We start from the raw sequence: 144,179 nt of genomic DNA on the forward strand, positions 1-144,179 counted from the left end.
CTCGTCCCGATAGGCTTCATATTGATCCTCTGAATGGTGTATTATAATAGGGCTCTGGTCAAAAGTAGTGCACTATTTGGGACTCACAAGAGAAGAATTTGAAGTGTCCCAAATGGCATCATATCCCCTATCTAGTGCACTACTTTCTACAAGGCCCCATAGGGCTCTGGTCAAAAGTAGTGCACTTGATTAGGGTGCCATTTAGGAAATGGATCATGAACATCCTTCTTTACATTTAGAACATACATCCATTCTAGCTGACCTATAAGAGCACAGTCAATAGGTTTGCATTCATTTACTTGCCATTGTGGTACAGCTGGTTGAGATGCCATTTAATTCAGCATCCTTCTCTTAGCCTTGTCCAAACCCTATGGTCATTGAGAACCAGGCTCTTCCTGTAGCTTCCTCTGTCAACTTTCACTAGTTGGCTATGCATTCTAGTCTGTTAGCACAAGTTAACAGGAGGGAAAAGCCTGGTGGTTATGCTATGTTGAAGCTTATAAATGGGAATCACTTGAGAGAAATCCTGTGGAAAGGTTAACAAAATGGTGAAAATACTTTATTTTTTAAATACAGACTAATCTCCATTTTAAACGATACACCATCATAATCCTCTTCTCTGATTGCCACATTGTTTATTTCCAAAAACATTGAAATTTACCAAATGAACCCAACAGAATGTTCCACAACACCCCCCCCCCCCCCCCCCAAAAAAAAACTTTGTTCTTCAAAATAAGACGTGGGATTTGTAAAACACTTAATTTAACTCATTTCCCCCAACAAGTCTGTAAACAATGATAAATGTACTTTTTAAAAAATCTAATATTTTATACAGTTTGGAATAGGTTTGATTACAATAAGTCAGAGCCATGTGTTTAGAAAGTTGGGACATTGAGGGTGACACAACAACCTGTTAGAACCCCATTAACATGACACTACAACATTCTATAGCAGCCATGTTAGAACCCCATTATCATGACACTACAACATTCTATAACAGCCATGTTAGAACCCCATTAACATGACATAGCAGCCATGTTAGAACCCCATTAACATGACACTACAACATTATAACAGCCATGTTAGAACCCCATTAACATGACACTACAACATTCTATAACAGCCATGTTAGAACTCCATTAACATGACACTACAACAGCCATGTTAGAACCCCATTAACATGACACTACAACATTCTATAGCAGCCATGTTAGAACCCCATTAACATGACACTACAACATTCTATAACAGCCATGTTAGATCCTTATTAACAAGACACTACAACATTCTATAGCAGCCATGTTAGAACCCCATTAACATGACACTACAACATTCTATAGCAGCCATGTTAGAACCCCATTAACATGACACTACAACATTCTATAACAGCCATGTTAGATCCTTATTAACATGACACTACAACAGCCATGTTAGAACCCCATTAACATGACACTACAACATTCTATAACAGCCATGTTAGATCCCCATTAACATGACACTACAACATTCTATATCAGCCATGTTAGAACCCCATTAACATGACACTACAACATTCTATAACAGCCATGTTAGAACCCCATTAACATGACACTACAACATTCTATAGCAGCCATGTTAGAACCCCATTAACATGACACTACAACATTCTATAACAGCGATGTTAGAACCCCATTAACATGACACTACAACATTCTATAGCAGCCATGTTAGAACCCCATTAACATGACACTACAACATTCTATAGAAGCCATGTTAGAACCCCATTAACATGACACTACAACATTCTATAACAGCCATGTTAGAACCCCATTAACATGACGCTACAACATTCAATAACAGCCATGTTAGAACCCCATTAAGATGACACTACAACAGCCATGTTAGAACCCCATTAACATGACACTACAACATTCTATAGCAGCCATGTTAGAACCCTATTAACATGACACTACAACATTCTATAACAGCCATGTTAGAACCCCATTAACATGACGCTACAACATTCAATAACAGCCATGTTAGAACCCCATTAAGATGACACTACAACAGCCATGTTAGAACCCCATTAACATGACACTACAACATTCTATAGCAGCCATGTTAGAACCCCATTAACATGACACTACAACATTCTATAGCAGCCATGTTGGAACAACATTAACATGACACTACAACATTCTATAACAGCCATGTGAGAACCCCATTAACATGACACTACAACATTCTATAGCAGCCATGTTGGAACCCCATTAACATGACACTACAACATTCTATAACAGCCATGTTAGAACCCCATTAACATGACACTACAACATTCTATAACAGCCATGTTAGAACTCCATTATCATGACACTACAACATTCTATAGCAGCCATGTTAGAACCCCATTAACATGACACTACAACATTCTATAGCAGCCATGTTAGAACCCCATTAACATGACACTACAACATTCTATAACAGCCATGTTAGAACCCCATTAACATGACACTACAACATTCTATAGCAGCCATGTTAGAACCCCATTAACATGACACTACAACATTCTATAGCAGCCATGTTAGAACCCCATTAACATGACACTACAACATTCTATAACATCCATGTTAGAACCCCATTAACATGACACTACAACATTCTATAGCAGCCATGTTAGAACCCCATTAACATGACACTACAACATTCTATAGCAGCCATGTTAGAACCCCATTAACATGACACTACAACATTCTATAACATCCATGTTAGAACCCCATTAACATGACACTACAACATTCTATAACATCCATGTTAGAACCCCATTAACATGACACTGCAACATTCTATAGCAGCCATGTTAGCAAACCATTAACGTTACATGGGGAATATTTATACAATGCTATGTACCTGAATGTCTAGAATCATAACAATATAAAACATAGTATTTGGCCTAAGTCTCTAAATATATGGCTCTGTAATAAACTATGGATGATACAGGTATTAGTAAATGTTCAATGATTTTTTTCTTATACAAAGTGACTTCATACCATGTTTTTTTAATGTTTATTTTGTGCAAAATGCGTTAGTAAACTATACGTTTGGCTTTTATGAGACACCTTAAAAAAAAAATGTCTGAAACGAAAAAAGGGAAAGAAAAAAACCAGAAGAAATCACAGATGGGAGTTTCACAACCCCCCTTGGAAATATTCTATGGGTAGGTCCCAAAAGGCACCCTATTCCCTACACCGCTGGTCAAAAGTAGTGCACTATATAGGGAATAGGGTGCCCTTGAGACTAAGCCCATGATGTTTGTCGTCCATCTATATTGCCACATTCAAGTGCTGGTCAGAACAAGGCAACTCTGACATGTCCGACTTGCTAACTGGTTGAACACAGCGTGTGTATAACTACAAACAAGTCAGCCATTTCAGAGGTTTTCTAATTCCCACTAGTACGTGAACGTGGCATAATACTGTGCAAAATGATCGGTTCGGGAAGTGCCAGCCGAACCGACCGACCAATCAAACGACGTCTCCTTCGGCAAGAATCCATCTGGCGAGCTCCCATTAGCTAAGACTGAAAGAATGGTTGGTAAAGTTGACCAATGGCAACAGGCAAGATTAAGGCCTTATATTATAAATCTTACAAGAAATATGCTCAAGCATTGTAGTCTAACCTTCCCACGAACCTTCACTACAACAGGGGAGATCAATAACACAAATATACCTTTTCAAAATACGATCCTGAAAAACACTTTTTTTTTTGGCAAATTTGAACAGTTATATTGTGTGTTTAAGTAATGTCACTAAGCAGTACCTCCAAAATGGATAACACAACTTATTTTACACACTTCTAAACAGAGACGGCTCATTTGGTTAGCCAGCTTTCATAAGCACTGTGCCAATGCCTTTCTGTCGGACTTCTGTCTCGTCTTGGTTGTCAAAAGGCAGAAGAACCAGCTGAAGAAGACACAGCTCTGAGTGAGAGAGAGAGAGAGAGATCTGACACCCGTTTAACAAAATCAGTTCTGGTTTCTACCTTGGATTTCTGATGTGACAGAATAAACACACTAGAAAGAAAACGCAGAATGACACTTTGTGATTGAAAAGGAGCCTCCTTTTTAGAATTACGGCAATGTTCTATTTTTTTTTTACAGAAGAATGTAAATCTATGAATACTGTTATATAAGTCTGGAACGTGGTGAAGAAGTGGAAAACATCCATCATTATGCTAATAACAACACGTTGCAAATGTCCTCGTTTAAACCCCTTTCAGCTTAAGACTGCAAGTTTGAGATATTTTTTCTTCTAAATATTATTGACAACGTGGGAAAAAACAATGAGCTGATTGATGAACAAGAGGATGGGCAGTGAAAACCATGAGTACAGGCACTGTACTGATTAGGCTTAGCCAAAGTCAGTCATTTCTTACGGCGCATGGCTTGTGTCTGTGTTTGCACTTCTACAACGCAGAAAACCACTCGTCTGTAGCTCAAACCTTTAACAATTAAAGACCTATTTTAGCAGAAAGAAAGAATACAAATTATAGTGCAGAGTTGTGGGTTCTACGTGTGCTGAATAAATTTGTATCACCCATTAAAGTGTGCCACGGTTCAAAAAAGGTTGGGAAACCACTGAGACAGATGGAAGTTTTGTCTGTGTCCCAAATGGCCAACGGGACTCAAAAGGGACTCAAAAGTGCCACACTGTGTAAGTAAACAGGGTGTCGTTTGGGATGCAGCCTTTTATGAAGAGGATCAAACAAGAAGATATGGTTGGTAGCAGACCCTCGGGAAGGGCTACAATCACAAACCAGACAAACTCATTTCTGCCTGGCTCAGCTCGGCTTGGAAACTTTGCGGGTCGCGTTAGTCAGGAGGAGGAGGTTGAATATTACAGGTCATCGTCCCCGATCCCCTCAAAGGCGTAGTTGCCATGGAAATCGTTGCCGCTGACGTCGTTGGCCGAGTTGGAGGCGCTGATCCCTCTGAGTGACACAGAGCTCAGCTTGGTCTGAGAGGAGATATGGTGAGAGAGAGAAGAGCAACAGACACCTAAAGCAGACTATATAGATATCCTCTGATTCACTGTTTATGGTGATTCTGATTCACTGATAATGACGATTCTGATTCACTGATGTTAATGACGATTCTGATTCACTGATGTTAATGACGATTCTGATTCAATGAAGTTAATGACGATTCTGATTCACTGTTAATGACGATTCTGATTCAATGAAGTTAATGACGATTCTGATTCACTGTTAATGACGATTCTGATTCACTGTTAATGACGATTCATTGTTAATGACGATTCTGATTCACTGATGTTAATGACGATTCTGATTCACTGATGTTAATGACGATTCTGATTCACTGATAATGATGATTCTGATTCATTGTTAATGACGATTCTGATTCACTGTTAATGACGATTTTGATTCACTGATAATGATGATTCTGATTCACTGATGTTAATGACGATTCTGATTCACTGATAATGATGATTCTATATGTAATTTTTGGGCTCAACATTCAACCCAGGGCTTTTGGAGATGAAAGCAGAACTGTTACTCACTGAGAGTTTGACTATCTGTTCTCGGTCTGGGTCAGGGGAGTCCTGCAGAGGACAAGAGGGAAAAACAATGTCAAACATCTCAAAAGCTGTTTTATTTTAACAGGGAAGACATATATACACACACAACATACATACACACATAATACCCAAACCTTTCCTATCTACATCTATAGATCTATATCTAGCTATAGATATGGGTCATTTGTGATGTTTTATTTGTGCTTCCCATGACTGTGTTTTTGTATTTTTACACACACACTAAAATATAAAAGTCATCATTGGAAGCACAAATCACCCAGAAAAACAGTCACATTCCTCCACAAATAAGTCCCCCAAATCAACACTCTAAACTGCCTGAATATCAATATGAAATGTGTTGTGAACGTTCACATTAAAACTAAACACCCTATCCTTCCAATTCAAAACAGCCAACTGTTAGCCTGGGTTCCAGTCTGTTTAGCTATAATTCAGGTGCATTAAAACTAAACACCCGATCCTTCCAATTCAAACAGCCAACTGTTAGCCTGGGTTCCAGTCTGTTTAGCTATAATTCAGGTGCATTAAAACTAAACACCCGATCCTTCCAATTCAAACAGCCAACTGATAGCCTGGGTTCCAGTCTGTTTAGCTAGAATTCCACTTCTTGTCGAGCCAAATGTTTGGTATGACACAGAGTACAAGGAGTGGAATGTTAGCACAAAACAGGTTCTGGATTTCAAGCTAACAAAATGCCTATTTTCTAATCAAAGCCCCGTGCAGTTCTGTGTCTCACCAGTAGAGGGGGTGATTTCACAGCTTGCTGACTTTCAGAACGGTGGAGGGAGCCGTTGGGACGTTTCCTCAGCATCTGTCAGAGATAACACACACACAGGAAAATGACACACAGACACACACACACACAGACACACAGACACACACAGAGACAGATACACAGACACACACACCTTCTTGATGCTGCCTCCTGATTTCTTGACCATCAGCTCATCAACCATCGACTGCAGACAGATGCTCATCATGATTGCCTGAAGACACAAACCAGGGCTTTAGATACAAGAGACACAAACAGTGACTCTAGAGACACTAGATTTAATTTATTATCAGTAGAGGTCACAAACTCTGTGACCCCAGACAGACCCCTGACCTGTGGGCTGGTGATGGTGACCCACTGGAGACGGTCTTTGCTCATCAGGTACTCGAAGGCTAGCTCCAACTTCACCTCACACTTGGCTGAGGAGCAGGGGGAGGTGGAGGCTGTTCCGTTGGCTACCGGGACCTGCTGTAAAGGGGAGGGGGTTACTATGGCTGGCTTTCTAGCATCATCATTGTCTCCTGCATCTTCCACTCCCTGCTCCCCCACGGTCATCATCATCATCATCTTTCCAACTCCTCATAGAAATGAATGATCCAGTCATCCCTATTGCTTATCGTCAACACAATATCAGGCAGTCTGTAGACAGTCTGTAGACATGTTCTGCCCAGCCCCCCGTTGGCAGGGTGTTCTGCCCAGCCCCCCGTTGGCAGGGCGTTCCGCCCAGCCCCTCGTTGGCAGGGCGTTTTGCCCAGCCCCTCGTTGGCAGGGTGTTCCGCCCCCCTTGAGGCAGACACAGGGTCTCTCAATAGCAGTCTGTCTGTACAGTGCCTCTCCAAGGGTCATCTAGTCTGCTGTTGGTCAGTTGGGAAAGCAATTGTGTCTTCTTATTATTATTTATTTGATGAGACATTGAATTTGCCCTTACTGCTATTAGCCTATGGAAACACATTCATATATCCCTTACTGCTATTAGCCTATGGAAACACATTCATATATCCCTTACTGCTATTAGCCTATGGAAACACATTCATATATCCCTTACTGCTATTAGCCTATGGAAACACATTCATATATCCCTTACTGCTATTAGCCTATGGAAACACATTCATATATCCCTTACTGCTATTAGCCTATGGAAACACATTCATATATCCCTTACTGCTATTAGCCTATGGAAACACATTCATATATCCCTTACTGCTATTAGCCTATGGAAACACATTCATATATCCCTTACTGCTATTAGCCTATGGAAACACATTCATATATCCCTTACTGCTATTAGCCTATGGAAACACATTCATATATCCCTTACTGCTATTAGCCTATGGAAACACATTCATATATCCCTTACTGCTATTAGCCTATGGAAACACATTCATATATCCCTTACTGCTATTAGCCTATGGAAACACATTCATATATCCCTTACTGCTATTAGCCTATGGAAACACATTCATATATCCCTTACTGCTATTAGCCTATGGAAACACATTCATATATCCCTTACTGCTATTAGCCTATGGAAACACATTCATATATCCCTTACTGCTATTAGCCTATGGAAACACATTCATATATCCCTTACTGCTATTAGCCTATGGAAACACATTCATATATGGCAAAACAGATATGTCCAAGGATGTTTTGAAGTGTCTGTCCTACACAGATCTCTGGAGTTTTATTAATACTTTCTCTTTACCTCTGTATCTAAGTCCTTTTTTATTTGTTGTCACTAAAGTACTTCCATATGTACGTAAGGCTTGTGGGTGTTCTAGAGGAAAACGACTGTTCTGTGTGCAGCCCAAACCGGTTGGACGCTACACACAGAAGCTGACAGATCGGCGGTTCCAACTTCAGACAATGTCCCGTGACATTTGTGGGTGTCTTACGCAAAAAACAAAGAACACCGTCATGTTTGTGAGAGTCTCATCTTTCCATAGGAGGGGTGGTCATTGGGATGTGCATCTTTCCATAGGAGGGGTGGTCATTGGGATGTGCATCTTTCCATAGGAGGGGTGGTCATTGGGATGTGCATCTTTCCATGGGAGGGGTGGTCATTGGGGTGTGCATCTTTCCATAGGAGGGGTGGTCATTGGGATGGGCTTCTTTCCATAGGAGGGGTGGTCATTGGGATGTACATCTTTCCATAGGAGGGGTGGTCATTGGGATGTGCATCTTTCCATAGGAGGGGTGGTCATTGGGATGTACATCTTTCCATGGGAGGGGTGGTCATTGGGATGTACATCTTTCCATAGGAGGGGTGGTCATTGGGATGTACATCTTTCCATAGGAGGGGTGGTCATTGGGATGTGCATCTTTCCATAGGAGGGGTGGTCATTGGGATGTACATCTTTCCATGGGAGGGGTGGTCATTGGGATGTGCATCTTTCCATAGGAGGGGTGGTCATTGGGATGTGCATCTTTCCATAGGAGGGGTGGTCATTGGGATGTACATCTTTCCATAGGAGGGGTGGTCATTGGGATGTGCATCTTTCCATAGGAGGGGTGGTCATTGGGATGTACATCTTTCCATGGGAGGGGTGGTCATTGGGATGTGCATCTTTCCATAGGAGGGGTGGTCATTGGGATGTACATATTTCCATAGGAGGGGTGGTCATTGGGATGTGCATCTTTCCATAGGAGGGGTGGTCATTGGGATGTACATCTTTCCATAGGAGGGGTGGTCATTGGGATGTGCATCTCTCCATAGGAGGGGTGGTCATTGGGATGTGCATCTCTCCATAGGAGGGGTGGTCATTGGGATGTACATCTTTCCATAGGAGGGGTGGTCATTGGGATGTACATCTTTCCATAGGAGGGGTGGTCATTGGGATGTGCATCTTTCCAAAGGAGGGGTGGTCATTGGGATGTACATCTTTCCATGGGAGGGGTGGTCATTGGGATGTACATCTTTCCATAGGAGGGGCGGTCATTGGGATGTGCATCTTTCCATAGGAGGGGTGGTCATTGGGATGTACATCTTTCCATAGGAGGGGTGGTCATTGGGATGTACATCTTTCCATGGGAGGGGTGGTCATTGGGATGTACATCTTTCCATGGGAGGGGTGGTCATTGGGATGTACATCTTTCCATGGGAGGGGTGGTCATTGGGATGTACATCTTTCCATAGGAGGGGTGGTCATTGGGATGTGCATCTTTCCATTGGAGGGGTGGTCATTGGGATGTGCATCTTTCCATAGGAGGGGTGGTCATTGGGATGTACATCTTTCCATAGGAGGGGTGGTCATTGGGATGTGCATCTTTCCATAGGAGGGGTGGTCATTGGGATGTACATCTTTCCATGGGAGGGGTGGTCATTGGGATGTACATCTTTCCATAGGAGGGGTGGTCATTGGGATGTGCATCTTTCCATTTCAAGACGATATCGATCTAGATACATAGGCTCCGATATGATACAGGAATTATCAAGTTTTAGTTTTGAAACGATTCACTGCAATTTGGTTTGATCAGAGGAACCAATCGATTCGGGTGCGATATGATTTTTGCATTAACACTTAACATTCTAAAATTAAAATGTACTGCTGACTGAGCTGACTTCCGTGGTGTGTAGATTATATGTCTATGGTGTATGTAGCCTGACAACTCTACTGCTCTACTGTCCACTACTTACTTCAGTCAGACGGCCATCGTTGAAAACAAAGTCATAGTCGTAGGTGCCAGGCGCACCGGTTGTGTCAAGAACTGCAGCGCTGTTGGATTTTTCACACGCAACAGTTTTCCGTGTGTATCAAGAACAGAACACCACCCAAAGGACTGCGTTTTTACTGGTTGGGTTAGTAGTGGTCGAGTTAGCCGCTGGGTTTAGTAGTGGTTGGGTTAGCCGCTGGGTTTAGTAGTGGTCGGGTTAGCCGCTGGGTTTAGTAGTAGTCGAGTTAGCCGCTGGGTTTAGTAGTGGTCGGGTTAGCCGCTGGGTTTAGTAGTAGTCGAGTTAGCCGCTGGGTTTAGTAGTGGTCGAGTTAGCCGCTGGGTTTAGTAGTGGTCGGGTTAGCCGCTGGGTTTAGTAGTCGAGTTAGCCGCTGGGTTTAGTAGTCGAGTTAGCCGCTGGGTTTAGTAGTGGTCGGGTTAGCCGCTGGGTTTAGTAGCGGTCGGGTTAGCCGCTGGGTTTAGTAGCGGTCGGGTTAGCCGCTGGGTTTAGTAGTGGTCGAGTTAGCCGCTGGGTTTAGTAGTAGTCGAGTTAGCCGCTGGGTTTAGTAGTAGTCGAGTTAGCCGCTGGGTTTAGTAGCGGTCGGGTTAGCCGCTGGGTTTAGTAGCGGTCGGGTTAGCCGCTGGGTTTAGTAGCGGTCGGGTTAGCCGCTGGGTTTAGTAGCGGTCGAGTTAGCCGCTGGGTTTAGTAGTGGTCGGGTTAGCCGCTGGGTTTAGTAGTGGTCGGGTTAGCCGCTGGGTTTAGTAGTGGTCGGGTTAGCCGCTGGGTTTAGTAGTGGTCGGGTTAGCCGCTGGGTTTAGTAGTGGTCGGGTTAGCCGCTGGGTTTAGTAGTGGTCGGGTTAGCCGCTGGGTTTAGTAGTGGTCGGGTTAGCCGCTGGGTTTAGTAGTGGTCGGGTTAGCCGCTGGGTTTAGTAGTCGAGTTAGCCGCTGGGTTTAGAAGTCGAGTTAGCCGCTGGGTTTAGTAGTCGAGTTAGCCGCTGGGTTTAGTAGTCGAGTTAGCCGCTGGGTTTAGTAGTCGAGTTAGCCGCTGGGTTTAGTAGTCGAGTTAGCCGCTGGGTTTAGTAGTCGAGTTAGCCGCTGGGTTTAGTAGTCGAGTTAGCCGCTGGGTTTAGTAGTGGTCGGGTTAGCCGCTGGGTTTAGTAGTGGTCGGGTTAGCCGCTGGGTTTAGTAGTGGTCGGGTTAGCCGCTGGGTTTAGTAGTGGTCGGGTTAGCCGCTGGGTTTAGTAGTGGTCGGGTTAGCCGCTGGGTTTAGTAGTGGTCGGGTTAGCCGCTGGGTTTAGTAGTGGTCGGGTTAGCCGCTGGGTTTAATAGTGGTCGGGTTAGCCGCTGGGTTTAGTAGTGGTCGAGTTAGCCGCTGGGTTTAGTAGTGGTCGGGTTAGCCGCTGGGTTTAGTAGTGGTCGAGTTAGCCGCTGGGTTTAGTAGTCGAGTTAGCCGCTGGGTTTAGTAGTCGAGTTAGCCGCTGGGTTTAGTAGTCGAGTTAGCCGCTGGGTTTAGTAGTCGAGTTAGCCGCTGGGTTTAGTAGTCGAGTTAGCCGATGGGTTTAGTAGTCGAGTTAGCCGATGGGTTTAGTAGTCGAGTTAGCCGATGGGTTTAGTAGTCGAGTTAGCAGATGGGTTTAGTAGTCGAGTTAGCAGATGGGTTTAGTAGTCGAGTTAGCAGATGGGTTTAGTAGTCGAGTTAGCAGATGGGTTTAGTAGTCGAGTTAGCAGATGGGTTTAGTAGTCGAGTTAGCAGATGGGTTTAGTAGTCGAGTTGGCAGATGGGTTTAGTAGTCGAGTTAGCCGCTGGTCCATGTACAGGCTTTTGATGGTTGGTTTCAGTTCCAACTGTCTCTTAAAAGTGCTGTGTGGTACCAAAGACAGAACTGAACAATGTTCCCTGTTAGCATCTGAATGCTACTGCTGCTACAGTTTCCCTCTTTAATAGTCTGTTGTAATACATTGATATGGATTCAAAAAAGAAACCACTGCTGGGTTTAGTAGTAGTCGAGTTAGCCGCTGGGTTTAGTAGTGGTCGAGTTAGCCGCTGGGTTTAGTAGTGGTCGGGTTAGCCGCTGGGTTTAGTAGTCGAGTTAGCCGCTGGGTTTAGTAGTCGAGTTAGCCGCTGGGTTTAGTAGTGGTCGGGTTAGCCGCTGGGTTTAGTAGCGGTCGGGTTAGCCGCTGGGTTTAGTAGTGGTCGGGTTAGCCGCTGGGTTTAGTAGTGGTCGGGTTAGCCGCTGGGTTTAGTAGTCGAGTTAGCCGCTGGGTTTAGTAGTGGTCGAGTTAGCCGCTGGGTTTAGTAGTCGAGTTAGCCGCTGGGTTTAGTAGTCGAGTTCGCCGCTGGGTTTAGTAGTGGTCGGGTTAGCCGCTGGGTTTAGTGGTCGGGTTAGCCGCTGGGTTTAGTGGTCGGGTTAGCCGCTGGGTTTAGTAGTGGTCGAGTTAGCCGCTGGGTTTAGTAGTGGTCGGGTTAGCCGCTGGGTTTAGTAGTGGTCGGGTTAGCCGCTGGGTTTAGTAGTGGTCGGGTTAGCCGCTGGGTTTAGTAGTGGTCGGGTTAGCCGCTGGGTTTAGTAGTGGTCGGGTTAGCCGCTGGGTTTAGTAGTGGTCGGGTTAGCCGCTGGGTTTAGTAGTGGTCGGGTTAGCCGCTGGGTTTAGTAGTGGTCGGGTTAGCCGCTGGGTTTAGTAGCCGGGTTAGCCGCTGGGTTTAGTAGTGGTCGGGTTAGCCGCTGGGTTTAGTAGTGGTCGGGTTAGCCGCTGGGTTTAGTAGTGGTCGGGTTAGCCGCTGGGTTTAGTAGTGGTCGGGTTAGCCGCTGGGTTTAGTAGTGGTGGGGTTAGCCGCTGGGTTTAGTAGTGGTCGGGTTAGCCGCTGGGTTTAGTAGTGGTCGGGTTAGCCGCTGGGTTTAGTAGTGGTCGAGTTAGCCGCTGGGTTTAGTAGTGGTCGGGTTAGCCGCTGGGTTTAGTAGTGGTCGGGTTAGCCGCTGGGTTTAGTAGTGGTCGGTTTAGCCGCTGGGTTTAGTAGTGGTCGGGTTAGCCGCTGGGTTTAGTAGTGGTCGGGTTAGCCGCTGGGTTTAGTAGTGGTCGGGTTAGCCGCTGGGTTTAGTAGTGGTCGAGTTAGCCGCTGGGTTTAGTAGTCGAGTTAGCCGCTGGGTTTAGTAGTCGAGTTAGCCGCTGGGTTTAGTAGTCGAGTTAGCCGCTGGGTTTAGTAGTCGAGTTAGCCGCTGGGTTTAGTAGTCGAGTTAGCCGCTGGGTTTAGTAGTCGAGTTAGCAGATGGGTTTAGTAGTCGAGTTAGCAGATGGGTTTAGTAGTCGAGTTAGCAGATGGGTTTAGTAGTCGAGTTAGCAGATGGGTTTAGTAGTCGAGTTAGCAGATGGGTTTAGTAGTCGAGTTAGCAGATGGGTTTAGTAGTCGAGTTAGCAGATGGGTTTAGTAGTCGAGTTAGCAGATGGGTTTAGTAGTCGAGTTAGCAGATGGGTTTAGTAGTCGAGTTAGCCGATGGGTTTAGTAGTCGAGTTAGCAGATGGGTTTAGTAGTCGAGTTAGCAGATGGGTTTAGTAGTCGAGTTAGCAGATGGGTTTAGTAGTCGAGTTAGCAGATGGGTTTAGTAGTCGAGTTAGCAGATGGGTTTAGTAGTCGAGTTAGCAGATGGGTTTAGTAGTCGAGTTAGCAGATGGGTTTAGTAGTCGAGTTAGCCGCTGGGTTTAGTAGTCGAGTTAGCAGATGGGTTTAGTAGTCGAGTTAGCAGATGGGTTTAGTAGTCGAGTTAGCAGATGGGTTTAGTAGTCGAGTTAGCAGATGGGTTTAGTAGTCGAGTTAGCCGCTGGTCCATGTACAGGCTTTTGATGGTTGGTTTCAGTTCCAACTGTCTCTTAAAAGTGCTGTGTGGTACCAAAAGACAGAACTGAACAATGTTCCCTGTGAGCATCTGAATGCTACTGCTGCTACAGTTTCCCTCTTTAATAGTCTGTTGTAATACATTGATATGGATTCAAAAAAGAAACCACTGCCATGGTCAGATGAACTCATTATGTGATCAATCTCTATCGCTTCAAGAGAAGTCTACATTTATAGAGGTGGGTGGAGAAGATTGACAGTTAAAACTGCAGTGATACTGTATGTCCTTCCCTGAACTGTACCCTAATATGCCTTAGAAATAGCTACAGCCGTCTGGATGGGAAACTATATATATATATATATATATATATATACATATACAGTAAAGGATTGGGCTCTGAGAGCAGGCAGTGGGTCGATACAGAGATAACACAGAGGTGGGAATCTGTGTGTGTGTGTCAGGGCTACGTATTAGGGTAAGTGGTCTGATGAAAACGATGACGGTGTAGAGCTCAGCAGTTTACCCAGAGGAGAGGAGAAAAGAGGAGAGGAGAATAGAGGAGAGGAGAATAGAGGAGAATAGAGGAGAATAGAGAAGAGGAGAGGAGAATAGAGGAGAATAGAGAAGAGGTGAATAGAGAAGAGGACAGGAGAATAGAGAAGAGGACAGGAGAGGAGAATAGAGAAGAGGACAGGAGAGGAGAATAGAGAAGAGGACAGGAGAATAGAGAAGAGGAGAGGAGAATAGAGAAGAGGACAGGAGAGGAGAATAGAGAAGAGGACAGGAGAGGAGAATAGAGAAGAGGAGAGGAGAATAGAGAAGAGGAGAGGAGAATAGAGAAGAGGAGAGGAGAGAAGAGGAGAATAGAGGAGAGGAGAATAGAGAAGAGGAGAATAGAGAAGAGGACAGGAGAGGAGAATAGAGAAGAGGACAGGAGAGGAGAATAGAGAAGAGGAGAGGAGAGGAGAATAGAGAAGAGGACAGGAGAGGAGAATAGAGAAGAGGAGAGGAGAATAGAGAAGAGGACAGGAGAGGAGAATAGAGAAGAGGAGAGGAGAATAGAATAGAGAAGAGGAGAATAGAGAAGAGGACAGGAGAGGAGAATAGAGAAGAGGAGAGGAGAATAGAGAAGAGGAGAGGAGAGAAGAGGAGAATAGAGGAGAGGAGAATAGAGGAGAGGAGAATAGAGAAGAGGAGAATAGAGAAGAGGAGAATAGAGAAGAGGAGAAGAGAAGAGAAGAGGAGAAGAGAAGAGAAGAGGAGAGGAGAATAGAGAAGAGTGGAGAATAGAGGAGAGGAGAATAGAGGAGAGGAGAATAGAGGAGAGGAGAATAGAGGAGAGGAGAATGGAGAAGAGGAGAGGAGAGGAGAATAGAGAAGAGGAGAGAAGAGGAGAATAGAGAAGAGGACAGGAGAGGAGAATAGAGGAGAGGACAGGGGAATAGAGAAGAGGACAGGAGAGGAGAATAGAGAAGAGGACAGGAGAGGAGAATAGAGAAGAGGAGAATAGAGGAGAGGAGAATAGAGGAGAGGAGAATATAGAAGAGGAGAGGAGAATAGAGGAGAGGAGAATAGAGGAGAGGAGAATAGAGAAGAGGAGAATAGAGAAGAGGAGAATAGAGAAGAGGAGAAGAGAAGAGAAGAGGAGAAGACAAGAGAAGAGGAGAGGAGAATAGAGAAGAGTGGAGAATAGAGGAGAGGAGAATAGAGGAGAGGAGAATAGAGGAGAGGAGAATAGAGGAGAGGAGAATGGAGAAGAGGAGAGGAGAGGAGAATAGAGAAGAGGAGAGAAGAGGAGAATAGAGAAGAGGACAGGAGAGGAGAATAGAGGAGAGGACAGGGGAATAGAGAAGAGGACAGGAGAGGAGAATAGAGAAGAGGACAGGAGAGGAGAATAGAGAAGAGGAGAATAGAGGAGAGGAGAATAGAGGAGAGGAGAATATAGAAGAGGAGAGGAGAATAGAGGAGAGGAGAATAGAGGAGAGGAGAATAGAGAAGAGGAGAATAGAGAAGAGGAGAATAGAGAAGAGGAGAGGAGAATAGAGAAGAGGAGTGGAGAATAGAGGAGAGGAGAATAGAGGAGAGGAGAATAGAGAAGAGGAGAATAGAGAATAGAGAAGAGGAGAAATAGAGGAGAAGAGAATAGAGTGTCTGGCAGAGAATAAAGACATGTACCTGGAACACAGAGTAAGTAGGGAGATGGTGGGAGAACAACACTTGTGTTAATGAGAGAGGGAGGAGGAGAGGGAGGAAAGAGGCAGAGGTCAAGCATAGAATAGAATAACTTCATATTCCCAAGAGAACTTGGGTGGGACACTTGCAGAACAAGTGACCCGCCAGGACCTCTCCAAGCACTGATGTAGGATCAGTTAACCTTCCTTATATCCTAATCTTAACCACTATGGTAAGGGGGATGCAAAACTAACCATAGATCAGTGTCTTCACTAGGAGCACCATCACTCTAGTAACCATAGATCAGTCTAGGAGCACCATCACTCTAGTAACTATAGATCAGTCTAGGAGCACCATCACTCTAGTAACCATAGATCAGTCTAGGAGCACCATCACTCTAGTAACCATAGATCAGTGTCTTATATAGGAGCACCATCACTCTAGTAACCATAGATCAGTCTAGGAGCACCATCACTCTAGTAGCCATAGATCAGTCTAGGAGCACCATCACTCTAGTAACTATAGATCAGTCTAGGAGCACCATCACTCTAGTAACCATAGATCAGTCTAGGAGCACCATAACTCTAGTAACCATAGATCAGTGTCTTATATAGGAGCACCATCACTCTAGTAACCATAGATCAGTCTAGGAGCACCATCACTCTAGTAGCCATAGATCAGTCTAGGAGCACCATCACTCTAGTAACCATAGATCAGTCTAGGAGCACCATCACTCTAGTAGCCATAGATCAGTCTAGGAGCACCATCACTCTAGTAACCATAGATCAGTCTAGGAGCACCATCACCCTAGTAACCATAGATCAGTCTAGGAGCACCATCACCCTAGTAACCATAGATCAGTCTAGGAGCACCATCACCCTAGTAACCATAGATCAGTCTAGGAGCACCATCACCCTAGTAACCATAGATCAGTCTAGGAGCACCATCACTCTAGTAACCATAGATCAGTCTAGGAGCACCATCACTCTAGTAACCATAGATCAGTCTAGGAGCACCATCACTCTAGAGTGATGAGAATATAATAACTTTATGTTGGGGAGGAGTAACGTAGAGTAACGTCATTTGGGGGAGGGTTACTTACAGAGGAAGTGACCCTCCAGCACCTCATGCGCGTGACCTTGAAGCTCCCCTCTTTCATCTGCTCATTGGGTAGCTTGACCTGGAAGTTGAGTTCGTTGTTGCCAGCGGAGACGATCGCGTGACAGCCCTTCTCCGGGAAGTCTGTCACACACGGGTCAAACTGTATGTAGCCGAAGTACTTCAGCGTCTGGCACAGCCTAATGAACTGGAGAGAGACGTAGAGAAGCACTGGAAAATCATTTGATATTCACTGTATACACAGCAGTATGTGGAGAACCCTCCAAATCAGTGGATCTATTTCAGCCACACCTGCTGCTGACAAGTCAGTCTGTTCTCGGTTGTAACACTCACTACCGAGTTCCAAACTGCCTCTGGAAGCGACGTCGGCACAAGAACTGTTCGCCGGGAGCTTCATGAAATGGGTTTCCATGGCCGAGCAGCCGCACACAAGCCTAAGCCTATCACCATGCGCAATGCCAAGTGTCGACTGGAGTGGTGTAAAGCTAGCCGCCATTGGACTCTGGAGCAGTGGAAACGCCAGGAGAATGGTTAGTGCCAACTGTAGAGTTTGATGGAGAAGGAATAATGGTCTGGGGCTGTTTCTCATGGTTTGGGCCTCTTAGTTCCAGTGAAGGGAAATCTTAACGCTACAACATACAATGACATTCCAGAAGATTCTGTACTTCCAACTTTGTGGCAAAAGTTTGGGAAAGGTCGTTTCCTGTTTCAGCATGACAATATCCCTGTGACATGACAAAAAGTACAAGGTGTGGAATGTTAGCTTCTTCTCCACTATAGCCGGAGGACACGGTTACCGCCGGCCGACACGGTTACCGCCGGCCGACACGGTTACCGCCGGCCGACACGGTTACCGCCGGCCGACACGGTTACAGCCGGCCGACAGGGTTACAGCCGGCCGACAGGGTTACCGCCGGCCGACACGGTTACAGCCGGCCGACAGGGTTACCGCCGGCCGACAGGGTTACAGCCGGCCGACAGGGTTACAGCCGGCCGACAGGGTTACCGCCGGCCGACAGGGTTACAGCCGGCCGACACGGTTACCGCCGGCCGACACGGTTACCGCCGGCCGACACGGTTACAGCCGGCCGACACGGTTACAGCCGGCCGACACGGTTACAGCCGGCCGACACGGTTACAGCCGGCCGACACGGTTACAGCCGGCCGACACGGTTACAGCCGGCGGACACAGTTACAGCCGGAGGACACGGTTACAGCCGGAGGACACTGTTACAGCCGGAGGACACGGTTACCGCCGGCCGACACGGTTACAGCCGGCGGACACGGTTACAGCCGGCCGACAGGGTTACAGCCGGCCGACAGGGTTACAGCCGGCCGACAGGGTTACCGCCGGCCGACACGGTTACCGCCGGCCGACAGGGTTACAGCCGGCCGACAGGGTTACAGCCGGCCGACAGGGTTACAGCCGGCCGACACGGTTACCGGTGGCCGACACGGTTACCGCCGGCCGACAGGGTTACCGCCGGCCGACACGGTTACCGCCGGCCGACACGGTTACCGCCGGCCAACAGGGTTACCGCCGGCCGACAGGGTTACCGCCGGCCGACACGGTTACCGCCGGCCGACACGGTTACCGCCGGCCGACACGGTTACCGCCGGCCGACACGGTTACAGCCGGCCGACACGGTTACAGCCGGCCGACACGGTTACAGCCGGCGGACACGGTTACAGCCGGAGGACACGGTTACAGCCGGAGGACACGGTTACAGCCGGAGGACACGGTTACAGCCGGAGGACACGGTTACAGCCGGAGGACACGGTTACAGCCGGAGGACACGGTTACAGCCGGAGGACACGGTTACAGCCGGAGGACACGGTTACAGCCGGAGGACACGGATACAGCCGGAGGACACGGATACAGCCGGAGGACACGGTTACAGCCGGAGGAGACGGTTACAGCTGGTGGAGACGGTTACAGCTGGTGGAGACGGTGTTGCGTTACGAGGATCAGCCCATACTTACTTCTTTCTTGGATCCTTTCTCCTGCAGTGATTTCAGCTGTCTGTGCTGGTCCTTGTTAACGAGGATCCAGCCTCTCTCTATGTCAGACACCGTCTAGGGAGAGGAGAGAGACAACAATCATCTTTCTGCTCTAAACCATTCTTGGAGAGGCTTTACATCAAATCCGAGAAACACATTTGTATTCTAAGTTCAAAACAAACTATTCCACTGTTGTTTTGTTCAAGTAGAATTAAACAAGCACATACACACAAGTCAAATGACACACACAAGTTGCACAAAATGGCAAGCACACACACACACACACGAGTTGATTCTCTTTCCAAGAAAAGATTGCATTCTTTGGCCCGTAACATTAGCTATGCGCCCACACTGAGTTAACAGCCTGCCAAACACACACACACACACACGGAGCACTGAGTCAACAGCATGCCAAACACACACACACACGGAACGCTGAGCCAGCAGGCAGATTCTAATCAAATCAGCAATCTGCGTAAGAAAACAGCATGTTGTTGTTGTTGCTGCTGAGTGTGTGTGTGTGTGTGTGTGTGTGTGTGTGTGTGTGTGTGTGTGTGTGTGTGTCTGCATAGAGGGCGGGCTCTGTTTCCAATGGCACCCTACTCTCTATATAGTGCAGTAATTTGGACCAGAGGACTACAGGCCATAGTAAAAAGTAGTGCAGTAATTTGAGAGTAGGGTGCCATTTGGGGCACAACCATGGCTTTAGGATGCCACACCTCCCTGACAACCTCATTGGATAATGGAAGGGAGCAGGGTTGCAGAGGAGGGGTCAGGGAAGGAGGAGGAGAGGAGAAAAGGAGCAGGAAATAACATTACATTTGAAAAATGAGGACAGTAGACTGTTAGAAGTATTACTATTAGTGATGAAGTGGTGGTTCCTGGGGGTTCTGGGGGTTCTGTCGTCTGTGATTGGCTAATATACATTTAAGACTTGATACAACTACATATTTTAATTGCGCCATTGGTTGAAGATCCAAGATTCAAATTCAAATTCCGGGATGCTGGCCTTCTAGGCAGAGTTGCAAAGAAAAAGCCATATCTCAGACTGGCCAATAAAAAGAAAAGATTAAGATGGGCAAAAGAACACAGACACTGGACAGAGGAACTCTGCCTAGAAGACCAGCATCCCAGAGTCACCTCTTCACTGTTGACATTGAGACTGGTGTTTTGTGGGTACTATTTAATGAAGCTGCCAGTTGAGGACTTGTGAGGCATTTTTTTCTCAAACTAGACACTCTAATGTACTTGTCCTCTTGCTCAGTTGTGCACCGGGGCCTCCCACTCCTCTTTCTATTCTGGTTAGAGCCAGTTTGCGCTGTTCTGTGAAGGGAGTAGTATACAGCGTTGTACGAGATCTTCAGTGTCTTGGCAATATCTCGCATGGAATAGCCTTCCTTTCTCAGAACAAGAACAGACTGACACTGTATTTCTGATCAATTTCATTTTATTTTAATGGACTTTTTTTTGCTTTTCTTCTAAAACAAAGACATTTCTAAGTGACCCCAAACTTTTGAACGGTAATATATATATATATATATATATATATATATATATATATATATATATATATATATATATATATATATATATAGTAGGTTCAGAACTCACCTGAGTGTCCAGTAGGTTTAGAACTCACCTGAGTGTACAGTAGGTTCAGAACTCACCTGAGTGTCCAGTAGGTTTAGAACTCACCTGAGTGTACAGTAGGTTCAGAACTCACCTGAGTGTCCAGTAGGTTTAGAACTCACCTGAGTGTACAGTAGGTTCAGAACTCACCTGAGTGTCCAGTAGGTTCAGAACTCACCTGAGTGTCCAGTAGGTTCAGAACTCACCTGAGTGTCCAGTAGGTTCAGAACTCACCTGAGTGTCCAGTAGGTTCAGAACTCACCTGAGTGTCCAGTAGGTTCAGAACTCACCTGAGTGTACAGTAGGTTCAGAACTCACCTGAGTGTACAGTAGGTTCAGAACTCACCTGAGTGTACAGTAGGTTCAGTCCCACTCTGTTGTCCATGACATCACTGTCATACGCCGTGTCCCAGTAACTATACAGACAGAGACAGATAGAGAGACAGAGATAGAGTATTGGTTATCAACACTCACAATGCTTGAATTTCAATGAACACAAACCATTTGGATAGCAGTCAAGAACGGATGTCCAATATACTGTTGTGGCTGCAGAAAAGAGTGTTGTTCTCACTACAGCCTGTAATGACCCTGCTACACTACAGACGTCGCGGCAGTGTGTTGTTCTCACTACAGACGTCGTGGCGCTGTGTTGTTCTCACTACTACAGACATCCCGGCAGTGTGTTGTTCTCACTACAGACATCACGGCAGTGTGTTGTTCTCACTACAGACATCACGGCAGTGTGTTGTTCTCACTACAGACATCGTGGCGGTGTGTTGTTCTCACTACAGACATCCCAGCAGTGTGTTGTTCTCACTACAGACGTCGCGGCAGTGTGTTGTTCTCACTACAGACGTCGCGGCAGTGTGTTGTTCTCACTACAGACCACTACAGCCATGTGTTTCTTTGAGATCAATGAGAGCTGCGGTACTGCCCGTGTGACGCTCACGTTGCGTCACGTCCAATGGCAGCACTGAAAGGTTTGAACCCGGATACTTCAGTCTGCATTTCAAATCAGTTGGACAGTTGATGTCGGAAGTTTACAGAGACTGAGGTTGGAGTCATTAAAACTCGTTTTTCAAACACTCCACAAATTTCTTGTTGACAATCTATAGTTTTGGCAAGTCGGTTAGGACATCTACTTTGTGCATAACACAAGTAATTTTTCCAACAATTGTTTACAGACAGATTATTTCACTGTATCACAATTCCAGTGGGTCAGAAGTTTACATACACTAAGTGGACTGTGCCTTTAATCAGCTTGGAAAATTCCAGAAATTGATGTCATCGCTTTAGAAGCTTCTGATAGGCTAATTGACATCATTTGAGTCATTTGGAGGTGTACCTGTGGATGTATTTCAAGGCCTACCTTCAAACTCAGTGCCTCTTTGCTTGACATCATGTGAAAATCAAAAGAAATCAGCCAAAACATTGTAGACCTCCACAAGTCTGGTTCATCCTTGGGAGCAATTTCCAAACCCCTGAAGGTACCACATTAATCTGTACAAACAATAGTACACAAGTATAAACACCATGGAACCACGCAGCCGTCATACCGCTCAGGAAGGAGATGCGTTCTGTCTCCTAGAGATGAACATACTTTGGGGCGAAAAGTGCAAATCAATCCCAGAACAACAGCAAAGGACATTGTGAAGATGCTGGAGGAAACAGGTACAAAAGTATCTATATCCACAGTAAAACGAGTCCTATATCGACATAACCTGAAAGGCCGCTCAGCAAGGAAGAAGCCACTGTTCCAAACCCGCAATAAAAAAGCCAGACTATGGTTTGCAACTGCACATGGGGACAAAGATTGTACTTTTTGGAGAAATGTCCTCTGGCCTGATTAAACAAAAATAGAACTGTTTGGCCATAATGACCAACGTTATGTTTGGAAGAAAAAGGGGGAGGCTTGCAAGCCGAAGAACACCATCCCAACCGTGAAGCACGGGGGTGGCAGCATCATGTTGTGGTGGTGCTTTTCTGCAGGAGGGACTGGTGCACTTCACAAAATAGATGGCATCATGAGGAGGAAAATTATGTGGATATATTGAAACAGCATCTCAAGACATCAGTCAGTAAGTTTTAGCTTGGTCGCAAATGGGTCTTCCAAATAGACAATGACCCCAAGCATACTTCCAAAGTTGTGGCAAAATGGCTTAAGGACAACAAAGTCAAGGTATTGGAGTGGCCATCACAAAGCCCTGACCTCAATCCAATAGAACATTTGTGGGCAGAACTGAAAAAGTGTGTGCGAGCAAGGAGGCCTACAACCCTGACTCAGTTACACCAGCTCTGTCAGGAGGAATGGGCCAAAATTCACCCAACGTATTGTGGGAAACTTGTGGAAGGCTACCCGAAATGTTTGACCCAAGATAAACAATTTAAAGACAATGCTACCAAATACTAATTGAGTGTGTGTAAACTTCTGACCCACTGGGAATGTGATGAAAGAAATAAAAGCTGCGATAAATCACTCTACTATTATTCTGACATTTCACATTCTTATAATGAAGTGGCCTAAAATAGGGTCTTTATTACTAGGATTAAATGTCAGGAATTGTGAAAAACTTCTGACTTCAACTGTATTTAAAACAGACCGACATAAACTATATATACACCAGGGGTAAATCGGAGACCGTTTACTCATTTTAGGAATCCAGAGCGGGGTAGCGTCAGTCTAACAGAGTGGGGTAGAGTCAGTGTAACAGTGTGGGGTCAGTCTAACAGTGTGGGGTAGAGTCAATCTGACAGAGTGGGTTGGAGTCAGTCTGACAGAGTGGGGTAGCGTCAGTCTTAGTTCATGTTTGTGGAGAGGTATCATACCTTTTACGAAGGGCAATGTAGAACTCCGAGCTCCGTAAACTGGTGACAGATACGTACGGCAGCTCAAAATCCTGCAGCTTCCTCACAACTAGAGAAAAAATAGACAGAGAGAAAGAGAAAGAAGAGAAAGAAAGTAGAGAGAGAGAAAGGAGAGCGAGAGAAAGCGAGGAAGAGAGGAGAGAGAGAGAGGAGAGAGAGGGAAAGAGAGAAAGAAAGAAAGAGGAGAGAAAGAGAGAAAGGAGAGAGGAATGAGAGAGAAAGAGGAGAGAAAGACAGAAAGAAGGAGAGAGAAAGAGATAAAGAGAGAGAGGAGAGAGTGAGTAAAAAAAGAGTGCTGAGCAGTATAGCCTGATCTGATTTAGATAACAAAGATGACAACAAACAGAGAGAGATGAGCAGTACAGCCTGATCTGATTTAGATAACAAAGATGACAACAAACAGAGAGAGATGAGCAGTACAGCCTGATCTGATTTAGATAACAACAAACAGAGAGCGATGAGCAGTACAGCCTGATCTGATTTAGATAACAACAAACAGAGAGCGATGAGCAGTACAGCCTGATCTGATTTAGATAACAACAAAGATGACAAACAAAGAGAGATGAGCAGTACAGCCTGATCTGATTTAGATAACAACAAAGATGACAACAAAGATGACAACAAACAGAGAGAGATGAGCAGTACAGCCTGATCTGATTTAGATAACAACAAAGATGACAACAAACAGAGAGAGATGAGCAGTACAGCCTGATCTGATTTAGATAACAACAAAGATGACAACAAACAGAGAGAGATGAGCAGTACAGCCTGATCTGATTTAGATAACAACAAAGATGACAGCAAAGATGACAACAAACAGAGAGAGATGAGCAGTACAGCCTGATCTGATTTAGATAACAACAGAGATGACAACAAACAGAGAGAGATGAGCAGTACAGCCTGATCTGATTTAGATAACAACAAAGATGACAAACAGAGAGAGATGAGCAGTACAGCCTGATCTGATTTAGATAACAACAAAGATGACAACAAACAGAGAGAGATGAGCAGGGTCCAGTACCAGACAGAGATGAGCAGGGTCCAGTACCAGACAGATGAGGACAGTCCATCTAGACAGAACCCAGCAGGGTCCAGTACCAGACAGAGATGAGGACAGTCCATCTGGACAGAACCCAGCAGGGTCCATCTAGACAGAACCCAGCAGGGTCCATCTAGACAGAACCCAGCAGGATCTAGTAACAGAGAGATGAGGACAGTCCATCTGGACCATGTGTCTGTGTGGGTGTATAAACTGCAGCTGTTTAGTTGAGACCTCCAGAGGGAACAGCAGCTGTCTGGAGAGAGTGGCTTACATCCCAAATGGCACCCTATTCCCTACATAGTGGCCCATAGGGCTCTGGTCTAAAGTAGTGCACTATATAGGGAATAGGGCTCTGGTCTAAAGTAGTGTACTATATAGGGAATAGGGCCCTGGTTTAAAGTAGTGTACTATATATGGAATAGGGCCCTGGTTTAAACTAGTGCACTATATAGGGAATAGGGCCCTGGTCTAAAGTAGTGCACTATATAGGGAATAGGGCCCTGGTATAAAGTAGTGCACTAAATAGGGAATATGGCTCTGGTCTAAAGTAGTGCACTATATAGGGAATAGGGTTCTGGTCTATAGTAGTGCACTATATAGGGAATAGGGCTCTGGTCTAAAGTAGTGCACTATATAGGGAATAGGGCTCTGGTCTAAAGTAGTGCACTATATAGGGAATAGGGCCCTGGTCTATTGTAGTGCACTATATAGGGAATAGGGCTCTGGTCTAAAGTAGTGCACTATATAGGGAATAGGGCTCTGGTCAACAGTAGTGCACTATATAGGGTATAGGGCTCTGGTCTAAAGTAGTGCACTATATTTAACCAGGTAGGCTAGATGAGAACAAGTTCTCATTCACAACTGCGACCTGGCCAAGAGCAGTTCGACACAAACAACAACACATGGAATAAACAAGCTCACAGTCAATAACACAATAGAAAAAAAAGAGAGTCTATATACAGTGTTTGCCAATGGCGTGAGGAGGTAAGGCAATAAATAGGCCATAGTAGTGAAGTAATTACAATTTAGCAGATTAACACGAGTGATAAGTGAGCAGATGATGATGTGCATGTAGAAATACTGGTGTGCAAAAGAGCAGAAAAGTAAATAAAAACAATATGGGGATGAGGTAGGTAGATTGGGTGGGCTATTTACAGATGGACTATTTACAGCTGCAGCGATTGGTTAGTTGCTCCGATAGTTGGTGTTTAAAGTTAGTGAGGGAAATATAAGTCTCCAGCTTCAGTGATTTTTGCAATTTGTTCCAGTCACTGGCAGCAGAGAACTGGAAGGAAAGTCGGCCAAAGGAGGTGTTGGCTTTGGTGATGACCAGTGAGATATACCTGCTGGAGAGCGTGCTACGGGTGGGTGTTGTTATCGTGACCAGTGAGCTGAGATAAGGCGGAGCTTAACCTAGCATAGACTTATAGATGACCTGGAGCCAGTGGGTTTGGCAACGAATATGTAGCGAGGGCCAGCCGACTAGAGCATACAGGTTGCAGTGGTGGGTGGTGTAAGGTGATTTGGTAACAAAACGGAGGGCACTGTGATAAACTGCATCCAGTTTGCTGAGTAGAGTATTGGAAGCTATTTTGTAGATGACATTGTTGAAGTCGAGGATCGGTAGGATAGTCAGTTTTACTAGGGTAAGTTTGGAGGCGTGAGTGAAGGAGGCTTTGTTGTGAAATAGAATGCCGATTCTAGATTTGAATTTGGATTGGAGATGTTTAGTACAGAACAGGAGTATTGGTTTCTATAGCTTGGAGAGTTCAGTACAGAACAGGAGTATTGGTTTCTATAGCTTGGAGAGTTCAGTAGAGAACAGGAGTATTGGTTTCTATAGCTTGGAGAGTTCAGTACAGAACAGGAGTATTGGTTTCTATAGCTTGGAGAGTTCAGTACAGAACAGGACTATTGGTTTCTATAGCTTGGAGAGTTCAGTACAGAACAGGAGTATTGGTTTCTATAGCTTGGAGAGTTCAGTACAGAACAGGAGTATTGGTTTCTATAGCTTGGAGAGTTCAGTACAGAACAGGACTATTGGTTTCTATAGCTTGGAGAGTTCAGTACAGAACAGGAGTATTGGTTTCTATAGCTTGGAGAGTTCAGTACAGAACAGGAGTATTGGTTTCTATAGCTTGGAGAGTTCAGTACAGAACAGGACAGTTCCTCTGGGAGCTTTGAAATCGGACATGAAATGATTCCTTAGGAAAACGTGTCCATATTCAATAGTTCTACCCGTTCCTTCATTCAGCAGAACTCTTGACAGAACCCTGCCAGCCCAGTTCGGTTCCAACAGAAATAGGTGGACTCTATCGACAGAGGCAATCGTTCTTCTGTTGGTGTTGGTGTGTTTGAGTGTGAGAAAAAGAGGGTTTGGCAGGAAGAAGAGGAAAAACAGGAAGGAGACAGGGCCCCAGTGGACGGAGCCAACAGAGGAGGAAGAAGGTTTGGCAGCGGGTTTGGTAGCTCTCACACTTAAATCGGTTATCAAGGTAATTAGGCTGAGTCCCAAATGGCACCCTAGTCCCTATGTAGTGCACTACTTTTGAACAGAGCCCATAGGTGTGTATAGGGAATAGGGTGCCCTTCGGGACACAGACCAAGTGATTAGCTCATCTTTTGCACTGGTGCTACGTCAGCTCCTCAATTCCTTTCCGAGTGGGAGATTTTAGGAATGAAATCAGCAAAAAAATGTCCATGTCCATGCCTTCATTTGTAGACCTTCATTGCCTTGCATAGTTCCTTGTATAGTTCCTTTCCATTTAAGTGTGTTCTTTCCCCTTACGGACGTTTTATTTTTAGTAAAATTCCTGAAATGTGGGTTGTTGAATCTTGGCCCGACCACTTCCTGTTGCGTGGCGTGAGTTTGTTGTTACTGATTTCAGTGAGCACCGCTAACAAGTTGTAGCTAGCCCCCATTTCCCCTCTTTCTGTGTCCCAAATTTGTCATTTCCACTGCGACCTGTGAAAGGCAGAAATACGCCACAAAACGTCTCGTCTGCCGGAAAGCTACAACAAGTTTATCTTGCTAATTTTAGCTCCTATGGGTAGCTAAGGGTTGAGTGCTGTGTTGTTGTGATTCATGAAATCAGGACAACGTGATCACTGCTATGAAGGTCTGGCAACATTTCACTTCAGGTAACGTCAATGTGTTACTTGTCTAGCTAATCTGCTAGCCAGCTATCATTTCTGTTTTCCACTCAGTGTCTGGGAAGGCCTAACAAAATAATTATCTTCTGTTAAAAGTTGCAATCCAAAAAGCTAACTTTGTCCAACAGGAAAATAAAATCTGATTGTGGGTTGCTATAACAGCACTAGTTAGCTAGCCAATAGTTAACTAGCTAGCTCTCAACTCACTAGCTATTATTAGGCTAAACATTAGGCTAGCTAGATGTCTATTGAAATGCCAGCCCATAATCAGAAGCATAACGTGTTTACTACTACTGCTGCTGCTACTACTAAGTGAAAGTGACTCATCTGTTTTTATATTGATGAGGACGAGTAACAGAGGACCCTTTGGTTTTAGACAATTCATTAGCCTAGCCATGGGTGCTCATTGACTATCGGCTGGCTAGACTAACAACTCATATTCATCTCGGGGGGGGGGGGGGTTCTGTGGGTTATAACCAAAGTGAAATGTGCTCCATCAACATTGTGCTGATGTATTTCAACAGAAATGCCTGTGCAGGGGAGTCAAACATGTTATCTTTTTTTTTTCCCTCCCCCAGACAATGATGCTGAATGGCAGACATTTTGTTCCTGGAGGGGATTACATGGGGAGCCAGCTAGTATCACGCCTCTAGATAGACAACATGCTGGATAAAGACGTGTATGTCTCCTGTGGAATATAATACCTCATAAGCCATTGGTTAGAATGGAAAATGTGCCGTCTCCTTTTCCCAACAACAACAAATGCACAGAAGTTGACACATGGTCAGTAGCAGTCCAGAACCCCTGGATGGAGTTTACTTGTGGGGGGGGGGGGGGGGGGCTAGGTGCCTTGCTCAAGGGTACAATGGCAGGAGATGGTACATGGGATCGATGACTATCAGCCTTCCAGCTGCCAGTTCAGTTCTATTCCCATTTGTCTGTAGCCCGACCCGGGGCTTGAACCAGCAACCTTCCAGCTGCTGGTCTGGCTCTCCAGCCTCTGTTTCTCAATCCTGGGGACCCATATGGCATCCCCATTGCGTCCATAGGACCAGGGCTAGGCAGGGTGGCCTCTTGCTCTGCTCTGCGTGTTTCCAGGGAAAGGACCTTAGTGAGTCTGATAAACTGTCTCTAAAACATGGTTTTATCTCAAAACTGTAGGTACATCTAGTCAACAGCTTACAGTATATAGTCAACAATAAAAAGAGGAAACAACAAAGATGTCTGACTGGATCTTTCCGGTGAACTTTTAAAGAAAGTTTTCAAAATGAGTCAACAACAGGAGACACTAGAGAGACCGTCAACAACAGGAGACACTAGAGAGACCGTCAACAACAGGAGACACTAGGGAGACCGTCAACAACAGGAGACACTAGAGAAACCGTCAACAACAGGAGACACTAGACAGACCTAGAGAGATCGTCAACAACAGGAGACACTAGAGAGACCGTCAACAACAGGAGACACTAGGGAAACCGTCAACAACAGGAGACACTAGACAGACCTAGAGAGATCGTCAACAACAGGAGTCACTAGAGAGACCGTCAACAACAGGAGACACTAGAGAGACCGTCAACAACAGGAGACACTAGAGAGACCGTCAACAACAGGAGACACTAGAGAGACCGTCAACAACAGGAGACACTAGAGAGACCGTCAACAACAGGAGACACTAGAGAGACCGTCAACAACAGGAGACACTAGAGAGACCGTCAACAACAGGAGACACTAGAGAGACCGTCAACAACAGGAGACACTAGTTAGACCGTCAACAACAGGAGACACTAGAGAGACCGTCAACAACAGGAGACACTAGAGAGACCGTCAACAACAGGAGACACTAGAGAAACTGTCAACAACAGGAGACAATAGAGAAACCGTCAACAACAGGAGACACTAGACAGACCTAGAGAGACCGTCAACAACAGGAGACACTAGAGAAACCGTCAACAACAGGAGACAATAGAGAAACCGTCAACAACAGGAGACACTAGACAGACCTAGAGAGATTGTCAACAACAGGAGTCACTAGAGAGACCGTCAACAACAGGAGGCACTAGAGAGACCGTCAACAACAGGAGACACTAGAGAGACCGTCAACAACAGGAGACACTAGAGAGACCGTCAACAACAGGAGACACTAGAGAGACCGTCAACAACAGGAGACACTAGAGAGACCGTCAACAACAGGAGACACTAGAGAGACCGTCAACAACAGGAGACACTAGAGAGACCGTCAACAACAGGAGACACTAGAGAGACCGTCAACAACAGGAGACACTAGAGAGACCGTCAACAACAGGAGACACTAGAGAGACCGTCAACAACAGGAGACACTAGAGAGACCGTCAACAACAGGAGACACTGGAGAGACCGTCAACAACAGGAGACACTAGAGAGACCGTCAACAACACGAGACACTAGTGATACCGTCAACAACAGGAGACACTAGAGAGACCGTCAACAACAGGAGACACTAGAGAGACCGTCAACAACAGCAGACACTGGAGAGACCGTCAACAACAGGAGACACTGGAGAGACCGTCAACAACAGGAGACACTAGAGATACCGTCAACAACAGGATGTCAATTCAAGGACATCATGTGATCATTTTATAGGGCTGATTGACTAAGGAGCATTCAAGGTCATGATATATTGGTTTCGCCTCATATCTGTCAAAACATCTCCATCGAGTGGTCTGTCAAAACAACTCCATCGAGTGGTCTGTCAAAACAACTCCATCGAGCGGTCTGTCAAAACATCTCCATCGAGCGGTCTGTCAAAACGACATTCATCTTATATGATGACCTCTAAGAAATGATCAATATATTTCATTCCCAACTGTCCTCTATATGGTTATGGGATGGTTAGGGTTAGGGGTCGAAGGTTAAAAGTCAGTGCTTACACGTTAAGCCCCCATCCACTCCTTCCCGAACCAGGAAGAGACTGAAGTAACCAGCAAGGTCATCTGGAAGGTCCAGCTTCAACGCAACAGCCTGCAAATCAGAAGACAGACAGAAAGATCATCTTCGGTCATCTTTTTTTTGTGGTTGAATGAATCCACAACTTCTATTTCCTCTGACACATATAAAACTAAAACATTATTTTATCCACTGACAGTTATACAGCCTTGAACATATTGAAATATCCCAGAGAGAGAGAGAGGTCTATGGTCCTTGTGGTAACATCAGTTTACGAAGAACACCAGTCTAGTTTACAGTTGTCGTAGTTACAAGAACAAAAAGCAGCTGTTTGTATGGCGTTACAACTTCTATCTTTCTATCTGAGAGAATGGACTGCATTCACTTATGGGTCAACTAGTGTCAAGAGTGGATGGATTCTCTGTTGCTGGCAAACATTATCTGGTTCTCTGGTGCTGGCAAACATTCTCTGGTGCTGGCAAACATTCTCTGGTTCTCTGGTGCTGGCAAACATTTTCTGGTGCTGGCAAACATTATCTGGTTCTCTGGTTCTGGCAAACATTATCTGGTTCTCTGGTGCTGGCAAACATTCTCTGGTTCTCTGGTGCTGGCAAACATTCTCTGTTGCTGGCAAACATTCTCTGTTGCAGGCAAACATTCTCTGTTGCAGGCAAACATTCTCTGGTGCTGGCAAACATTCTCTAGTTCTCTGGTGCTGGCAAACATTCTCTAGTTCTCTGGTGCTGGCAAACATTCTCTGGTTCTCTGTTGCTGGCACACATTCTCTGGTTCTCTGGTGCTGGCAAACATTCTCTGGTGCTCTGTTGCTGGCAAACATTCTCTGGTTCTCTGGTGCTGGCAAACATTCTCTGGTTCTCTGATGCTGGCAAACATTCTCTGGTGCTGGCAAACATTCTCTGGTGCTGGCAAACATTCGCTGGTTCTCTGGTGCTGGCAAACATTCTCTGGTTCTCTGGTGCTGGCAAACATTCTCTGGTGCTGGCAAACATTCTCTGGTTCTCTGTTGCTTGCAAACATTCTCTGGTTCTGGCAAACATTCTCTGGTTCTCTGTTGCTGGCAAACATTCTCTGGTGCTCTGTTGCTGGCAAACATTCTCTGGTGCTCTGTTGCTGGCAAACATTCTCTGGTGCTCTGTTGCTGGCAAACATTCTCTAGTTCTGACAAACATTCTGTACTTTCAATAATCCCTCTCCCTACAGGTTTCCTAACACGGATATTCCCTGTAGGACACCAACTGAACATTAGTGTTGTGAATTTATAGATCAATTATTATCATTCATCATTTCCACGATAATAAAACGGAATCGAAAAAAAACGAAGAGCGTTTAAAATCAGCATGTGTCCCGGCTGGCAAACACACATACAGCTTACCTCGAGGACGTCCTCTGTCTGGTCAGAGGTCAGGATGTTGACCGTGACCTTCTGCCTCTTAGACAGGTAGATCTCCAGGGGTACCTCTTCTGTTGGAATCTGCTGGGTCTCCTATTGGACAATGACAGGTTTACTGCTGGGTCTCCTATTGGACAATGACAGGTTTACTACTGGGTCTCCTATTGGACAATGACAGGTTTACTACTGGGTCTCCTATTGGACAATGACAGGTTTACTACTGGGTCTCCTATTGGACAATGACAGGTTTACCACTAGGTCTCTTATAGGACAATGACAGGTTTACTACTGGGTCTCCTATTGGACAATGACAGGTTTACTGCTGGGTCTCCTATTGGACAATGACAGGTTTACTGCTGGGTCTCCTATTGGACAATGACAGGTTTACTACTAGGTCTCCTATTGGACAATGACAGGTTTACTACTGGGTCTCCTATTGGACAATGACAGGTTTACTGCTGGGTCTCCTATAGGACCCTGTTCTATTAGATTGTTTGGTTAAAATTCAACTCTCTCATTTACCTCTGTACAAACACTTGTAGCTTGGTAAGCAAAATAATTTATATAATTTTGTTTTATAGCCACCTGCTAGACAAGACCGATTTTGGCTCCAGTTATCCCTCTCACTTCACCTCTTCCTCTCTGGTGTGACTCACACATTTCAGTTCATTACTGAAGTCCCACTCATCAACCTCAAAGTCCCACCGTGGTTGAACGTATTACCAAAACTGAAGCCATTACTGAGTCAGCCTGCTGGCTCACAGAGCAGAGACACAACACACTGAATCACAGAGAAGCAGCTTGCTGAGGAGTCTGCCGATATAGAACAACTGATGCACAACACACACACCTCCTGATGAGACACATTCTACGTAGAACAGGAAACACACACCTCCTGATGAGACACATTCTACGTAGAACAGAACTGACACACCCGCACAAAACACGCCACACCTCCTGATGAGACACATTCTACGTAGAACAGGAAACACACACCTCCTGATGAGACACATTCTACGTAGAACAGAACTGACACACCCGCACAACACACACACACCTCAAGATGAGAAAGCCTATGTAGAACAAAACACAGGCTGGAAAGGCATGCCTAGCTACACAACAATTACACAGCCAGGGTGGAAGACATGCCTAGCTAGCTCCACTACCAACCTGCTGGGCTTTCCTTAGAAAGCTGTTGAACATCTCACTGGCTCCGAGCATGGGGTCCTGTCGCACTGTGGTGGAGAGAGAGAAGACGAGAGAGATATTAGAGGGCCACATCAACACTTATATTTGTAACTCATCAATCTGTAGTAAAAGGTTATATCTACAATAAGCCGAGAAGGTCTTCTGACGTGGCTTCAACTATCTGGAAATCATCAAAGAGCAGGAGACAATTCAACCTGACATCCAGGCAATCTCTACAGTGGTTTAATTTACTTAACCAGGTAATCTCTACAGTGGTTTAATTTACTAAACCAGGTAATCTCTACAGTGGTTTAATTTACTTAACCAGGTAATCTCTACAGTGGTTTAATTTACTTAACCAGGCAATCTCTACAGTGGTTTAATTTACTTAACCAGGTAATCTCTACAGTGGTTTAATTTACTTAACCAGTTAATCTCTACAGTGGTTTAATTGACTAAACCAGGTAATCTCTACAGTGGTTTAATTTACTTAACCAGGCAATCTCTACAGTGGTTTAATTTACTTAACCAGGTAATCTCTACAGTGGTTTAATTTACTTAACCAGGCAATCTCTACAGTGGTTTAATTTACTTAACCAGGTAATCTCTACAGTGGTTTAATTTACTTAACCAGTTAATCTCTACAGTGGTTTAATTGACTAAACCAGGTAATCTCTACAGTGGTTTAATTTACTTAACCAGGCAATCTCTACAGTGGTTTAATTTACTTAACCAGGTAATCTCTACAGTGGTTTAATTTACTTAACCAGTTAATCTCTACAGTGGTTTAATTGACTAAACCAGGTAATCTCTACAGTGGTTTAATTTACTTAACCAGGTAATCTCTACAGTGGTTTAATTTACTAAACCAGGCAATCTCTACAGTGGTTTAATTTACTTAACCAGGTAATCTCTACAGTGGTTTAATTTACTTAACCAGTTAATCTCTACAGTGGTTTAATTGACTAAACCAGGTAATCTCTACAGTGGTTTAATTTACTTAACCAGGTAATCTCTACAGTGGTTTAATTGACTTAACCAGGTCATCTCTACAGTGGTTTAATTTACTAAACCAGTTAATCTCTACAGTGGTTTAATTTACTTAACCAGGTAATCTCTACAGTGGTTTAATTGACTTAACCAGGTCATCTCTACAGTGGTTTAATTTACTAAACCAGTTAATCTCTACAGTGGTTTAATTTACTTAACCAGGTAATCTCTACAGTGGTTTAATTGACTTAACCAGGTCATCTCTACAGTGGTTTAATTTACTTAACCAGTTAATCTCTACAGTGGTTTAATTGACTTAACCAGGTCATCTCTACAGTGGTTTAATTGACTTAACCAGGTCATCTCTACAGTGGTTTAATTTACTTAACCAGGTAATCTCTACAGTGGTTTAATTGACTTAACCAGGTCATCTCTACAGTGGTTTAATTTACTAAACCAGTTAATCTCTACAGTGGTTTAATTTACTTAACCAGGTAATCTCTACAGTGGTTTAATTGACTTAACCAGGTCATCTCTACAGTGGTTTAATTTACTTAACCAGGTAATCTCTACAGTGGTTTAATTGACTTAACCAGGTCATCTCTACAGTGGTTTAATTTACTTAACCAGTTAATCTCTACAGTGGTTTAATTGACTAAACCAGTTAATCTCTACAGTGATTTAATTGACTAAACCAGTTAATCTCTACAGTGGTTTAATTGACTAAACCAGGTAATCTCTACAGTGGTTTAATTGACTAAACCAGGTAATCTCTACAGTGGTTTAATTGACTAAACCAGGTCATCTCTATAGTGGTTTAATTTACTAAACCAGGTAATCTCTACAGTGGTTTAATTTACTAAACCAGGTAATCTCTACAGTGGTTTAATTTACTTAACCAGGCAATCTCGACAGTGGTTTAATTTACTTATCCAGGTAATCTCTACAGTGGTTTAATTTACTTATCCAGGTAATCTCTGCATTAATTTACTTAACCAGGCAATCTCTACAGTGGTTTAATTGACTTAACCAGGTAATCTCTACAGTGGTTTAATTTCCTTAACCAGGTAATCTCTACAGTGGTTTAATTTACTTAACCAGGTAATCTCTACAGTGGTTTAATTTCCTTAACCAGGTAATCTCTACAGTGGTTTAATTTACTTAACCAGGTAATCTCTACAGTGGTTTAATTTACTTAACCAGGTAATCTCTACAGTGGTTTAATTTACTAAACCAGGTAATCTCTACAGTGGTTTAATTTACTAAACCAGGTAATCTCTACAGTGGTTTAATTTACTTAACCAGGCAATCTCTACAGTGGTTTAATTTACTTAACCAGGTAATCTCTAGTGGTTTAATTTACTTAACCAGGCAATCTCTACAGTGGTTTAATTTACTTAACCAGGTAATCTCTACAGTGGTTTAGTTTACTTAACCAGGTAATCTCTACAGTGGTTTAATTGACTAAACCAGGTAATCTCTACAGTGGTTTAATTGACTAAACCAGGTAATCTCTACAGTGGTTTAGTTTACTTAACCAGGTAATCTCTACAGTGGTTTAATTGACTAAACCAGGCAATCTCTACAGTGGTTTAATTTACTTAACCAGGTAATCTCTAGTGGTTTAATTTACTTAACCAGGCAATCTCTACAGTGGTTTAATTTACTTAACCAGGTAATCTCTACAGTGGTTTAGTTTACTTAACCAGGTAATCTCTACAGTGGTTTAATTTACTTTAATTTACTTAACCAGGCAATCTCTACAGTGGTTTAATTGACTAAACTAGAAGTGCCCTTAAAAGGACAAAGACAGACAGAGAGAGAGAGAGAGAGAGAGAGAGAGAGAGAGAGAGAGAGAGAGAGAGAGAGAGAGAGAGAGAGAGAGAGAGAGAGAGAGAGAGACATAATTCCTGTGGTGGACTGAGTTCTGGCCCACGTCTCTCACACACACAGCGTTCGGGGACGAGGGAGAACAGATTGTGTTTTGAGGCGGTAGATTTTTCCCATAACCGTGTTAAAACCCATTATGTACCATCCTCCCAGCAAGCGGTCGGTCAGCCAGGAAGACTCGGTGTGTGTGTGTGTGTGTGTGTGTGTGTGTGCTTACAGACTATGATATGCCTCAACAAGGCTCAGTTTGTTCTGTGGTAACTTTCAGAGGATTAAAACAAATGCTTAACACTGCTACCAGCTAAATTTCACTCAGTTCTTCTCTTTCTGTGTGTTGGTCTGTGTGTGCGTGTCAGTGTGTGTGCGCGCATGCGTGTGCGTGTCAGTGTGTGTATGGCCTCAGTTCACCCTTGACCTGCTTGAGGAAGTGTCTGGCCAAAGCTGAGGCTTGGTTTGGGGGGGGGGGGGGGGGGGCATAGCCTACCATCCCCTTGGACCAGTAACCTAAGGAATTAGCTGACACAGACATCTTGCCAAAGAAACTAGAAAGGACCAAACTGAGTGAGAGTTGAAACGTTGGTCCACATCTCTGGCTGCATATTAGATCAAAACAAAATGGACCAAACTTTCCTATTAGTCCTGATAACATTATGAATGGATCTGAAGAGAACAGATATCTGGTTCCAGGTTTATCAAGAGGCCTTAGCCTCAACTACTATTGTGCTCAGTGTGTGCCTGTGTTAGGTGTTGTACTGTATACCGGGCTATTTGGAAATAGTCATGAGGTATGTTTTTTTTTCAATTTTCTTACCGTTGAACCAGATCACGTTCTTTATTTGACCGGGCACATTATGAAGCTTACCGGAAACAGAAACTGTTGAGACAGTCACGTGTTTGTTTGTAAATAGCACAACGGGAGAAATAACTGTTCTTCCATCAGACGAGCACGCGCCAGACGAGCACGCGCCAGACGAGCACGCGCCAGACGAGCACGCGCCAGACGAGCACGCGCCAGACGAGCGAGCGCCAGACGAGCACGCGCCAGACGAGCACGTGTCAAAACTTTGTTCATTTGCACATTGTCTCTGATTCACGTTCTCTTGTAAAATGTCCAACCAACATCACCAAACATTACATTCGCTAGCTCCTACCTATAAGCAGGGCATTCAGAAAGTATTCAGACCCCTTCTCTTTTCCCACATTTTGTTACGTTACAGCCTTATTCTAAAATGGATTACATAAAACATTATCCTCAGCAATCTACATGCAATACCCCATAATGACATCACAATACCCCATAATGACATCACAATACCCCATAATGACATCACAATACCTCATAATGACAAAGTGAAAACAGTTTGACATTTTTGCAAAGGCGTTAAAAATAAAAAAAACAGAAATACCTTATTTACATAAGTATTCAGACCCTTTGCTATGAGACTCGAAATTAAGCTTTGAGGTGCATCCTGTTTCCATTGATCATCCTTGAGATGTTTTACAACTTGATTGGAGTCCACCTGTGGTCAATTCAATTGATTGGACATGATTTGGGAAGGCACAAACCTGTCTATAAGGTCCCACAGTTGACAGTGCATGTCAGAGCACAAACCAAGCCATGAGTGCACTGTATGTACAGTGGCAAGAAAAAGTATTTGAACTCTTTGGAATTACCTGGATGTCTGAAAATAATTAGTCATCAAATTTGATCTGATCTTCATTTTAGTCACAACAATGCCCTGCCCTATAAAAAAAAAAAAACACAAAATTTGAGTTTGCTATTCACAAGAAGCATTGCCTGATGTGAACCATGCCACGAACAAAAGAGATCTCAGAAGACCTACGTTTATTGTTGACTTGCATAAAGCTGGAAAGGGTTTCAAAAGTATATCTCTAAAAGCCTTTATGTTCATCAGTCCGCGGTAAGACAAATTGTCTATAAATTGAGAAAGTTCAGCGCTGTTGATACTCTCCCTAGGATTGACCGTCCTGCAAAGGTGACTGCAAGAGCACAGTGCAGAATACTCAGTGAGGTTAAGAAGAATCCTAGAGTTTATTTATTTCACCTTTATTGAACCAGGTATTTTGTAAATGACATCGCCGAAGTTGAGGATCGGTCAGGATAGTCAGTTTTGCGGTGTGAGCGAAGGAGGTTTTGTTTGAATAATAGGAAGCTGATTCTAGATTTGATTTTGGATTGGAGATGTTTGATGTGAGTCTGGAAGGAGAGTTTACAGTCTAGCCAGACACCTAGGTATTTGTAGTTGTCCACATATTCTAAGTCAGAACTGTCCAGGGTGGTGATGCTAGTCGGGCGGGCGGGTGCGGGCAGCGAACGGTTGAAAAGCATGCATTTAGTTTTACTAGCGTTTAAGAGCAGTTGGAGGCCACGGTAGATTTGTTGAAATATTATCAATTATTTATTGCAAAAACAACCTGATGATTGATTATAAAAAACATTTGACAAGTTTCTACGAACTTTACAAATACTATTTGGAATTTTCATCTGCCCGTCGTGACCTGCCTGTGAATAACTAAACAAAACGTGCCAACAAAAAATGGAGGTTTTCGGATATAAAGAGAATCTTTATTGAACAAAACTAACATTTATTGTGTAACTGGGAGTCTCGTGAGTGCAAACATAAGAAGATCAATTAAACTATGGGAGGACACCACGGAAGATCAATTCGTTTTATTGCTTTTCTGACTTTAGTGACCAATCTACTTTGCTGCTAGCTGTTCGTAATGTTTTGTCTGCTGAGAGCTGTCCTCACATAATCGCATGGTCTGCTTTCACCGTAAAGCCTTTTTTAAAATCTGACACGCCAGGTGGATTAACAACAAGCTAAGCTGTGTTTTGCTATATTGCACTTGTGATTTCATGAAAATTAAATATTTTTAGTAATTTAATTTGAATTTGGCGATCTGCAATTCACCGGATGTTGACGAAAATGATCCCGCTAAAGGGATCGGTGCGCCAAGAGGATAACGCAGTGTCCAAAGAAGGGCCAGATGTATACGGAATGGTGTCGTCTGCATAGAGGTGGATCAGAGAATCACCAGCAGCAAGAGAGACATCATTGATATATACAGAGAAAAGAGTCGGCCCGAGAATTGAACCCTGTGGCACCCAGATAGAGACAGGCCCTCCAATTTGACAGACTGAAATCTATCAGAGAAGTAAGTAGTTGGTGAACCAGGCGATGCAGTCATTTGAGAAACCAAGGCTGTTGTCAGCTATAGACTTACAGAAATCTCTGGAACATGCTAACATCTCTGTTGACGAGTCTATGATACGTAAAACACTAAACAAAAATGGTGTTCATGGGAGGACACCACGGAAGAAGCCACTGCTGTCCAAAAGAAAACATTGCTGCACGTCTGAAGTTTACAAAAGAGCACCTAGATGTTCCGCAACGTTTCTGGCAAAATATTCTGTGGACAGATGAAACTACAGTTGAGTTGTTTGGAAGGAACACACAACACTATGTGTGGAGAAAAAAAAAAGTCACAGCACACCAACATCAAAACCTCATCCCAAATGTAAAGTATGGAGGATGGAGCATCATGGTTTGGGGCTGCTTTGCTGCCTCAGGGCCTGGACAGCTTGCTGTCATTGACGAAAAAAAATGTATTCCCAAGTTTAACAAGACATTTTACAGGAAAATGTAAGGCTATCTGTCTGCCAATTGAAGCTCAACAGAAGTTGGGTGATGCAACAGGACAACAACCCAAAACACAGAACTATACTGCCCCTTATTGAGCCGGCTACTGCCTGTTCTACCATACTGCCCCTTATTGAGCCGGCTACTGCCTGTTCTACCATACTGCCCCTTATTGAGCCGGCTACTGCCTGTTCTACCATACTGCCCCTTATTGAGCCGGCTACTGCCTGTTCTACCATACCGCCCCTTATTGAGCCGGCTACTTCCTGTTCTACTATACCGCCCCTTATTGAGCCGGCTACTGCCTGTTCTACCATACCGCCCCTTATTGAGCCGGCTACTGCCTGTTCTACTATTCCGCCCCTTATTGAGCCGGCTACTGCCTGTTCTACTATACTCCCTGTTCTACCATACCGCCCCTTATTGAGCCGGCTACTGCCTGTTCTACTATACTGCCTGTTCTACCATACCGCCCCTTATTGAGCCGGCTACTGCCTGTTCTACCATACCGCCCCTTATTGAGCCGGCTACTGCCTGTTCTACTATACTGCCCCTTATGGAGCCGGCTACTGCCTGTTCTACCATACTGCTTGTTCTACTATACTGCCCCTTATTGAGCCGGCTACTGCCTGTTCTACTATACTGCCCCTTATGGAGCCGGCTACTGCCTGTTCTACCATACTGCTTGTTCTACTATACTGCCCCTTATTGAGCCGGCTACTGCCTGTTCTACTATACTGCCCCTTATTGAGCCGGCTACTGCCTGTTCTACCATACGGCCCCTTATTGAGCCGGCTACTGCCTGTTCTACCATACTGCCCCTTATTGAGCCGGCTACTGCCTGTTCTACTATACTGCCCCTTATTGAGCCGGCTACTGCCTGTTCTCCCATACCCTCCTCCCCATGGGAAAAATGGAGGTCACTTCTAGTTCAATTTAGTCGAGTTAAATTAGATTTGAATGAGAATTTAAACATCCCTGTAGAAAATAAATCACCTTTCTCTGAACAATACTGGAATTGGAATTTTAAATCATCTTCTGAATTAAGTGAATTGGAACTTAAATGAAATGGAGTTGACCCCTAAACGCAAATACAGGGCCCAGAACTGAAAACGTGATCTCACCAGCTTGCATGTATTTCTCCAGCTGTTCTCGTCTCTGCTCCACCTCGGCCGGCGTCAGCGTGAATATCTTCTTTGGGGGGAAAGCGGGTACCACGTTGTTCCCATACTCTTTCTTTATCTGGGAGGAAATTAAAAACATACAAGTTCAAGGTCTGAAACCAAATGGGAAGAAAAGGACTAAATATTGAGCATGTTATATTAATCATAATAATAGTTAGAACTACTCTGATACAGATCATATTGTAGCAACCTTTACGGAGAAGTAGTTTTTTTACAACCAAATCTATATTTTTTGGTTTTTAATGGCATGTTATAAAAAGGGTCCAGACTCCTTTTATGTGATTTCACGTTTTTTTGAGAAACAGCAAATCACTTCCTCATCCTCGTTGTGTACTACGGGGGGCCCTGAAAAAAACATTAACAAAGATTTCCCCCAAAAAAAACACCCAAATACGTCCGTTTAGAAACGACAAAGCTCTCAGTATAGTAGCACAGGTTTTTAGATGTTGTACACATGACGACATTGTCATTTCCGAACTGTTTCTGTTTTGTGCGACTCAAGACGTTTCCCACATCCAGCTGTTCCATTCTCCGTGAAGCCTGCTGCTACAGGTAACTACCAGAATAAAGGAAACACCAACATAAAGTGTCTTAATAGGTTGTTGGGCCACCATGAGCCAGAACAACTTCAATTATTTTGTTGTAAAAAAATTTAAAAAAACTCTTCCTTGAACCGAACACCTTGACAGTCGCTGGACCTGGGTTTGAGTCCCGGGTCGGGGCTGCCCCCAAATTCGCTACACTGGTGTCTGAAGTGGGATGTCGCCCCGTGAGGCCATTGGAGAGGTGTATCCACGTGAGGGACTTGGTATAGAGGAGTGTGTGGAAAAGCTCTCCCAAAAAGGCTGAGGGTAATGTAACAACTTCAACACCTCCTCAAAAAGGTTTGGCTTGACAATCGCTGGACCCAGATTTCAGTCCCAAGATAAAGAAAGAGTATGGGAACAATGTGGTGCCTGCTACAATATCTTTCAATTGTTGGTTACTTAAAAAAAAGTTACATTCTAAACATTTTATTCAGTCTTTATAATAGGAGTAATGGGTTGAGAGGAAAACATGGACACAAAACCGTTCCCCCAGGCCAAAGTTAAGCCGGAAAACATGGATACACAATGGTTCCCACAGGCCAAAGTTAAGCCAGAAAACATGGATACACAATGGTGCCCCCAGGCCAAAGTTAAGCTAGAAAACATGGATACACAATGGTTCCCCCAGGCCAAAGATACGCTAGAAAACATGGATACACAATGGTTCCCCCAGGCCAAAGATACGCCAGAAAACATGGATACACAATGGTTCCCCCAGGCCAAAGTTAAGCCAGAAAACATGGATACACAATGGTGCCCCCAGGCCAAAGATACGCTAGAAAACATGGATACACAATGGTTCCCCCAGGCCAAAGATACGCCAGAAAACATGGATACACAATGGTTCCCCCAGGCCAAAGTTAAGCTAGAAAACATGGATACACAATGGTGCCCCCAGGCCAAAGATAAGCTAGAAACATGGATACACAATGGTGCCCCCAGGCCAAAGATACGCTAGAAAACATGGATACACAATGGTGCCCCCAGGCCAAAGTTAAGCTAGAAAACATGGATACACAATGGTTCCCTCATCTGAAGCTCGTTGGAAAACGTGGTGTAACTTATGAGCAGTCTGAGGATGAATCACAGGTTTATTTCAAACCCAGTCAGTTCGGTAGATATGTGAATAGTTTCCATGTAAAACAGATCCAGACAGCAGACGACTGGTTTCTACTCTGTCTGGCCAGGCTGAGTTGATTTAACTCATTCCTGTTGAACTCAGGGACTTCATCATCAGACGATCTCAGGCTATAAACAAGACGTTTCAACTAAAGCCTCCCGGACCCCCAAGAACCATCTGGTGTTTTAATTCAGATCTGTGTTTTCAAAAAGGACAACATATCGCCGGTGTCCCAAATGGCAGCCGGTTATCTACTTTTAACCAGAGACCTATGGGTCCTAGTGCACTACTACCCTATAGGCCCTGGTCTAACGTAGTGCACTACTACCCCTATAGGCCCTGGTCTAACGTAGTGCACTACTACCCTATAGACCCTGGTCTAAAGTAGTGCACTACTACCCCTATAGGCCCTGGTCTAAAGTAGTGCACTACTACCCCTATAGGCCCTGGTCTAAACTAGTGCACTATAAAAGGGAATAGGTAGTCATTTGGAACTTAATCGTAGTGAAAAGCAGCAGGGTGTTTTTCATTTCCTACGTTAATGTACTGATGGTGTAGAGGAAGAAGCAGACCAGGGTCTCTGTGCTGGATACTCGCTCAGTATCCACAGGCAGACACACCAGCTACGTCTCAAATGACAACCTCTCTCCTACACAGTGGAATACAACCAGAATGCTATTAGGGGTACAGCCTCTCTCCGACACAGTGGAATACAACCAGAATGCCATTAGATACAACCTCTCTCCTACACAGTGGAATACAACCAGAATGCTATTAGATACAACCTCTCTCCTACACAGTGGAATACAACCAGAATGCTATTAGATACAACCTCTCTCCGACACAGTGGAATACAACCAGAATGCTATTAGATACAACCTCTCTCCTACACAGTGGAATACAACCAGAATGCCATTAGATACAACCTCTCTCCTACACAGTGGAATACAACCAGAATGCCATTAGATACAACCTCTCTCCTACACAGTGGAATACAACCAGAATGCTATTAGATACAACCTCTCTCCTACACAGTGGAATACAACCAGAATGCTATTAGATACAACCTCTCTCCTACACAGTGGAATACAACCAGAATGCTATTAGATACAACCTCTCTCCTACACAGTGGAATACAACCAGAATGCTATTAGATACAACCTCTCTCCTACACAGTGGAATACAACCAGAATGCTATTAGATACAACCTCTCTCCTACACAGTGGAATACAACCAGAATGCTATTAGGGGTACAACCTCTCTCCTACACAGTGGAATACAACCAGAATGCTATTAGATACAACCTCTCTCCGACACAGTGGAATACAACCAGAATGCTATTAGATACAACCTCTCTCCTACACAGTGGAATACAACCAGAATGCTATTAGGGGTACAACCTCTCTCCTACACAGTGGAATACAACCAGAATGCTATTAGATACAACCTCTCTCCTACACAGTGGAATACAACCAGAATGCTATTAGATACAACCTCTCTCCGACACAGTGGAATACAACCAGAATGCTATTAGATACAACCTCTCTCCTACACAGTGGAATACAACCAGAATGCTATTAGGGGTACAACCTCTCTCCTACACAGTGGAATACAACCAGAATGCTATTAGATACAACCTCTCTCCTACACAGTGGAATACAACCAGAATGCCATTAGATACAACCTCTCTCCTACACAGTGGAATACAACCAGAATGCCATTAGATACAACCTCTCTCCTACACAGTGGAATACAACCTCTCTCCTACACAGTGGAATACAACCAGAATGCTATTAGATACAACCTCTCTCCTACACAGTGGAATACAACCAGAATGCTATTAGATACAACCTCTCTCCTACACAGTGGAATACAACCAGAATGCTATTAGATACAACCTCTCTCCTACACAGTGGAATACAACCAGAATGCTATTAGATACAACCTCTCTCCTACACAGTGGAATACAACCAGAATGCTATTAGATACAACCTCTCTCCGACACAGTGGAATACAACCAGAATGCTATTAGATACAACCTCTCTCCTACACAGTGGAATACAACCAGAATGCTATTAGATACAACCTCTCTCCTACACAGTGGAATACAACCAGAATGCTATTAGATACAACCTCTCTTCTACACAGTGGAATACAACCAGAATGCTATTAGGGGTACAACCTCTCTCCTACACAGTGGAATACAACCAGAATGCTATTAGATACAACCTCTCTCCTACACAGTGGAATACAACCAGAATGCTATTAGATACAACCTCTCTCCTACACAGTGGAATACAACCAGAATGCTATTAGATACAACCTCTCTCCTACACAGTGGAATACAACCAGAATGCTATTAGATACAACCTCTCTTCTACACAGTGGAATACAACCAGAATGCCATTAGATACAACCTCTCTCCTACACAGTGGAATACAACCAGAATGCTATTAGATACAACCTCTCTCCTACACAGTGGAATACAACCAGAATGCCATTAGATACAACCTCTCTCCTACACAGTGGAATACAACCAGAATGCCATTAGATACAACCTCTCTCCTACACAGTGGAATACAACCAGAATGCCATTAGATACAACCTCTCTCCTACACAGTGGAATACAACCAGAATGCCATTAGATACAACCTCTCTCCTACACAGTGGAATACAACCAGAATGCCATTAGATACAACCTCTCTCCTACACAGTGGAATACAACCAGAATGCCATTAGATACAACCTCTCTCCTACACAGTGGAATACAACCAGAATGCTATTAGATACAACCTCTCTCCTACACAGTGGAATACAACCAGAATGCTATTAGATACAACCTCTCTCCGACACAGTGGAATACAACCAGAATGCTATTAGATACAACCTCTCTCCTACACAGTGGAATACAACCTCTCTCCTACACAGTGGAATACAACCAGAATGCCATTAGATACAACCTCTGTGACAGATTAGAATTATTGTCCCTCTAAAAATATAGATGAAGCTACAAAGTCCCACAGGCTTTCTGCTCAGCTGTCACTACCAATAACACTCCATTTTACATCCACTTCCAGTAGTTTCGCCAGCACCTGTAAGAACATTCCCTGAGGAAAGGGGTTTGTGTTCATGGGTTTACAGTTACTGCACCGTGACTACACTACAGATGAAGCTGGGTAAACTATAAGGGCTGGCATAGACACAGAAGTCACTGTTATTCAAGTCACAAGGTCTGAGTCTCGAGTCCCCAGTAGAACAGGTCGAGTCTCGAGTAGAACAGGTCGAGTCCCCAGTAGAACAGGTCGAGTCCCCAGTAGAACAGGTCGAGTCCCCAGTAGAACAGGTCGAGTCCCCAGTAGAACAGGTCGAGTCCCCAGTAGAACAGGTCGAGTCTCGAGTCGAGTCCAAGTCATGTATTCTAAGAGCAAGTCAAGTCTCAAGTTATGTTGACATACCAAAAGACCAGTAGGGTCTATGCTAGTAATTGTTGCTTGATTCTGCTGGTGAGCAAAGTAAACAGCTCATATTCCTGATCACCAATTTGTTTTGAAGCTGCACATAATGCCTTCGGAAAGTATTCAGCCTTTTCCCACATTTTGTTACGTTACAGCCTTATTCTAAAATAGATTAAATAAAACAATTTCCTCAGCAATCTACACGCAATACCCCATAATGACATCACAATACCTCATAATGACATCACAATACCTCAAAATGACATCACAATACCCCATAATGACATCACAATACCTCATAATGACATCACAATACCCCATAATGACATCACAATACCTCATAATGACATCACAATACCTCATAATGACATCACAATACCTCAAAATGACATCACAATACCCCATAATGACATCACAATACCTCATAATGACATCACAATACCTCAAAATGACATCACAATACCTCATAATGACAAAGCGATCAGGTTTTTAGAAATGTTTGCAAATTATTTTTTATTTTATTTTTTTAAATACCTTATTTACAAAAGTATTCAAACCCTTTGCTATGGTACTCAAAATTGCACTCAGGTGCATCCTGTTTCCATTGATTATCTTTGAGATGTTTCTACAACTTGATTGGAGTCCACCTGTGGTAAATTCAATTGATTGGACATGATTTGGAAAGGCACACACCTGTCTATATAAGGTCCCACAGTTGACAGTGCATGTCAGATCAAAAACCAAGCCATGAGGTGGAAGGAATTGTGCAAAGAGCTCTGAGACAGGATTGTGTCGAGGCACAGATCTGGGGAAGGGTACCAAAACATTTCTCCAGCATTGAAGGTCGCCAAGAACACAGTGGCATCCATCATTCTTAAATTGATTAAGTTTTGGAACAACCAAGACTCTTCCTAGAGCTGGCCACCTGGCCAAACTGAGCAATCGGGGGAGAAGGGCCTTGGTCAGGGAGGTGACCAAGAACCCGATGGTCCCTCTGACAGAGCTCTAGAGTTCCTCTGTGGAGATGGTTGTCCTTCTGGAAGGTTCTCCCATCTCTGCAGCAACCCACCAATCAGACCTTTATGGTAGAGTGGCCAGACGGAAGCCACTCCTCAGTAAAAGGCACATGACAGCCCGCTTGGGAGTTTTCCAAAAGCCACCTAAAGACTTTCAGACCATAAACTCAGACTCTGGTCTGATGAAACCAAGATTGAAATATTTGGCCTGAATGCTAAGCGTATCTTCTGGAAGAAACCTGGCACCATCCCTACGGTGAAGCATGGTGGTGGCAGCATCCCTTCGGTGAAGCATGTTGGTGGCAGCATTATGCTGTGGGGATGTTTTTCAGCGGCAGGGACTGGGAGACTAGTCAGGATCGAGGGAAAGATGAACGAAGCAAAATACAGAGATATCCTTGATGAAAAGTGCTCTGGAGCAGGTTAGGACCTCCGACTGGGGCAAAGGTTCCCCTTGCAACAGGACAACGACCCTAAGCACACAGCCAAGACAATGCAGGAGTGGCTTCGGGACAAGTCTCTGAATGTCCTTGAGTGGCCCAGCCAGAGCCCGGACTTGAACCCGATCAAACATCTCTGGAGAGAACTGAAAATAGCTGTGCAGCGACACTCTCCATCCCAACTGACAAAGCTTGAGAGGATCTGCAGAGAAGAATGGGAGAAACTCCCCAAATACAGGTGTGCCAAGCTTGTAGCGTCATACCCAAGACTTTAATCTCTGCCAAAGGAGCTTCAACAAAGTACTGAGTAAAGGGTCTGAATACTTATGTATATGTGATTTCAGGTTGTTTTTGTGAAAAAGTTCTACAAATCTGTTTTTTGCTTTGTCACTATGGGTATTGGGTAAATTGAGGAGAAATATATTTTAACGTAGATATATATTTGTTTTTAAGTCAAGGGGTCTGAATACTTTCTGAATGCAATGCATGTATGTTGCCGTCTTACCTGTTGGTGTAGGCCGAGCAGCTGGCTATAGCGTACCTGACAGTGCAGAACGCTATTCACATGGATGTTGAATGCCTGTAGAAGAGATGAGAATAGATTCTTTACTGAGCACTTCTCTCTAGCATATAGGCTTCACTTAGCAGTAAGATAATTTAAAAAAAATCAACGTCATTCTATTCATTTTTTGAAAATACATTTTAAAATTAGTCTTGTGTTTCTTAGGACCTGCCTAAAAATAAATGAAGAATTCATTATTTTGCGAGGGTGTAGCCTATATCCAATGGATTTGTTAAAATAAACGGCATGTGAATGGGAGATGGGGAAAACGGACTGTATGACTTGGGCTCTAAAAAACAGATTATATTTTATTTTGCAACACACTGTAAAGGTCTGTCTAAAAGGGTATTATTTAGTGCTACTCGGCTCACACGGTCTTCAATTTGCATCACGGAAACTAGGGAGCTTCCCGAAATGGCACCCTATTACAGAGGCGTCAAAGCTGGGAACCGAGACACTGAAGAACAACTTCTACCTCAAGGCCATCAGACTGTTAAACAGCTTCTATCTCAAGGCCATCAGACTGTTAAACAGCTTCTATCTCAAGGCCCACCAGACTGTTAAACAGCTTCTATCTCAAGGCTCTCAGACTGTTAAACAGCTTCTATCTAGAGGCCCACCAGACTGTTAAACAGCTTCTATCTCAAGGCCCTCAGACTGTTAAAACAGCCATCACTAACTCAGAGAGACTGAAAAACAGCTTCTATCTCAAGGCCATCAGACTGATAAACAGCTTCTATCTCAAGGCCCACCAGACTGTTAAACAGCTTCTATCTCAAGGCCCTCAGACTGTTAAACAGCTTCTATCTAGAGGCCCACCAGACTGTTAAACAGCTTCTATCTCAAGGCCATCAGACTGGTCAACAGCTTCTATCTCAAGGCCATCAGACTGGTCAACAGCTTCTATCTCAAGGCCATCAGACTGTTAAACAGCTTCTATCTCAAGGCCATCAGACTGTTAAACAGCTTCTATCTCAAGGCCATCAGACTGTTAAACAGCTTCTATCTCAAGGCCATCAGACTGTTAAACAGCTTCTATCTCAAGGCCATCAGACTGTTAAACAGCTTCTATCTCAAGGCCCACCAGACTGTTAAACAGCTTCTATCTCAAGGCCCTCAGACTGTTAAACAGCTTCTATCTAGAGGCCCACCAGACTGTTAAACAGCTTCTATCTCAAGGCCATCAGACTGTTAAACAGCTTCTATCTCAAGGCCCTCAGACTGTTAAAACAGCCATCACTAACTCAGAGAGACTGAAAAACAGCTTCTATCTCAAGGCCATCAGACTGATAAACAGCTTCTATCTCAAGGCCCACCAGACTGTTAAACAGCTTCTATCTCAAGGCCCTCAGACTGTTAAACAGCTTCTATCTAGAGGCCCACCAGACTGTTAAACAGCTTCTATCTCAAGGCCATCAGACTGTTAAACAGCTTCTATCTCAAGGCCATCAGACTGGTCAACAGCTTCTATCTCAAGGCCCTCAGACTGGTCAACAGCTTCTATCTCAAGGCCCACCAGACTGTTAAACAGCTTCTATCTCAAGGCCATCAGACTGTTAAACAGCTTCTATCTCAAGGCCATCAGACTGTTAAACAGCTTCTATCTCAAGGCCATCAGACTGTTAAACAGCTTCTATCTCAAGGCCATCAGACTGTTAAACAGCCATCACTAACTCAGAGAGGCTGCTGCCTACATGGAGACCCGATCACTGGACACTAACAAACTAGTCACTTTAAAACAATGCCACTCTAAATGTTTTGCATATCTTACATTACTCATCTCATATACTGTATTTTATTCCATCTACTGCACCTTGCCTATGCTGCTCGGCCATCTCTCATCCATATACTCATATGTGCATATTCTCATTCACCCCTTTAGATTTGTGTGTATTAGGTAGCTGTTGTGGAATTGTTATATTACTTGTTAGATATTACTGCACTGTCGGGACTAGAAACACTTGCATTAACATCTGCTAACCATGTGACCATTAACATCTGCTAACCATGTGACCATTAACATCTGCTAACCATGTGACCATTAACATCTGCTAACCATGTGACCATTAACATCTGCTAACCATGTGACCATTAACATCTGCTAACCATGTGACCATTAACATCTGCTAACCATGTGACCATTAACATCTGCTAACCATGTGACCAATAACATCTGATAACCATGTGACCAATAACATTTGATTTGATTTAGTGCACTACTTTAGAACAGGGCCCTATTCCCTTTATAGGGCACTACTATAGACCAGGGTCCTATTACCTATGTAGTGCACTACTATAGACCAGAGCCATATTCCCTATATAGTTCACTACTTTAGACCAGAGCCCTATTCCCTATATAGTGGTACTACTATAGACCAGAGCCCTATTCCCTATATAGTGCACTACTATAGACCAGAGCACCATTCCCTATATAGTGTACTACTATAGACCAGAGCCCTATTCCCTATATAGTGCACTACTATAGACCAGAGCACCATTCCCTATATAGTGCACTACTTTAGAACAGGGCCCTATTCCCTATATAGTGCACTACTTTAGACCAGGACCCATAGAGTTATCATTAATTATAGCAGGGCTATCCAGTATGTGGAATAGGGTGCCATGTCAGACACAGTGTAGATTCATTAAGTGTTGCTCTGCTCTGGGAATACATTGCACAGGGTAACCCAAACCTTTCACACACAGATGTTTTTTGTATTGATGCAGTGGACACAATAACACACTGTTAGGGATATAAAGTAATGAATGAGTGTAACACAACCTGAAGTTAACTTGTTGGCTCAACTTCCCTGTTTGTTTTGACAAGAGCTACCAGGCTCCTCCTACGCAACAGTAATGTTTGGAATCAACAAAAGCCAATCAGTGGTGTCAGATGTAGCGCCCAATCACAGGCAAAGCGAACATGAACCACTGTTTTCCATTGTGAAAGGCTTCATTAAAATTACATTTCTTCTTGGAACACTGAGGTGTTTGGTATGATAAAAACACACAGCCAACCCCAGTCTTCCCTCTTCTTCTCAGACACACAGCCAACCCCAGTCTTCCCTCTTCTTCTCAGACACACAGCCAACCCAGTCTTCCCTCTCCTCAACAGACACACAGCCAACCCAGTCTTCCCTCTCCTCAACAGACACACAGCCAACCCTGTCTTCCCTCTTCTCAGACACACAGCCAACCCCAGTCTTCCCTCTCCTCAGACCCACAGCCAACCCCAGTCTTCCCTCTCCTCAACAGACCCACAGCCAACCCCAGTCTTCCCTCTCCTCAACAGACACACAGCCAACCCCAGTCTTCCCTCTCCTCAACAGACACACAGCCAACGCCCGTCTTCCCTCTCATCAGACACACAGCCAACCCCAGTCTTCCCTCTCCTCAAAGGACACACAGCCAACCCCAGTCTTCCCTCTCCTCAACAGACACACAGCCAACCCTGTCTTCCCTCTCCTCAGACCCACAGCCAACCCCAGTCTTCCCTCTCCTCAAAGGACACACAGCCAACCCCAGTCTTCCCTCTCCTCAACAGACACACAGCCAACCCAGTCTTCCCTCTCCTCAACAGACCCACAGCCAACCCCAGTCTTCCCTCTCCTCAACAGACCCACAGCCAACCCTAGTCTTCCCTCTCCTCAACAGACACACAGCCAACCCTGTCTTCCCTCTCCTCAGACCCACAGCCAACCCCAGTCTTCCCTCTCCTCAAAGGACACACAGCCAACCCCAGTCTTCCCTCTCCTCAACAGACACACAGCCAACCCAGTCTTCCCTCTCCTCAACAGACCCACAGCCAACCCCAGTCTTCCCTCTCCTCAACAGACCCACAGCCAACCCTAGTCTTCCCTCTCCTCAACAGACCCACAGCCAACCCCAGTCTTCCCTCTCCTCAACAGACACACAGCCAACCCCCGTCTTCCCTCTCCTCAACAGACCCACAGCCAACCCCAGTCTTCCCTCTCCTCAACAGACCCACAGCCAACCCAGTCTTCCCTCTCCTCAACAGACCCACAGCCAACCAGTCTTCCCTCTCCTCAACAGACACACAGCCAACCTCAGTCTTCCCTCTCCTCAACAGACACACAGCCAACCCCCGTCTTCCCTCTCAACAGACACACAGCCAACCCCAGTCTTCCCTCTCCTCAACAGACACACAGCCAACCCCAGTCTTCCCTCTCCTCAACAGACACACAGCCAACCCCAGTCTTCCCTCTCCTCAACAGACACACAGCCAACCCCAGTCTTCCCTCTCCTCAACAGACCCACAGCCAACCCCAGTCTTCCCTCTCCTCAACAGACCCACAGCCAACCCGTCTTCCCTCTCCTCAACAGACCCACAGCCAACCCCAGTCTTCCCTCTCCTCAACAGACCCACAGCCAACCCCAGTCTTCCCTCTCCTCAACAGACCCACAGCCAACCCCAGTCTTCCCTCTCCTCAACAGACCCACAGCCAACCCCAGTCTTCCCTCTCCTCAACAGACCCACAGCCAACCCCAGTCTTCCCTCTCCTCAACAGACCCACAGCCAACCCCAGTCTTCCCTCTCCTCAACAGACCCACAGCCAACCCCAGTCTTCCCTCTCCTCAACAGACCCACAGCCAACCCCAGTCTTCCCTCTCCTCAACAGACCCACAGCCAACCCCAGTCTTCCCTCTCCTCAACAGACACACAGCCAACCCCAGTCTTCCCTCTCCTCAACAGACCCACAGCCAACCCCAGTCTTCCCTTTCCTCAACAGACCCACAGCCAACCCCAGTCTTCCCTCTCCTCAACAGACCCACAGCCAACCCCAGTCTTCCCTCTCCTCAACAGACCCACAGCCAACCCCAGTCTTCCCTCTCCTCAACAGACCCACAGCCAACCCCAGTCTTCCCTCTCCTCAACAGACACACAGCCAACCCCAGTCTTCCCTCTCCTCAACAGACCCACAGCCAACCCCAGTCTTCCCTCTCCTCAACAGACACACAGCCAACCCCAGTCTTCCCTCTCCTCAACAGACCCACAGCCAACCAGTCTTCCCTCTCCTCAACAGACCCACAGCCAAACCCAGTCTTCCCTCTCCTCAACAGACCCACAGCCAACGCCCGTCTCCCTTAATTACGTTGAAGGGCTTTATTGGTGTGGGAAACATGTTTACAATGCCAAAGCAAGTTAAATAGATCAAACAAAAAGTGAAATAAACAGTAAACATTGCACTCACAAAAGTACCAAAAGAATAAAGACATTTCAAATGAACTATTTTCACATCATATGACAAGTACAAAAGAGAAAGTATAAAAACATAAATATGGGTTCTATTTACGACGGTGTTTGTTCTTCACTGGTTGACCTTTTCTTCTGGCATCAGGTCACACATCGTGCTGCTGTGATGGCACACCGTGGTATTTCACCCAGGAGATACGGGAGTCGGGTTTGTTTTTTGGTTGTTTTCTAATTCTTTGCGGATCTGTGTAATCTGAGGGAAATATATGTCTCTCTAATATGGTCATACATTGGGCAAGAGGTTAAGGAAGTGCAGCTCAGTTTCCACCTCCTTTTGTGGGCAGTGAGCACATAGGCTGTCTTCTGAGAGCCAGGTCTGCCTCTCCCTCTCTCTCCCCCCCTCAACTGTTTTACAGCCAGCAATGGACCCCTAAACCTAACAGATTCAACTGTTTTACAGCCAGCAATGGACCCCTAAGCCTAACAGATTCAACTGTTTCACAGCCAGCAATGGACCCCTAAACCTAACCCTAACCCTAAGCCTAAGCCTAACCCTAAGCCTAACCCTAAGCCTAAGCCTAAGCCTAAGCCTAAGCCTAAGCCTAAACCTAAACCTAAGCCTAAGCCTAACAGATTAAACTGTTTTTGTAGGAGGAAATCAGTGTTCTGTCCAAGAGTTCAACACCTCACCAACTTGTTATGACACAATCTTGCATCAGCCCCACTTTAAAAATCAGTCATAGATATTATCTATGTTTCTTATTAATACAAAATATCACAAGAATGCGTTACAGAGTTGCAGACAAAAACATCTGGCAATGTGTCAAGTCAACAACAGTCCAGAACTACTGTATACTGTGTAGAACATGACAACAGACTTCTGTGACCTCAGGGGAAGTGACTTCAAGTTTGACTTCAGTCTGCCTGGTTATCTAAATAAAGTTGTTCTATTGGTGGCCTTGAGGGACCTGGAACTGCCTGTCTGTCTTCAGAAAGCATCTCGTCTAGGCCTAGACTGTCTTCAGAAAGCATCTCGTATAGGCCTAGACTGTCTTCAGAAAGCATCTCGTATAGGCCTAGACTGTCTTCAGAAAGCATCTCGTATAGGCCTAGACTGTCTTCAGAAAGCATCTCGTATAGGCCTAGACTGTCTTCAGAAAGCATCTCGTCTAGGCCTAGACTGTCTTCAGAAAGCATCTCGTATAGGCCTAGACTGTCTTCAGAAAGCATCTCGTATAGGCCTAGACTGTCTTCAGAAAGCATCTCGTATAGGCCTAGACTGTCTTCAGAAAGCATCTCGTATAGGCCTAGACTGTCTTCAGAAAGCATCTCGTATAGGCCTAGACTGTCTTCAGAAAGCATCTCGTATAGGCCTAGACTGTCTTCAGAAAGCATCTCGTCTAGGCCTAGACTGTCTTCAGAAAGCATCTCGTATAGGCCTAGACTGTCTTCAGAAAGCATCTCGTATAGGCCTAGACTGTCTTCAGAAAGCATCTCGTATAGGCCTAGACTGTCTTCAGAAAGCATCTCGTATAGGCCTAGACTGTCTTCAGAAAGCATCTCGTATAGGCCTAGACTGTCTTCAGAAAGCATCTCGTATAGGCCTAGACTGTCTTCAGAAAGCATCTCGTATAGGCCTAGACTGTCTTCAGAAAGCATCTCGTATAGGCCTAGACTGTCTTCAGAAAGCATCTCGTATAGGCCTAGACTGTCTTCAGAAAGCATCTCGTCTAGGCCTAGACTGTCTTCAGAAAGAATCTCGTATAGGCCTAGACTGTCTTCAGAAAGCATCTCGTATAGGCCTAGACTGTCTTCAGAAAGCATCTCGTATAGGCCTAGACTGTCTTCAGAAAGCATCTCGTATAGGCCTAGACTGTCTTCAGAAAGCATCTCGTATAGGCCTAGACTGTCTTCAGAAAGCATCTCGTATAGGCCTAGACTGTCTTCAGAAAGCATCTCGTATAGGCCTAGACTGTCTTCAGAAAGCATCTCGTATAGGCCTAGACTGTCTTCAGAAAGCATCTCGTATAGGCCTAGACTGTCTTCAGAAAGCATCTCGTATAGGCCTAGACTGTCTTCAGAAAGCATCTCGTATAGGCCTAGACTGTCTTCAGAAAGCATCTCGTATAGGCCTAGACTGTCTTCAGAAAGCATCTCGTATATGTCTAGACTGTCTTCAAAAAGCATCTCGTATAGGCCTAGACTGTCTTCAGAAAGCATGTCGTATAGGCCTAGACCGTCTTCAGAAAGCAGATGATCTAGGCCTAGACTGTCTTCAGAAAGCAGATGATCTAGGCCTAGACAAGGTTGGGAAAATCTAAACATGGCAGTGTTCGCCTTAGCAATCTCACTGGAATAAAGACCTCCTCCATTCCTGTCATTATAGAAAGAGATTGTGAAATCTCACATCTCAAAATAGGGCTACTTAAAGGCAGTTATAGTCAATGAACTAATCACTGATCACCTTGATGTGATCGGCCTGACTGAAACATGGCTTGATGAATTTACTGTGTAAATGAGGCCTCTCCTCCTGGCTACACTAGTGACCAAATCCTCAGCGCATCCCGCGAAGGTGTTGCTAATGTAACAGTTTAACTTTTGTCCCTCCCCTCGCCCCAACCTGGGCTCGAACCAGGGACCCTCTGCACACATCAACAGTCACCCTCGAAGCATCGTTAACCATCGCGCTACAAAAGCCGCAGCCCTTGCAGAGCAAGGTGGACTACTACTTCAAGGTCTCAGAGCGAGTGACGTCACCGATTGAAACGCTATTAGCGCACCACCGCTAACTAGCTAGCCATTTTACATCAGTTACACTAACATTTACGATAGCAAATTTCACTTAAAAAATAAATAAAAAAGACTGCGTTTTCGTCTTTTGAGCTTCTAGTCATGAAATCTATGCAGCCTACTCAATCACCTCTTATAGCTACTGTTTACAGGCCTCCTGGGCCATATACAGCGTTCCTCACGGAGTTCCCCAAATTCCTATCGGCCCTTGTGGTCATGGCAGATAACATTATAATTTTTGGTGACTAGTATTCACATGGAAAAGTCCACACACCCACTCCAATTTGATTTAACTAATGAAACACTGAATGTAAATGATCACAAGCCTATTCAGCCAAATTATACCAAAACGACACAGCCAATTTGCAGTGAAATAAAGAGGGGCATTGTTTGGTTTTTTTACAGCCTACTTAGACAGGTAATGTTCACCATCTTCGCTAACTTCTCCCACCAGTTTCAAGCTAGCTTGCTAGCTAATGACATTTAAAAAAAACTACATCAGAGATGGATAGCTTAGCATCTAAAGCTGTCTGATACAGCTTGCCAGTTGCTAATAAAAGTAGCATGAATAAGTCAGAAGCCAGCTAGCAATGTCAAGTTCAGTTTTTTTTTACCAACACAACACCTGTACATGTAGAAATGAGAAAATGTAAAATTCAAGCAGACCATGTTAGTTTTATTCAAGGACTTCAGGCTGAGAAGTATTAGCTACGTCTTCACCAGATGGTCATCCCCAGTCAGCTCCAGTCTTCCACCAGATGGTTGTCCCCAGTCAGCTCCATAGTCTTCCACCAGATGGTTGTCCCCAGTCAGCTCCATAGTCTTCACCAGATGGTTGTCCCCAGTCAGCTCCATAGTCTTCACCAGATGGTTGTCCCCAGTCAGCTCCATAGTCTTCACCAGATGGTTGTCCCCAGTCAGCTCCATAGTCTTCACCAGATGGTTGTCCCCAGTCAGCTCCATAGTCTTCCACCAGATGGTTGTCCCCAGTCAGCTCCATAGTCTCCACCAGATGGTTGTCCCCAGTCAGCTCCATAGTCTCCACCAGATGGTTGTCCCCAGTCAGCTCCATAGTCTCCACCAGATGGTTGTCCCCAGTCAGCTCCATAGTCTTCCACCAGATGGTTGTCCCCAGTCAGCTCCATAGTCTTCACCAGATGGTTGTCCCCAGTCAGCTCCATAGTCTTCACCAGATGGTTGTCCCCAGTCAGCTCCATAGTCTTCCACCAGATGGTTGTCCCCAGTCAGCTCCATATTCTTCCACCTGAACCAACGTCACAGGAAATATCCCAGGCTACATCAAGCACTTGAGGGGGGCGTGGCTTACTAACGTACGTGCTGCATCAAGCACTTGAGGGGGGCGTGGCTTACTAACGTACGTGCTGCATCAAGCACTTGAGGGGGGCGTGGCTTACTAACGTACGTGCTGCATCAAGCACTTGAGGGGGGCGTGGCTTACTAACGTACGTGCTGCATCAAGCACTTGAGGGGGGCGTGGCTTACTAACGTACGTGCTGCATCAAGCACTTGAGGGGGGCGTGGCTTACTAACGTACGTGATTCACACATTATTTTCTTGGGGGGGGGGGGGGGGGGCGGCAAAAAAAAAACAAATAGCAAATACAAAAAAATAAAGCCATCTGCAAAGATGTGTATAGTTTATTTATATTGGCAAATGTAAACGTGCAACGTGGCCTTTAAAAGCAGCAATCAGCAGTAGAAACAATAACGCTGTTGGCTATTCCCCCTCCACCGTTACAGTAAAAAAGCTGAGGGATTGAGAAATGTAACCACTCTGAAATTCATAGACAGGGCTGATGGATGAAAGGACTGACCATCCATTCTATTGTAGTTTTAACCACGTTCTGTAGCTACAGTGTTTGTAAACAATGTCAATGTCAAAAAACAAGCGTATGTTTTGAGTTCATGACGAGGTTGAACTGAGCTCATGACGCGTTTCTAAGTTAAGTTTTCTTTAAGAATCAAAATGGGTAGATATCATGAATTGATAACTGAATTGAATTGATAAGTGAACCCCCCCCCCCCTTGGGTTGTGCCGTGGTGGAGATCTTTGTGGGCTATACTCTGCCTTGTCTCAGGATGGTAAGTTAGTGGTTGAAGATATCCCTCTAGTGGTGTGGGGGCTGTGCTTTGGCAATGTGTGTGGGGTTATATCCTTCCTGTTTGGCCCTGTCAGGGGGTATCATCGGATGGGGCCACAGTGTCTCCTGACCCCTCCTGTCTCAGCCTCCAGTATTTATGCTGCAGTAGTTTATGTGTCGGGGCTAGGGTCAGTCTGTTTTATCTGGAGTACTTCTCCTGTCTTATCCGGTGTCCAGTGTGAATTGAAGTATGTTCTCTCTTTCTCTCTCTCAGAGGACCTGAGCCCTAGGACCATGCCTCAGGTCTACCTGGCATGAAAACTCCTTGCTGTCCCCAGTCCATCTGGCCGTGCTGCTGCTCCAGTTTCAACTGTTCTGCCTGTGGCTATGGAACCCTGACCTGTTCACCGGACGTGCTACCTGTCCCAGACCTGCTGTTTTCAACTCTCTAGAGACAGCAGGAGCGGAAGAGATACGCTCAATGATCGGCTATGAAAAGCCAACTCACATTCACGTCTGAGGTGCTGACTTGTTGCACCCTCGACAACTACTGTGATTATTATTATTTGACCATTTATGAACATTTGATCATCTTGGCCATGTTCTGTTATAATCTCCACCCGGCACAGCCAGAAGAGGACTGGCCACCCCTCATAGCCTGGTTCATCTCTAGGTTTCTTCCTAGGTTTTGGCCTTTCTAGGGAGTTTTTCCTAGCCACCGTGCTTCTACACCTGCATTGCTTGCTGTTTGCGGTTTTAGGCTGGGTTTCTGTACAGCACTTTGAGACATCAGCTGATGTAAGAAGGGCTATATAAATACATTTTATTTGATAAGTGAATGGAATTGATACGTCCCAAAAATTGAGTGGCTCTTACATTAATGGAAGATTTTTCATTAAAATGCATGCCTCATTATTAACGTAAAGCATAATTAAAGGGAACAGACAGTTGCTGATTGCTGATACATGTCTCTATTTCAGTCCATAAAGAGACATGGGAGATGCTTAGTTTGCTCCAAAGAGCAGAGATGAATTCAGATGCTTTCTAAATGTATGAAATGTGGAGATTTAGGACCTTTGGAAATCGTCCTGCACACGTTTGGGCCCAGAGAGTTCCAGGGCTAGAGGTTCATGGGAACTGCAGTCTTCAAAGTTTCTCAACACATGCAAGCCAATTGTGGCAATAACAACTCATTCAAGCGCACAATGAGTTCACTTGATGCTTCTTGGAACAAAGTCACGTGGAACTAGTTCTGAGAATGAGTTCATTGGACTATACCCTAGCTCAAAGGATATTCCCAGGGATTCACATTGGATTGAGAAGTATTTCTATGAAACAACACACAGGGCACAAACCCAGAACGTACCCAGTGGAACCTCACAGTATTAAACCCAGAACGTAACCAGTGGAACCTCACAGTAATAAACCCAGAACATACCCAGTGGAACCTCACAGTATTAAACCCAGAACGTACCCAGTGGAACCTCACAGTATTAAACCCAGAACGTACCCAGTGGAACCTCACAGTATTAAACCCAGAACGTACCCAGTGGAACCTCACAGTAATAAACCCAGAACATACCCAGTGGAAGCTCACAGTAATAAACCCAGAACATACCCAGTGGAACCTCACAGTATTAAACCCAGAACATACCCAGTGGAACCTCACAGTAATAAACCCAGAACATACCCAGTGGAATCTCACAGTATTAAACCCAGAACATACCCAGTGGAACCTCACAGTAATAAACCCAGAACATACCCAGTGGAATCTCACAGTATTAAACCCAGAACGTACCCAGTGGAACCTCACAGTAATAAACCCAGAACATACCCAGTGGAATCTCACAGTATTAAACCCAGAACATACCCAGTGGAACCTCACAGTAATAAACCCAGAACATACCCAGTGGAATCTCACAGTATTAAACCCAGAACATACCCAGTGGAATCTCACAGTAATAAACCCAGAACATACCCAGTGGAATCTCACAGTATTAAACCCAGAACGTACCCAGTGGAACCTCACAGTAATAAACCCAGAACATACCCAGTGGAACCTCACAGTATTAAACCCAGAACATACCCAGTGGAACCTCACAGTAATAAACCCAGAACATACCCAGTGGAACCTCACAGTAATAAACCCAGAACATACCCAGTGGAATCTCACAGTATTAAACCCAGAACTTACCCAGTGGAACCTCACAGTAATAAACCCAGAACATACCCAGTGGAACCTCACAGTAATAAACCCAGAACATACCCAGTGGAACCTCACAGTAATAAACCCAGAACATACCCAGTGGAATCTCACAGTAATAAACCCAGAACGTACCCAGTGGAACCTCACAGTAATAAACCCAGAACATACCCAGTGGAACCTCACAGTAATAAACCCAGAACATACCCAGTGGAACCTCACAGTAATAAACCCAGAACGTACCCAACAGATGACATCAAAGCATCACTAACAGACCCTGACCTGTTTCAATCTGCAAAAAACTAAACAAGACGGACTATCAATTACTGCACACACACACACCGTTGCCACCTCTAATACCAGTCTGCTCATATAGAGCCCATATTTGGGGGTTCAGACGCCTCCATGGCTCCTGGTTCCAAGGTACACACACAATCCCTCTATATTAAGACTAAGAGCTGGCCCAATCCATGTCACTAATGGCACCCTATTCCCTACCTAGTGCACTACTTTAGACCAGGGCCCATAACCACCCTATTCCCTACCTAGTGCACTACTTTAGACCAGGGCCCATAACCACCCTATTCCCTACCTAGTGCACTACTTTAGACCAGGGCCCATAACCACCTTATTCCCTACCTAGTGTACTCTAGTCAAATGCAGTGCACTATGTAGGGTGCCATTTGGAACGGCGACTACTACTTGTTGGGCTGTGACGAGTTGTTTAAATGAATATGCTTCTTAATAACTAAAAACGTATTTGAAAACTAGACATTACACTTGGTTACCATGGCATTTCATTATAGTTAAGTTATTACTTATAAATATTAACTCAACAAATTAATTAATGTCGGGTTGGAGAGGATGTGTCACTTTTCGTATTGACAACATGAATGGAATCAAAATAAATATATTTTATTTATACAGATCCAATTTTGACGCACAAAACCATTCAAAACGAAGTCCGATGGGTTCTCCTACCTTTCCCAAAATATTCACATAACGTCACAAACCCTGCTGCTGTGGTCATTGGACAGCAGTGGCAAGAGAGGAGGCCATGATGAGAGAACTAACCTACTGAAAACAGGTCCTGGATTACAACATGACGAGGAGGAGTCCAGACAGGCTGCTTTAGGAAACTTCCTGAATAGACATATAGGCCTATAGAGGGAAGCCGTGAACTAACACACACATGCACACCCCTGAATAGACATATAGGCCTATAGAGGGAAGCCGTGAACTAACACACACATGCACACTCCTGAATAGACATATAGGCCTATAGAGAGAAGCCGTGAACTAACACACACATGCACACCCCTGTAAAAGCACTCATCAAGCAAAGCCACCAGCGTATGGTCAAACACAAGAGAAAATATTTCTAATTTCCTTTAAAAACACATTTAAAAACCTAGGCCAACCTTAAGCATTCTGAAAGTAAGCTACAAGATAATGAATCGACAAGTGAAGAGGACAGCTATCCCATGAACATTATATATGATGATGATTGACAGTAAATTGCCTGTTTTACAGATGGCAGGCTAACACATGGGCATTCATAAAAGTGCATTGTGGGCCGACAATGTAGGCTACTATTCTACTTTGTGGGAATAGGAGGGCGGTAATGGTTTATCTTGCAAATCGGCCAGAACCGGGCATGGCCAGTGTTGATTAAGTCTATAAAAATATGTATAAAAGTATACCATGCCAGGTTGGAGAGGATTGTCCATGTGACACTACATTAGGCTATAGGCCTCAGAGCCAGAACAACCCTGTCCACTGCTGTTGAAGAATGAAAAGTCGACACGCCCAACCTCTTCATCTTTTTTTTTTTAAGACAAATTTATTTACAGTTGAAGTCAGAAGTTTACATACACCTTAGCCAAATACATTTAAACTCAGCTTTTCCACAATTCCTGACATTTAATCCTAGGTAAAAACAAATCCCTGTTTTAGGTCAGTTAGGATCACCACTTTATTTTAAGAATGTGAAATGTCAGAATAATAGTAGAGAGAATTATTTCAGCTTTTATTTCTTTCATCACATTCCCAGTGGGTCAGAAGTTTACATACACTCAATTAGTATGTGGTAGCATTGCCTTTAAAATTGTTTAACTTGGGTCAAACGTTTCAGGTAGCCTTCCGTAAGCTTCCCACAATAAGTTGAGTGAATTTTGGTCCATTCCTCCTGACAGAGCTGGTGTAACTGAGTCAGGTTTGTAGGCCTCCTTGCTCGCACACGCTTTTTCAGTTCTGCCACACATTTTCTATAGGATTGAGGTCAGGGCTTTGTGATGGCCACTCCAATACCTTGACTTTGTTGTCCTTAAGCCATTTTGCCTCAACTTTGGAAGTATGCTTAGGGTCATTGTCCATTTGGAAGACCCATTTGCTACCAAGCTTTAACTTCCTGACTGATGCCTTGAGATGTTGCTTCAATGTATCCACATAATTGTCCTGCCTCATGATGCCATCTATTTTGTGAAGTGCACCAGTCCATCCTGCAACAAAGCACCCCCACAACATGATGCTGCCACCCCTGTGCTTCACAGTTGGGATGGTGTCATTCGTCTTGTAAGCCTCCCCCTTTTTCTTCCAAACATAACGATGGTCATTATGGCCAAACAGTTCTATTTTTCTTTCATCAGACCAGAGGACATTTCTCCAAAATGTACGATGTGCAGTTGCAAACCGTAGTCTGGCTTTTTTTAATGGCAGTTTTGGAGCAGTGGCTTCTTCCTTGCTGAGCGGCCTTTCAGGTTATGTCGATATAGGACTCGTTTTACTGTGGATAAATATACTTTTGTACCTGTTTCCTCCAGCATCTTCACAAGGTCCTTTGCTGTTGTTCTGGGATTGACTTGCACTTTTCGCACCAAAGTACGTTCCTCTCTAGGAGACAGAACACGTCTCCTTCCTGAGCGGTATGACGGCTGCATGGTCCCATGGTGTTTATAGTTGCGTACTATTGTTTGTACAGATGAACGTGGTACCTTCAGGCGTTTGGAAATTGCTCCCAAGGATGAACCAGACTTGTGAAGGTCTACAAGTTTTTTTGAGGTCTTGGCTGATTTCTTTTGATTTTCCCATGATGTCAAGCAAAGAGGCACTGAGTTTGAAGGTAGGCCTTGAAATACATCCACAGGTGCACCTCCAATTGACTCCAATGATGTCAATTAGCCTATCAGAAGCTTCTAAAGCCATGACATTATTTTCTAGAATTTTCCAAGCTCTTTAAAAGCACAGTCACCTTAGTGTATGTAAACTTCGGACCCACTGTAATCGTGATACAGTGAATTATAAGTGAAATAATCTGTCTGTAAACAATTGCTGGAAAAAATGACTTGTATCATGCACAAAGTAGATGTCCTAACCAACTTGCCAAAGCTATGGTTTGTTTAACAAGAAATTGAGTGGTTGAAAAAACGAGTTTTAATGACTCCAACCTAAGTGTATGTAAACTAGTTTTAATGACTCCAACCTAAGTGTATGTAAACTAGTTTTAATGACTCCAACCTAAGTGTATGTAAACTAGTTAATGACTCCAACCTAAGTGTATGTAAACTAGTTTTAATGACTCCAACCTAAGTGTATGTAAACTAGTTTTAATGACTCCAACCTAAGTGTATGTAAACTTCCGACTTCAACTGTATTTATTAGCAAGCAATGAAAATGTGCGTGGTATGAAAGAAAGTCCACTCACAAAATATATATATATATATTTTTTTTTTACTTTAGTGCCTGTTGTAAGAGCTGTAGAACGTTTAATAAGTCACCAAAACATTTAATAGGCAGACTAAGTTACCAAAACAACAGCTTTTAATCATTAGTAGATACTCCCGCTGTTAGGTCATGTTTATATACGGGATAAATAACGTTATTAATATAACTGTTAGGTCATGTTTATATACGGGATAAATAATGTTATTAATATAACTGTTAGGTCATGTTTATATACGGGATAAATAATGTTATTAATATAACTGTTAGGTCATGTTTATATACGGGATAAATAATGTTATTAATATAACTGTTAGGTCATGTTTATATACGGGATAAATAATGTTATTAATGTAACTGTTAGGTCATGTTTATATACGGGATAAATAATGTTATTAATATAACTGTTAGGTCATGTTTATATACGGGATAAATAATGTTATTAATATAACTGTTAGGTCATGTTTATATACGGGATAAATAATGTTATTAATATAACTGTTAGGTCATGTTTATATACGGGATAAATAATGTTATTAATATAACTGTTAGGTCATGTTTATATACGGGATAAATAATGTTATTAATATAACTGTTAGGTCATGTTTATATACGGGATAAATAATGTTATTAATATAACTGTTAGGTCATGTTTATATACGGGATAAATAATGTTATTAATATAACTGTTAGGTCATGTTTATATACGGGATAAATAATGTTATTAATATAACTGTTAGGTCATGTTGATATACGGGATAAATAATGTTATTAATATAACTGTTAGGTCATGTTTATATAAATAATGTTACTAAACAAATACAAATGCACAATAAATGTCTATTGAAACAAATCGGGACGGTTATTTAAAAAAATGTCAGGATGGTCCTCACTCATTATTAAATTACCATCACAGACCCTTCCTTATCCTGCTTCTGTCCTGCTGAACCGGCTATAGTCACGCTCACAGTGACACAAAACTCACTCTTTATAAAGGAAACAGTAAAAACAGACAGATTAGTGCTCTATTTTAACACCCCCCCCCCCCCTCCCCACACACACAAACAAAATCCTGCCTGCATTCTCCACCACTGATCTCTTCCCCCACACCACTCAAATACACACGATAGGAAAGTACCTATTCTAGAAAATATATATATATATATTTTTAAACAACACTTCCTTCCTAGTAAGAGCTCCGTTGGTCCATTTCCTGTACTGTGCCCCTCTCTCCGCTACACTACTCACTCATGATTAATGGTTGAAACCCGCCTACAGTGCATTGGGAACGTATTCAGACTCCTTGACCTTTTTTTGATTCATTTCTTATTCAGAAATGGATTAATTCGTTGTCGTCCCCACCGCCAATCTACACACAATACTCCACAATGACAAAGCAAAAAACGTTTTAGACATTTTTGCAAACATATATATAAAAATAATGAAATATCACATTTACATAAGTATTCAGACCCTTAACTCAGTACTTTGTTGAAGCACCTTTGGCAGCGATTACAGCCTCAAGTCTTCTTGGGTATGATGCTACAAGCTTGGCACACCTGTATTTGAGGAGTTTCTTCCATTCTTCTCTGCAGATCTTCTCAAGCTCTGTCAGGTTGGATGGGGAGCGTCGATGCAGAGCTATTTTTAGGTCTCTCCAGAGATGTTCGATCACGTTCAAGTCTGGGCTCTGGCTGGACCACTCAAGGACATTCAGATACATGTCCCAAAGCCACTCCTGAGTTGTCTTGGATGTGTGCTTAGGATTGTTGTTCTGTTGGAAGGTGAACCGTCACCCCAGTCTGAGGTCCTGAGTGCACTGGAACAGGTTTTCATCGAGGATCTCTGTATTTTGCTCCGTTCATCTTTGCCTCGATCCTAACTCTTCTCCCAGTCCGTGCCGCTTAAAAACATGCCCCAAAAATTTTACGGATGAGTGGCTTCGGTCTGGCAACTCTACCATCAAGTCCTAATTGGTGGAGTGCTGCAGAGATGGTTGTCCTTCTGGAAGGTTCTCCCATCTTCACAGAGGAACTCTGGAGCTCTGTCAGAGTGACCACCGGGTTCTTGGTCACCTTCCTGACTAAGGCCTTCTCCCACGATTGCTGAGTTTGGCCAGGCGACCAGCTCTAGGAAGAGTATTGTGGTTCCAAACTGCTTCCATTTAAGAATGATGGAGGCCACTGAGTTCTTGGGGACCTTCAATGCTGCAGACATGTTTTGGTACCCTTCCCCAGATCTGTGCCGACATAATGCTGTCTTGGAGCTCTACGGACAATTCCGTCAACCTCATGGCTTAGTTTTTGCTCTGACATGTACTGTCAACTGTGTGCCTTTCCAAATCATGTCCAAGGAATTGAACTTACCACAGGTGGGCTCCAATAAATTTGTAGAAACATCTCAAGGATGATCAATGGAAACAGGATGCACCAGAGCTCAATGTCGAGTCTCATAGCAAAGGGGTCTGAATACTTATGTAAATACGTAGATTTTTTATTTATTTTTTTATATAAAAAAAAGAAGATTTGCATAACTCTCAAAACCTGTTTTCGCTTTGTATCGTGTATAGAACAATGAGGAAAGTGTTATATTTAATATATTTTAGAATAAGGCTGTTAAGTAATGCACTGAATGCACTGTGGACATTATAGTTTCCTTTACTGTACGTCTCATTGGCTGCAGGAGTCATTGAGTGACCTCTACTATGAATCCTCCTCAGCCAATGAGACGGACAGCAAGACACGGCACATTAAGCTGCAGGCTACATCGGAGCCTGTGTTTGATACGGACTGTGTAGAGACGGTCACTCAAACTCAAATCAAATTGCATTTGACGTGTACACACAGTATTGTGCAGATGTTATTGCAGGTGCAGTGAAATACTTGTTTTTCTAGCTCCAGTATTAATATCTAGCAATACACAGACAAATCCCCCCCCCCCCAAATAAAAATAAATTAAGAAATATCAGTACGAGCGATGTCCGGAATATAAATGTTCACTACATGACCAAAAGTATGTGGACACCTGCTCATCAAACAGCTCATTCCAAAATCATGGGCATTAATATGGAGTTGGCCCCCTCTGCTGCTATAACAGCCTCCACTCTTCTGGGAAGGCTTTCCACTAGATGTTGGAACATTGCTGTGGGGACTTGCTTCCATTCAGCCACAAGAGCATTAGTGAGGTCGGCACTGATGTTGGACGATTAGGCCTGGCTCGCAGTTGGTGTTCCAATTCATCCCAAAAGTGTTCGATGGGGTTGAGGTCAGGGCTCTGTGCAGGACAGTCAAGTTCTTCCACACCGATCTCGACAAACACATTTATGTACTGACCTTGCTTTGTGCACAGAGGTATAAGTAATGCTGAAACAGGAAAGGGCCTTCCCCAAACTGTTGCCACAAAGTTGGAAGCACAGAATCGTCTAGAATGTCATTGCATGCTGTAGCGTTAAGATTTCCCCTTCACTGGTCTAGTCGGAACCATGAAAAACAGTCCCAGACCATTATTCCTCCTCCACCAAACTTTACAGTTGGCACCATGCAGTCGGGCAGGTAGCGTTCACTTGATGTCCGCCAAACCCAGATTCGCCCGTCGGACTGCCAGATGGTGAAGCGTGATTCATCCAGAGAACGCGTTTCCACTACTCCAGAGTCCAACTCCAACCGACGCTCGGCATTGCGCATGGTGATCTTAGGCTTGTGTGCGGCTGCTCGGCCACGGAAACCCATTTCATGACGCTCCAGACTAAAAGTTAATGGGCTGCCGTTGCTTCCAGTGGCAGTTTGGAACTCGGTAGTGAGTTCTGGGCGGTCCTGCTCTGTGAGCTGTGTCAAACCACTTCCCAGCGGGTTATGCTTTTAAAGTTGAAAAACAGGACTGATTGTCATATCTTGGTGACAAACCTCAGATCCGAGAGAGGGGATTTAACAGCTCACTTAATCTGCTTTAAAACAAAGGGGCATTGTACTCCTAGGTCTAGCAAGGAGCTCACAGGGCCATATCAAAGCTATACTTTGTCCAGCAGCACTGGGCATTTTTACATCATTCTAGAAGAGTGAGCATAGACTGTGTGGGGTGTACCGGGTGTGGCTTGATGTACCGGGTGTGGCTGGGTGTACTGTAGGGGGCTGGGTGTACCTAAAATATTTAGGTTTAAATAGGACTTGAAAGAACAAAACATTTCACAACCTCAAGTCCTTAGTGTAGTTCATTGCACTGACATAGCACTTGCTGGTCATAACACACCTTCAACATGTTGCCAGGACAACAACCTCTCCCTCAACGTCAGCAAAAGTAAAGAGTTGATTGTTGACTGCAGGAAGCAGAGGAGGGAACACGCCCCGATCCACATCAACAGGACTACAGTAGAGAGAGTCAGCAGTTTTAAGTTCCTCTGCGTCCACATCACTGAGGACTTCACATGGACCGACATCACCACCACTCTTGTCAAGAGGGAGCAACAAGAGTCTCTACTTCCTAAGGCGGCTGAAGAAATTCGGCATGCCAACCCGGGTCCTCTCCAAATACTACCGCTGCACCATCGAGAGCATCTTGACCGGTTGCAACACGGCCTGGTACGAGAATTTCTCTCCGTCCACAACCACAAGGCCCTCCAGCGGGTGGTGAAGACAGCCCAGTACCTCACTGGGACCACCCTCCTGTCAATCCAGGACATCTAGTTGAAACAGTGCCCGAAGAAGAAGGCCCGCAGCATCATCAAGAACCCCACACACCCCAGCCACGAGCTGTTCAGTCCCTGACCGTCAGGCAGACGGTACCAGACCAAGAGGTCTATCTATCTACAAGCCATTAGACGGCTGAACATTTGAACTGGACTGACCACCTGCTCTGACTCTCTGCACCTTAACACACACACACACACCTCTTATTATGATTGCTAAATACTGCACAATGTAAACCCTTGCCGTCCATCTTCAACCAAAACATGTACATTTTGGACAATAAATTGTGCCTTCCTGTATTAAATTAATATATATATATATATATATATATATATATTTAAATATTTGTTCTATTCTACTGAGACATTTACTTTATGTTTGTATTCGTATCTTGTATTATCTCTTATTATCTTTGCATTGTGGAGAAGGAACCTGAAAGTGTATCCTGAACATAGAAGTCATAAAACTTGAAACATATTTGCCTTGAAAGATAAGATCTATAACCGGTGCTAAAATGGGTTTTTTTTTCTTGTGATAGCAACACCCGGCATTCAGAGACCGTATACTTACAGTGTGACTGTAGTGAGAAGTGTCAGATAAAACCAATGACGCATTGGCACCTACTGTCCAATCATCACCTATGATGGAATTGCTGTGGTTTTATATCGGCATTGGGATATTATATTGCAGTCCTAATAAAAGCATTGATTTTATTACAGGGTAACTTTATATTGATGTGGATCGACTGATCCACAATGAATTGATTGGAAGTGTCAATCGTGTATGATTCCACAAGGACTATGGGGTTAACTTACATTGTATTACAAAATGGCAATGCCTTGTGAGGTATTATGACAGACAGTGAAAGTCCTGTCAAATTGTTTACTAGTAACCGGGCCTGGGCCAACCTCTAAAGTCATATTACAAGAGTCTGGTTGGGGTGATTTAAAATAAATAAAGTAAAATCACTGGAATGGATTTCACATGCTAGGAATCTGCAGTAAAATAACTATGTCGCAACAGACAAACAAATCATTTGTGGAACTCACCACATAAGTTGATCCATTTTCTCCCGAACGAACCTCCGTTTCGGGAATGGAGAAATGCATTTTTTTAGATGGACCACTGGACGAGAGGACCACTATTTTTGGATGAAAAGGGCACCACAAATCTAGAAGGTAAAGTCTATTGCGAAAGTGGTCTTGCACTCCTCTGCATCGACTCCGTAATCCAGTGTTCCGTTCGTTTGTTCAATCCGAGGCGATTGAAGAAAAAAAAATGGGGGAAAAAATGTTGCTTATCCAACAATATCTGCTGCACTGAACTGGATTACTAGACAACTTCTCCCACGTCAGTACTCTAAACTTTTCCCACTAGCGTTCTCCTAGCAGCCATGTTGCAGATGTAGGTAATTGCACATTCATTGTTGGCTGTAAAAATTATATTTATTCGTCGATTGTGTGTGGAGGTCCAAAAACATTCACCGTTACCGTTGGCCCTATTATAACAATCCGTTCTCAATTCGTACCGATGATACCATTCATGTTCTTTCTCATTAGAACTTTTTGGATGAAAAGGCGCAGTTAGCTCCTGACAACCATCGTCACTTCCCTAAATTGTATAAACGGCTGAGGCGTGTGTGTCGTGAACAGTGTTATTGTGAACAACAGTAGTGGAACCGGAGGTTCGCCTTCAAAATAAAAGTCCCCTATTGAAACTGATACAAACGGATAAAAATAGTGGAAACATGCCATAATTGGACTAGATAATGATAAACCAGGTTGGAATGTGGTTAAATTCAACGAAATACAATTATTAGTTAATAAAAGTTGAGTTGCCCCTTCAAAAAGTTCAAATCAGTTGAAATTGCACTGTGGATGCATGTGAATTGCATTGGCGGCATGACGAGGGGCGGCCTACTCAATAGTCTCGCGTTGCTATACCTCTGTTATTAAATTGCTGTCACGCCTCCCTTAGAGGTCTGTTGAATTTTGTATCGCAAAAATGGTTTGAATGGTCTCCTAGCTCCCAGCATCAAGATTTCTGATTGAATGTAAGCTAGCTAGTTGGCAACATTGCAGAAATTTGAAGAAAACCTGGAGGAAAAACTGAATTCTGTTTATCCAAAAGTGTACTTTATACACACAATCGACACACACTATATGGCCAAAAGTATCTCATTCCAAAATCATGGGCATTAATATGGAGTTGGGTCCCCCCTTTGCTGCTATAACAGCCTCCACTCTTCTGCGAAGCCTATCCACTCGATGTTGGAACATTGCTGCGGGGACTTGCTTCCATTCAGCCACATGAGCATTAATGACGTCAGGCACTGATGTGGGGCGATTAGGCCTGGCTCGCAGTCTGCTTTCCAATTCATCCCAAAGATGGGGTTGAGGTCGGGGCTCTGTGCAGGCCAGTCAAGTTCTTCCACACCAATCTCGACAAACCCTTTCTGTATGGACCTCGCTTTGTGCATGGGGGCCTTGGTATTCTGAAACAGGAAAGGGCCTTCCCCAAACTGTTGCCACAGAGTTGGAAGCACAGAATCTTCTAGAATGTCATTGTATGTTGTAGCGTTAAGATTTCCCTTCACTGGAACTAAGAGGCCTGAACCATGAAAAACAACCCCAGACCATTATTCCTCCTCCACCAAACTTTACAGTTGTCACTATGCATTGGTGCAGGTAGTGTTCTCCTGGCATCCGCCAAACCCAGATTAGTCTGTTGGACTGCCAGATGGTGAAGCGTGATTCATCACTCCAGAAAATGCGTTTCCACTAGTCCAGAGTCCAATGATGGCAAGCTCTACACCACTCCAGATGATGCTTGGCATTGCGCATGCTGATCTCAGGCTTGTGTGCGGGTGAGTATTGGAACCCGATGATGATTTTTTTTACACGCTACGCGCTTCAGCACTCGGCAGTCCCGTTCTGGTGAGCTTGTGTGGCCTACCACTTTGTGTCTGAGCCGTTGTTGCTCCTAGACGTTTCCACTTCACAATAACAGCTCTTACAGTTGACCGGGGAAGCTCTAGCAGGGCAGAAATTTGACAAACTGACTTATTGGGGAGATGGTGGTGCCATGTTTAAAGTCTCTGAGTTCTTCAGAACTGGCCATTCTACTGCCAATGTTTGTCTATGGAGACTGCGTGGCTGTGTGCTCATTTTATACACCTGTCAGCATAATGCTTGTTTTTCTTTGGGGGCCAGGAAGAAGCTGGTACGATGTACATTACTGTCGGTTTTAGATTTTAGTGATGTTATATATATGCAGGCCTCAGCCACGACCCTGAGAGCACTTGATTCAGTGTATCATGCAGCCCTCAGGTTCATTACAAATCAGAAACGCCTAACACATCATTGTGATGTCTACAGCGCTGTTGGCTGGTCGTCATTGACCTTGTGTAGGCTTAAACACTGGTATACACTGATTTATAAGGCCATATTGTAGGCTTAAACACTGGTATACACTGATTTATATACCCATACTGGGTAAAATGCCATTTTATCTCTGTTCTTTTTTAGTTAGATTGATAAATAAAAATCAATTACGGTCCCGTTCTGATTTACTTCTAACAGTAGCAAAAATTAGAACAGGTCATGGTAGAAATAATTTTAGTTACTCAGCTCTGTGGTCCTGGAATTCTCTCCTGAACATTTTAAAATGTGATGATCTAGTTTCGTTGGTGGAGTTTAAACACTTGATTGATGTATATATCATAGAAGAGTGTAATTGTCTTTAGGACAGCTGTTTTTAGATGTTTGTGTTTTTAATGTAAAATGTTTTTGTTGTACTGTGTGTGTGTTTATAGTTTTGTTTAATGTTAGTGAATGTAAGTTGTTTTGTCTGAAACGTTGTTCCCCCTGCTGCTATTGGACCAGGTCTCTCTTGGAAAAGAGATGTTATCTCAATGAGAAATAACCTGTATAAATAAAGGTTAAATACATAAAAACAGGTGTGGCTGAAATAGCCGAATCCACTAATTTAATGGTGTGTCCACATACTTACGACCATGTGGTGTACATCAACATGTTTTGATGGGGTTTTAATCTGCAATTTCCAGGCCATCCTCATGCACTGTTGCACCTATGAGACTAATATAGCCCCACAGTGTCATAATACCCATAAAACCTGACGGTCAAACAGGGAAATGGTTTCAATCGTTTTTTCCAACCATTCATTTTTCCCATAGAGGATTTTAGAAATTAACATGTAAAAAAAATAAGGGCTGTGTTTCGTGTAGAATTACCCTGGTGTGACGTGTTGATAACCATGGACATCTCTCTCAGACAAGGTGACTTTTACCAATATACAGTACCAGCCAAAAGCTTAAGACACACCTACTCATTCAAAGGCTTCATTTTTTACTAATGTCTACATTGTAGAATAATAGTGAAGACGTTAGAACTATGAAATAACACATGTGGAATCATGTAGCAACCAAGAAAGTGTTTTAGAAATCAAAATAGATTTTAGATTCCTCAAAGTAGCCACCCTTTGCCTTGATGACTGCTTTGCACACTCTTGGAATTCTCTCAACCAGCTTCATGAGGAATGCTTTTCTAATAGTCTTGAAGGTGTGCCTACATAATGCTGAGCACTTGTTGGCTGCTTTTCCTTCACTCTGCGGTCCGACTCATCCCAAACCATCTCAATTGGGTTGAGGTCGGGTGATTGTGGAGGCCAGGTCATCTGAGGCAGCACTCCATCACTCTCCTTCTTGGTCAAATAGCCCTTACACAGCCTGGAGGTGTGTTGGGTCAATGTCCTGTTGAAAAACAAAAAGTCCCACTAAGCGCAAACCAGATGGGATGGCGTATTGCTGAAGAATGCTATGGTAGCCATGCTGGTTAAGTGTGCCTTGAATTCTAAATAAATCACTGACAGTGTCACCAGAAAAGCACCTCCACACCATAACACCTCCTCCTCCATGCTTCACGGTGGGAAATACACTCTGCATCTCATAAAGACATGGCGGTTGGAATCAAAAATCTCAAATTTGGACTCATCAGACCAAAGAACAGATTTCCACCGGTCTAATGTCCATTGGTCATTTTTCTTGTCCCAAGCATGTCTCTTCTTCTTATTGGTGTCCTTTAGTAGTGGTTTCTTTGCAGCAATTTGACATGAAGGCCTGATTCACACAATCTCCTCTGAACAGTTGATGCTGAGATGTGTCTGTTACTTGAACTCTGTGAAGCATTTATTTGGGCTGCAGTTTTTGAGGCTGGTAGCTGTAATAAACTTACCCTCTGCAGCAGAGTTAACTCTGGGTATTCCTTATCTGTGGCGGTTCTCATGAGAGCCAGTTTCATCATAGAGCTTGATGGTTTTCGCGACTACACTTGAAGAAACTTTCAAAGTTCTTTAAATGTTCTGTATTGACTGACCTTCATGTCTTAAAGCAGGGGTGGACAATTCCAGTCCTCGAGGGCTTGATTGGTGTCACCATGTTACCCCCAGCCCCAGCAAACACATCGATAATCACCTAATCCTGATCTTCAGATTAGAATGCAATTTGATTAATCAGCTGTGTTTGCTAGGGATGGAGAAAAAGTGTGACACCAATCAGGCCATCGAGGAGTTGCCCACCCTTGTCTTCTGTATACCAGCCCTACCTTGTCACAACACAACTGATTGGCTCAAACGCATTAAGAAGGAAAGAATTTCCACAAATTAACTTCCAGGTGAAGCTGGTTGAGAGAATACCAAGAGGGTGGCTACTTTTAAGAATCACAAATATAAAATATATTTGGATTTGTTTAACACTTTTTTGGTTACTACATGATTCCATGAGTGTTATTTCATCGTTTTGATGTTGTCACTATAATACTATAATGTAGAACATAAAAAAAATAAAGAAAAACCCTGGAATCAGTAGATGTGTCCAAACCTTTGTCTGGTACTGTGCATCAGTAAACTAAAGAGTAGCCAGTTTCTGCTCTGCTTGCTTTTACAACTCGGTGAAAGAGCGCAACACATACACACTGAACTATGCTCTTCTGTGCTGGTCCAGCCATCCTTCCAGAAGCTTTGCCTTCACACAGCATGACAGCCTTTGGTCCTAAATCCAGCCGACCACTCTGAGGCATCCGCATGGTCCTAAAGCACACCGTTGCTGTTTTTTTGTATCACATTGCAATGATAAAACTGGGGAGGACAAAAATGGAATTTCAGAATTTGGGAGGGACATGACACCCCCATCGCTAGTGAAAGTTGTGCCCCTGGGTGATATAATCACGTCCTAAAGTGGAAAAAAAAAGTTTGTTACTTTATGAAATTGCAGTTTCTACTTCATCTAAACCCAAATATTGTATTCCTGTGGTATTTATGCTGGACTGAGGAACACAGACACGCGGTTGAGCAATTTGTGAATGCAATAGAAAGAGAGGGAAGTGTTTCCCAACAACACATTACCTGTACTAGTGATGGATCCATAGCATGTATGAAAGTCTTTAATAGGGATACTATGAAGACATAATGGCAGCACTGTTGGAAAATAATTACTGGAGTGCCACTAAAACAGATGTAGAGTTCTGTACACGGTTATGTACACGGGTCTGTACACGGGTCTGTACACGGGTATGTACACGGGTCTGTACACGGGTCTGTACACGGGTATGTACACCGGTATGTACACCGGTATGTACACCGGTATGTACACATCATTTAATATGGCAGGCTAGTGAACTTTGTAAGTCACAGTACAGAGGCAAGGATGAGATGGGCAAGTACATTTTCAGTTTACTGTTGAACTCTACCAAATCAAGATGACATTAAATCCATTGTGATATTTGCATAGTTCTTGGTAGCGTAAGTAACTCGATATTGGTGAAGGTCATGAGTTACAGAGTCAAATAGACAAATTGAACTCTAATTCCAGAGGAAAAACAAGACAACATGGATGTTTTTGGTGTCTGATAACTCTTGAGGACTTTGGGAAAGAAGCACTTGAGGAAAAAGCTAAATCACCATTCAGTGAGTGTTTTGAAAAAAATCAGGAAGCAGGCCCTCGAAGACATTGTCCATTGCACTGATAAAAAAAACAGTACTATGGACAAAAGTTTATAAACTCATTTCCTTCCTGTAATCCCAATCTGGTTTGACTTTATGAGAGGACATTACAGAGATTCTCATCAGTATCCTACAAAATCAAGTCAGAATCAAATAAGCACAGCAGTGAGTGAGGCTATGTTTAAAAATACTCAAATGGTATACTTTGAATATTAAAAACATAGATCAGATGAGTGTATAACTAAATTGCACCCTTTGATTATAGTTTGTGAGGGAGTCCTCTGTATAAAAATCCAGAAGAAGATATCCAAAAACAATTGACACAGCCACAAGCCATAGAAACATGGCAGAAACATGGTAGAAACATGGTAGAAACATGACTGAAACATGGTAGAAACATGGTAGAAACATGACTGAAACATGGTAGAAACATGGTAGAAACATGGTAGAAACATGGCAGAAACATGACTGAAACATGGTAGAAACATGGTAGAAACATGACTGAAACATGGTAGAAACATGGCAGAAACATGGTAGAAACATGGCAGAAACATGACTGAAACATGGTAGAAACATGGCAGAAACATGACTGAAACATGGTAGAAACATGGTATAAACATGGTAGAAACATGGCAGAAACATGACTGAAACATGGCAGAAACATGGTAGAAACATGACTGAAACATGACTGAAACATGGCAGAAACATGGTAGAAACATGACTGAAACATGGTATATATAAACATGGTAGAAACATGGTAGAAACATGACTGAAACATGGTGTATATAAACATGGTAGAAACATGACTGAAACATGGTATATATAAACATGGTAGAAACATGGTAGAAACATGGTAGAAACATGGCAGAAATATGGTAGAAACATGCTAGAAACATGGCAGAAACATGGTAGAAACATGGTAGAAACATGGCAGAAACATGGTAGAAACATGGCAGAAACATGGCAGAAACATGCTAGAAACATGCTAGAAACATGGTAGAAACATGGTAGAAACATGGCAGAAACATGACTGAAACATGGTAGAAACATGACTGAAACATGGTAGAAACATGACTGAAACATGGCAGAAAACAAACCGGCCACCTAAGCTCCCCCGTAGGTCTTCTCAAGGTCCACCTGCTAAGAAATTGAAAATAGTTTCCCTGAATAACAACTCATGCAAGAAGCATAAAACTGGAGGCCCAGTATAATAAACCTGATGCACAGAAAGATCTAGAATCCCTCCAGTGTTCAGTGAGTGTAGATATTGGAAATGTTTGTACGTTTCCAAATACAAGCTGTTGGTTCAACTGATCCATACAGTCATTTTTACATCTACAGGCAGTGAAATATATTTTCTTTATGAATAAAACTCAGATGAAAAATAATTTTTCTGTTCTATTTCAGTCTGCAAGTCAGAGTCCAGGCTACACCTTTCAACACGCCTAATTTTATTTAGATTAATAAAATAATACTGAACGAAAATATAAACGCAACATGGAAAAAATTCTGCGATTTTACTGATTTACAGTTGAGGTCTGGTAATAGAGGGGAGGTACGTGAGGCGACGTTGGCTCCCCCTGCTGGGAATACGTGAGCTGGGCACCCCGACACGGACAGCTCTAAGTGGGAGGGTACTTAGAGGAACCAACCAACCGTGGAGGCCAAAAGAAAAGGAGCACGGTGGCACCGCGAGAGAGATTGGAGAGAGACCGACACCAAGCCACAATAGAGAAGAAGAACCGAGCCAAACCTAAGTAATTTTCTTTGTTATTTTTTATTTTCTGTCTTAGTAAAGTTGTTTTTGCGGACTAAAGCCTCCCTGTCTCTGTGTCAATCTCTGCACGCTCAATCCAACACCCCTACGGTTTCCCACCCAGTTCATATAAGGAAATCAGTCAATTGGGGCTCCTCAGTGGCACAGCCTCTAGCATCTCAGTGCTAGAGGCGTCACTACAGACTCTGGTTCGATTCCAGGCTGTAACACAACCGGACGTGATTGGGAGTCCGATGAGGCGGCACACAATTGGCCCAGCGTCGTTGGGGTTTGGCCAGGGTAGGCCGTCATTGTAAATAAGAATTTGTTCTTAACTGACTTGCCTAGTTAAATTAATAAAGGTTAAAAAAAATATATGAAAACATCATTAGGCCCTAATCTATGGATTTCACATGATTGGGCAGGGGCGCAGCCATGGGTGGGCCTGGGAAGGCATAAGCCAAACCACTTGGGAGCCAGGCCTAGCCAATCAGAAGGAGTTTTTCCCCACAAAAGGGCTTTATTACAGACAGAAATACTCCTTAGATTCATCAGCTGTCCGAGTGGCTGGTCTCAGACAATCAAGGTTTGGCAGGTGTAGGCTGTCATTGTAAATAAGAATTTGTTCTTAACTGACTTGCCAAGGTAAAAAAAAAAAAAAAAAAAAAAAAATTTTTTACACAGGTGCACCTTGTGCTGGGGACAATAAAAGGTCACACTAAAATGTGCAGTTTTGTCACACAGCCATTGATGTCTCAAGTTTTGAGGGAGCATGCTGAATCCAGGAATGTTCACCAGAGCTGTTGCCAGAGAATTTAATGTTCATTTCTCTACCATAAGCCGCCTCCAACGTCGTTTTAGAGAATTTGGGGGTTACGTCCAACCGGCCTTGCAACTTCAAACCACGTGTCACCACGCCAGCCCAGGACCTCCACATCCGGCTTCTTACCTTCATTTAACCACACCAGTCAGTAATGATCATGCTGTTTAATCGGCTTCTTGACATGCCACACCTGTCAGGTGGATGGATTATCTTGGCAAAAGATAAATGCTCATTAACCGGGATGTAAACACATTTGTGCACAACATTTGAGAGAAATAATCTTTTTTTTTTTGCATTGGAAACACTTCTGGGATCTTTTATTTCAGCTCATGAAACATAGGAACAACACTTTACATTTGTTGGTCAAATTAACTAATATTTGTCTTTTGTTAAATATATAACAACATTCAAAGCGTGTTTAGTATTATCTAGTCCAATTGTGGTGTGACACCACTATTTTTATTCGTTTGCGTCAGTTTCAATGGGGGACTTTGATTTTGAAGGCGAACCGTCGATTCCACTATTGTTGCTCACGGTAATGTTGTTCACAACACACTGGTATGATTGAGAGAGAGGGGAACAGGCAAAACATGTGTTACATTTGCCTCTTTCTGCTTCTTGAAGTTATCCAAAATAGGTTTCATTGGTTGGCGAGCAAGCAGTTCAGGAAACAGACCAAATGTGATACAAATCCCAAGAAAACTGACTACATTGTAGCCGTTAAGCAATAATGTAACCAATATGTATCAAATCGCTCTTCATGAAGCGTTGCAACAGTCCTCTGGTCCAAACCATTTCTGGTAGAGGGGACCACATTTATTTTAAACATTACAAAACAACTATGTGCCAATTTTTTTAAAGGAATTTCCACGAATAATATACATGTATTTTAGTCTGTAGGCAAGACATACATAACATAGGCTATATATTATGTTTTCTAACAACAGCTTCAAATCACTTACGTAAATGATTTATTATCGTCTTCTGACCCCTCTACTGTAATGGCATATTTCAGAGTGTGGGGATGGTCAGATGACGGTGAATTTGAGAACAGTCATCCGGCAGCTTCCAAAATCAATTGAAATGTTTTCTTAATAACATAATTATTATAAATGAAATTGTAAAACAAAAAAAAATGAAATTAGGTATTTTGTCTATGTAGGCCTGTCCATTTTCTTTGTTTTGAAGAAACAAAGAAATATGTCTAATGAATAATGCAACACATTTCGTATTGTTGTACAATATTTTGGATATGAGATCCTCTTTATAGGCTGGGCTGTGCAAAAAGGTCGGGCAATTTGTAATGCTATGAAGCACTGTCTGCTTTCAAACACACACGGATGGGTTTTCTTTATTTTTTTCTCGTCTCAGTCTTATCGATCATTAATTCATGTGAAAAGACGGATAACCTGATAATAGAACTAGCAATACCGGATGTCCCCACGTTACCATATTGTGATTGAACCAACCAATCCAGGTCTTGTAGAGATCAGACAATGATACAAAGGAAACGAAACAAGGAGACATGCGAGTGTATTAAGGAAGCGGCTGTGATTTTAGTAGCTTACAGTCAGTCACATGTCTATCTTGTATTGATCGTATGAATATCGCGTTCAAACATGACAGCTGGATCCAGCCAGCGGAATGCAGCAGTGGTCTTATTGATATTTCATTTATATTTATATGGGAGTTATCAACTGACTGAGTTACAGGTAAGTGGTCTGCTTCGGCTCTATGCTATACAGGAATGCTGCGCAGCTCGCCATAACCGGTTATTTACATTGTACTTGCTGCTAGTAGGCAACACTCAGAACAATATGTTCTTACATTGCAACTGCTGCTACGCTCAAGAGTACAGTTGTTACATTGTTTATACACTCGGATGTGTTACGTTGTATTGTTACATTGTAACTACTATGCTACACTCATTGTTGTTATTGACCCGTTTACACCTTGACATACTTCATTAGGCGCTACGTCATCTTGTCCCACTAGGGAATGGACGTCTGCGGTGTTTGTAACGGCAATATGGAGAAGAGCCTGTCTCTAGTCAGAGATCGCATTTAGTTTGGGAGATTGCAAAATATGACCTTTTCTTTCAAGACAGGATATATATATATATATATATATTGTTTCCGGTGATAATATTGTTTTGTTCGTTTAGTTACTTTTTCCTCAACTTGTTTCTCTAACTTTATAGCATGTCAAATTAGCTTGCACTGCAGAGCTAAAAGCTAGACTAGGTTCAAGATACCACTGTAGCTAGCGACCTCCACCTAATAATTATCATAAAAAAACAAACGACATTGGGGTCACAATAAACTAAAATGGGAGGCAAAAGTCATATAATCAAATTGGCTTAACAGCCAATGTGTATTATTTAACATGACTATTAAAATTGTACTTATATGAATGGATAATTGTTTACAAGTTACTAGCTATCCCATAAAGCGAACACCCGAAAACCACATATTTTCATCTTCTTCTGTGGTTTGGTAACCTCCTGTTCTTCTACGGACTCTGGCTGGACTGAAGATGTCGTAAAGTGATTCCACTCCGTTGTTGACGTCCCCATTGAAATGAATGATATCCGGCGCCTTGTTCACATTACACATAAGCATGTTATGCCGGATGTCATGAATTTCAATGGGGACGTCCACAACGGAGTGGAATCGCAACGCCCCATTGCAGTTGAAGGCTCAGTTGTGATGCGGATGCCATATACATTGACATTTTAAAAACTATACGTAATCTTCAGTAGAAGAACTAGATGAAAATATGTGGTTTTGCTGGTGACTTTATGGGATATCTAGCACCTTTAAAACCATGACGAATTCCTATAAGTACCATTTGAATAGGTATGTTCAGTGACGTGTATTCATGCATGCCAAGTGAAGCCAGGCTTCCCCCCCCAAAAAAAAATCACCAAGAAAAAAGAAAATTATTTATCTTTCTTCTCTCTATGTTTCTTACTGAAAAAAGCGAGAGAAACAGTGCCACTCTGTCTCTGTAGGCCATCTATTCGATGCTGTCTGGCCAAAAAATGTATGACATTGTTTTCCGCCCCCCGATAATTGAATGCAAGGGAAGCCAGTGAGTATTTCGCCTCCCTTGATACAAAAAAAAAGAGTATAAAATAGCCAATCAGCGTCGAGCTAAAGTGAGTGAGCTCAACTATGCATGGTCCTGGCACACCAAAATAAAAGTGTAAAGGGAAGCCAGTTTGGGTTTGGCTTCACTCCTATCACATCGCATCGAGAGCATACGTCATTGACAGAAACTTGTTGCATCTCATTGTGTTATTGTCCTCTGGTGGCTAGCTAGCTAGCTAAAATTGGCCCTTTTCTAAATTAGCCATGGGATGGAGAAAGGGATTTTGACTTGTGGTTTTACCTAATTCTCCGCAATGATTATAATGGTAATGGCAATTCTGATCCAACCATTAATTCATACATTGTGCCCCTGGCCTGAGAGGATGGAAGTTAAATATGTAACTAGATGTAGAAGAAGGCTAATGTTAACCAGCTAACGCTGCCCATGAATGGAAGTTAGGCCAGGTAGCCAGGGACAACAAATACTATTAAAAAAAATTTAATGTATGACAGAGTCATAAACCATTTGGTCAACATGAAAGTGGGGAGGATGGCATTGGCATTTCTCTACAAGTAGGGTGAGTCAACATGGTTTTTACTTGCGCACACACACACACACGCACACACACACAAACACACACACACACAGAAATCAGAACCATGGACAGCCACATCGTATTTAGCTTATTGGACTAAATAGTTTTCAGTATCTTTTTAGTTGTCAATGTATTAGAATAAGCATAAGTGATTTGATGATGTTGAAGTTGACATGGTGCTGGAATAGTGGAGGCAGGTCCAGTTTTCTTTGTGACTTCCGGTAACTCTCCATGGGTCTAAATCAATAAATATATTCTGTCTGGGCTTCCCCAGTGATTTTATCCACACACCACTACTGGTAATGTTAAATAATACACATAGGCTGTTAAGCCAATTTAATTATAAGACTGTTGCATTCCGTTTACGTTTAAGTTGGTGATGGTAATGGTGTTTGTTTTTGATGATAATTATTAGATGGAGGTCACAAGCAGTACAGTGGTACTTTCAACCTAGCCTAGCTTTTAGCTAGCTACAGTGGTATTTTCAACCTAGCCTAGCTTTTAGCTAGCTACAGTGGTACTTTCAACCTAGCTTTTAGCTAGCTATAGTGGTATTTTCAACCTAGGTTTTAGCTAGCTACAGTGGTACCTTCAACCTAGCCTAGCTTTTAGCTAGCTACAGTGGTACTTTCAACCTAGCCTAGCTTTTAGCTAGCTACAGTGGTACCTTCAACCTAGCCTAGCTTTTAGCTAGCTACAGTGGTACCTTCGACCTAGCCTAGCTTTAAGCTAGCTAACTGTTCTGCAGTGCAAGCTAACTTGACTTGGGAAGTTAAAGTCTAAAGTTAGAGAAACAAGTTGAGGAAAATGTAACTAAATAAAACATGTTTTATTATCACCTGAAACAATATATTTATCATATCTTGAATGAAAAGGTCATATTTTGCAATCTCCCAAAATAAATGCGATCTCTGACGAGACACGGGGGCGACCGAGAGCCTAGTGGTCAGTGTCGGACTAGTAACCGACAGGTTGGGGGATCAAATCTCCCCGAGCTGACAAGGTACAAATATGTTGTTCTGCCCCCCTGAACAAGGCAGTTAACCCACTATTCCTAGGCTGTCATTGTAAATAAAAACACAGCCTCTCCTCCATATTGCGTTACAAACACCTCACGTGTCGGTTCAGAAGCGGTGCAGGACTCCGTGAAGATGACCTACGGTGTAATGAAATACGTTACGATGTAAACGGGGTATAAATAACTGTCTTCTGCTAGCCTGCCTGCTACATTGACAGAGATTTGTCGCTTGATTATTATGACTTTTATTATGAATCAGTTTGGTGAAGATGTCGATGTTGATAAAGGCGTTGTGAATTTCTGCTGAACAAACAGGTATGCCATCTCTGCAACAGAACAGTGCAGAATAGCACCGCTCTGGACCAGTTCTGTTCCGCGTCTGCGGGCTTGGTTGACGGATGCTGCTGCCTGCTGCGAAAAGAAAACAGCAGCAATGCTGACTACGTCATCGGGTAGGAAGTTGTGCTTTGGCAACACCGGGCTTCGTTTTGATGATTATTGATTATTCACTGGATGTAATAACATATTGTGTAGAAACATTCAACAACTATAACAACTCTAATAACGTGTAACAACTGTTTAGTAAAATATACAAACTGATTACTTGTCTTGTAGCCAATGTCTCATTGTCATTGTTACATTATGTTGTCTATTTCCCCTAAAAACGTTATTTATGCCACTCTGTTTTCTCACTCAGGTTGGACCTATCAAACTGTTCTCTAAGTCATGTCAAGGACCTTCAAGAGGCATCAACAGCTGCAATGATGTATGTTAAACAGACCGTTTACATTTAGGCTACAAACCTGGTCAGTTTGTTCATGTTTTTATAGAGCCTATGTTCTTCTACAGAGATATCTCACTGAACCCCATAGTTCAGCTGAACAATTCACTGTTTCAAGGCTTCATCCAGTTGGATAACCTGTAAGTACAACTCACCGAGCTGTGTTACCGAGTCCAACCTTGCAATGCACATTTTAATGTCCAATCAGTTCCTTATTAGCATAGAATTCACACATTTTAATGTCCAATCAGTTCCTTTTTAGAATAGAATTCACATATTTGAATGTCCAATCAGTTCCTTATTAGAATATGATTCACACACATTTTAATGTCCAATCAGTTCCTTATAAGAATAGAACATTTTAATGAGCCTATACCTTTTCTGTAAGGATTCTGCCTGTCAACCTGACCTGTCCAGGAGGCAATGCATCATGGAATAAAATGGAGGTCAAAGGGGACACTCGTCACTGTGAAGGACAGAAGGACATCTGCAACCAGACCGGACATCTGTGTAAGTCACGTGTCAACCTTTTTTTGCTGCATGATCCTTGTTGTTGTGTCTAATAATGAAGTAGCCTAGTAGTTGAAAATACAAAAACACCACTGTTTTGGTAAATAGAAGGATAGGGCTGGGGAAAATGTAACCACTCTCAAATTCATAGACAAAGCTTTGGATGGAATGACTGACCGTTCATGATATCAAATTATAGTTTTAACCACATTTTGAGGCAAGACGGTGTTTGTTTGCAATAATTGTATTTTATTATCATTGGAGTAAAAAAAAAAAAGCATATCCTTTGTTCTAATGACGGCCAAAGCTGAACAAAGCTAATGAGGCATTTATAAGTTATATTCTTCAATAATCCGTGTGCAATATGCCTTTCATTTAAGAAGTCCAAAAATGTAGATGCCAATTACAGATTGCCCACTTTAAAACTCACTTTGTGAAATTAAAATGTCCGCTTTCATTCAGCTGTGATTCTGAACACAGTGATCTGGCATCAATATTATAGGTGGCATTACTGTCATAATATCGGTTTATAAAGTATCATAGAGACTATAACATTGCTTCTGAGCAAGGCGTTTAACCCACTGTTCCTCGGGTGCCGAAGACGTGGATGTTGATTAAGGCAGCACCCCGCACAGGGGTTGGGTTAAATGCGGAAGACACATTTCAGTTAAATGCATTCTGTTGTACAACTGACTAGGTATCCCTCCCTCCCCCTCCCCTCCCCTCCATCCCTCCCTCCCTCCCTCCCTCCCTCCCTCCCTCCCTCCCTCCCTCCCTCCCTCCCTCCCTCCCTCCCTCCCTCCCTCCCTCCCCCCTTCTACAGCATTGAACTGCCCTGAGAACTCCCTCTGTGCAGCGTATGGCCCGGGCTTCTTTGAGTGTAGCTGTGTGGACCACTTCCATGGATACAAGTGTCTCCGAGAGGTCAGTGAGTACACCACATCATCCATGTATGACTATTGGCAAGACAATGGCTTTAACTTTATCCTCAACAACATTCATTCATATCCAATCTCTGATTGTCGAAGACAGCATGAGCGTTCATTAATTACCGAGGGAAATTCACAGCCTTTCAAACAAAACCCCATTGTGGTGTAAGTGCCGCGGTAAACACCGAGTCACATTGTTGTTCTCCGTCTCTGTCGTTGACAGGGGAAGTTCCCTATAATCAAGGTGTTCGGGATTCTAGGGGCCTCCACAGTCCTGGTCTCCATCCTGCTATGGGTCACCCAGAGACGCAAGGTCAAATCTGCCTGAGGTTGTACCCACTCCCCTGGTCTGAGGCCTGGTCCTGGGACTCTATTTGGGAAAACACTTGTCTTCCAGTGATGCTGACATGAAGAGACAGGGGTGGAAAAATGTGACCATTTTAAAAAAACTGACTTTAGCGTGGAAAGTCAGCGTATTCTATGGAGGTAGTTGTATCATTGACCTTTATAGTTTCAATCATCTGTTTTGATGGGGTTGTTAAATCTTTGTTTTATCACCACAGATGTTGCAATCGTTGTAGCCTTTAAAAAAAAAAAAAAAAAAAAAAAAACAACCTTGCAGACATTTCCCTAGATCAACATGAAATCTAAGAGATTGTGATGCGGGACAATACACGACCTCACTTTATGGTCTACAGTATGTGCCAAATCGTGTTTTATAAAAATAAAAAAGTTGACTAAGATGCTTGGGGCCAGTTTCCCGGGACATCGACTAAAGCCTCGTACAGGACTAAAACATCTATTTCAATGGAGATTCTCCACCGAGCATGTTTTTAGTCCAGCACTACGGTTAATCTGTGTCTGGGAAATCAAACCTTATACTTGATCAATGAAGCATGAATAGTAGTAGAAGCAATAATATGCAGTATAAAGTTGCATTAGCCCCTCCCCCCTCCCCTAATTTTTGGGAAAACTGACAAAGATATCGATTAATTAATTACATTATAGGGAGACACGAGCAAAACACATTGTTTGCAGAGAATGTTGAATTGTTGTTGTATGTACAGATTGTTCATGTAATAATAAAATGTTTTGCTGTTTGCATTTTGTATTTCATCTTGGATTAAAGAAGATATGATATACTGACAATATAGATATGATATACTGACAATATAGATATGATATACTGACAATATAGATATGATATACTGACAATATAGATATGATATACTGACAATATAGATATGATATACTGACAATATAGATATGATATACTGACAATATAGATATGATATACTGACAATATAGATATGATATACTGACAATATAGATATGATATACTGACAAAATAGATATGATATACTGACAAAATAGATATGATATACTGACAAAATAGATATGATATACTGACAAAATAGATATGATATACTGACAATATAGATATGATATACTGACAAAATAGATATGATATACTGACAATATAGATATGATATACTGACAAAATAGATATGATATACTGACAATATAGATATGATATACTGACAATATAGATATGATATACTGACAATATAGATATGATATACTGACAAAATAGATATGATATACTGACAATATAGATATGATATACTGACAATATAGATATGATATACTGACAATATAGATATGATATACTGACAATATAGATATGATATACTGACAATATAGATATGATATACTGACAATATAGATATGATATACTGACAATATAGATATGATATACTGACAATATAGATATGATATACTGACAATATAGATATGATATACTGACAATATAGATATGATATACTGACAATATAGATATGATATACTGACAATATAGATATGATATACTGACAATATAGATATGATATACTGACAATATAGATATGATATACTGACAATATACTGTCTATTGAACAAAAATATAAAAGGAACATGTAGTGTTGGTCCCATGTTTCATGAGCTGAAATAAAAGATGCCAGAAATTTCCATACGCACAAAAATAGCTTATATCTCTCAAATGTTATGCACACATTTGTTTACATCCCTGTGAGTGAGCATTTCTCCTTTGCCAATATTATCCATCCACCTGACAGCTGTGGCATGTCAAGAAGCTGATTAAACAGCATGATCATTACACAGGTGCACCTTGTGCTGGGGACAATAAAAGGCCTCTCAAATATGCAGTTGTGTCACACAACACATAAGCCGCCTCCAACGTCATTTTAGAGAAGTTGGCAGTCCAACTGGTCTCACATCCTCAGACCACGTGTAACCACGCCATCCCAGGACCTCCACATCCAGCTTCTTCACCTGTGGGATTGTCTGAGACCAGCTACCCGGACAGATGATGAAACAGGAGTATTTCTGTCTGTATTAAAGCCTTTTTTGTGTGTTGAAAATCCCATTCTGATTGGCTGCGCCCCTGCCTTGTCATGTGAAATTCAAAGATTAGGGTCTAATTCATTCATTTCAATTGACCGATTTCCTTATATGAAATGTAACTCAGTGAAATCTTTGATTGTTGCGTTTATATTTGTATTCAGTATAGACATGATATACTGAAAATATACACCGAACAAAAATATAAATGTAATATAAATGTAAAGTGCTGGTCTCATGTTTCATGGTCCCAGTCTGGACTTCACTGCTCCCACAGCCATTCAGATGTGCCTTTGTTCTCTGGTCCCACTTCCCCACACTCTGATCCCCTTACCAGCTTCAGGCCCACTTCCCCACACCCTCACCAGCTTCAGGCCCACTTCCCCACACTCTGATCCCCTTACCAGCTTCAGGCCCACTTCCCCACACTCTGATCCCCTTACCAGCTTCAGGCCCACTTCCCCACAGCCTTACCAGCTTCAGGCCCACTTCCCCACTCTGATCCCCTTACCAGCTTCAGGCCCACTTCCCCACACTCTGATCCCCTTACCAGCTTCAGGCCCACTTCCCCACACTCTGATCCCCTTACCAGCTTCAGGCCCACTTCCCCACACTCTGATCCCCTTACCAGCTTCAGGCCCACTTCCCCACACTCTGATCCCCTTACCAGCTTCAGGCCTTACCAAAAGAACACACAGGAACTCTTGTTTAAAAAGCCATTTCAGATGTACATTTATTGAAATGCCAAAAGCACAAGTGTGAATGTGTGCGCAGTGTAGACTCGCGGTTTGGCACTTCTGTCGTCCGAATTGGGCCAGTGAGTGTGTAGCCTAGCATGTAGGAAGACTGAGCAGGGGAGAGACTTTGTATCTAAAGTCCCGTTCCAACATCCACACTGGCACGCTACTAAGACTGAAGCTATTTATCAGGTAGGTCTGTGCATTGTAAGACGGATGCTAGACTGGACACTGGAACATAGGTTGGCATTTTGTAATGCACTATATAAAGCACTACTTCTGACCAGAGACGTATGGGCCCTGGTCAAAAGAAGTGTACTATATAGGGAATAGGGGGCCATTTGAGACGGCCTATAACTTGCCAGACAAGCACTTGTTCTAGAACACAGTCAGATCAAGTCTACATCAGACCCCCCCACGTCATCCCCTACTCCCCCCCCCTCTACTGTTCCAAGTTTTTGACCCGGAGTACAACAGGAACGGAGGTACAGGGGATCATGCCCAGGTCTGTGATGACCAGGTCCACAAAATCAGGTGGCGTGACGTCGTAGACCAGATTCAACAGCCCCAGGGAGCTGACATCATGCCAGTTCTCCAGCTGGGTCTTCCCCTTCCGGGTCACCATCAGGTCATCGGGGTCGTCTGAGGAAAAGAAAGCGATTGGTCGAAGGCGAGGGTTAGTAAAAGTCTCACTGCTAATGCTTACTAAAGTTTGTGTCAATGCAGTTTCAAGTCTAGTCAGTTTAGGAATAGAATTTAAAATGTGGATAAGTTTGTCTATCGAAGTAAAAATCAACATTTGCACATCCTTATCTGTGTTGACTAGAAGCAGAATGGAAATTACTTTCTTTACATAAACTAGATTACTTCATTATCTCTAGAAAGATAACCCCATACTGTAGCTCTTTACGTGCCATAATGAAGTCAACGAGGCCAAATAACTCCCACAGTACCAAGCTCGTTTGAGACGAAGGAGTCAGTCTGCACCCTCTCGCAGAACTTGTATGTCTCACAGCAGACCAGAACCGGCACGTTGAAGGTCCTAGCCACCAGAGCTATCTGAGATGTGCCCACACGAGACATCACGTAGCCATTAGCCAGCAGAGCATGGGCACCCAGGAACACCTTCGATACCTGGGAGAGGGGGAGTTTAATGATTACACCTAGACGTTAAATATATTGGAGATTTGTTACAAACAAAAAAAAAGGACAGGGAAGAAAGAGGGTTAAACTGAGAAGCATTGGAAGAAAAATAAAATCACTGTTTGGATTTTCTACAAGAGGACAACAACATTTCTGATTAAATCAACTCGTGTCTAAAACACCAAAAGCCTACGTTCTCAATTCCACAGTGTAATGACACCTTCGGTCCCCCAAGGGGCGGTCATCTGTTCTGGAATCACCTCAGGTAGTATGTACGAGAGGGCAGAGATGAGGACCTAGATCACCTCAGGTAGTATGTACGAGAGGGCAGAGATGAGGACCTAGATCACCTTAGGTAGAATGTACGAGAGGGCAGAGATGAGGACCTAGGTCACCTCAGGTAGTATGTATGAGAGGGCAGAGATGAGGACCTAGGTTACCTCAGGTAGTATGTACGAGAGGGCAGAGATGAGGACGTAGGTGCAGCTGATGCCTCGCTGTACGAGACGTCTCAGAGCCTCCCTTCCCTCCAGACGAGGCCGGCTGTCCACAACGATCACACGGAACTTCCTGCTCTTATCATATGCCTCGCAAAGGATGTGGTTCACCAGGGACGAGCTACAGAGGGGGAGAAGAGACATGAGAACTCAATAACTGATGCCTTCCTTATTGACACCTAGCCTGGTCTCAGATCTGCTACAGAGGGGGCGAACAGCTCGATCACTAGACGATCACTACTGGATTGTAAACCCAACCCCCGACCACTACGCCCTAGGCACTACTGTAAAGCGGAGAGGATTGGAAACAATTCAAGCAATAGGGATAGTTACAGGGAGAGCTTCTCTGTGCTTCATGCAGAGTGGCTGGGCGGTGACCACCTATCCACTTCCATGTCCTGTCAGATAAAATGACAAGACGTTAGATCTCACCATCCATAAACTAGAATGACGTCTCCGTCACTGATCTTCTTTATGGCGTATTTAGAGATGGCCTTGGCAGCCAGAACTACGTTTTCGTTTATGTAACAGTCTATACACTTCTGCAGTTTGGTCTTTGCCTAGAAAAGAGAGAGAGAGAGAGAGAGAGAGAGAGAAAATAGTTGTTGTCATAAAAATGGACACGATGAGTTAAAATTGCAACCAGAAACAAACAAGAATTGAAACTGTATTCTGAAACTCACTTCCTCTTCTTTGAACTGACTGGGAATATTGGAGATTTCTTTCTTGATATACTTGATTGCGTTGCCCATGCTCGCCGACAGGGGGCGACATTGATTGAGAAAACTGCAAAAAACAAAAAAGAAAGTAAAATACACAGGATTTCTTCAATCAGCTTCGTATCAAATCAGGGTTTGCCATTAACTCTTGTAGCCATTTGTCCTATGGACAAGTATGACAAAAGCTCAAGTCATGGGGCGGTAGGGTGGTTAGAGCGTTGGACTAGTAACCGGAAGGTTGCAAGTTCAAACCCCCGAGCTGACAAGGTACAAATCTGTCGTTCTGCCCCTGAACAGGCAGTTCCCACTGTTCCTAGGCTATCATTGAAAATAAGAATTTGTTCTGAACTGACTTGCCTAGTTAAATAAAGGTTAAATAAATTAAACATTTATGTACACGGGTTACTAATATGACTGGGATTATCAATAGACTACCACATATGACCAGGATTGTGTTTTTGGCTGCTGGACAATAAAATAAATGTTGATTTGAAAAGCAAAAGAACACTAGAGAAATGCTGGTTTCAATGGGATATTAAGTGTTAATAAAAAATAAAAAACATTTCTGTGGTTGTATTTAGGCTAGGCTACTTTGGCTAGGATACTTTGGCTAGGCTACTTTGGCTAGGCTACTTTGGCTAGGCTACTTAGAAACAAGGCAAGACATGCTTCATAAAAAAATGACATAAAACATCCATGTTTTAAACAATTAAATTGATGGTTTAAATAGTTTCCAAAATGCTGACCGCCTCTGCTCAGATTCAAGGTGGGTGATGTCCAGGGAGCAAACAGGCACTGTCCTTCATTCTCCGCTCGTGTGTCTTTGATATGAACAAACTGTGCCTCAAGTACGTCGACATAAAGTTAGACGTTAACGTTCGTTATATTTGTTAAACATGACTAGTGTTTTGCCAATATTTTATCTAATTAAAAGTCTCGTTAAAGTTTGCTACATTTTTCTGGCTCCTCCCTCATCGGTTGGACATGAGGCTGTAGACAATATACATGTCACCCATACTTTAACCTATAGGCTTATTTATGTGCATTATATTTTACCTTTATTTTAACTCGGCAAGTCAGTTAAGAACAAATTCTTATTTTCAATGACGGCCCAGGAACAGTGGGTTAACTGCCTTGTTCAGGGGCAGAACGACAGATGTTTTACCTTGACAGCTCGGGGATTCGATCTAGCAACCTTTCGGGTTACTAGTCCAACACTCTAACCACTAGGCTACCTGCCGCCTCTACACTCTAACCACTAGGCTACCGCTGTCGCCTCTACACTCTAACCACTAGGCTACCGCTGTCGCCTCTACACTCTAACCACTAGGCTACCGCTGTCGCCTCTACACTCTAACCACTAGGCTACCGCTGTCGCCTCTACACTCTAACCACTAGGCTACCGCTGTCGCCTCTACACTCTAACCACTAGGCTACCGCTGTCGCCTCTACACTCTAACCACTAGGCTACCGCTGTCGCCTCTACACTCTAACCACTAGGCTACCGCTGTCGCCTCTACACTCTAACCACTAGGCTACCGCTGTCGCCTCTACACTCTAACCACTAGGCTACCGCTGTCGCCTCTACACTCTAACCACTAGGCTACCGCTGTCGCCTCTACACTCTAACCACTAGGCTACCGCTGTCGCCTCTACACTCTAACCACTAGGCTACCGCTGTCGCCTCTACACTCTAACCACTAGGCTACCGCTGTCGCCTCTACACTCTAACCACTAGGCTACCGCTGTCGCCTCTACACTCTAACCACTAGGCTACCTGCCGCCTCTACACTCTAACCACTAGGCTACCCTGCCTCCTCTACACGCTAACCACTAGGCTACCGCTGTCGCCTCTACACTCTAACCACTAGGCTACCGCTGTCGCCTCTACACTCTAACCACTAGGCTACCCTGCCTCCTCTACACTCTAACCACTAGGCTACCTGCCGCCTCTACACTCTAACCACTAGGCTACCCTGCCTCCTCTACACTCTAACCACTAGGCTACCGCTGTCGCCTCTACACTCTAACCACTAGGCTACCGCTGTCGCCTCTACACTCTAACCACTAGGCTACCTGCCTCCTCTACACTCTAACCACTAGGCTACCTGCCTCCTCTACACTCTAACCACTAGGCTACCTGCCTCCTCTACACTCTAACCACTAGGCTACCCTGCCTCCTCTACACTCTAACCACTAGGCTACCCTGCCGCCTCTACACTCTAACCACTAGACTACCCTGCCGCCCCTACACTCTAACCACTAGACTACCCTGCCGCCTCTACACTCTAACCACTAGGCTACCCTGCCGCCTCTACACTCTAACCACTAGGCTACCCTGCCGCCTCTACACTCTAACCACTAGGCTACCTGCCTCCTCTACACTCTAACCACTAGACTACCTGCCACCTCTACACTCTAACCACTAGACTACCCTGCCTCCTCTACACTCTAACCACTAGGCTACCCTGCCACCTCTACACTCTAACCACTAGGCCACCCTGCCACCTCTACACTCTAACCACTAGGCTACCCTACCTCCTCTACACTCTAACCACTAGACTACCTGCCACCTCTACACTCTAACCACTAGACTACCCTGCCTCCTCTACACTCTAACCACTAGGCTACCCTGCCGCCTCTACACTCTAACCACTAGACTACCCTGCCGCCTCTACACTCTAACCACTAGGCTACCCTGCCACCTCTACACTCTAACCACTAGACTACCCTGCCTCCTCTACACTCTAACCACTAGGCTACCCTGCCGCCTCTACACTCTAACCACTAGACTACCCTGCCGCCTCTACACTCTAACCACTAGGCTACCCTGCCACCTCTACACTCTAACCAATAGACTACCCTGCCTCCTCTACACTCTAACCACTAGACTACCCTGCCTCCTCTACACTCTAACCACTAGGCTACCCTGTCGCCTCTACACTCTAACCACTAGGCTACCCTGCCACCTCTACACTCTAACCACTAGACTACCCTGCCTCCTCTACACTCTAACCACTAGGCTACCCTGCCGCCTCTACACTCTAACCACTAGACTACCCTGCCTCCTCTACACTCTAACCACTAGGCTACCCTGCCACCTCTACACTCTAACCAATAGACTACCCTGCCTCCTCTACACTCTAACCACTAGACTACCCTGTCGCCTCTACACTCTAACCACTAGGCTACCGCTGTCGCCTCTACACTCTAACCACTAGGCTACCCTGCCTCCTCTACACTCTAACCACTAGGCTACCGCTGTCGCCTCTACACTCTAACCACTAGGCTACCCTGCATGAACATCATATTTTTTAAAATAAAATATACTAAAAAACTTGTCCTGGACAAGAGAACGTTAATGTGGAGCCCTGGAGATGATGATTTGAGAAATAGGCTGTAGATCCTGTACCTGATATAGGGCTTGAGCTTGTTGACCAGGTCTCTGGCCAGCTCCTCATTAGGAGGAGTAGTATAGTCCCTGATCACCTGTATGGACGGGACAGAGATCACCACCGAAATGGTTAAAACAGTGGATTGACTTGTAAGACCATTTAAAATGTTTAGGTATACAGCCGAGGAGGATTAGAACTAAGAGCAGGCCTGGGGGGTCAGTAGTACTGTACCCGTTTGGCTACTTTAGATATACAGCCGAGGAGGATTAGAACTAAGAGCAGGCCTGGGGTCAGTAGTACTGTACCTGTTTGAAGGCGTGGAGCAGGGCTACAGAGCGAGCATTGGATCCCACCACGATACCCTGGGAGTACTGCAGACCCAACCGCACGATGGAGGGGTGGATCACTGTAGAGGGAATGCTGACGGACAGAACAATTACAGATACCGGGGGGGGGGGGGGGGGGTCAGTCAACTTTCCCCTCAGGAAGTTGGAGCCTGTAACTGCCATTTCCTAACTGCCATTTCCTGATCATAAATGACTTGGAGGTGGTCTCAATGACACATTCTACGTTACATTTAGGGGTAATGATTATTCTAATTAATAGGAGTCTATGTGGAAATCAGTACTATGACTACAAGGGGGCGAGCCGGCCCAAGTCCTCTGATTGGCTCAGCTTCAACTTCAGACGGTTGAGACAAAAACCACAATGTGCCAACTAGAAGGTGAGGGGGGCTCTGGGTAGGGGCAGGTAAGTAGTTACCTGAGTTGCTGGGTGAAGGGGGGGGGGGGGTAGGGGCAGGTAAGTAGTTACCAGAGTTGCTGGGTGAAGGGGGGGTAGGGGCAGGTAAGTAGTTACCAGAGTTGCTGGGTGAGGTGGGCTCTGGGTAGGGGCAGGTAAGTAGTTACCAGAGTTGCTGGGTGAAGAGGGGGGTAGGGGCAGGTAAGTAGTTACCAGAGTTGCTGGGTGAAGGGGGGGGTAGGGGCAGGTAAGTAGTTACCAGAGTTGCTGGGTGAAGGGGGGGTAGGGGCAGGTAAGTAGTTACCAGAGTTGCTGGGTGAGGTGGGCTCTGGGTAGGGGCAGGTAAGTAGTTACCAGAGTTGCTGGGTGAAGAGGGGGGTAGGGGCAGGTAAGTAGTTACCAGAGTTGCTGGGTGAAGGGGGGGGGTAGGGGCAGGTAAGTAGTTACCAGAGTTGCTGGGTGAGGGGGGCTCTGGGTAGGGGCAGGTAGGAAGTTACCTGAGTTGCTGGGTGAAGGGGGGGGTAGGGGCAGCTAGGAAGTTATCTGAGTTGCTGGGTGAGGGGGGCTCTGGGTAGGGGCAGGTAGGAAGTTACCTGAGTTGCTGGGTGAAGGGGGGGGGTAGGGGCAGCTAGGAAGTTACCTGAGTTGCTGGGTGAGGGGGGCTTTGCGGCTGTACTGGTGCAGGTGAGAGAACAGGCTGACTTTGTAGCCATAGTCAGATCGTAGGGGGATCTGAAACACACACAGAAAGTATTCACATCCCTTGACTTGTTCCACATTTTGTTTGTGTCTCTGGCCTACGCACAATGCCCCATAATGTCAAAGTGGAATCATGTTTTTTTTAATGTTTACAAATGAATTCAAAATGAAAAGCTGAAATGTCTTGAGTCAATAAGGTTTTTAAACCCCTTTGTCACATAATAAGTTACATGGACTCACTGTGTGCAATAATAGTGTTTAACAGGATTTTTGAATGACTGCCTCATCTTCGTGCCCAACATACAGACAATTGTAAGGTCCCAAAACAAGGAAATACAGCTCCCTGGATTCATGTACCAATATTCTCTCTCTCTCTCTCTATATATTCTTTATCCCCTTACACTTGTGTCTATAACGTAGTAGTTTTGGAATTGTTAGCTAGATTACTTGTTGGTTATTACTGCATTGTCAGAACTAGAAGCACAAGCATTTTGCTACACTCGCAGTAACATCTGCTAACCATGTGTATGTGACCAATAAAATTTGATTTGACCAAAACGGTAAAAATCTAAACTTAACACACAAGTTGAACCTTGATACCTAGTACCTTTATAGTGGCGCCGTGCGCCTGAAAAAAAACATGTGAGGCTAAATGAATAGAAGGTAGTTAGTGCTGTGAAGTTTAGCTTGCTGCTTATAAATTCAGCAAAACAAAAAAAACAAACTTAACGTGTATTTGTATGAACATTACAAGATTCAACAACTGAGACATAAACTGAACAAGTTCCACAGACATGTGACTAACAGAAATTGAATAATGTTTCCCTGAACAAAAGGGGTGGTCAAAAGTAACAGTCTATCTGGTGTGGCCCCCAGCTGCATTAAGTACTGCAGTGCATCTCCTCCTCATGGACTGCACCAGATTTTACAGTTCTTGCTGTGAGATGTTACCCCACTCTTCCACCAAGGCACCTGCAAGTTCACTGACATTTCTGGGGGGAATGGCCCTAGCCCTCACCCTCCGATCCAACAGGTCCCAGACGTGCTCAATGGGATTGAGATCCGGGATCTTCGCTGGCCATGGCAGAACACTGACATTCCTGTCTTGCAGGAAATCACACACAGAATGAGCAGTATGGCTTGTGGCATTGTCATGCTGGAGGGTCATGTCAGGATGAGACTGCAGGAAGGGTACCACATGAGGGAGGAGGATGTCTTCCCTGTAACACACAGCATTGAGATTGCCTGCAATGACAACAAGCTCAGTCCGATCATGCTGTGACACACCGCCACAGACCATGACGGACCCTCCACCTCGATCCTGGTCCAGAGTACAGGCCTCGGTGTAACGCTCATTCCTTCGACAATAAACGCAAATCCGACCATCACCCCTGGTGAGACAAAACCACGACTCGTCAGTGAAGAGCACGTTTTGTCAGTCCTGCCAGGTCCAGCGACGGTGGGTTTGTGCCCATAGGCGACGTTGTTGCCGGTGATATCTGGTGAGGACCTGCCTTACAACAGGCCTACAAGCCTGCAGTCCAGCCTCTCTCAGCCTATTGCGGACAGTCTGAGCACTGATGGAGGGATTGTGTGTTACTCGGGCAGTTGTTGTTGCCATCCTGTACCTGTCCTGCAGGTGTGATGTTCAGATGTACCGATCCTGTGCAGGTGTTGTTACACGTGGTCTGCCACTGCGAGGTCGATCATCTGTCCATCCTATCTCCCTGTAGCGCTGTCTTAGGCATCTCACAGTACGGACATTGCAATTTATTTCCCAGGCCACATCTGCAGTCCTCATGCCTCCTTGCAGTATGCCTAAGGCACGTTCAAGCAGATGAGCAGGGACCCGGGGCATCTTTCTTTTGTGCTTTTCAGAGTCAGTAGAAAGGCCTCTTTAGTGTCCTAAGTTTTCAGAACTGTGGCCTTAATTGCCTGTAAGCTGTTAGTGTCTTAACGACCTTTCCACGGGTGCGTGTTCATTAATTGTTTATGGTTCATTGAACAAGCATGGGACACAGTGTTTAAACTCTTTACAATGAAGATCTGTGAAGTTATTTTGATTTTTACGAATGATCTTTGAAAGACAGGGTCCTGATAAAGGGACGTTTCCTTTTTTTTGCTGAGTTTATATTTTCATGTAGAACTAATCCAATGTTTCCCCATACCATTATATAGCCTTATAGGGCTGGTTCTAAAGGCACTGGATGTTGTTGTGGGGTTGTGTGCGCCTTGCCTGCAAAGGAATCCAGGGGAAACACTGACAATGTAAATCTGTACTGAGATGACTAACCTCAGCGGTACTAGCAAGTTAGGGGTGGCAGGTAGTCTAGCGGTTAAGAAGGTTGGGCCACTAACCCGAAAGGTTGCTGGTTCAAATCCCTGACCCAACTATGTAAACAACAACAACAAATCTGAATGTGAGCAAGGCACTTAACCTTAATTTACTCCTGTAAGTAATTTTTGGATAGGAGCGTCTGCTAGTCAAGCAGTGCCTTGAGGACAGAGAGCAGGATATTGTATAATGTCAATAACATTGCCACAAACCTGTTGTCTTTCCAACTTCTTGGCCAGTCTCTTCACCACTGCAGGGTCGTCCACTTGGACATGTTCCGGAAGTCTCTTCACCACTAACAAGGACAGGAAGCAATCTTTGAATAAATGGGACTTACTATTTCACGTTGTAAAAGTCCAATGTGTTTTTCAATAGGGGATACCCTTAGAAGTCAAGAGGCAGATTAAAGAGACTAATAGACTGGAGCCTGTCCTCGTAGGACCTTCATCATGTTGAACTGTCCCCTAGTCACAACCTGTCCTGTGGGCCTTCATCATGTGGAACTGTCCTGTCCCCTAGTCACAGCCTGTCCTGTAGGCCTTCATCATGTGGAACTGTCCCCTAGTCACAGCCTGTCCTGTGGGCCTTCATCATGTGGAACTGTCCCCTAGTCACAGCCTGTCCTGTAGGCCTTCATCATGTGGAACTGTCCCCTAGTCACAGCCTGTCCTGTAGAACTGTCCCCTAGTCACAGCCTGTCCTGGCATCAACTCATTCACTTTTGTGTGTATGGGGATGTATGGGGGGGTTAAGATGAGGAGGGGGGGGGGGGGGGGGGGGGTATAATGAGGAGAGGGGGGTGTGATGAGGGGAGAGGGTAATGGGAGGGTTATTATATGTTGATTGTATGCATGTCTATGAAAGCAGCAGCACTCTTTAATTGTCCAAGTAATTTCCCCTCTAGGACAATAAGATATATCATATCACAAGTCAACAAGGTGCTCCACAGGTCCACCAGCAGAAGTCGTGTTGTACCTGGGTTTAGTTCACTTGGAGGGGCCTTGGTCTTGCTGCTGGAGAAGCAACTCTGTTGCTTAGAGGCTCTATCAGCGTCCTGCCTTGCTCTCCTCTCTGCCTTCTGCTCAGCTCTGCTTTTGGCTGGCTTGTCTGCTGGGGAGGGGGCAGGAGAGGAGTGGGAGGGAGCTCCTGAGGCAGGCACAGGTATTGGTGCAGAGGCAGGTAACACTGTGGGAGCTGGGGACAGAGACAGACAGGTGCATTGACCAATGAAGTGGATGCTGGATAGGATTCATGGGTAAATGGACCAATGAAGAAAGCTAGCACTTTATGGAAATGAGTACACAACTATCGGTATTTGTTTTTCCAATGATATAAAATTATACAATCAGAACATTTAAGACATGTTGACAACAGTAGAAGAGTAGGTTACAGCCATGAGGATACAATATGGAACCAGACTAGAACACCTTTCTGTGTTGGGGGTTGTGTTGCCACAGGTTGTGATGGAGCGACAGGCTTCTTTTCCTTCGCTCTTTCTGACGGGCGCTTCTCATCCTTCTGTTTCTTCTGGTGTTTCTTCTCTTTCCTCAGCCGTTGCTTCTCCTCTTTGGTCAACTCCTTCCCTTCATTCTAAAAGTGATGCGGATGAACTTCCTGGTTAGTGTGTTGGACAGTGGACAATATGTATGCTATTGACAATATTGTCCATTTCATGATATTTTATTTGCCACTTGGAAAAACTGAATTAACTTTTGGTTTAGAATGATACTTACTTTAGCGCGTACGATGTCATCTTTCTTCACAGGTCCATCTGTAACACAGTGTCGTGATGACGACGAAGTTGCATTTACATCCAGCTGACAGTGCGGTCTTGCTAGCTAACTAGCCAGGTAGGTAGCTAACTAGCCAGGTAGGTAGCTAACTAGCCAGGTAGGTAGCTAACTAGCCAGGTAGGTAGCTAACTAGCCAGGTAGGTAGCTAACTAGCCAGGTAGGTAGCTAACTAGCCAGGTAGGTGGCTAACTAGCCAGGTAGGTGGCTAACTAGCCAGGTAGGTGGCTAACTAGCCAGGTAGGTGGCTAACTAGCCAGGTAGGTAGCTAACTAGCCAGGTAGGTGGCTAACTAGCCAGGTAGGTAGCTAACTAGCCAGGTCGGTAGCTAACTAGCCAGGTAGGTAGCTAACTAGCCAGGTAGGTAGCTAACTAGCCAGGTAGGTAGCTAACAAGCCAGGTAGGTAGCTAACAAGCTATAGCTTTAACTGGCTAAATATAGACATCAGACAGGTTAGCTAATTAGCTACTAACATTAACTGGCTCGGTATCTAAGGTTAGTGTGCATAAACCATCAATCAATCAAATGTATTTATAAAGCCCTTCTTACAATCAGCTGATGTCACAAAGTGTTGTACAGAAACCCAGACTAAAACTAGTCAACGAGTAAAATCGTTTTTAACTATGTTGGTTCAAGTAACAACCAATATGAATGATGCAATATTAATCGGCAACATGTAACAGTGAAGCCACAGGCTAACGTTAGCTACTAGCCTATCACTTCCCAGGCTAACGTTAGCTACTAGCCCATCACTTCCCAGGCTAACATTAGCTACCAGCCCATCACTTCCCAGGCTAACGTTAGCTACCAGCCCATCACTTCCCAGGCTAACGTTAGCTACCAGCTCATCACTTCCCAGGCTAACGTTAGCTACCAGCCCATCACTTCCCAGGCTAACGTTAGCTACCAGCCCATCACTTCCCAGGCTAACGTTAGCTACCAGCTCATCACTTCCCAGGCTAACGTTAGCTACCAGCTCATCACTTCCCAGGCTAACGTTAGCTACCAGCCCATCACTTCCCAGGCTAACGTTAGCTACCAGCTCATCACTTCCCAGGCTAACGTTAGCTACCAGCCCATCACTTGCCAGGCTAACGTTAGCTACCAGCTCATCACTTCCCAGGCTAACGTTAGCTACCAGCCCATCACTTCCCAGGCTAGCGAGCTAATTACAACTCTGCTGTAACCTGGACAACATTCACAGCAGACGAGGTGCCACGTTAGTTAATTCCGTGATATTGTAGCCAGAGCTGTACCTATAGTGTTTTTATTTAAAGTATGTTGACAGCTGTCATTTCAGACTCACCTGCTGCTCCACAGTCCGCCATGTTTACGATAACTTCCTGCTGATGTTAACAAGCATGGAAATGTGTCAGAACTGAGCTGGTGGGAAAATTCACAGTGCCCTCTAACGGTTGAAGTAGACGAGGCTCCGAAGTGCTTACTAGTGCCTAGGTATTTGTTGAGGGGAGCCCAAAGACCGGCAGATCGCGGTATTGAGTTCATCTTACCGTCCAAATGCATTTGTATGCAGCCGGCAATAGAGTACCACAGTGTGAGTCATAATACCCATAAAACCTAGCGGTAAAACAAAGAAATGGTTCCAATCGTTTTTCCACCATTAATTTTTTCCCATAGGGGATTTTAGAAACACTTAAAAAAGGGCTGTGTTTTGTGTAGAATTACCCCGGCGTCACATTTTGCTGTGTAAATCTCTCATGGACAAGGTGGTCTTTAGTATAATAACAATTTTAAAAAAGGCCCGTTCTGGCTCCAGCCCTGCAATGTGCATTACCATGAACTTCAAATAGACGTTTTCTTGCGTTTACCTTCCAATAGGCCTGCACCACTGCTGGTAGCCTACCCTCAGCCGAGGCAATTTTACAAAACTGAAATATGACATTTACGTAAGTATTCAGACCCTTGACTCAGTACTTTATTGAAGGACCTTTGGCAGCGATTACAGCCTCGATTCTTCTTGGGTATGATGCTTGGAACACCTGTATTTGTGGAGTTTTTCCCCATTCTTCTCTGCAGATCCTTTGAAGCTCTGTCAGGTTGGATTGGGAGAGTCTCGCCAGAGAGGTTCAATCATGTTTAAGTCCAGGCTCTGGCTGGGCCACTCAACAACATTCAGAGACTTTTTATATATATTTTTTTTTTTTAACCTTTATTTAACGTTGCAAGTCAGTTAAGAACAAATTCCTTTTTACAATGATGGCCTAGGAACAGTGGGTTAACTGCCTGTTCAGGGGCAGAACGACAGATTTTTGCCTTGTCAGCTCAAGGATTCAAACTAGCAACCTTTCGGTTACTAGTCCAACGCTCTAACCACTAGGCTACCTGCTCTAACCACTAGGCTTCCTGCCGCTCCGACTTGTCTTGAAGCCATTCCTGCATTGTCTTGGCTGTGTGCTTAGGGTTGTTTTCCTGTTGGAAGGTAAAACCTTTGCCCCAGTCTGCAGTCCTGAGTACTTTAGAGCAGGTTTTCATCAAGGATCTCTCCGTTCATCTTTCCTTCAAACCTGACTACTGAAAATAATCTTTCCTCCCAGTCCCTGCCACTGAAAATCATTCCCACAGCTTGATGCTGTTACCACCATGCTTCACCGTATGGACGGTGGCAGGTTTCCTCCAGACGTGGTTCCCATTCTCCCTGATTAGTATGTGTATGTATGTTCCCTCTGTTCCTCATTGTCTTTGTCGGTTATTGTTACCATGTCCGTTGGTCTTGTGAAGGCTGGAAAAAATGGGTTAAAATATGCCTACCTTCTTTATGAAACAGCAATTTTCCACCACCATGCTAGAATGGCTGACGCCTAGGAATGCTACTTCCTGATATGTAACATTCCGGGGATTAGCATTTAGCCACTTTAGCATGGTGGAGGAAAGCACATTGTCCCCAAATCAATTTAAGGAGTAAATCGAAATGCAGCCTGAATGGAGAATGTTTTAGGTACGAACCGGTCCACGGGGGATACCAGTGTATCCCTGCACACAATGCATTTGGACGGTAAGATGAACTCAATGTCACCATCTGCTGGCCTCTGGGCTATGTTGAGGGCTTGTTCTTTAGAAAAAAATATATTGTGTCAGTCATCGGACTTCCATGTACTCATGGTTCTCACAGATGAGGTCTTTCTTTATTGTATAAATCCTCTTAAGGATCCAACCCTTTTTTTCCATTTTGGCCTAAAATGACATACCCAAATCTAACTGCCTGTAGCTCAGGACCTGAAGCAAGGATATGCGTATTCTTGGTACCATTTGAAAGGAAACACTTTAAAGTTTGTGGAAATGTGAAATTAATTTAGGAGAATATAACACATTAGATCTGGTAAAAGATAATACAAAGAAAAAAAAACATATATTTTTTTAAATGCAAGAGAAAGGCCACAATGTATTATTCCAGTTTAGGCACAATTTAGATTTTGGCCTCTAGGTGGCAGCAGTGTATGTGCAAAGTTTCAGACTGATCCAATGAACTGTTGCATTTCTGTTCAAAATGTTGTATCAAGTCTGTATCAAATGTGCCTAATTGGTTTATCAATACATTTTCAAGTTCATAACTGTGCACTCTCCTCAAACAATTGCATGGTTTTATTTCACTGTAATAGCTTCTGTAAATTGAGCAGTACAGTTAGATTAACAAGAATGTAAACTTTCTGCTCATATCAGATATGTCTATGTCCTGGGAGATGTTCTTGTTACTTACAACCTCATGCTAATCACATTAGCGCACGTTAGCTCAACCATCCCACGCGGTAGGGGGAGGGGGACAACAACAACGACACCGATCCCGTAGAGGTTAAAGTAAAACCCTCAGCCTTCGTCAGTTTTTTTTTTGGAAGAATGGACACATGAAACAGGCTTTTATTTCAAAATGCCCTCCTATTGGTTCAGGGACCAATCACAATGGGAATACGACACAAAACGTGATTGGTAAATAAACTGCCAAAATCGGACTAATCGGAGACGATTTCGAAAAATATAAAAGCCTGTGGGCACAGCACATCTTCCAGAAAGAGTCGCTTTCAAACGAGGGATTTCGTGGCTAATTGAGGTAAGACAGTAATTCTGCTCATAGATTATGCATGCAGGAACTACACATTGACACATCCAGCCCAAAGCGGGAGGTTTATAAAAAATACTTACTAATTGCCAAAGTACTGGATCATGTGTTTAATTAGGCATAGCTAAGAATTTAACTCCAATGGTAACATTACTGGCAACATTGGAGTTACATTTTTAGCTAATGTAGGCCCTACGTTGAAATGGGAATTGAATAGTTCCATCCCTTAGTTAATACAGGGAATTAAATAGTTCCATCCCTTAGTTAATACAGGGAATTAAATAGTTCCATCCCTTAGTTAATACAGGGAATTAAATAGTTCCATCCCTTAGTTAATACAGGGAATTGAATAGTTCCATCCCTTAGTTAATACAGGGAATTGAATAGTTCCATCCCTTAGTTAATACAGGGAATTGAATAGTTCCATCCCTTAGTTAATACAGGGAATTAAATAGTTCCATCCCTTAGTTAATACAGGGAATTAAATAGTTCCATCCCTTAGTTAATACAGGGAATTAAATAGTTCCATCCCTTAGTTAATACAGGGAATTGAATAGTTCCATCCCTTAGTTAATACAGGGAATTAAATAGTTCCATCCCTTAGTTAATACAGGGAATTAAATAGTTCCATCCCTTAGTTAATACAGGGAATTAAATAGTTCCATCCCTTAGTTAATACAGGGAATTGAATAGTTCCATCCCTTAGTTAATACAGGGAATTAAATAGTTCCATCCCTTAGTTAATACAGGGAATTAAATAGTTCCATCCCTTAGTTAATACAGGGAATTAAATAGTTCCATCCCTTAGTTAATACAGGTAATTAAATAGTTCCATCCCTTAGTTAATACAGGGAATTAAACAGTTTCATCCCTTAGTTAATACAGGGAATTAAATAGTTTCATCCCTTAGTTAATACAGGGAATTAAATAGTTTCATCCCTTAGTTAATACAGGGAATTAAACAGTTTCATCTCTTGGCTAATACAGCAAATTGAACAGTTTTATTCCTTGGCTAAAACCCAGCAACTCATAGCACAGCAACCTAATGTAAATACGTAGTTTTATTCCTTGGCTAAAACCCAGCAACTCATAGCACAGCAACCTAATGTAAATACGTAGTTTTATTCCTTGGCTAAAACCCAGCAACTCATAGCACAGCAACCTAATGTAAATATGACAGAGATAAAAGCATGGTCACATCTTTAATGCTTTATTTTATGAAACACAACATAAACATGAATGTAACAGAAACATCTAAATAAGTAATCTATAGTGGTACAAAAAAGTTGAATAATTAGACACAAAAACAGCAGCAGTAGGCTACAGTAGTACAGTAGTAGCAGAGTACACTGCCTTTCATTCCCGCTGTGGATGTATGTCTGCTGACTGAGTTCACGACGCAGTAGCTGGTTGAAGGGGACCAAACCTCACTGAAACACCTGACTTGGTTCCGTTTGACCAGCCACAGCAAGGCGTGCTGTTCAGGACGAGAGGGAAAGCGAGAGGGAGGGGGGGGGGGAGAATGGGGGGAAGGGAGAGAGAGGAAGAAGGAGATATGACAGGGGAGAGGAGAGGAAGAAAGAGAGGAGGAAGGAGATAGGACAGGGGCGAGGAGAGGAAGAAAGAGAGGAGGAAGGAGATAGGACAGGGGCGAGGAGAGGAAGAAAGAGAGGAGGAAGGAGATAGGACAGGGGCGAGGAGAGGAAGAAAGAGAGAGGAGGAGGGAGATAGGACAGGGGAGAGGAGAGGAAGAAAGAGAGAGAGGAGGAAGGAGATAGGACAGGGGCGAGGAGAGGAAGAAAGAAAGAGAGGAGATAGGACAGGGGCGAGGAGAGGAAGAAAGAGAGGAGGAAGGAGATAGGACAGGGGCGAGGAGAGGAAGAAAGAGAGGAGGAAGGAGATAGGACAGGGGCGAGGAGAGGAAGAAAGAGAGAGGAGGAGGGAGATAGGACAGGGGAGAGGAGAGGAAGAAAGAGAGAGAGGAGGAAGGAGATAGGACAGTGGAGAGGAGAGGAAGAAAGAGAGAGGAGGAAGGAGATAGGACAGGGGCGAGGAGAGGAAGAAAGAGAGAGGAGGAGGGAGATAGGACAGGGGAGAGGAGAGGAAGAAAGAGAGAGAGGAGGAAGGAGATAGGACAGGGGAGAGGAGAGGAAGAAAGAGAGAGAGGAGGAAGGAGATAGGACAGGGGCGAGGAGAGGAAGAAAGAAAGAGAGGAGATAGGACAGGGGCGAGGAGAGGAAGAAAGACAGACAGGAGGGTAGTGGAGATGATATTTTGGATCCATGACGTCAGAGTCCCACATCGTCCTCTTGTTCCTGCTTAGAAAAGAGATGAAGAAAAACAGGAAAAAGGGAGGTCAGTAAAATCACAACAGTGATGACACGGGAGTATAACACATCATGAAGTGATAGGGAGAGGCTGTCATCTTCACTACCATAACATTACTCACAAGACTATCTCTGTCCAATCTGGAAACTAATATGAGCAGTGGGCTAAATCATGTTTGACTGGACGAGACAGACATGGAGAAAGTTATGTTACTAAGCAGAGTAGACCTCTCCCATCCTAGCCCGTCATTGTAAATAATAATGTGTTCTTAAACTGACTCGCCTAGTTAAATAAAGGTTAAATAAAAGTTAAATAAAAGTTAAATAAATAAATAATATTATTAGAGATACAAACAACCAGTCAACACTCAACCTCTACCCAACACTCCCCACTCCCAATGACAACCCCACCTCTCCCTCCCTCTCCCCTTCTTTCCCAAAACCACTCCTCCTGTTGCTATAACTGGGGACAGCTGTTCTGTCAATCCCCCGTGACTGTCAGCAGCAGGGCTGGGCAGGGCAGATGTATGTCACAAATGGCAGCCTATTTCCTTTAAAGGGCACTACTTTTGACAATGGCCCATAAGGCTCTGGTCAAAAGTAGTGCACTATTTAAGAAATAGGGTGCCATTTCACCCACACACCCAGCTAGTGGTTAACGACCACACGTGTCTGAGCTGAAGGACTCCGAATGAAGAACAGCCCCTTCCACCTGTTGGCTGGGCCACACACACACGCACGCACGCACGCACACACCACACACACCCACGCACGCACACACGTACACGTACACACACACACACACACACACACACACACACACGCACACACACACACACGCACACACACACACACTAAACTTCTACTCCTCTATTCAAATGACAATAAAACACCCATTCAGTCTTGCAGCCTTTAGTTTTCATCCAAACAAACATCCTCTTCTCAGTTCGGAGCTCCATTCCCCTTGTAACCACACACTTCCTTACATTCCATAACGGCAGTATTCATATGGGGATATAAGGAAGCATGTCTTCACAGGAGGCAACGACAGGATGTCCTCCCTGACAGGCCCACGGCTAGAGGACACAAAGCACCCTTTCATTACCACGCAGTCCCAGGGCAGTGTGAGCAGAACCTTAACTGTCTAACAATGGTGAACTGTAGAAGCATACAAAATGGCATCCTATTGGTGAGGCATACAAAATGGCATCCTATTGGTTTCATTGTCGAGGCATACAAAATGGCATCCTATTGGTTAAATAGTGCACTTAATTTAAACAGGGCTCTACGGACCCTGTACAAAATTAGTGCACTACATAGGGAATAGGGTGTCATTTGGGACAGGGTGAGAGAGGGGGGTGTAACTGAAGTTCCCTCCATAATCAGTTTAAAGTGAAACACGGTGATTAACCTGAAGGCAGTAGCAGGATGACGATGCGTTGTGGTGTTGACGTTGCCACACAGTAGGGTTCAACTCACAAGGTTAAATCTTGTTCAATGGGACGATTGTCTTAAATCTAATTCCTAAATCAATTTTTTTTTAAATGTTTAATTGAGATCTGAATCATTCAAATACTTTCTTATCAAGAGGATTTTCACAACATAGCCTAGATTATTTCTAAACTGAGTCAGTGTAAAGAGGATGAAGTTTGATGGATAATGCTGCAGTCCTATTGGATGACAGGCTGCCTGTCCTGTCCCTAGTGGTCAGTAACTTTAGACTTCATGTGTCTAGATAACTCAAGTGGGGTGAGACACACTGACTACTAACACATAAAGGTCACTAGCCATTAAAGTTCATCAACATTGTGCCGTATGTCACGTTGTGATATCTGAAACCCCAATAAATACATTTGACTGAAATCTCAACAACGAAACGGTTTGAAGATGACCACCACTAGCAAAAGTAGAGGCAAGACAATATATAATATTCAACTTTTACTTTGAACAAAATCATTTTCTGTACCTTTACTGCGATTCATGGTCTCATCCACATCCCAGAGTCTTCCTTGTCTCCATCGTAGTGTGGATATAGGTCATTCAGACAGTCTATCCTTGATGCACTCTACTAAACTCCGTACAGAAAGCTGGCTCCAGTGAACATTTTAAATTCTACCTTACTACATCTTTCCCTTCTCTGCAATGAATTTTGGGAACCTAAAAGCATTCTAGGAACCTAAAAGCATTCTAAGAACCTAAAAGCATTCCAATAACCTAAAAGCATTCTAGGAACCTTAAAGAATCTAACAAGACAAAGGCAAACCAACAGCTAACATGGTCCTCACTTTCCTGACACCACACTGTTGATCAAAGACAGGAACCGTGCGACACCTCAGCAAACAGGCCTCTAGATTGCACCCAGGCTGTGCCCCCTTCCTTCTCATCCCCTCTCCTTTCTGCTCCTCATCCTGCTAGTGGTCCAGAGTGTCGTTGTCCCAACGTCATAAAAACCACAGATAGACATTACCTAACAACTGTTCCAACACCTGCTGCTCCGCCTGTCTCATGGTCTCCTGTCCCCCTGTCCCCCTGTCTCCCTGTCTCATGGTCTCATGGTCTCATGGTCTCATGGTCTCATGGTCTCCTGTCCCCCTGTCCCCCTGTCCCCCTGTCCCCTGTCTCATGGTCTCCTGTCCCCCTGTCCCCTGTCCCCCTATCCCCCTGTCCCCTGTCCCCCTGTCTCCTGTCCCCCTGTCTCCCTGTCCCCCTGTCCCCTGTCCCCCTACCCCACTCTCAGCTCACATGGTACAGCAAATCAGGGGGATTTGATGGTGAGAGAGAGCACAGAACATGTGACTCTAAGATATTTGATTATGAGTACTTTAGGTTTTTACAGAGATTAAAAAGATTCCTTGGTCACAACAGTAATATTATAGTCATTTTTTTTTCACCATCTACTTGTAGCAAACATCAGAATCATCTATTGAACAATCAGGAGCCTTTCACTTTTATCAATTCGCAGAACTTCTAGAAAAGTACTTTCAAAGTATTGAACTATTAAAAAGGTTTACTGGAAAAGCTGCCCAGCAACAGTTCCTCACAGCCAACAGATCTCCACAAACAGAACACAACTCAGCCACACCTGGTGGCCATAACTCCAAATACCCACTGACAGTGACACAGCCAACACACCTCAACCAGGCCCTCAACCAGACCCTCAACCAGGCCCTCAACCAGGCCCTCAACCAGACCCTCAACCAGGCCCTCAACCAGACCCCAACATTCCTGTAGCAGTCATCAACCTCTCTCTCCCATTTCTTCCTTCCTTCCTTCCTTCCCACCTGGGCTGCTGTCCTCTCCTCCAGTCCCTATCTTACCTATCTGTGTCTCTCTCTCCTTCTTTCTTTTCTCTCCTCTCCTCTCCTCTCCTGTCGTACCGTCCTGGTGTTCCTTCCTCTGTGTCCAGCCAGTGGATTGTGCCCAGATCAGTACTCCTCGCCTGGCCTTTTCTATCCACCGGGTGTGCCCCCCCCCTCCCCAGCCTCCGCCGTGGCCTGCCCCCCCTCCCAAGCTTCCTCCTCGGCTTGCCCCCCTCCCCAGCCCCAGCACAGAGCAGCGGCCTGCCACCTGTTGGTGTCTCTCTGAAGCCTGGGCCTTGCCTGCACCTCCTGTCCAGCCCAATCAGAGCCTGACAGGGGGCAGCGAGCCTGTGAAATCACACCTCTCAGCTGTTCACACTCGGCCTGAGACACCCTACACCCCCACTCGTCTGCCCAGCGCTCCCTACCCTACACCCCCACTAGCCTGCCCAGCGCGCCCTACCCTACACCACCACTCGCCTGCCCAGCGTTCCCTACCCTACACCCCCACTAGCCCCCCCAGCGCTCCCTACCCTACACCCCCACAAGCCTGCCCAGCGCTCCCTACCCTACACCCCCACTAGCCTGCCCAGCGTTCCCTACCCTACACCCCCACTAGCCTGCCCAGCGCTCCCTACCCTACACCCCCACTAGTCTGCCCAGCGTTCCCTACCCTACACCCCCACCCGTTTGCCCAGCGTTCCCTACCCTACACCCCCACTAGCCTGCCCAGCGTTCCCTACCCTACACCCCCACTAGCCTGCCCAGCGTTCCCTACCCTACACCCCCACTAGCCTGCCCAACGCTCCCTACCCTACACCCCCACTAGTCTGCCCAGCATTCCCTACCCTACACCCCCACTAGCCTGCCCAGCGTTCCCTACCCCACACCCCCACTAGTCTGCCAAGCGCTCCCTACCCTACACCCCCACTAGTCTGCCCAGCGTTCCCTACCCTACACCCCCACTAGTCTGCCCAGCGCTCCCTACCCTACACCCCCACTAGCCTGCCCAGCGTTCCCTACCCTACACCCCCACCCGTCTGCCCAGCGCTCCCTACCCTACACCCCCACTAGCCTGCCCAGCGTTCCCTACCCCACACTCCCACTAGTCTGCCCAGCGCTCCCTACCCTACACCCCCACTAGCCTGCCCAGCGTTCCCTACCCCACACCCCCACTAGTCTGCCCAGCGCTCCCTACCCTACACCCCCAAAAGCCTGCCCAGCGTTCCCTACCCTACTCCCCCACCCGTCTGCCAAGCGCTCCCTACCCTACACCCCCACTAGCCTGCCCAGCGCTCCCTACCCTACACCCCCACTAGCCTGCCCAGCGTTCCCTACCCTACACCCCCACTAGTCTGCCCAGCGCTCCCTACCCTACACCCCCACTAGCCTGCCCAGCGTTCCCTACCCCACACCCCCACTAGTCTACCCAGCGCTCCCTACCCTACACCCCCACTAGTCTGCCCAGCGTTCCCTACCCTACACCCCCACTAGCCTGCCCAGCGCTCCCTACCCTACACCCCCACTAGCCTGCCCAGCGTTCCCTACCCCACACCCCCACTAGTCTGCCCAGCGCTCCCTACCCTACACCCCCACTAGCCTGCCCAGCGTTCCCTACCCTACACCCCCACTAGCCTGCCCAGCGCTCCCTACCCTACACCCCCACTAGCCTGCCCAGCGTTCCCTACCCTACACCCCCACCTGTCTGCCAAGCGCTCCCTACCCTAATTCCCTAATTCCTTTCGAAAGCAAGAAAGAAGGGGTAACGCTTGGTCGAAGAAAGACAGGACTCGAGAAACAACTGCTCTTGGCTTGGGGCGTTTTTATTGGTTTGGGGGTACAGTCAGAACAGAACAGCAGTCACTGACACAGCTGAAGAAAAGTTTGGATTTTGTCCCTCTTTGGTTCCTAGAGTGTCCTACATGGAGCTATCAAGGCTAGAGTTAAACTATGAAGTCTGAGTAGCTATCAAAGCTAGAATTAAACTCTGTCGGAGTAGCTATCAAAGCTAGAGTTATACTCTGTCGGAGTAGCTATCAAAGCTAGAGTTATACTCTGTCGGAGTAGCTATCAAAGCTAGAATTATACTCTGTCGGAGTAGCTATCAAAGCTAGAGTTATACTATGTCTGAGTAGCTATAAAAGTTAGAGTTAAACTATGAAGTCTGAGTAGCTATCAAAGCTAGAATATGCTCTGTCGGAGTAGCTATCAAAGCTAGAGTTAACCTATGAAGTCTGAGTAGCTATCAAAGCTAGAGTTAAACTATGAAGTCTGAGTAGCTATCAAAGCTAGAGTTAAACTATGAAGTCTGAGTAGCTATCAAAGCTAGAGTTAAACTCTGTCGGAGTAGCTATCAAAGCTAGAGTTAAACTCTGTCTTAATAGCTATCAAAGCTAGAGTTAACTATGAAGTCTGAGTAGCTATCAAAGCTAGAGTTAAACTATGAAGTCTGAGTAGCTATCAAAGCTAGAATATACTCTGTCGGAGTAGCTATCAAAGCTAGAGTTAACCTATGAAGTCTGAGTAGCTATCAAAGCTAGAGTTAAACTATGAAGTCTGAGTAGCTATCAAAGCTAGAGTTAAACTATGAAGTCTGAGTAGCTATCAAAGCTAGAGTTAAACTCTGTCGGAGTAGCTATCAAAGCTAGAGTTAAACTCTGTCTTAGTAGCTATCAAAGCTAGAGTTAACTATGAAGTCTGAGTAGCTATCAAAGCTAGAGTTAAACTATGAAGTCTGAATAGCTATCAAAGCTAGAGTTAACCTATGAAGTCTGAGTAGCTATCAAAGCTAGAGTTAAACTATGAAGTCTGAGTAGCTATCAAAGCTAGAGTTAAACTATGAAGTCTGAGTAGCTATCAAAGCTAGAGTTAAACTATGAAGTCTGAGTAGCTATCAAAGCTAGAGTTAAACTATGAAGTCTGAGTAGCTATCAAAGCTAGAGTTAAACTATGAAGTCTGAGTAGCTATCAAAGCTAGAGTTAAGCTCTATCTGAGTAGCTATCAAAGCTGGAGTTAAACTATGAAGTCTGAGTAGCTATCAAAGCTAGAGTTAAACTCTGTCTGAGTAGCTATCAAAGCTAGAGTTAACTATGAAGTCTGAGTAGCTATCAAAGCTAGAGTTATACTCTGTCTGAGTAGCTATCAAAGCTAGAGTTAACTATGAAGTCTGAGTAGCTATCAAAGCTAGAGTTAAACTATGAAGTCTGAGTAGCTATCAAAGCTAGAGTTAAACTATGAAGTCTGAGTAGCTATCAAAGCTAGAGTTAAACTATGAAGTCTGAGTAGCTATCAAAGCTAGAGTTAAACTCTGTCGGAGTAGCTATCAAAGCTAGAGTTAAACTCTGTCTGAGTAGCTATCAAAGCTATAGTTAACTATGAAGTCTGAGTAGCTATCAAAGCTAGAGTTATACTCTGTCTGAGAAGCTATCAAAGCTAGAGTTAACTATGAAGTCTGAGTAGCTATCAAAGCTAGAGTTAAACTATGAAGTCTGAGTAGCTATCAAAGCTAGAGTTAAACTATGAAGTCTGAGTAGCTATCAAAGCTAGAGTTAAACTCTGTCGGAGTAGCTATCAAAGCTAGAGTTAAACTCTGTCTTAGTATCTATCAAAGCTAGAGTTAAACTATGAAGTCTGAGTAGCTATCAAAGCTAGAGTTAAACTATGAAGTCTGAGTAGCTATCAAAGCTAGAGTTAAACTATGAAGTCTGAGTAGCTATCAAAGCTAGAGTTAAACTATGAAGTCTGAGTAGCTATCAAAGCTAGAGTTAACTATGAAGTCTGAGTAGCTATCAAAGCTAGAGTTAAACTATGAAGTCTGAGTAGCTATCAAAGCTAGAGTTAAACTATGAAGTCTGAGTAGCTATCAAAGCTAGAGTTAACTATGAAGTCTGAGTAGCTATCAAAGCTAGAGTTAAACTATGAAGTCTGAGTAGCTATCAAAGCTAGAGTTAAACTCTGTCTGAGTACTTTGACAGTTTCTGCCCAGTAGGTGTAAGAGTGAGTAACCAATAGTATTTCAGTCTTTAAATTCAAATGTTTTATTTCTTTATTTGAGCTTAGTTTTTACAGATTCCTGACTGGTTCACATCCTGTAAAGATCCCTGTCTGGTTCACATCCTGTAGAGATTCCTGTCTGGTTCACATCCTGTAGAGATCCCTGTCTGGTTCACATCCTGTAGAGATCCCTGTCTGGTTCACATCCTGTAGAGATTCCTGTCTGGTTCACATCCTGTAGAGATCCCTGTCTGGTTCACATCCTGTAGAGATCCCTGTCTGGTTCACATCCTGCAGAGATCCTAATCTACAAAGTAAATATGTTGTGAACATTGCGATACGTTCTACAGGTCTACCAACAAGTAGATGACCAGTAATATATTACATAACCTTGACACCTTTGAGGCCCTATACCATTACCCTGAATGAGTTCCATATTTTACAGTCTTTTCAACTTCCAACCCGAGTGTCTGTCACATGAGTCTGAAGAATCTGCCATGTGGATGTGTTGTATGACTTCATCAAACCAGGCAATAAATTAAACATTGGCAACAACAGTTTCAAAAATAACCCAGTTGAAAAAGTGACTGCTTAGGCTTTGAAATACGATCAAACGTTTGATATCAATGTGATGTAACATATGATGCGTGGATACGTGATCAACTATAAATAGTAGGAGCTTGTGTGGTTGGAGAAATAAATAAATAAAGTATATTGATGATGGTGAGGAAACTCCAGGAACAAACGTGATGCAATGTGTAACCTGAGAATGTGTAACCTACAATGTGTAACCTGAGAATGTGTAACCTGAGAATGTGTAACCTACCATGTGTAACCTTACAATGTGTAACCTGAGAATGTGTAACCTACCATGTGTAACCTGAGAATGTGTAACCTACAATGTGTAACCTGAGAATGTGTAACCTACAATGTGTAACCTACAATGTGTAACCTGAGAATGTGTAACCTGAGAATGTGTAACCTACAATGTGTAACCTACAATGTGTAACCTGAGAATGTGTAACCTGAGAATGTGTAACCTGAGAATGTGTAACCTGAGAATGTGTAACCTACAATGTGTAACCTGAGAATGTGTAACCTGAGAATGTGTAACCTACAATGTGTAACCTACAATGTGTAACCTGAGAATGTGTAACCTGAGAATGTGTAACCTGAGAATGTGTAACCTGAGAATGTGTAACCTACAATGTGTAACCTACAATGTGTAACCTGAGAATGTGTAACCTGAGAATGTGTAACCTGAGAATGTGTAACCTACAATGTGTAACCTGAGAATGTGTAACCTACAATGTGTAACCTACCATGTGTAACCTGAGAATGTGTAACCTGAGAATGTGTAACCTACCATGTGTAACCTTACAATGTGTAACCTGAGAATGTGTAACCTACCATGTGTAACCTGAGAATGTGTAACCTACAATGTGTAACCTGAGAATGTGTAACCTACAATGTGTAACCTACAATGTGTAACCTGAGAATGTGTAACCTGAGAATGTGTAACCTACAATGTGTAACCTACAATGTGTAACCTGAGAATGTGTAACCTGAGAATGTGTAACCTGAGAATGTGTAACCTGAGAATGTGTAACCTACAATGTGTAACCTGAGAATGTGTAACCTGAGAATGTGTAACCTACAATGTGTAACCTACAATGTGTAACCTGAGAATGTGTAACCTGAGAATGTGTAACCTGAGAATGTGTAACCTGAGAATGTGTAACCTACAATGTGTAACCTACAATGTGTAACCTGAGAATGTGTAACCTGAGAATGTGTAACCTACAATGTGTAACCTACAATGTGTAACCTGAGAATGTGTAACCTACAATGTGTAACCTACAATGTGTAACCTGAGAATGTGTAACCTGAGAATGTGTAACCTGAGAATGTGTAACCTACAATGTGTAACCTACAATGTGTAACCTGAGAATGTGTAACCTACAATGTGTAACCTACCATGTGTAACCTGAGAATGTGTAACCTGAGAATGTGTAACCTACAATGTGTAACCTGAGAATGTGTAACCTGAGAATGTGTAACCTACAATGTGTAACCTGAGAATGTGTAACCTGAGAATGTGTAACCTACAATGTGTAACCTGAGAATGTGTAACCTGAGAATGTGTAACCTACAATGTGTAACCTTAGAAACTCTCCATAAATGTTTGTCTATCTGTTCCCAGACACCAGACACCAACAGTATGTCTCATATCTTGGAATTCAGAAGGCTACCACTTCCGGTAATACACCAGTATTAACATAACAACAAACTTATAATAATTATATTAATATGTCATATGTTGTATAGTCATCGATGTAATTTCTCAACCTTAATGAATTCGTACCGTTCTCTCCCTACCCTCTAAGGCATCTCTAATGCCTCATACCATGTTCAGATCAGCCACAGGAGCTGGGTGGCTTCAGCTGCAGTGGAGAATAGGCCAGCGCTTGCTGTATGTGTGTGTGTGTTTGTGTGTATGTATGCATAACGCAGCGTATGTGCATGTGTGTCCCCCTGTGTGTGTGTCCCTGTGTGTGTGTGTGTGTGTGTGTCCCTGTGTGTGTGTGTGAGTGTCGCTAACATTTTCCTCTGCAGCAAGCACAAGCCTCAGCGCTCAGCGGCTCCACTAAGGTCAACACCTGTGTTTCTAAAATGGTCCCGGGGCAGTTGGAACCGGGGGGGTGGGGGCCTCATTCACAGAGAGCTACGGCTCTTAGAGGGGCTTACAATGAAACCTTATGCTCACACTATTTTAGAGGCCTTCACCTTCCACAAATAGCATCCCATATTTTGAAGCCCCTGGTGTGCTTCCAAAATCGAACCCTATTCCCTATGAAGTACACTACTTCTGACCAGGGTTCATAAGGCTCTGGTCAAACTAATGCATTAGGGAATAGGGGGGGAGGGCATTTGGGGCGTACGGCCGGTTGGTTTCTTTCTCCCCAGCATCACATACAGGATGTCACTACATTCAACAGTTGTTTAATTTCTATTTCCCATGGTCAAGTGGTTCAGAGAGAGGCAAACGGCACTCAAATGCATTATTTCCAGTTATGTGGACTATGTCCCAGAAGCAGGCTTCACCAGGACAGGTATACCTGGGGTTAACAGTAACAGACGAGGACAATGGATTGGTAGGACAGTAGGACAGCTGACTGTGTGAATCCTAAATGGTACCCTATGTGGTGCACTACTTTGACCCCTTATGGATCCTGGTCAATTACGGGTCTGGTCAATAGTAGTGCACTACATAGGGAATTAGGGTACCATTTAAGTGTACCGTTTAGGACGCAAGTCTGTGTGTGATCACAATACCTACAGGGGTTATTTGGCAATAAGGATTTGCCCATGTGACTCTAGGATCGGCATACAACTCTCTCGCCCAAGAATGCCTTGACCATTTGACCAAGAGGAAATTCCCACTTGGGAACGAGGGTGACACTAAATGTATGTCAAAGGCAGGTCTACGTCATTTACATCAGCAAAGGCCTGGCTGAACCTCCCAGGCTGACATTAGGCCTATAACATTCAGCATGGACCCTGTTACCTCTGATCCAGGGTAGGGCAACTTAGATGGGGGGTGGGGGGGCTGCAGTGGGGCTGCAGGGGCTCGTGGGTTTGCGTACCAACGTCCGTTTTGTTTTTGCTGACATGGGGTTAATTTGATGTTTTAAACCTTTATTTAACTCAGCAAGTCAGTTAAGGACAAATTCTTATTTTCAATGACAGCCTAGGAACAGTGGGTTAACTGCCTTGTTCAGGGGCAGAACGACAGATTTGTGCCTTGTCAGCTCGGGGATTTGATCTTGCAACCTTTTGGTTACTAGCCCAACACTCTAACCACTAGGCTACCTGCTCTAACCACTAGGCTGCCTGCTCTAACCACTAGGCTACCTGCTCTAACCACTAGGCTACCTGCTCTAACCACTAGGCTACCTGCTCTAACCACTAGGCTACCTGCTCTAACCACTAGGCTACCTGTCTCTAACCACTAGGCTACCTGTCTCTAACCACTAGGCTACCTGTCTCTAACCACTAGGCTACCTGCTCTAACCACTAGGCTACCTGCTCTAACCACTAGGCTACCTGCTCTAACCACTAGGCTACCTGCTCTAACCACTTGGCTACCTGCTCTAACCACTTGGCTACCTGCTCTAACCACTTGGCTACCTGCTCTAACCACTAGGCTACCGGCTCTAACCACTAGGCTACCTGCTCTAACCGCTAGGCTACCTGCTCTAAACGCTAGGATACCTGCTCTAACCGCTAGGCTACCTGCTCTAACCGCTAGGCTACCTGCTCTAACCACTAGGCTACCTGCTCTAACCACTAGGCTACCTGCTCTAACCACTAGGCTACCTGCTCTAACCACTTGGCTACCTGCTCTAACCACTAGGCTACCTGCTCTAACCACTAGGCTACCTGCTCTAACCACTAGGCTACCTGCTCTAACCAATAGGCTACCTGCTCTAACCACTAGGCTACCTGCCGCTAGGCTACCTGCTCTAACCACTAGGCTACCTGCTCTAACCACTAGGCTGCCTGCCGCTAGGCTACCTGCTCTAACCACTAGGCTACCTGCTCTAACCACTAGGCTACCTGCTCTAACCACTAGGCTACCTGCTCTAACCACTTGGCTACCTGCTCTAACCACTTGGCTACCTGCTCTAACCACTAGGCTACCTGCTCTAACCACTAGGCTACCGGCTCTAACCACTAGGCTACCGGCTCTAACCGCTAGGCTACCTGCTCTAAACGCTAGGATACCTGCTCTAACCGCTAGGCTACCTGCTCTAACCGCTAGGCTACCTGCTCTAACCACTAGGCTACTTGCTCTAACCACTAGGCTACCTGCTCTAACCACTAGGCTACCTGCTCTAACCACTAGGCTACCTGCTCTAACCACTAGGCTACCTGCTCTAACCACTAGGCTACCTGCTCTAACCACTAGGCTACCTGCTCTAACCAATAGGCTACCTGCTCTAACCACTAGGCTACCTGCCGCTAGGCTACCTGCTCTAACCACTAGGCTACCTGCTCTAACCACTAGGCTGCCTGCCGCTAGGCTACCTGCTCTAACCACTAGGCTACCTGCTCTAACCACTAGGCTACCTGCTCTAACCACTAGGCTACCTGCTCTAACCACTAGGCTACCTGCTCTAACCACTAGGCTACCTGCTCTAACCACTAGGCTACCTGCTCTAACCACTAGGCCACCTGCTCTAACCCCTAGGCCACCTGCTCTAACCACTAGGCTACCTGCTCTAACCACTAGGCTACCTGCTCTAACCACTAGGCTACCTGCTGCCCTGTAATTGAGTGACTGCTGATGCACAACCACATTTCAAAATGGCATCTTGTTTATTCTGTGATTCTAACTCTCAACAGTCAGGTTTGATTTGATTGGTATGCGGGCCAATCTCCCTGCTCTTCTCTAACAACAACAGTACAGCCGACTAGCTGTCACACCATGTGTTGTTACCGTGGTTTCCCACCTAGCTCTTTGATGAAGGCTTATGCCTCTACTTTATGGCTTTGAGCATCAACTCTGTGGATCTGTACCTCAAACACCAAGGATGTGTCCCAAATGGCACCCTATTCCCTATTTAGTGTGCTACTTTTAGTAGCTCATCCTAAGGAATCATAAACGGACAACGCAGAAACAAACGGACAGACGGGCAGCGATCAGAGTTTGACTGGCATCCATGTCGCCCCAAATTGGGTCAGCTGTGTTATTTTTAACTCAAGTTCACATGCCGGGGCCCCAAGCCCTGCTAATCATTATTACTCTCTGTCATATCCCTTTGCCCCCCTCTGTCCCTCTTGGCCCGTCCCGCCCCTCTCGACCCTCTCGCCCCCCTCTGCCCCTCTTGGCCCGTCCCGCCCCTCTCGACCCTCTCGCCCCCCACTTGGCCGTCTCGCCCGTCCCGCTTCTCCCGCCCCTCCAGCCACCCCCCCACCTGCTCCCCTCCCTCCCGCCCCTCTCACCCGTCCCACCCCTCTCGCCCCTCTCGGCTGTCCTGTCCCGCCCCTCCCGCCTCCCTCAGCCTCTCCCGCCCCCCTCTGCCCCTCTCTCCCTTCCAGTCGCTCTCATCCCCTCCCACCCCTGTCGCCCCTCTCGGCTGTCCTGTCCCGCCCCTCCCGCCCCCCTCTGCCCCTCCGGTCGCTCTCATCCCCCTCCGCCCCTCTCACCCTCCTCTGCCCCTCTCACACCTCTCGCCCCCCACCAATATCCCACAGCATTTGGGGAGGTCACAACACAGGGCTGTTAGCCGGAGATAATTTCCCTTGGGACAGCGTGGCATAGAGGACCTGGGTAAAAATACACCAACAGCTGACACCAGATCAGGTCTTCCACCAATGGTATAGGGTAACGTGCATCTCAAAAAAATCACCCTATTCCCTTCATAGTGCACTACTCTGGTCTAAAGTAGTGCACTACTCTGGTCTAAAGTAGTGCACTATGAAGGGAATAGGGTGCCATTGGAGATGCATCCATATTATCTCCCCAGGATAGAACAGCCTAACAGCTTAACCCCAGACCTCTACCATCCTCTCTATGCCACCTCAAACATGCCACCTATTCCAATGTGTGTTCCGGTGTGGGTGGTAATCTTGGCTAAGGAGGATTATGTTATGATGGTTTGATCATATTACTTTTGGTTTTCCATTGCAAGATAGAACGCAAAGGAGAACATACAGTGTCCCTGTCCGAAAACACATACAAGCCACAGAGAAACATACAGTGTCCCTGTCCGAAAACCCATACAAGCCACAGAGAAACATACAGTGTCCCTGTCCGAAAACCCATACAAGCCACAGAGAAACATACAGTGTCCCTGTCCGAAAACCCATACAAGCCACAGAGAAACATACAGTGTCCCTGTCCGAAAACCCATACAAGCCACAGAGAAACATACAGTGTCCCTGTCCGAAAACCCATACAAGCCACAGAGAAACATACAGTGTCCCTGTCCGAAAACCCATACAAGCCACAGAGAAACATACAGTGTCCCTGTCCGAAAACCCATACAAGCCACAGAGAAACATACAGTGTCCCTGTCCGAAAACCCATACAAGCCACAGAGAAACATACAGTGTCCCTGTCCGAAAACCCATACAAGCCACAGAGAAACATACAGTGTCCCTGTCCGAAAACCCATACAAGCCACAGAGAAACATACAGTGTCCCTGTCCGAAAACCCATACAAGCCACAGAGAAACATACAGTGTCCCTGTCCGAAAACCCATACAAGCCACAGAGAAACATACAGTGTCCCAGTCCGAAAACCCATACAAGCCACAGAGAAACATAGAGCGTATATTCATTTTGAGTAAAGCTAAACGCAGACGTATTGTCGACAAGCTACTGTAACGTAACAAGTGGATCTAACACATTATCAAAGGAGAAAAGGTTCATCAGGAACAGTACAGTGATCTGCTAGCGTGCCGTGTCTGGGAGATGGAGCTTCAGCCGTGGAGTTGTGTGTTGCTGACTCATTAAGGTGATATTAATGGTCGCCTGGTAGCTGTCCTTCACTGAGCTACGCCAGTTGCCTGGCCTGAGGTTGACACAGCTGTCGTGGCGCTGTGACTGCTCCCACATGGTGTGGCAATGGAGCAGAAAGGCCAGGGGTCACCAGCATTTAGGCTGAACAGGTGAGGATCTGGTCCCAAGGAGAAGTGAAGGGAAAGAGGACAGAGGCAGACAGCGAGAGAGAGAGACAGCAAGAGTGAGAGAGAGAGAGAGAGAGAGACAGTGAGAGAGGGAGAGAGAGAGAAAGCGAGAGAGAGAGAGAGAGACAGCGAGCGAGAGAGAGAGAGAGACAGCGAGAGAGACAGCGAGAGCGAGAGAGACAGCGAGAGAGAGAGAGACAGCGAGAGAGAGAGAGACAGCGAGAGAGAGAGAGAGATGCAAGCAGACCTGGCTCTCAAGAGAAGACAGGCTATGTGCCCACTGCCCAGAAAATTTGGTGGAAACTGAGCTGCACTTCCTAACCTCCTGACAAATGTGTGATCACATTAGAGACTCAGATTACACAGACCCACAAAGATTTTGAAAAACAAACCCAATTTTGATAAACTCACATATCTTTGTGCCATCACAGCAGCAAGATTTGTGACCTGATGCCACAAGAAAAGGCCAACAAGTGAAGAACAAACAGGACATTTCAAATGTCTTTATTCTTTTGGAACTGCGTGATGTTTACTGAGAGAGAGAGGGGGGGGGGGGGGTGTAGGGAAATAAATATATAAATATATATATATAGAGAGAGAAAACAAAGGAACAGACATCAACATGAGCCGATCTGAGAACAGACATCAATATGAGCCGATCTGAGAACAGACATCAATATGAGCCGATCTGAGAACAGACATCAATATGAGCCGATCTGAGAACAGACATCAATAAGAACTGATCTGAGAACAGACATCAATATGAGCCGATCTGAGAACAGACATCAATAAGAACTGATCTGAGAACAGACATCAATAAGAACTGATCTGAGAACAGACATCAATAAGAACTCCCAGCTCTTCTTCATGTTGCTCTGAATCCTCTGTGCATTGATTCCCATCCATAACCTTCTAGAACAATGTACCTTGTGTACAACCTGATAAAAAAACACGTATCTTACTTGAGAACACAATACAATGGCTCCAATATAATAGTCTGTGGTATAGCTGTCTACTACATTTAGAAACTATCAGCATAATTTTACCAATTAATAAACCATAAAAAAAAAAGATAAAATAAAAATAGATAACATATGGATCTTTGTCTCCATGCGCCACTATTCAGAACCACAAATGGTGTAAAACTAACAGGATATGCCCCTCTGGACTTGGTTACCCCCTCAAACACCCCTTTCACCCAGACAGAACCAGAGGTGTTACAGTGTCCCTGTCTGAAGAACCAGGGGTGTTGCAGTGTCCCTGTTAAAATACCAACACAAGAACCAGAGGTGTTGCAGTGTCCCTGTTAAAATACCAATACAAGAACCAGAGGTGTTACAGTGTCCCTGTCTGAAGAACCAGAGGTGTTACAGTGTCCCTGTCTGAAGAACCAGAGGTGTTACAGTGTCCCTGTCTGAAGAACCAGATGTGTTACAGTGTCCCTGTCTGAATACAGCTACAGTGTCCCTGTCTGAAGAACCAGAGGTGCTACAGTGTCCCTGTCTGAATACAGCTACAGTGTCCCTGTCTGAATACAGCTACAGTGTCCCTGTCTGAAGAACCAGAGGTGTTACAGTGTCCCTGTCTGAAGAACCAGAGGTGTTACAGTGTCCCTGTCTGAATACAGCTACAGTGGGACCTGTGTTGCTGCTGGAGCTGGTGTCAGTGACCTTGTTGGAATTGTCTTTATCCCAAATGACACCCTATTCCCCATGTACCCCAAATGGCACCCTATTCCTCTAATTATCCCAAATGGCACCCTATTCCCCATGTACCCCAAATGGCACCCTATTCCTCTAATTATCCCAAATGGCACCCTATTCCCTACATAGTGCACTACTTCTGACCAGAGCCCTGTGGGCTCCTTTTTTTGACAGGGTTTATACCCAGATCTGATAATGATATGACAGGGTTTATACCCAGATCTGATAATGATATGACAGGGTTTATACCCAGATCTGATAATGATATGACAGGGTTTATACCCAGATCTGATCATAATATGACAGGGTTTATACCCAGATCTGATCATAATATGACAGGGTTTATACCCAGATCTGATAATGATATGACAGGGTTTATACCCAGATCTGATAATGATATGACAGGGTTTATACCCAGATCTGATAATGATATGACAGGGTTTATACCCAGATCTGATCATAATATGACAGGGTTTATACCCAGATCTGATAATGACATGACAGGGTTTATACCCAGATCTGATAATGATATGACAGGGTTTATACCCAGATCTGATAATGATATGACAGGGTTTATACCCAGATCTGATCATAATATGACAGGGTTTATACCCAGATCTGATAATGACATGACAGGGTTTATACCCAGATCTGATAATGACATGACAGGGTTTATTTCAGATACGTCAACAAATCATTATATTCTTCCAGTTCATTACAGGAATGCACTTTTTATTTATTTTATCAATACAATATGAACCCCCATTGTGACCTGGTGTTAAATCTCCACACAGCGTACATCTCCTCCCCTTGTAATCCTTCATCTTCATTAACAACAAAGCCATCACAAGGCCACATGCAAGTACACCTTTTCTTCTTGTGCACTAGAGCCATGGAATAGTCTACAATCCCTGCTTCATCTAGATGTGTTAGTGCCTCTGAATGGAATAGTCTACAATCCCTGCTTCATCTAGATGTGTTAGTGACTCTGAATGGAATAGTCTACAATCCATGCTTCATCTAGACATGTTAGTGACTCTGAATGGATTTAAAATATTGATGGGAGACTCTGTTACAGAGGAGTGTAAATGTCCCCAGTCCACCTGGCCGTGCTGCTGCTCCAGTTTCTACTGTTCTGCCTGCGTCTATGGAACCCTGACCTGTTCACCGGACGTGCTACCTGTCCCAGACCTGCTGTTTTCAACTCTCTAGAGACAGCAGGAGCGGTAGAGATACTCTCAATGATCGGCTCTGAAAAGCCAACTCACATTTACTTCTGAGGTTTACTCCTCGACATCCACTGTGATTATTATTATTTGACCATGCTGGTTATTTATGAACATTTGAACATCTTGGCCATGTTCTGTTATAATCTCCACCCGGCACAGCCAGGAGAGGACTGGCCACCCCTCATAGCCTGGTTCCTCTCTAGGTTTCTTCCTAGGTTTTGGCCTTTCTAGGGAGTTTTTCCTAGCCACCGTGCTTCTACACCTGCATTGCTTGCTGTTTGGGGTTTTAGGCTGGGTTTCTGTACAGCACTTTGAGATATCAGCTGATGTAAGAAGGGCTATATAAATAAATTGTATTTGATTTTAATGTTTTTTTTTAGGCTGGATCATGTATTGATGTAATGTATTGATTGCTGCTGCCTTCTTGGCCTGGTCTCCCTTGAAAAAGAGACTCTGGAAAAGAGACTCTGGGTCTCAATGATATGACTTTCAGTAGTATGATAGTATAGAAAAAAAGGGATCAACCTCCTGCCATGTGACATACATCTCCACATGATCCCCCCCATTCCTCCCTCCACTGCTCTGCTTGCAGAATGTGGTGAGGCTGTCTGGCAGACCGGGGGTCAGTTACACAGCTGCCCCATCAGCCATTCCATCCAAAGAGAGAGACAACTGCAGGCAGAGCCAAGTAACAACAGCAAGCCGCAAGCCCAGTTAGGTGTTAGTGAGGTAGACAAGGGGGTTGGAGTGGGGGTAGACAAGGGGGTTGAGTGGGGGTAGACAAGAGGGTTGGTAAGGGGGTAGACAAGGGGGTTGGAGTGGGGATGTGGGGGTAGACAAGGGGGTTGGAGTGGGGGTAGACAAGGGGGTTGGAGTGGGGGTAGACAAGAGGGTTGGAGTGGGGGTAGACAAGAGGGTTGGAGTGGGGGTAGACAAGAGGGTTGGAGTGGGGGTAGACAAGAGGGTTGGAGTGGGGGTAGACAAGGGGGTTGGAGTGGGGGTAGACAAGAGGGTTGGAGTGGGGGTAGACAAGAGGGTTGGAGTGGGGGTAGACAAGAGGGTTGGAGTGGGGGTAGACAAGGGGGTTGGAGTGGGGGTAGACAAGAGGGTTGGAGTGGGGGTAGACAAGAGGGTTGGAGTGGGAGTAGACAAGGGGGTTGGAGTGGGGGTAGACAGGGGGGTTGGAATTGGGATGTGAGGGGAAGACAAGGGGGGTGGAGGTAGACAAGCGGGCTGGGGGTAGACAAGAGGGTTGGAGTGGGGGTAGACAAGAGGGTTTGGAGTGGGGGTAGACAAGAGGGTTGGAGTGGGGGTAGACAGGGGGGGTGGAGTGGGGGTAGACAGGGGGGTGAGGTGGGGGTAGACAAGACTGAACTCCAGTGTTCAACATATACAATACTTTGCAGGTACACATTATGTACAAATAAGTACATTTAAAGATACCGAAAAGTGTAACACCCAGTAATTCCATTGTACTTCTACAGATACTTCACCACTGGGTTCATCCTCCCAGTTGGATGGCAAGGTAGTTCAGGTTGTCATAATGGGTAATGTAATAAAAATATAGATAAATAAATATATATAATCTGGGATAACACTCGTATGGTAGTCAGTGAGGTGGACCTATATCCGATATGTTTTTGTGAACTCAACCAAGTTAACACAGATGCTGCACTTTTTAGGGGGCAAGCAACAATATTGAGTGGAGATTTTGAAGAGTGCACATTCACGGGTAGGTAATTAGAGCATTTTTTTTATTTTATTTAATTAGGCAAGTCAGTTACCCGTGGCCAAACCCGGACGACGCTGGGCCAAATGTGCGCCACCCTATGGGACTCCCAATCACGGCCCGGGGTTATGATACAGTACAGCCTGGAATCGAACAAGGGTCTGTAGTGACGCCTCTAGCACTGAGATGCAGTGCCTTAGACCGCTGTGCCACTCGGGAGTTCCTTTTGAGCCTCCAACGCATCTGTCCACAACAGATTGCAACCTTGTGACCGTTATTACTGAATCGGATACAGCCGAGAAGAAACTAAACATTAAAATTGGTGAAGGTGTAACGACGTGGTAACAAGATTTCGTCGTTACACCTCTGTAATAACAGACTACAATTACCATCAGATACGTGTTGTCATTACAGCGTAACTATGAATTATTAACTACGACACTGTTTACACTGTATTAAGGATCCCTTAACAGGAAGTGTTACTCTATTTGTCCATATCATTGTGGTTGAGGGGGAGGGGGGGGGGGGGGGGGGTTGGAGGGTTGGTGTCTTTGACCATTTTTAGGGCCTTCCTCTGACAACGTCTGGTATAGAGGTCCTGGATGGCAGGGAGGTCGGCCCCAGTGATGTACTGGTCCGTACACACTTCCCTCTGTAGCGCCTTGCGATCAGATGCCAAGCAGTTGTCATACCAAGCGGAGATGCAGCCAGTCAAGATGCTCTCAATGGTGCAGCTGTAAAACTTTCTGAAGATCTGAGAGTCCATGACTAATCTTTTTAGCCTCCTGAGGGGGAAGAGGCGTTGTCGTGCCCTCTTCACGACTGTGTTGGTGTGTGTGAACCATGATCATTCCTTAGTGGTGTGGACACCGAGGAAGTTGAATCTCTCAACCTGCTCCACTGCAGCCCCATTGATGTGAATGGGGGCGTGGCTCGGCCCTCCGTTTCCTGTAGTCCACGATCAAGCTCCTTTGTCTTGCGGACGTTGAGGGAGAGGTTGTGGTCCTGGCACCACACTGCCAGGTCTCCTACCACCCCCCTGTAGGCCGTCTCTTTGTCGTCAGTGATCAGGCCTGCCCCCGTTGCGTCGTCAGTAAACTTAATGATGGTGTTAGAGTCGTGAGCAGCCACACAGTCGTGGGTGAACAGGGAGTACCGGAGGGGACTAAGCACTCACCCCTGAGGGGCACCGTGTTGAGGATCAGAAGTGTTGTTGCCTACCCTTTGAGATTCTGAATCCATCCTTTCAGTGGGATCAACATTATCCTGATCTATCCTAATCACTACTTGAGTTTGAGTTTTGAAAAACACAAAAAAATTACAATTTAATTTAATCCTGATTAAAGGTCAGATTGGATTTCCAATGCAATAATTATGTCACCTTTAATGTATATACTGTCATATCATTCAATTGTTATGTCACCTTTAATGTATATAAATCAAATCAAATTGTATTGGTCACATACACATGGTTAGCAGCTGTTAATGCCAGTGTAGTGAAATGATTGTGCTTCTAGTTCCGACCGTACAGTAATATCTAACAAGTAATCTAACAAATTTCACAACAACGACCCAATACACACAAATCTAAAGGGAGGAATAACAATATGTACATATGAATATATAGATGAGAAGCATAGGCAAGGTGCAATAAATATAAGGTACAGTATATACATATGAGATGATTAATGTAAGATATGAAAACATTGTTAAAGTGGCATTATTAAAGTGACTAGTGATCCATTTATTAAAGTGACCAATGATTTCAAGTCTGTATGTAGGCATCAACCTCTCTCTAGTGGTGGCTGTTTAACAGTCTGAGGGCCTTGAGATAGAAGCTGTTTTTCAGTCTCTCGGTCCCTGCTTTGATGCACCTGTACTGACCTCGCCTTCTGGATGGTAACGGGGTGAACAGGCAGTGGCTCGGGTGGTTGTTGTCCTTGATGATCTTTATGGCCTTCCTGTGACATCGGGTGGTGTAGGTGTCCTGGAGGGCAGGTAGTTTGCCCCCGGCGATGCGTTGTGCAGACCTCACTACCCTCTGGAGAGCCTTACGGTTGTGGGCGGAGCAGTTGCCGTACCAGGCGGTGATACAGCCCGACAGGATGCTCTCGATTGTGCATCTGTAAAAGTTTGTCAGAGCTTTAGGTGACAAGCCAAATTTCTTCAGCCTCCTGAGGTTGAAGAGGCGCTGTTGTGCCTTCTTCACCACACGGTCTGTGTGGGTGGGACCATGTCAGTTTGTCTGTGATGTGTACGGCGAGGAACTTAAAACTTATATAGTTACGTCACCTTACTACACTATTAATGCACAGTACCAGCCAAAGGTTTGAACACACCTACTCAGCCCATGCAGCATCTACATACTAACCAGTTGATCCCAAAATCAAATGTAATTGTATTCAACATTCCCAGCATGTTAGAGGACCTGAGAGGAACCCAGCATGTTAGAGGACCTGAGAGGAACCCAGCATGTCAGAGGACCTGAGAGGAACCCAGCATGTCAGAGGACCTGAGAGGAACATTCCCAGCATGTCAGAGGACCTGAGAGGAACATTCCCAGCATGTCAGAGGACCTGAGAGGAACATTCCCAGCATGTCAGAGGACCTGAGAGGAACATTCCCAGCATGTCAGAGGACCTGAGAGGAACATTCCCAGCATGTCAGAGGACCTGAGAGGAACATTCCCAGCATGTCAGAGGACCTGAGAGGAACATTCCCCGCATGTTAGAGGACCTGAGAGGAACATTCCCAGCATGTTAGAGGACCTGAGAGGAACATTCCCAGCATGTCAGAGGACCTGAGAGGAACATTCCCAGCATGTCAGAGGACCTGAGAGGAACAATCCCAGCATGTCAGAGGACCTGAGAGGAACATTCCCAGAATAAACACTGTATTCTCCCAGATGGTGGATTTAGAAATACAACCTCTGATCCCCAGGCACCAATTCAATCTGCATCTTCAATAAAACATGTTTCAACACAACTGGAGACAGGAGACAGAGCTTTTTTGGCATATTTTAGACGTGCCTTCATTAAGTATTCACAACCCTTTGTTTTTTTCACACATTTTGTTGTTGTTACATCTTGCGTTTAAAATGGATTTAAATTGAGATTTGTTGTCACTTGCCTACAAACAATACCCCATCATGTCAAAATGGAATTATGTTTTAATGATTTAAAAAAAAATAAAAAAAATAATGGAAAGCTGAAATCTGGAGTCAATAAGTATTCAACCCCTTTGTTTATGGCCAACCTAAATCAATTCAGGAGTAAAAATGTGCTCATGTCACACCCTGACCATAGAGAGCTGTTTATTCTCTATGTTGGTTGGGGTGGGACAGTGACTAGGGTGGTTTATCTAGGTGAATTTGAGATCTCGTGGGATCTCGTGGGATCTCGTGGGATCTCGTGGGATCTCGTGGGATCTCGTCTATTTTGAGCTTCACATTTCGGTTGTTCATGTTTTTGTTCTTTAAGTTTCTCTTCTAAATAAAAGGATGGAAACACCATGCTGCATCTTGGTCCCCTCCTTATAACGTGACAGCTTAACAATTCACATAATAAGTCGCATGGACTCTCTGTGCAATAATAGTGTTTAATATGATTTTTCATTGACTCTCTCATCTCTGTACCCAACACTTTACAATTATCTGTAAGGTCACTCAGTCGAGCAGTGAATTTCAAAACACAGATTCAACCACAAAGACCAGGGAGGTTTTCCAATGCCTCACAAAGAAGGGTGCCTATTGGTAGATGGGTTAAAAAAAACAGACATTGAATATCCCTTTGAGCACAGTGAAGTTATTAATTACAATAACCTCAAATACATGGCCAAATCTGTACTCGAGATGCTTACCAAGAAGACAAGGAATGTTCCTGAGCGACCGAGTAACAGTTTTGACTTGACTTGAAAATCTATGGCAAGCCTTGAAAATAGTTATCTAGCAATAATCAACAACCAATCACATCTCCATCTCAAAAATAAATGTTAAAGATAATGACTAAACCAATTTGACAGCACTTGAAGAACTTAGAAAATAATAATGAGCAAAGATTGTACAATCCAGGTGTAAAGCTCATAGAGACTTACCCAGAAAAGACTCACAGCTGTAATCGCTGCCAAAGGTGATTCTACAAAGTATTGACTCAGTGGTGTGAATACTTATGTAAATTAAATAGTTCTGTGTTTAATTTTCAATACATTTGCAAAAATGTATAAAAACATGTTTTCACTTTGTCATTACGGGTAATTGTGTTTAGATCGGAGAAAAAACAACATATTTAGACCCATTTTGAATTCAGGCTGTAACACAACTAAATGGGTCTGAATACTTCCTGAAGAAACTGTACAGGATCACAAACTCACTGTTACGGTTTTCATCCTGGGAAGGAGAGGAGGACCAAAATGCAGCGTGGTTATGGTTGAACATCTTTAATAAAGATGATAACGTGAACAACATACATATACAAAATAAAACTGGTGCAAAACACAGAGACAGGAAACACTCACCCACGAAATACCCAAAGATTATGGCTGCCTAAATATGGTTCCCAATCAGAGACAATGATAAACACCGGCCTCTGATTGAGAACCACTCTAGGCAACCATAGACTTACCTAGAATACTATACTAAACACAACCCCATTATCTACAAAACCCCTAGACAAGACAAACACATAATCACCCACGTCACACCCTGGCCTGACCACAATAATAAAGAAAACACAGAATACTAAGGCCAGGGCGTGACACTCATTGAATGAGAGGCAACATAAAAGCAGCTATTTAGATGTTTCTTCTTTCCTGATTAAATGTCCACTGGGAACAGGAAGGAAGGTTGAGAGGACAACCTGAAGGTAATTCACTTTGCACACAACAGCAGCATCCAGGCCTCCACTGAGTACGGACGGGAGCTGTTCACTGAGGTAAACAATGCAATTGTTTCAAATGTGTGGTTGACTTGGTGTTGTTGTTTGTCTATTGGTGTTGTTGTTTGTCAGTGTTGTTGTTTGTCTATTAGTGTTGTGGTTTGTCTATTAGTGTTGTTGTTGTCTATTAGTGTTGTTCTTGTCTATTAGTGTTGTTGTTGTTGTTTGTCTATTAGTGTTGTTGTTGTCTATTAGTGTTGTTGTTGTTGTTTGTCTATTAGTGTTGTGGTTTGTCTATTAGTGTTGTTGTTTGTCTATTAGTGTTGTTCTTGTTTGTCTATTAGTGTTGTTGTTGTCTATTAGTGTTGTTGTTTGTCTATTAGTGATGTTGTTGTCTATTAGTGATGTTGCTGTCTATTAGTGTTGTTGTTGTCTATTGGTGTTGTTCTTGTCTATTAGTGTTGTTGTTGTTGTTTGTCTTAGTGTTGTTGTTGTCTATTAGTGTTGTTGTTGTTGTTTGTCTATTAGTGTTGTTGTTTGTCTATTAGTGTTGTTGTTGTTGTTTGTCTATTAGTGTTGTTGTTGTCTATTAGTGTTGTTGTTGTCTATTAGTGTTGTGGTTTGTCTATTAGTGTTGTTGTTTGTCTATTAGTGTTGTAGTTGTCTATTAGTGTTGTTCTTGTTTGTCTATTAGTGTTGTTGTTGTCTATTAGTGTTGTTGTTTGTCTATTAGTGATGTTGTTGTCTATTAGTGATGTTGTTGTCTATTAGTGTTGTTGTTGTCTATTGGTGTTGTTCTTGTCTATTAGTGTTGTTGTTGTTGTTTGTCTATTAGTGTTGTTGTTGTCTATTAGTGTTGTTGTTGTTGTTTGTCTATTAGTGTTGTTGTTGTCTATTAGTGTTGTTGTTGTCTATTAGTGTTGTTGTTGTTGTTGTTTGTCTATTTGTGTTGTTGTTGTCTATTGCTATTTTTGTATAACGTACTTTCAGATCACTGAAACCCCCCCTGATGTGGAAGAACCAGATCCAGAACGCCTCCGAGGACCACCTTCAGGCACGGACTGAGAAGGATACAGAGGTTTTTGACCAGGTAAAAATTATTGTCCGCTCTTCATTTATATTCTGGCCCTCCAAGAGATATCTAAGAAATGTATTTCTAATATGAACAAAATAAATTGCATTTATTCCTGATATCAATCAAGGTGAGACTGAACATGGACAAGACACAGGAGAAACAGACTGTCTGTTGAGAACAAGGTGAGACTGAACATGGACAAGACACAGGAGAAACAGACTGACTGCCTGTTGAGAACAAGGTGAGACTGAACATGGACAAGACACAGGAGAAACAGACTGACTGCCTGTTGAGAACAAGGTGAGACTGAACATGGACAAGGAGCAGGAGAAACAGACTGGCTGTGCCTGTTGAGAACAAGGGACAGGCAGAACTTCCCACCCACACAGCAACCACCTCTCTCTACATACCACACACCAGAATTCAGTATTTTAGTCTATGATTATTATGTAAGTGTAAAAAAAATATTACATCTGTGAAAATGAATTCATGACACAACTGTACCAACAAAAAAAAAGATACAAAGTTTATGTATTTACAATCATAAATATTAGCAGGTTGGTTTTCACAGCTGTTTCACAAAGGGTTCATTATTGTAGATCGTAAGGTATCCGTTGATGGTTTTTATTTGTTCCACACGATTCCTAGTTGTATCCTAGGACCTACCACAGATACACACGAGCACATAAGGTTGAGTAACTTTATTGTGTCAAGCAGATGACACGTTTTCTTTGCCATTTCCGTAACTTAGCAACGCTTAAGACATGGATTTCGATATTGTAATGTTAACAAGGTACCCAAAAGTAGTTCAAATTAATATTTTCATTTTATTAGCTGAACAACACTTGCTCAAACAGTGAAATGGTCGCGGAAATCAGTCTTGTTTGCATAGCGATGATTAAAATAATGTTATTTAGGCAGTAATGATGTCCAAAATTCTAATCATTAGGTTATCACACCGTTGATATAGTAACGGACACTAATTGTTCATCGAAACCCCTTGTGACTCAGAAGGGGACACCTAGAAGTTAGAGCGTTGGGGCCAGTAACCGAAAGGTTGATCTAGCCAGGAACCGGAGAGTTGATGAACCTACAGCACCTCCTACTGGAGAGTTGATGTATCTACAGCACCTCCTACTGGAGAGTTGATCTATCTACAGCACCTCCTACTGGAGAGTAGATCTATTAACAGCCACACGTTAGTCTCCCATCCAGGGTTTTAACTAAGCCCTGCACTGCACTGTCCTTCCCTGTCCTACACTGCCCTGTCCTGTCCTGCCCTGTCCTACACTGCCCTGTACTGCCCTGCCCAGCCCTGCCCTGCCCTACACTGCCCAGCCCTACACTGCCCTTCCCTGCCCAGCCCTACACTGCCCAGCCCTGCCCTGCCCTGCCCAGCCCAACACTGCCCATCCCTGGCCTGCCCTGCACTGCCCTACACTGCCCTGCCCTGCCCTACACTGCCCTACACTGCCCAGCCCTACACTGCCCAGCCCTGGCCTACACTGCCCAGCCCTGCTCTACACTGCCCAGCCCTGCCCAGCCCTGGCCTACACTGCCCAGCCCTGCCCTACACTGCCCAGCCCTGCCCAGCCCTGGCCTGCCCTGCCCAGCCCTGCCCTGCCCTACACTGCCCAGCCCTGCCCTGCCCTACACTGCCCTACACTGCCCAGCCCTGCCCTACACTGCCCAGCCCTACACTGCCCAGTCCTGCCCTGCCCTACACTGCCCAGTCCTACACTGCCCAGCCCTGCTCTGCCCTGCCCTACACTGCCCAGCCCTGCCCTACACTGCCCAGCCCTGCCCTACACTGCCCAGTCCTGGCCTGCCCTGCCCTACACTGCCCAGCCCTGCCCTGCCCAGCCCTGCCCTGCCCTGCCCTGCCCTACACTGTCCAGCCCTGACCTGCCATGCCCTACACTGCCCAGCCCTGGCCTGCCCTGCCCTACACTGCCCAGCCCTGCCCAGCCCTGCCCTGCCCTACACTGCCCAGCCCTGCCCTGCCCTACACTGCCCAGCCCTGCCCTGCCCTACACTGCCCAGCCCTACACTGCCCAGCCCTGCCCTACTCTGCCCAGCCCTGCCCTACACTGCCCAGCCCTGCCCTACACTGCCCAGTCCTACACTGCCCAGCCCTGCACTGCCCAGCCCTGCCCTACACTGCCCAGCCCTACACTGCCCAGCCCTACGCTGCCCAGCCCTGCCCTGCCCAGCCCTGCCCTGCACTGCCCAGCCCTGCCCTACACTGCCCAGCCCTGCCCTGCCCTACACTGCCCTACACTGCCCAGCCCTGCGCTACACTGCCCAGCACTGCCCTACACTGCCCAGCCCTACACTGCCCAGCCCTGCCCTACACTGCCCAGCCCTGCCCTACACTGCCCAGTCCTACACTGCCCAGCCCAGCCCTGCCCTGCCCTACCCAGCCCTGCCCTACACTGCCCAGCCCTGCCCTGCCCAGCCCTGCCCTACACTGCCCTGTCCTGTCCTACACTGCCCTGCCCTGTCCTACACTGCTCTGCCCTGTCCTACACTGCCCTGCCCTGTCCTACACTGCCCAGCCCTGCCCAGCCCTGCCCTGTCCTACACTGCCCTGTCCTGTCCTACACTGCCCTGTCCTACACTGCTCTGCCCTACACTGCCCTGCCCTGTCCTACACTGCCCTGCCCAGCCCTGCACAACACTGCCCAGCCCTACACTGCCCAGCCCTGCCCAGTCCTGTCCTACACTGCCCTGTCCTACACTGCCCTACACTGCTCTGCCCTGTCCTACACTGCCCTGCCCTGTCCTACACTGCCCAGCCCTGCCCAGCCCTGCCCTGTCCTACACTGCCCTGTCCTGTCCTACACTGCCCTGTCCTACACTGCTCTGCCCTACACTGCCCTGCCCTGTCCTACACTGCCCTGCCCAGCCCTGCCCAACACTGCCCTGCCCAACACTGCCCAGCCCTGCCCATCGTGAGAATGGTAGGTGATAAATCTCCACCTAATAGATTCACTGGTGCTATCAAAGTAATTCCAAAGGGTAAGTTTAACAGAGCAAATGCAATGTAACCATACTGTATCAATCATATATCATCAATGTATCAACAATTTAGGCCTGTATAGCATTTGGGAAGTCATCAATAGCTATTGATTAAATTCAACCCATGATCCAACTAGGGTTTTCAAGCTTTGGTTGATTTCAAATGGAATTTACAAGTTAGTAAACAAATATGTTCACATCTCCATCTCAAAAATAAATGTTAAAGATTATGACTAAATCAAATCTAACTGTATTTCAAGTTAATTTAAAGTGTTATTTGATTTATTCCTATTAATTAACTTTGATTTATGGTTGAAAGGGAGATCTGAACCCAACATATCAATTATTAATTTGCTGACGAACTGGAATTAAAGCCAGACTCACCGGACAGATCTCTTTCAAAATGTTGATATTTGGTTGCCTTGACAACCAAACGCAATTCATTACCGCACGGCAACAGACAACCAAACGCAATTCATTACCGCACGGCAACAGACAACCAAACGCAATTCATTACCGCACGGCAACAGACAACCAAACGCAATTCATTACAACAGATTAAATAGCCTGTTATTCAAGTGGTAGACTGTTCTCTCTGCTACCGCACGACAACAGATTAAATAGCCTGTTAACCAAGTGGTAGACTGTTCTCTCTGCTACCGCACGACAACAGATTAAATAGCCTGTTAACCAAGTGGTAGACTGTTCTCCCTGCTACCGCACGACAACAGATTAAATAGCCTGTTAACCAAGTGGTAGACTGTTCTCTCTGCTACCGCACGACAACAGATTAAATAGCCTGTTAACCAAGTGGTAGACTGTTCTCTCTGCTACCGCACGACAACAGATTAAATAGCCTGTTAACCAAGTGGTAGACTGTTCTCTCTGCTACCGCACGACAACAGATTAAATAGCCTGTTAACCAAGTGGTAGACTGTTCTCTCTGCTACCGCACGACAACAGATTAAATAGCCTGTTAACCAAGTGGTAGACTGTTCTCTCTGCTACCGCACGACAACAGATTAAATAGCCTGTTAACCAAGTGGTAGACTGTTCTCTCTGCTACCGCACGACAACAGATTAAATAGCCTGTTAACCAAGTGGTAGACTGTTCTCTCTGCTACCGCACGACAACAGATTAAATAGCCTGTTAACCAAGTGGTAGACTGTTCTCTCTGCTACCGCACGACAACAGATTAAATAGCCTGTTAACCAAGTGGTAGACTGTTCTCTCTGCTACCGCACGACAACAGATTAAATAGCCTGTTAACCAAGTGGTAGACTGTTCTCTCTGCTACTGCACGGCAAGCGGTATCGAAGCGCCAAGTCTAGGACCAAAAGGCTCCTCAACAGCTTCTACCCCCCAAGCCATTAGACTGCTGAACAATTCATAAAAATCGCCACCGGACAATTTACATTTTTATTTTAGTCTACTAGGTAAATATTTTCTTCTTCTTGAACTGCACTGTTGGTTTAGGGCTTGTAAATTAGCATTTCACCGTAATGTCTACACTTGTTGTATTCGGTATTCAGTAAGCATTTCACCGTAATGTCTACACTGTTGTATTCGGTATTCAGTAAGCATTTCACCGTAATGTCTACACTGTTGTATTCGGTATTCAGTAAGCATTTCACCGTAATGTCTACACTGTTGTATTCGGTATTCAGTAAGCATTTCACCGTAATGTCTACACTGTTGTATTCGGCGCATGTGACAAATAAAGTTTGATTTGAACTTGTCGAAAACTATAAGTTAAAGAGCAGGATTAAAGATTAAAGGGGAAATCCACTGAAAAACTAAATGTCGGTACTGTTTTCACCAGTCCACTGTTGATACAGTCCCAAAAATGTTTTGCACGTCAACAGTCAAGTTTTCAAGATATTGGACTTTCAACACGCAAAAGTGTCAACAGCCACATCACCAATCTGATGCCAAAAAAGCATTATATAATTCAAAAGGCATCACCATGTTGATTCGATCAGTGTGTGCCCAGTGGGATGTGTCTTATATACGTTTGACTCACGCAAGTAACTGCATTTACTTACCTTTATGTCTCACCAGTAGGAGAATCAAAAAGAGGTCAGATCAAGTGATGTTGCTTTAGACAAATGTAAAGAGAACAGTATATTTTTTTGGAAAACTTGAACACTTCAAGTCATTTTTCCCCAACACAGTAACAGCCTCTATGACTTGTGTTGTACTGTCATTTATTTACCATTGTATCACCTTGTATACAAATACTGACAATCAGTTAATGTAGGATAAACCCAGGGACTCTTGAATATAAAGAGTCTATACACTTCAAGGTACACGTCCCCACACAGTTTGTGGCTTACATAACTTTGACTCAATGACGTACCGTTCACTGCGTTTACACAGCACAGGCAGCCCAATTCGGGTTCAGTACATTACAAGAGCTGCAGATGGACATGACTAGAGCTGCAGATAGAACTAGAGCTGCAGATAGAACTAGAGCTGCAGATAGAACTAGAGATGCAGATAGAACTAGAGATGCAGATATAACTAGAGATGCAAATAGAACTAGAGCTGCATATAGAACTAGAGCTGCAGATAGAACTAGAGCTGCAGATAGAACTAGAGCTGCAGATAGAACTAGAGATGCAGATAGAACTAGAGCTGCAGATAGAACTAGAGATGCAGATATAACTGGAGCTGCAGATAGAACTAGAGCTGCATATAGAACTAGAGCTGCAGATAGAACTAGAGCTGCAGATAGAACTAGAGATGCAGATATAACTAGAGATGCAGATATAACTGGAGCTGCAGATAGAACTAGAGCTGCAGATAGAACTAGAGATGCAGATAGAACTAGAGATGCAGATAGAACTAGAGATGCAGATAGAACTGGAGATGCAAATATAACTAGAGCTGCAGATATAACTAGAGATGCAGATATAACTAAAGATGTAGATATAACTAGAGATGGAGATCGACAAGACTAGAGCTGCAGATATAACTAGAGCTGCAGATAGAACTAGAGCTGCAGATAGAAATAGAGATGCAGATATAACTAGAGATGCAAATAGAACTAGAGCTGCAGATATAACTAGAGATGCAGATATAACTGGAGCTGCATATAGAACTAGAGCTGCATATAGAACTAGAGCTGCAGATAGACCTAGAGCTGCATATAGAACTAGAGATGCAGATAGAACTAGAGATGCAAATAGAACTAGAGCTGCATATAGAACTAGAGCTGCAGATAGACCTAGAGCTGCAGATAGAACTAGAGATGCAGATAGAACTAGAGATGCAGATATAACTAGAGCTGCAGATAGAACTAGAGCTGCAGATAGAAATAGAGATGCAGATATAACTAGAGATGCAAATAGAACTAGAGCTGCAGATAGACCTAGAGCTGCAGATATAAATAGAGATGCAGATATAACTAGAGCTGCAGATAGACCTAGAGCTGCAGATAGAACTAGAGCTGCAGATAGAACTAGAGCTGCAGATAGAAATAGAGATGCAGATATAACTAGAGCTGCAGATAGACCTAGAGCTGCAGATAGAACTAGAGCTGCAGATAGAACTAGAGATGCAGATAGAACTAGAGATGCAGATAGAACTGGAGATGCAAATATAACTAGAGCTGCAGATATAACTAGAGATGCAGATATAACTAAAGATGTAGATATAACTAGAGATGGAGATCGACAAGACTAGAGCTGCAGATATAACTAGAGCTGCAGATATAACTAGAGATGCAGATAGAACTAGAGATGCAGATAGAACTAGAGATGCAGATAGATATAGAGCTGCAGATAGAACTAGCGCTACAGATAGAACTAGAGATGCAGATAGATTTAGAGCTGCATATAGAACTAGAGCTGCATATAGATCTATAGCTGCATGTCGAACTAGAGCTGCAGACAGAAATATAGATGCAGATAGACAAGACAAGAGCTGCAGATAGAACTAGAGCTGCAGGTAGACATGACAAGAGGTGCAGATAGAACTAGAGACACAGATAGATCTAGAGCTGCATATAAAACTAGAGCTGCAGATAGATCTAGAGCTGCGTATAGAACGAGAGATGCAGATAGAACTAGAGCTGCAGATAGATATGAAGCTGCAGATAGAACTAGAGCTATATAGAACTAGAGCTGCATATAGAACTAGAGATGCAGATAGACCTAGATCTACAGATAGAACTAGAGCTGCATATAGAACTAGAGATGCAGATAGAACTAGAGCTGCATATAGAACTAGAGCTGCATATAGAATTAGCGCTGCAGATAGACCTAGATCTACAGATAGAACTAGAGCTGCATATAGAACTAGAGATGCAGATAGAACTAGAGCTGCATATAGAATTAGAGATGCAGATATAACTAGAGCTGCATATAGATCTAGAGCTGCAGATAGAGCTGCAGATAGAGTTAGAGCTGTAGATAGACATAGAGCTGCAGATAGAACTAGATCTGATCTGAGTCCTTATTCTGTATACCGGAGATGTGCTTGTTTTATATAATTTAGACATTTATATCCGAACATTGGCCAAAGTTGTGTCCTGCTGAACGAGGCCCTGGTTTTTATCCAATTATTGGCAAAATAACCAATTGATCTAAAGATGAAAAAAACGGGGTTGGCCACGTAAACACAACTTTAAAATCTCAGGACTATAAATGTGAGAATCAAAGGATGTAAACTGTCGAACTGTTGCTTTTAAATGAACTTGAATAGAAAAGCATCTGTAGAAACGTCCTTATCCTTACTGATCGTCCCAACAAAAGACTATATCACTTGAGCCTGGTATTATCCTGGTATTATTTTTAGACCCTGAGAGCCCCATACAAACCACTTCTATCCACCAGTCTTTGAAGCCGCTCTGTGGGGTGTCTGTTGACGTCAGCCCACCTCATTCAGGACTGGGCCTGGAGCCCTTGGGGCCATTGTGAGGTCTTCTATAGTCCCAATCGCTGTTGGATAGAACATCACGGCCCTGCCCGCCTGTGGGGAAAAAAACCTGTGGTTACCAAGGTATCACAGAAAAAAAACTTTTTCAATCTCCATTTTCTTGTTGTCTGCTTGTTTTAGACAATTACAAAACCACATTTAAGAAAAGTAGAACATGTCTAAAGATGACTTTTCAACATCGTCTGCTCCCGGGCGTTCTCACGACTTAGAGAAATGTAATATGGTAGGGCTTCCCTCATGCTTCTTTTCATGACGGTGCTAGCTAGCTACCGACCACAAGACCAAGAACACAAACAAACAGACTGTACGGCTACAAGTAAGAGAGTGGTGTTACAAACAGACTGTACAGCTACAAATAGAGAGTGGTGTAACTAACAGACTGTACTAAACAAGTACTCTCCCACTCCGAATAGCCTGAAGAGACACCGGGTTCCCACAGTTCCCCCTCTCCCACTCCGAATAGCCTGAAGAGACACCGGGTCCCCACAGTTCCCACTCTCCCACGCCGAATAGCCTGAAGAGACACCGGGTCCCCACAGTCCCCACTCTCCCACTCCGAATAGCCTGAAGAGACACCGGGTCCCCACAGTTCCCACTCTCCCACTCCGAATAGCCTGAAGAGACACCGGGTCCCCACAGTTCCCACTCTCCCACGCCGAATAGCCTGAAGAGACACCGGGTCCCCACAGTTTCCACTCTCCCACACCGAATAGCCTGAAGAGACACCGGGTCCCCACAGTTCCCACTCTCCCACACCGAATAGCCTGAAGAGACACCGGGTCCCCACAGTTCCCACTCTCCCACTCCGAATAGCCTGAAGAGACACCGGGTCCCCACAGTTCCCACTCTCCCACTCCGAATAGCCTGAAGAGACACAGGGCTTTTTTCCCCCCGCAGGCTCTATTTCCCTTACGTGTACATTGAACAACACAGCACCTTTACAACATATTTGGTTATTTCTTTAAAATATGGGAAATAATGTTTGTTTTCCCCAATTTGTGGGAGTGGTGGAGGGGAATTCCCTAATATACCATTAATTGGCCTGTAGAGCCCATGCAGAGAAGCCCTATGGCTTTTAACGGTGTTTTCCCTAATATACCATTCATTGGCCTGTAGAGCCCATGCAGAGAAGCCCTATGGCTTTTAACGGTGTTTTCCCTAATATACCATTAATTGGCCTGTAGAGCCCATGCAGGGAAGCCTTATGGCTTTTAACGGTGTTCTTACACGTCATTCTAGTACAGTGCACTACTTTTGACCAAGGCCCATAAAGGCTCTTCATAAGGCAATAGGCTGCCATTTGGAACACATCGTCGTGCATTGGGGCGGCAGCAGGCAGCGGTGGAAGGTGGTTGCCGCGGTAACCGGTCGCGGGGGGGAGGGGGAGGGGGGGGGGATGGAATAGATGGTGAAGACATCACGGAACTCCTCGTCTGTTTTGTTTAGGATAAACAGTCCAAGGTTTTTATTTATTTATTTTTAGGTTAGACTGTCTTTTCCTTGTCATCAATAATATGTTGTGTTATTGTGTACTGTGGGCCTTTCAGTGGGATGACTCTGAGTGGATCAAATCAACTCAAATCAAATTGTATTTGTCACATACACATGGTTAGCAGGTGTTAATGCGAGTGTCGCGAAATGCTTGATGATCAAGTCATGTTTTAATGAGCACTCACGTCCGTGGCCATGAAGTACTTTGAAAGGCCAAGTCTTGGACAATAAGGCTTCTCAACAGTTTTTACCCCCCAAGCCATAAGACTCCTGAACAGGTTACCCGGACTATTTGCATTGTGTGCCCCCCCAGCCCCTCTGTTTACGCTGCTGCTACTCTCTGTTTATCATACATGCATAGTCACTTTAACGATACCTACATGTACATACTACCTCAATCAGCCTGACTAACAGGTGTCTGTCTGTATGTAGCCTTGCTACTCTTTTTTCAAATCTCAAATGTATTTTCTTACACACACACACGCACACACACACATTTTTTGGCACCATTGGTTAGACCCTGTAAGTAAGCATTCACTGTAAGGTTTACACCTGTTGTATTTGGCACACGTGACAAATGAACTTTGATTTGATCAAACACCGCGCCTGTCGTTCAGAGATATTGTTTACAAAGCATTTGAGAACATCCAGCTTGTAGTGATATTAGGAGGTGAATACCGTTGTGCACTCTTCTGTGCCTCACATCAGATTGTGTGAAACTAATTTTCACTTTCTCCATCCTCTGCTGTTCCACTTACCCAGTGATTCGATGCAGGAATACGTCCTGGCCAGAGAGGAAGCCATACCCCCCCCCCCCCCCCCCCGGAGAGAAGTGATGGGTGTCCTGGTACACCTCTCCCTTATCCGTCAGAGCCCAGTACGGACTCACTGACACCAGGGATACTGCACACAACTCAGGTAAAGACCAGTTCACCTTTCATGCTAATGAACCAGGTGTTTTCTTTTAATCACAGCATTTGTTTCCTTCCTATCTTTCATTGATCTGTGTGCAGACAGAGGTCAAGCTGTTTCCTCACACTGGCTTTAAGAAGAATGGCCTTATAGACAGAGGCCAAGCTATTTCCTCACACTGGCTTTAGGAAGGGAGGCCTTATAGACAGAGGCCAAGCTATTTCCTCACACTGGCTTTAGGAAGGAAGGCCTTATAGACAGAGGCCAAGCTGTGTCCTCACACTGGCTTTATGAAGGAAGGCCTTATAGACAGAGGCCAAGCTGTGTCCTCACACTGGCTTTAAGAAGGAAGGCCTATAGACAGAGGCCAAGCTGTGTCCTCACACTGGCTTTATGAAGGAAGGCCTGGCCTTATAGACAGAGGTCAAGCTGTTTCCTCATACTGGCTTAAAGAAGGAAGGCCTATAGACAGAGGCCAAGCTGTTTCCTCATACTGGCTTTATGAAGGAAGGCCTGGCCTTATAGACAGAGGTCAAGCTGTGTCCTCACACTGGCTTTATGAAGGAAGGCCTTATAGACAGAGGCCAAGCTGTGTCCTCACACTGGCTTTATGAAGGAAGGCCTTATAGACAGAGGTCAAGCTGTGTCCTCACACTGGCTTTAAGAAGGCCTTATAGACAGAGGCCAAGCTGTGTCCTCATACTGGCTTTATGAAGGAAGGCCTGGCCTTATAGACAGAGGCCAAGCTGTGTCCTCACACTGGCTTTATGAAGGAAGGCCTTATAGACAGAGGTCAAGCTGTTTCCTCACACTGGCTTTAAGAAGGAAGGCCTTATAGACAGAGGTCAAGCTGTTTCCTCATACTGGCTTTATGAAGGAGAACTGGCCTTATAGACAGAGGTCAAGCTGTTTCCTCATACTGGCTTTATGAAGGAAGGCCTGGCCTTATAGACAGAGGTCAAGCTGTTTCCTCATACTGGCTTTATGAAGGAAGGCCTTATAGACAGAGGTCAAGCTGTGTCCTCACACTGGCTTTAGGAAGGAAGGCCTTATAGACAGAGGTCAAGCTGTGTCCTCACACTGGCTTTATGAAGGAAGGCCTTATAGACAGAGGTCAAGCTGTGTCCTCATACTGGGTTTATGAAGGAAGGCCTTATAGACAGAGGTCAAGCTGTTTCCTCATACTGGCTTTATGAAGGAAGGCCTGGCCTTATAGACAGAGGTCAAGCTGTGTCCTCACACTGGCTTTATGAAGGAAGGCCTTATAGACAGAGGTCAAGCTGTGTCCTCACACTGGCTTTATGAAGGAAGGCCTTATAGACAGAGGTCAAGCTGTGTCCTCATACTGGGTTTATGAAGGAAGGCCTTATAGACAGAGGTCAAGCTGTTTCCTCATACTGGCTTTATGAAGGAAGGCCTGGCCTTATAGACAGAGGTCAAGCTGTTTCCTCATACTGGCTTTATGAAGGAAGGCCTTATAGACAGAGGTCAAGCTGTGTCCTCACACTGGCTTTAAGAAGGAAGGCCATATTTTTTCTATAAGATGGTAGGATGATTTTGTGACTGTTCGTCTGAAGAGTTAAATGGTACCCCACTCCCTATTTAGTGCACTACCTACACTGAGTGTACAAAACATTAGGAACACCTGCTATTTTCATGACATAGACTGACCAGGTGAACCCAGGTGAAGGCTATGATCCCTTATTGCTGTCACTTGTTAAATCCACTTCAATCAGTGTAGATGAAGTGGAGGAGACAGGTTAAAGAAGGATTTTTAAACCTTGAGACAAATGGGACATTAATTGTGTATGTGTGTCATTCAGAGGGTGAATGGGAAAGACAACATATCTAAGTGCCTTTTAAACAGGGTATT

The 144,179-nt window shown here is 44.4% G+C and overlaps 4 protein-coding genes across 11 annotated transcripts; 1 reads left to right on the plus strand and 3 right to left on the minus strand.

The window, feature by feature from the left end:
- Window positions 1-4,073: 4,073 nt before the first annotated feature.
- Window positions 4,074-70,605, minus strand: LOC110529264 (sorting nexin-17). Of its 5 annotated transcripts, none has more exons than XM_090242427.1 (15): window positions 70,014-70,605; window positions 48,197-48,271; window positions 41,014-41,131; window positions 33,327-33,391; window positions 32,139-32,249; window positions 30,730-30,820; window positions 23,590-23,677; window positions 21,110-21,179; window positions 19,117-19,209; window positions 17,117-17,320; window positions 6,697-6,828; window positions 6,500-6,577; window positions 6,328-6,402; window positions 5,556-5,597; window positions 4,074-4,991 (listed from the first exon to the last, which is right to left on the minus strand). In XM_090242427.1, exons 1-15 carry the CDS (start codon window positions 70,071-70,073, stop codon window positions 4,872-4,874), a joined length of 1,422 nt encoding a protein of 473 aa, XP_090098553.1. In that variant the 5' UTR covers window positions 70,074-70,605; the 3' UTR covers window positions 4,074-4,871. The 5 variants fall into 5 exon arrangements, with proteins under 5 accessions (XP_090098553.1, XP_090098552.1, XP_090098556.1 ...); XM_090242426.1 differs by having other exon boundaries at window positions 6,697-6,831; XM_090242430.1 differs by lacking the exon at window positions 70,014-70,605 and adding an exon at window positions 53,569-53,810 and having other exon boundaries at window positions 6,697-6,831.
- On the plus strand, window positions 70,020-86,590 carry LOC110529265 (all-trans retinoic acid-induced differentiation factor). Of its 2 annotated transcripts, none has more exons than XM_090242432.1 (7): window positions 70,020-70,142; window positions 83,582-83,718; window positions 83,964-84,032; window positions 84,116-84,187; window positions 84,436-84,557; window positions 85,381-85,481; window positions 85,710-86,590. In XM_090242432.1, the coding sequence occupies exons 3-7, from the start codon at window positions 84,028-84,030 to the stop codon at window positions 85,812-85,814; spliced, it is 405 nt and encodes a 134-aa protein (XP_090098558.1). In that variant the 5' UTR covers window positions 70,020-70,142; window positions 83,582-83,718; window positions 83,964-84,027; the 3' UTR covers window positions 85,815-86,590. The 2 variants fall into 2 exon arrangements, with proteins under 2 accessions (XP_090098558.1, XP_036840479.1); XM_036984584.2 differs by lacking the exon at window positions 70,020-70,142 and adding an exon at window positions 79,617-80,272.
- Window positions 86,591-88,593: 2,003 nt separating this feature from the next.
- LOC110529266 (translation initiation factor eIF2B subunit delta) lies at window positions 88,594-101,495 on the minus strand. Its single transcript, XM_036984585.2, has 13 exons — window positions 101,250-101,495; window positions 99,886-99,923; window positions 99,580-99,742; window positions 99,128-99,346; window positions 98,365-98,447; window positions 95,759-95,850; window positions 94,683-94,797; window positions 94,395-94,471; window positions 90,947-91,049; window positions 90,696-90,823; window positions 90,207-90,384; window positions 89,577-89,757; window positions 88,594-89,265 (listed from the first exon to the last, which is right to left on the minus strand). The coding sequence occupies exons 1-13, from the start codon at window positions 101,269-101,271 to the stop codon at window positions 89,066-89,068; spliced, it is 1,599 nt and encodes a 532-aa protein (XP_036840480.1). The 5' UTR covers window positions 101,272-101,495; the 3' UTR covers window positions 88,594-89,065.
- Window positions 101,496-105,204: 3,709 nt separating this feature from the next.
- LOC149981370 (uncharacterized) lies at window positions 105,205-109,764 on the minus strand. Of its 3 annotated transcripts, none has more exons than XR_016482766.1 (3): window positions 108,309-108,776; window positions 107,329-107,418; window positions 105,205-106,330 (listed from the first exon to the last, which is right to left on the minus strand). XR_016482766.1 is itself a non-coding variant. In XM_090183082.1 (3 exons), the coding sequence occupies exons 2-3, from the start codon at window positions 108,322-108,324 to the stop codon at window positions 105,408-105,410; spliced, it is 939 nt and encodes a 312-aa protein (XP_090039208.1). In that variant the 5' UTR covers window positions 108,325-108,410; window positions 109,660-109,764; the 3' UTR covers window positions 105,205-105,407. The 3 variants fall into 3 exon arrangements, 2 of the variants coding, with proteins under 2 accessions (XP_090039208.1, XP_090039207.1); XM_090183082.1 differs by lacking the exon at window positions 107,329-107,418 and adding an exon at window positions 109,660-109,764 and having other exon boundaries at window positions 108,309-108,410; XM_090183081.1 differs by lacking the exon at window positions 107,329-107,418 and having other exon boundaries at window positions 108,309-108,763.
- Between the last annotated feature and the right edge of the window lie 34,415 nt (window positions 109,765-144,179).

This window comes from Oncorhynchus mykiss, chromosome 8 (genome assembly GCF_057628025.1).
Source record: "Oncorhynchus mykiss isolate SJ-2025 chromosome 8, ASM5762802v1, whole genome shotgun sequence".
Taxonomy (NCBI): Eukaryota; Metazoa; Chordata; class Actinopteri; order Salmoniformes; family Salmonidae; genus Oncorhynchus; species Oncorhynchus mykiss.

What these genes read in the sequence shown, in the direction of transcription:
- LOC110529264 (XM_090242426.1), bottom strand. Translation starts at nt 70,073, where the DNA reads ATGCATTTCTCCATTCCCGAAACGGAGGTTCGTTCGGGAGAAAATGGA. An exon ending in AGACAGAGGACGTCCTCGAG is followed by an intron (nt 30,821 to 32,138) that starts GTAAGCTGTATG and finishes TCTGATTTGCAG; the next exon opens with GCTGTTGCGTTGAAGCTGGA. An exon ending in GCTGGAGGGTCACTTCCTCT is followed by an intron (nt 6,832 to 17,116) that starts GTAAGTAACCCT and finishes TCCCCTTTACAG; the next exon opens with CAGGTCCCGGTAGCCAACGG.
- LOC110529266 (XM_036984585.2), bottom strand. Translation starts at nt 101,271, where the DNA reads ATGGCGGACTGTGGAGCAGCAG. An exon ending in TCCAAGTGAACTAAACCCAG is followed by an intron (nt 98,448 to 99,127) that starts GTACAACACGAC and finishes TGTCCTTGTTAG; the next exon opens with TGGTGAAGAGACTTCCGGAA. An exon ending in CCCCTCACCCAGCAACTCAG is followed by an intron (nt 94,798 to 95,758) that starts GTAACTTCCTAG and finishes TCTGTCCGTCAG; the next exon opens with CATTCCCTCTACAGTGATCC.
- LOC110529265 (XM_036984584.2), top strand. Translation starts at nt 80,180, where the DNA reads ATGACAGCTGGATCCAGCCAGCGGAATGCAGCAGTGGTCTTATTGATA. An exon ending in ATCAACTGACTGAGTTACAG is followed by an intron (nt 80,273 to 83,581) that starts GTAAGTGGTCTG and finishes CTGAACAAACAG; the next exon opens with GTATGCCATCTCTGCAACAG. An exon ending in AATGCTGACTACGTCATCGG is followed by an intron (nt 83,719 to 83,963) that starts GTAGGAAGTTGT and finishes TTTCTCACTCAG; the next exon opens with GTTGGACCTATCAAACTGTT.